Genomic DNA, 131,834 nt, shown 5'->3' on the forward strand with positions numbered 1-131,834 from the left:
CACTTGCATGGAAAAGTCAACCCTAAGCAACAATAGCATGTTTGAATTATAATATTCGCCATCAAAAAAGGTTCCAATATTAAACTCAACATCCAAAAGAAAAACTAGCAACTAGCCAGATAGCAACTCCAGCATTCAAGTTCATTTGGCTGTAGACTAATCACCCACCGGTAGGCTATACACATTTGCAAGCAATGCGTGTGGATCTGTTTGCTAGCCAGCTAAATTTGCTAGCTAGCTTGCGCCACTTACTAGTTGCAGAGCTGGCATAGTGATTATTATCCATAGTGTCCAGCATGTGGACACAGGTCTTGCAGAGGAGTCTAAAATATGGTCCAACTAACAAGTTGAGCTCGGAAAATATTCTCAATCCTTTGCTGAATGAAAATCTCCAACAATTCAACTATCATTTATAATGAGAGGGACATAGCTAGATATACAGTAGAAGTCAGAAGTTTACATACACACACAGACATTTAAACTCAGTTTCACAATTCCTGACATTTAATCCTAGGAAAAATTCCCTGTTTTAGGTCAGTTAGGATCACCACTTTATTTTAAGAATGTGAAATGTCAGAAAAATAGGAGAGAGAATTATATATTTCAGCTTTTATTTCTTTCATCACATTCCCAGTGGGTCAGAAGTTTACATACACTCAATTAGTATTTGGTAGCATTGCCTTTAAATTGTTTAACTTGGGTCAAATGTTTGGGGAGCCTTCCACAAGCTTCCCACAATAAGTTGGGTGAATTTTGGCCCATTCCTCCTGACAGAGCTGGTGTAACCGAGTCAGTTTTATGGGCCTCCTTGCTCACACACGCTTTTTCAGTTCTGCCCACAAATGTTCTATAGGATTGAGGTCAGGGCTTTGTGATGGTCACTCCAACAACTTGACTTTGTTGTCCTTAAGCCATTTTGCCACAACTTTGGAAGTATGCTTGGGGTTATTGTCCATTTGGAAGACCCATTGATTTGCACTTTTCGCATCAAAGTGCGTTCATCACTAGGAGACAGAACGCGTCTCCTTCCTGAGCAGTAGGACAGCCGCGTGGTCCTATGGTGTTTAAACTTGCGTACTATTGTTTGTACAGATGAACGTGGTACCTTCAGGCATTTGGAAATTGCTCCCAAGGATGAACCAGACTTGTAGAGGTCTACAATTTTTTTTCCTGCGGTCTTGGCTGATTTATTTGGATTTTCCCATGATGTCAAGCAAAGAGGCACTGAGTTTGAAGGTAGGCCTTGAAATACATCCACAGGTACACCTCCAATTGACTCAAAATATGTTAATTAGCCCATCAGGAGCCATGACAAGTCATGATATTTTCTGGAATTTTCAAAGCCGTTTTAAAGGCACAGTCAAATTTGTGTATGTAAACTTCTGACCCTCAGCCACACACACAGTCCGGATTAGTTGATAAAAACAAGAGTTTACAGCTCTGAGGGCCCTGGTTAGCACACATCGATCCCTCGACCCCGCGTGTCGTGAAAGAAAGTCCCCAAATAAAAACTTTTTCCGGTCAGAAGTTTATAGATGACTGCGAAGCATACACATTCATCAGGCTGGCACATAACCTGGGTGGAGTTCATTAGGCATGAAACAGAAACAATTTACTGAAACAGGCAGGGACTACCTGGACATGTCCAATATGTTTCTATCCCCCCCCCCCCCCGGTTGCGTTATGTTTTCCAACGTGAGCCCTAATAAACAGGACCCTGGTACGGATAACCTGAGAACGACAGTGAGGAAAACTTACTTCCAGACGATGGCGTTCTCGCTGGCCTTGTACTTGGCCTTGCCCTTCATGCAGATCACCTGGACCCCGCTGGTGTTGAGAGGAGTGGGGATGCGCACCTGGGTAGTAAGAACATAGAAAAATACATTCAGCTCAGTGGATCCATTCCCCATCTACAAACACTCATTCATTAGTTTATGGGTGAGACCAAGGGTGCAACCGAAATGGCTGTTGAGCACTACTACAAAAGTAGGTTATTTCAGGACTTTTACCTGACCACGATGACCACAACCTGGTCAGGTACTGTGTCCAAAGCTATATGCTCATATGGTACCCCTATATCCCTCTGTAGCCATACCTCAATTTTCTGAGCCAGAAGCGAGGGCTTGAAGTTGGACTTAATGACCACCTTGACTTCAAGCTTGGTGCGGCCCACCTCCCTGACAAGGGGGATGACACGGAAGGGTAGGATGATGTCCTTGGTGGTGCGGTACCTGTGGAGAAGAAGAGGCAAACACACACACAAAAAACGGACACAAGGTCAGAGCCTGTGTGTGAATGTGTGTGTGCGTGTGTCCGTATCACACAGGCTGGTTACCTCATGAGCTCACACTCTCCGTCCGGAGGAATGAAGCTGATGCTGCGCTCAGCGTCAAACTTGCTGAGACGCACACACTGGTGGAATGTACAGTCGTCAATGGCTATGGATTGCTTACCGCCACCACCGCCACTAAGAGGAAGATAAAGAAGAGAGGGAGGGAGAGAAAGGTGTTTAAAGGGGACAAGACACACACACTGGAGGGGAAACCTAAACTAATCATAATACACAGACATTAAAATGTCTGTGTATTACAAAATGGATGACAGTGAGATTAACGACTAACACAAATTTACAAAGAGTATGAATTTCAAATTTGAGCTGATGCACACACTGAACTCCTTCATACTGAAATCCACACACACACACACACACACAAAAACAGATACAAATTGCCTGGTCAGTCTGACTTGCATGCCATGTTGCGTTCAGAAGGATGCAACATTTGATTATGGACACTACCATCCAATTCTACATGTCAGAAAATAAGACACACAACATTGCTCTGTAGTGAGCGCAACCATGTGTAGACAAAACGATGGACAGACAAGACAGACACACACAGAGGCAGATTGAGGCAGACTGAGGATGGAGAGAGCAGTCTGACCGAGTGAGTGATGTACACTACCTGCCCCCCAAATCACTGAGGTCCAGCACAGAGAGGGAGAAAATAAAAACACAAATCAAGGGGGAACACACAGAGCTTGACACTGACACTTAAAATATTAGCACTCTAAACATAATGCCAGGAAATAAAAATCTTCATAGAAAAGGTGATGGAAAATGATGAACAAAGTCAAATTTTTCCCACACTGTTACGTTACAGCCTTATTCTAAAATGGATCAAATACAAATATCCCTCAATCTAGACACACTTCCCCAAAAGGACAAAGTGAAAACAGGCTGAGAAATCGTTGCACATGAAGTACAAATAAAAAACAGAAATGCCTTATTTACATAAGTATTCAGACCCTTTGCTATGAGATTCAATTGAGCACAGGTGAACCCTGTTTCCATTGATCATCCTTGAGATGTTACTACAACTTGATTGGAGTCCACCTGTGGTAATTTCAATTGATTGGACATGATTTGGAAAGGCACACACCCGTCTATATTAAGGTCCCACAGTTGACAGTGCATGCCAGAGCAAAAACCAAGCCATGAGGTCGAAAGAATTGTCAGTAGAGCTCCGAGACAGGACTGTGTAGAGGCACAGATCTGGGGATGGGTACCTAAAAAAGGTCCCCAAGAACAGTGGCCTCCATCATTCTTAAATGGAAGACGTTTGGACTCTTCCTAGAGCTGGCCGCCCGGGCGAACTGAGCAATCAGGGCAGAAGGGCCTTGGTCAGGGAGGTGACCAAGAACCCAATGGTCACTCTGACCGAGCTCCAGAGTTCCTCTGTGGAAATTGGAGAACCTTCCAGAAAAACCACCAAGCAGGCCTTTATGGTAGAGTTCTAAAATGCTAAAAAACGTGTAAAACCTGTTTTCTCTTTGTCATTATGGTGTAGTGTGTGTAGATTGATGAGGGGAAAAAAAGATTTAATCAGTTTTAGCCTGGTCCCAGATCTGTTGTGTTCTTGCCAAATTCATTGATGTCATTGGCAAGCCAAACTTGTGGAAACAGGATGCACCTGAGCTCAATTTCGTGTCTCATAGCAAAGGGTCTGAATACTTACGTAAATAAGGTATTTCCACTTTTTATTTTTAATAAATTAGCTTTTTTAAATTATTTTTTTTACAGTTTTTGCTGTCATTATGGGGTATTGTGTGTAGATTGATGAGGGAAACTTATTATTGAATCATTTTTAGAATAAGGCTGTAACGTAACAAAACGGGGGAAAAGTCAAGGGGTCTGAATACTTTCCGAATGCACTGTATATATATGTTTTAGACCAGAGGAAAGAGTTCCTCCTACTGGCCCTTCAACACCAGTTCCAGCAGCATCTGGTCTCCCATCCAGGAACCAACCAGGACCAACCCTGCTTAGCTTCAGAGGCAAGCCAGCAGTGGGATGCAGGGTGGTATGCTGCTGGCAAATCAATCAAATAAAAGCAGTTCAAATCTAAATATTCAAAGCCGGCCACACCCGTTGCCCCCTCACCTTTTGCCCGCCGCCTCCTCGGAGGCGCCCCCCTTGCCCTGTTTGTCGATGACGATCTTGTCGTTCATGCCAAATTTGCACTCCGGCATGCCGCTCAGGTAGCTTTTCATCACCACGCGGCCTGAGACGTGGGCGCTCAGCACCTGGCCTGATTTGAGCAGAGGAAGAGGTTACCACGGAGCAACACGGAAGGCAGGTAACCGGTTCAGGAGAGTGGTTTACACATTAAAAACAGGCAGGTGGCGGCCTCTAGTGTCCACACTGGCACTATACCACTCCGCTAAATTTGCATTCATCGTCATATTTATTTAACCTTGATTTAACTAGGCAAGTCAGTTAAGAACACATTCTTATTTACAATGACAGCCTACCGGAGAACAGTGGGTTAACTGCCTTGTTCAGGGGCAGAACAACAGAGTATTACTTTGTCAGCTCTGTGATTCGATCCAGCAACCTTTTGGTTACTGGCCAACGCTCTAACCACTAGGCTACCTGTCGCCCAAAAATATTATAAATATATTGGCACCCTTGCACTTTTCTTAAATAATTCCCTATTTCTGCTAAAATGTTTGGTTTACACACCTTGTTATTGGATTTTTAACATTGCAGAACCAATTTCTGTGCTACACACAGGATTTTTTTGTTTAATTTTTACATTATAATGTCAGAAAATGTCCATAACATATCTGCAGTAATAGTGTAATGATAGTGTTTCACAGGTGTTACTTAACCGCCAGCGATATTGGCCTATTGATTTCTCCCACCGGAGAGGCATCTGTTGTCAAAATGGGAAAGCTGTTATCTAGCGGAAATCACTCTGTCATTTCGATTTAGATGGTACAATGATTCCCTTTCAGTATTCAGTGCTTGATTTCTCACATAAACAGAAATTGAGCATACAGTGTAGACTATTAGAAACATGGATATTACACAGGATTTTCCACTAGATAACACAGCCAAAGTCAGAACAGCTTTCCCATTTGTACAACAGATGCAGCGTCGGCGGGAGAACTCAATAGGCAAAAATCTTAGGTGTAGCACCTTTAAGTCTACTCTTTTAATCATGGGGTTGCTATGCTGCCTCTGGTACTGGGGGTCTTGAATATGTGCAAGACATCATGAAATCAGCAGATTATCAAGGTGTTTTGGAGTCCAATGTTCAAACCAGTGTCCAGAAACTGGGTCTCCATCGAAGGTTGTGGGTCTTCCAGCAGGACACATATCAAAAAGCAGCCAGGAATGGTTCAAATCACATGCAAAAATAATGGTGAGATCTGGTGGAGGGCACCTCTCAAAAAAGAATTAGAGCAGTTTGTTGCTGCCAAATTGATAGCAGAAAGGTACAGCAAGCTCATTGAAGCATTTGTCTGCAGTAATCTTGGCCAAAGGCTGTGCAACAAGCTCCGGGGTGCTACTAATTTTGTCCATGCCATTTGTCTTTATTTTCTAAACTGAGTTTACAAAAATGCACTTGGTTCTGCAATGCTGAAAATCCAATAACATGGTGTGGAGACCAAAAGTGTTTTTCCATTTCAACTTATTTTAGAAGAATTTGGGACATTTTTACAAAAAGTGCAAGGTTGACAATATATTTGGCCGCAACTGTAAAGCCTAGTAGCCTAGTCTTTGTAATGTGAGATCATGATAGATCATTGGATCTCTGACCTTATCTAGTCTTGGTGATTGTAGATTGTGCATATATAGTGAGCTCCAAAAGTATTGGACAGTGACACATACTTTGTTGTTTTGGCTCTGTACTCCAGCACTATGAATTTGAAACATTACAATGACTATGAGGTTAACATTGCAAACTGTCTTTTTCATCCATTTCGGGGGAACCGTTTAGAAATTACAGCACTTTTAGTACATAGTCCCCCCCATTTTAGGGGACTGAAAGTATTGGGACAAATTCACGTGTATTAAAGTAGTCAAAAGTGTAGTATTTGGTTCCATATTCCTAGCACGCAACAATTACATCAAGATTGTGACTCTACAAACTCGTTTCGATTTTTGTGCCCAATACAAATGAACAGTAAATAATGTATTTTGTCATTTCCGAGTCCCTTTTATTGTAAATAAGAATAGAATGTGTTTCTAAACACTTCTCCATTAAATGCTAACATAGTGTCACACCCTGACCGTAGATTGCTTTGTATGTTTCTATTTTTGTTTGGTCAGGGTGTGCTTTGGGTGGGCATTCTATGTTTGTATGTCTAGGTTTTGTATTTCGGCCGGGTATGGTTCTCAATCAGGGACAGCTGTCTATCGTTGTCTCTGATTGGGAATCATACTTAGGTAGCCTGTTTTTCCACTTTTAGTTGTGGGTAGTTCTATTTCTGTTTAGTGTTTGTTTCAACTTGCAGGACTGTTTCGGGTTTTCCTTTTGTTATTTTTGTATTCATTGTTCAGTTCCTTACAATAAAGATGAACATGTATCCCGCTGCATTTTGGTCTGACGATTCCTCTTCTTCTGATGAAAGCCTTTGCACATAGTGAATAATGAGTGAGAAAGACGCAGAAATATCACCCCCCCACAAAAAAATGCTAACCTGTTATGTTATTGTAATGGTGAGAGCTTAGCATGTCTTGGGGGTATGACATTTTTAAGTCTAACTTTCTCACTCCTCTCTAGTCACAATTCATTCAGGACTATCCGTCATCATGGTAGCGTCCACATTAATGTAAAAGTGTTTAGAAACATTCTTATTTACAATAAAAGTAACTCCAAAATGAAAATACAGTCGGAAGTTTACATACACTTAGGTTGGAATCATTAAAACTAGCTTTTCAACCACTCCACAAGTTCCTTGTTAACTTCTTTGGGACTGGGGGGCAGTATTACCGTAATTGCTGGACTATTAAGCGCACCTGAATATAAACCGCACCCACTGAATTATTAAAAAATATGTATTTTTTACAGAAATAAGCCGCACATGTCTATAAGCCGCAGGTGCCTACCGGTACATTGAAACAAATGAACTTTACACAGCCTTTAAACGAAACACGGCTTGTAACAAAAATTAAACAGTAGCCTACCAAGGTCACTATCTTCCTCCTCCTGTGCACTGAAACCACTGAAGTCATCTCCTTCGGTGTCGGAGTTGAATAGCCTCAGAATTGCTTCATCCGATGTTGGATCGCTGCCCTCTTCAACACGCAGCAGTCCAGCCTTTCGAAACCCGTTGATGATAGTGGATGTTTTTGACAATGCTCCACGCTGTCAGAAGCTCTATTTCCTTTTCCAACAGCCAGATCGATCGCCTTCAACTTGAAAGCTGCATCATATGCATTTCTCCGTGTCTTTGCCATGATGAGGGTGACAAAATGACTACCGTAATCAGAATGATGGGAAGTTTGAGCGCGCTCGATTTACGTCACATTATGTGACGGTGCTCAGTTTTTTGGCGGCATGAATCTTGTGAAAGCGGGAAAAATACATAAATTAGCCGCGTCATTGTTTAAACCGCGAGGTTCAAAGCGTGGGAAAAAAGTAGCGGCTTATAGTCCGGAAATTACGGTAAGTAGCTGTAATAAAAAGGTGCCCAGAGTAAACTGCCTGCTACTCAGCCATAAAAGCTAGAATATGAATATAATTAGTAGATTTGGATAGAAAACACTCTGACGTTTCTAAAACTGTTTGAATGATGTCTGTGAGTATAACAGAACTCATTTGGCAGGCAAAAACCTGAGAAAACAATCCAACCAGGAAGTGGGAAATCTGAGGTTTGTAGTTTTTCAAGTCATTGCCTATCGAATATACAGTGTATATGGGGTCATATTGCACTCCCTAAGGCTTCCACTAGATGTCAACAGTCTTTAGAACCTTGTTTGATGCTTCTACTGAGAAGGAAGGGGGAATGAGAGCGGAATGAGTCAGAGGTCTGCCAGAGTGCCATGAGCTGACCACGCGGCGTTCACGTGAGAGGTAGCTTGCGTTCCATTGCAATTCTACAGACAAATGAATTCTCCAGTTGGAACATTATTGAAGATTTATGATAAAAACATACTAAAGATTGATTCTATACATCGTTGGACATGTTTCTACGAACTGTAATATAACTTTTCGTCTGAACTTTCGCTTGGACTTGAGTTTGGATTGTGTACTAAACGCGCAAACAAAAAGGAGGTATTTGGAAATAAATGGACTTTATCAAACATTTATTGTGGAACTGGGACTCCTGGTGGGAGTGCATTCTGATGAAGATCATCAAAGGTAAGTGAATATTTCTAATGCTATTTCTGACTTCTGTTGACTGCACAACATGGCGGATATCTGTATGGCTGTTTTGTTGTCTGAGCGCTGTACTCAGATTATTGCATGGTGTGCATTTTCGGTAAATCTTTTTTGAATTCTGACACAGCGGTTGGTTTAAGGAGATGTTTATCTAAAGTTCCATGCATAACACTTGTATTTTCATCAATATTTATGATGAGTATTTCTGTAAATTGATGTGGCTCTCTGCAAAATCACCGGATGTTTTGGAACTACTGAACATAACACGCCAAAGTAACTCAAATTTTTGGATATAAATATGAACTTTATCGAACAAAACATACATGTATTGTGTAACATGAAGTCCTATGAGTGTCATCTGATGATGATCATCAAAGGTTAGTGATTAATTTTATCTATATTTCTGCTTTTTGTGACCTTGACTGGAAAAATGGCTGTGTTTTTCTGTGACTTGGTGCTTACCTAACATAATCCTTTGGTGTGCTTTCGCCGTATAGCCTTTTTGAAATCAGACACTGTGGCTGGATTAACAAGAATTTTATCTTTAAAATGCTGTAAAATACTTGCATGCTTGAGGAATCTTAATTATGGCGCCCTGCACTTTCACTGGCTGTTGGCGAGGTGAGACGCTACCATTAACAAACTATAGTTTTGGCAAGTCGGTTAGGATATCTACTTTGTGCATGACACACAAGTAATTTTTCCAACAATTGTTTACAGACAGATTATTTCACTTATAATTCACTGTATCACAATTCCAGTGGGTCAGAAGTTTACATACATTAAGCTGACTGTGCCTTTAAAACAGCTTGGAAAATTCCAGAAAATGATGTCATGGCTTTAGAAGCTTCTGATAGGCTAATTGACATCATTTGAGTCAATTGGAGGTGTACCTGTGGATGTATTTCAAGGTCTCTTTTCTTGGGAAAATCAAAGAAATCAGCCAAGACCCCAGAAAAAAATTGTAGACCTCCACAAGTCTGGTTCATCCTTGAGAGCAATTTCCAAATGCCTGAAGGTACCACATTCATCTGTACAAAAAATAGTACGCAAGTATAAATACCATGGGACCACGCAGCCGTCATACCGCTCAGGAAGGAGACGTGTTCTGTCTCCTAGAGATGAACGTACTTTGGTGCGAAAAGTGCAAATCAATCCCTGAACAACAGCAAAGGACCTTGTGGAGATGCTGGAGGAAACCGGTACAAAAGTATCTATATCCACAGTAAAACGAGTCCTATATTGACATAACCTGAAAGGCCGCTCAGCAAGAAACATCTCAAGACATCTTGGTCGCAAATGGGTCTTCCAAATGGACAATGATCCCAAGCATACTTCCACAGTTATTGGAGTGGCCATCACAAAGCCCTGACCTCAATCCCTTAGAACATTTTGAAAATTAGAAAATTTGTGGGCAGAAATGAAAAAGTGTGTGCGAGCAGCAAGGAGGCCTACAAACCTGACTCAGTTACATCAGCTCTGTCAGGAGGAATGGGCCAAAATTCACCCAACTTATTGTGGGAAGCTTGTGGAAGGCTACCCAAAACATTTGACCCAAGTTTAAATTGTTTAAGGCAATGCATCCAAATACTAATTGAGTGCATGTAAACTTCTGACCCACTGGGAATGTGATGTAAGAAATAAAAGCTGAAATAAATCACTCTACTATTATTCTGACATTTCACATTCTTAAAATAAAGTGGTGATCCTAACTGACCTAAAACAGGGAATTTTTACTAGGATTAAATGTCAGGAATTGTGAAAAGGTGAGTTTAAATGTCTTTGGTTAAGGTGTATGTAAACTTCCGACTTCAACTGTACATTATTTATCATTCATTTCTATTGGGCACAAAATAATCTGAAACAACCAAAACAAACAGCAAATGCAGACAACAGTTTGTAGAGTTACAAGCTTGATGTAATCATTGCATGCTAGGAATATGGGCCAAAACTATACTTGACTACTTTAATACACATAAGTGAATTTGTCCAAATACGTTTGGTCCCTAAAAATGGGGCCTATGTAAAAACGTTTTTTTAAATATTGTCATTTAAACGGTTTACCCGATATGGATGAAAATACCCTCCAATTAATGCTGACAGTCTGCACTTCAACCAGTCTGTCATTATACCATTTCATATCCAAAGTGCTAACATAGAGCCAGAACAAAAAAAAAGTATGTTTTGTAGATCACTGTTGTATGTATTTTCCAAAAGTATCGAATGTGAAGTGCCTTTGAAGTGCCCAATGCACAGCCAGTCTTGCCCAAACGGTCCATTCTTGCTGCCCACGTGATAACGAGGACCAATATGGAAATAAGTTGGAAGACTGCATTGTTTTTTAAATTCTCTATCATTTTTATGTATTGTTGTCCTCACATGAATTAGTCACCTCTATATGCATTTTAAACATGTCCAATAGAATGTATTAATTCAAGCAAGGCCCAAGACCAGAGTCCAGTGTACGTTTGTCTTTGTTGATTTGTTTCAGTACAGCAGTGTTGCAAAGTCCTTGCTGCAAAACACACACATCGGTTTTACCTTGTGGGGACATCAGCAGGTTGACGCTCTCCAGCACATCCAGGAAGAGCTCGTTGCGACGGTACTTGATGCCCTCGCGACGCCAGCCGATCTGCCCAGTCACCTGACTGGTGATCTGAGACTGCTCCTCCTTGGACTGGAGACAGAGAGAGAGAGAAAAGGGAGGGATAGACAGAGATGGAGGAAAAGGACAGGGAGGAGAGAGAAACAAGTGTTTGATAAAGAGAGGAAAAAGACAAGGAAAGAGGGTCAAAAGGAGGGATGGACAGAGAGGAAAAGGACAGGGAGGAGAGAGAAACAAGTGGTTGATAAAGAGAGGAAAAAGGAGGGATGGACAGAGAGGAAAAGGACAGGGAGGAGTAGAGAAAAGGGATTTACAGAGAGGACAAGGGAGGAAAGAGAGAAGAGGGATGGACAGAGAGGAAAAGGACAGGGAGGAGTAGAGAGAAAAGGGATTGACAGAGAGAGGACAAGGAGGAGGAAAGAGAGAGGAGGGATGGACAGAGAGGAAAAGGACAGGGAGGAGTAGAGAAAAGGGATGGACAGAGAGGACAAGGAGGAGGAAAGAGAGGAGGGATTGACAGAGAGGACAAGGAGGAGGAAAGAGAGAAGAGTGATGGAGAAAAGAGGGTAAAAGGACAGTGAGGAAGAAAAGTAGGGACAGAGATCAGGGAGAGAGAAAATGAGAATGTCATTTTTTATTTATTTAACCAGGCAAGTCAGTTAAGAACAAATTCTTATTTACAATGACGGCCTACCGGGGAACAGTGGGTTATCGGCCTTCTTCAGGGGCAGAACGACAAATGTTCACCGTGTCAGCTTGGGGATTCAATCCAGCAACCTTTCGGTTACTGGCCCAACGATCTAACCATTAGGCTACCTGTCGCCCCATGCCAGATTGTTATGCCTGTTAACACTTTTCACCTGGGTAATTCTAACGACAACTCAATCTGTAAAGTTGGACTCTGCAATATGTTGGTCATATATCCGTAAGGAGACAGTCACCCCTCTGTGCAAGTTGTTAAACAGCCGAGTCTGCCTTTAAACAACCAATCAAAAGGGAGAGTACTCACATGGTGCTGGAGAATGAAATGACCAAGGGATAAACGGCAGCCACGTAGCACAAAGACAGAGAGACAGACACCGAGAGACAGAGAGACAGAGACACACACAGAAAGCGAGCCAGCAAGAGAAAAATACATTACACAAGTCTACATCGAATTCATCACTGTCATCAGCTCTGACCGAAGCCATCCCTCATACCCAACATCAACAGCTGAAAAGGTATACTACAGTGTGACTACCACACAGTCCAAACTGGATGAGAGATAACTTAAAATAATGATCATGGTGCCCACCTGGCTCTTGATGCCCGTTTGAGTGATGAAGGTCTTCAGTGCGCCAGTCTCCGAGTTCTGGGGGTAGCCAAAGTCCAGGATCTCTACAAGGGACAGGGGGACCGTGAGACCACACACTTCTGCTATGAGCTCACCAGATGGGCTCACAAAGAAACACCATCTTATTTTATGTAACCCTTATTTGACCAGGTAAATTCAGAGACCGTGTTGAACATGAGTGACGATCTGGGAAATGGTTGCAGGGGAGGGGTTGTTTCCAACCGTTACTCTCATGAAGTAAAAAAAACAATATCGTCTTTCCCAAACATCATAGATCAGAAGAAAGTTGTACTTGTATGTTTTTAAAACATTTCCACTGCTACATTTTCTGTATATTGCTATTCACCTAAAGAAAATGAATATGTGGCCTGGCTGGTCTAGGGGTAATGCCGCAGCTTCTGGCACACATGCACAGGCAGGGCATAGGTTTTAAATCTGGCCAACTGCCTTAGACACAACCTCTCCACCTTTCACCACTATAATTCTATGTCACTATCTGTATAAAACATTTATTTAAACAAATGTAAAAAGTCATTTTTGAAAAGAAAAGCAATAATAATAATGTCACCAATATCTTGAGTGGATATTAGCAAGTCTGCAATGTCTGTCACCGTCACACAGCACACCTCGACATCTGCCGGCGCTATATTTTCTTTAGGTTGAGATTTTCTTGCTTATAAGTCACAAAAATCTAAACCTAAAAAAACAACAGCACAGCAGAAAGGCTGACCGCAGCACGAGAGAACCACTTCAAGATGTGGCATGATGATTGTGTGGAATTCCTGTAAAGTTTATTAGGTTGTTGTAAAAACGATTGGGGAAATAACATGCTGCAAATGAGACCACACACACTAGGGATGGGCACAGTTATTAAACTATTCTAATATCTGAACGGATTTTAGTATTCGATTACTTTTTGGGGGAAAAGCCTATTTTTTCAATGAAAAGACTGTCCAAAATGAAATGATCTATGTGACATTGCTACAAGGGCTGACCCCATTTAGCCGACTAGTCGATTGTTTGCTCGATAGGCTGTTGGTCGAGCGAGATTTCTTTAGTCGAGCAGTAGCAAAAAATAAAATAATGGTGTACAAGACACCAGTCTGATTCGCGCTGAGTGGACTGACCCATTGTGGAGGTCATGGGGATGACACAGACCACCAGTCTAAGACGTGCTACTGAAATTGTATATGGTTATCTTACATAAGAACAATGGTGCGACACTAATAAAAATGAGATTATAACAAATGCGCTGTCTACCTCATTGGATAGTGGTCGCTGTAGGTAATGTCATTATCATTAGTAGACCTTAGTATAGCAGCCTTGTATAACAACCATGTCATTATCATTAGTAGACCTTAGTATAGCAGCCTTGTATAACAACCATGTCATTATCATTAGTAGACCTTAGTATAGCAGCCTTGTATAACAACCATGGAGCTGTAGGTAATGTCATTATCATTAGTAGACCTTAGTATAACAGCCTTGTATAACAACCATGGAGCTGTAGGTAATGTCATTATCATTAGTAGACCTTAGTATAGAAGCCTTGTATAACAACCATGTCATTATCATTAGTAGACCTTAGTATAGCAGCCTTGTATAACAACCATGGAGCTGTAGGTAATGTCATTATCATTAGTAGACCTTAGTATAGCAGCCTTGTATAACCACAAAGGAACCAAAAATGAACCTGATATCAACGTCCGAGAAAAAACGTGTTTTTCAGCATCCTGTAAAATATATATTTTAAACATACAGAAAACACGGTTTGATCTTTCTTTCAGAAAAAAAAATTGAATCTAACTTCACTGTCTGGACAATACGTATTTAAGATCTCTTTTCAACGTCATTTTGCTTACTGGGACTATTTTAGTATTGCGGGAGGCAGCATTTTTTGGTCTTGCCTATGGCGGCAGAACGGCAAAGACCGGCTCTGGCTATAGATCAGGCTCAATTATGCCCTACTTGGACAGGATTCGTTTTAAATGGGGGAGGTCGGGTAATGTAATTATGTGCACAAAGCACAAAACACCTCAACTGTCATTTTTGTTCCATCCGAAACTGCCATGTCAGCCATTTTTACATGTCAGGAGAGTAACAATTCCAGCCAGAATAACCTACTATTTGTTAGTGAACGCCAATGTCCTCTGATAATATTAGTCTCATGCGACATCCCCGTGTTTTGAGAAATGTCTGCGTTTGACAGGTGTTGCTCACGGTTTGCGCAAGAAAACAATAACTGATTGGATAAATTGACAACGGATGTTCAAGGAGGTCACTGTCTCGAGCAGTTACTTTTCTTTTAACATCATAAAGTCTGAGCCTGGCCCAGCTCAATCAAATCAATTGCTGGTCGACTCCCACTAGTAATTTATGTGTCTTAATAATTCAATCTAAGTGTGTGCTTAAAGCACAAGGCAAGCTCAGTGAATATAGTCGATTTGATTAAAACGCATAGGAGGTATCAATATATGGAGAAATACACGATTAAAAATGTCGACCAATTGATTGATCGAAAGGACATCACTTTTTTGTCGGGGGCAGCCCTAATTGCTACATATATAAGGATAGACCATGACAATTGAAATGTTAGTAAAAATGATTTTTATTACACTTTTTATGAGTGCACCCTATAAAAAAAGACATACCGGTAGCCTACACACCTTGTAACTTGCTGTTGGTCAGGCAATCAAAGCAGCACTACATTCAGAGGCTCCATGTGTCGCAAATAAAGTGGTAGATTTCTAAATCAATTCAAAATGAAATTACAATTATGGAATGAAGTTGGCTAAATGAGAAGGAGCAGGCTACAATGATCAACCAACAGGTAAGGCTGTTTTTGTAGACAAGGACGAAGAGCCCAGCAAAATAGCCTCAATTAGCCTTGCTAGCTAGCTAGCTGGCAAGTGAAGCTAGCGTCTTTACATTGATTTGATGCTGTCAAGACAAGACACTACCAGATGAGATGATAGATAACCTATCGCTGCAATACGTGTCCTCCATCTCACACACTGGCCCCTGGCCCTCTCCCGCCCCTCCCCCACCCTTCTGCTAAAAACAACAAGCAGAGTACACCGGCTCTTTCCTGAGTAGCGCCCCCATTGAAGTAAGAAAATACAGTGGGGCAAAAAAAGTATTTAGTCAGCCACCAATTGTGCAAGTTCTCCCACTTAAAAAGATGAGAGGCCTGTAATTTTCATCATAGGTACACTTCAACTATGACAGACTAAATGAGGGGGAAAAATCCAGAAAATCACATTGTAGGATTTTTATGAATTTATTTGCAAATTATGGTGGAAAATAAGTATTTGGTCACCTACAAACAAGCAAGATTTCTGGCTCTCACAGACCTGTAATTTCTTCTTTAAGAGGCTCCTCTGTCCTCCACTCGTTACCTGTATTAATGGCACCTGTTTGAACTTGTTATCAGTATAAAAGACACCTGTCCACAACCTCAAACAGTCACACTCCAAACTCCACTATGGCCAAGACCAAAGAGCTGTCAAAGGACACCAGAAACAAAATTGTAGACCTGGACCAGGCTGAGAAGACTGAATCTGCGATAGGTAAGCAGCTTGGTTTGAAGAAATCAACTGTGGGAGCAATTATTAGGAAATGGAAGACATACAAGACCACTTATAATCTCCCTCGATCTGGGGCTCCACGCAAGATCTCACCCCGTGGGGTCAAAATGATCACAAGAACGGTGAGCAAAAATACCAGAACCACACGGGGGGACCTAGTGAATGACCTGCAGAGAGCTGGGACCAAAGTAACAAAGCCTACCATCAGTAACACACTACGCCGCCAGGGACTCAAATCCTGCAGTGCCAGACGTGCCCCCCTGCTTAAGCCAGTACATGTCCAGAAGAAGATTGGGAGAATGTCATATGGGAGACCAAGATGGCATAGCAGTTCAGACGTCTTTTGTCCTCGTCGTGTCCTGTATATATATATATATTTACAACTATTTTCACATACATTTTAATTTTAATTTCCATCAACTCATCTTCAAAACACTCTCCTGCAACCCGCCTCACCAATTTATATTTATAAAAAAGTATTATTTACCTCAAATCTGTAATCCTCCAAGAAGCTAGTTCAGAAGCTAGTTCAGAAGCTAGTTCAGAAGCTAGTTCAGAAGCTAGTTCAGAAGCTAGTTCGCTTCTTTACTGGCAAGTCGTTAGTATTCAGCTAACCACGGTTTGTGGTCATCAGCTATCCTTTAGCTCGAAAATCTATCGCCAGTTTTGTACGGCGCAGCGCGGCTCGGAACGGAACATACCGGACCAATTTTTCTCTCCATGTCCCTGGATTTCAACTGCTCTCTGGACATTCATACCCGGATCTCACAGCTAGCTAGCTGCTATCCGTGTGACTATCGGCTTTCGTCGATTCCGGAGCAAACATCAATTATTCCGGAGCTAGCCAGCTCCGTCAATCACTCCTGAGTTCCATCAACCACTCCTGGGCTGCAGTCACCTATCCGGACCCGTTTTACTGCCTACGCGGAGCCCCACCGGGCCTTCACAACTGGACTGCCGATGTTATCTACCCGAAGGAGATCCGGCTGGCTCCTCCGTCGCGACGTTACCTGAACGCCCATCTGCGGCCTGCTAACCGTTAGCTGTCTTACCGGCTGCTATCTGAATAGACAACCGGACAATTTATTTATTTTTATTATTATGATGTTGTTTTCTTCTTGGGCCTCTATAACTATATCTATTGTTTTTATTTTTGTTGTTGTTGTGTGATTTGGATCAATCCCCTCTACCACACGGAACCCCACTAATCTACTGACGGAACGCAAGAGGTGGCTAACAACAGACCTCCATCCTATGCTAGCTTGCTACCGATGGCCTGGCTAGCTGTCTAAATCGCCGTGACCCCCAACCAACCTCTCCACTCACTGGACCCTTTTGATCACTCGACTAAGCATGCCTCTCCTTAATGTCAATATGTCTTGTCCATTGCTGTTCTGGTTTAGTGTTTATTGGCTTATTTCACTGTAGAGCCTCTAGTCCTGCTCACTATACCTTATCCAACCTATTAGTTCCACCACCCACACATGCAATGACATCTCCTGGTTTCAATGATGTTTCTAGAGACAATATCTCTCTCTTCATCACTCAATACCTAGGTTTACCTCCACTGTATTCACATCCTACCATACCTTTGTCTGTACATTATACCTTGATACTATTTTATCGCCCCCAGAAACCTCCTTTTACTCTCTGTTCCAGACGTTCTAGACGGCCAATTCTTATTGCTTTTAGCCGCACCCTTATTCTACTCCTCCTATGTTCCTCTGGCGATGTAGAGGTGAATCCAGGCCCTGCAGTGCTTAGGTCCACTCCTATTTCCCAGGCGCTCTCTTTTGACGACTTCTGTAACCATAATAGCATTGGTTTCATGCATGTTAACATTAGAAGCCTCCTCCCTAAGTTTGTTCTATTCACTGCTTTAGCGCACTCTGCCAACCCGGATGTTCTAGCTGTGTCTGAATCCTGGCTTAGGAAGACCACCAAAAATTCAGAAATTTTAATTCCAAACTACAACATTTTCAGACAAGATAGAACTGCCAAAGGGGGCGGTGTTGCAATCTACTGCAAAGATAGCCGGCAGAGTTCTGTCCTACTATCCAGGTCTGTACCCAAACAATTTGAACTTCTACTTTTAAAAATCCACCTCTCTAAAAACAAGTCTCTCACCGTTGCCGCCTGCTATAGACCACCCTCTGCCCCCAGCTGTGCTCTGGACACCATATGTGAACTGATTGCCCCCCATCTATCTTCAGAGCTCGCGCTGCTAGGCGACCTAAACTGGAACATGCTTAACACCCCAGCCATCCTACAATCTAAACTTGATGCCCTCAATCTCACACAAATTATCAATGAACCTACCAGGTACCTCCCCAAAGCCTTAAACACGGGCACCCTCATAGATATCATCCTAACCAACTTCCCCTCTAAATACACCTCTGCTGTCTTCAACCAAGATCTCAGCGATCACTGCCTGCATCCGTAATGGGTCAGCGGTCAAACCACCTCCACTCATCACTGTAAAACGCTCCCTGAAACACTTCAGCGAGCAGGCCTTTCTAATCGACCTGGCCGGGGTATCCTGGAAGGATATTGATCTCATCCCGTCAGTAGAGGATGCCTGGATATTTTTTTAAATGCCTTCCTAACCACCTTAAATAAACATGCCCCATTCAAGAAATTTAGAACCAGGAACAGATATAGCCCTTGGTTCTCCCCAGACCTGACTGCCCTTAACCAACACAAAAACATCCTATGGCGTTCTGCATTAGCATCGAACAGCCCCCGTGATATGCAGCTGTTCGGGGAAGCTAGAAACCATTATACACAGGCAGTTAGAAAAGCCAAGGCTAGCTTTTTCAAGCAGAAATTTGCTTCCTGCAACACTAACTCAAAAAAGTTCTGGGACAGTGTAAAGTCCATGGAGAATAAGAACACCTCCTCCCAGCTGCCCACTGCACTGAAGATAGGAAACACTGTCACCACTGATAAATCCACCATAATTCAGAATTTCAATAAGCATTTTTCTACGGCTGGCCATGCTTTCCACCTGGCTACTCCTACCCTGGTCAACAGCACTGCACCCCCAACAGCAACTCGCCCAAGCCTTCCCCATTTCTCCTTCTCCCAAATCCATTCACCTGATGTTCTGAAAGAGCTGCAAAATCTGTCCAACCTCTCTTTCGTGTCGTCTTGAGATTCCCAAAGATTGGAAAGCAGCTGCGGTCATCCCCCTCTTCAAAAGGGGGGGACACTCTTGACCCAAACTGCTACAGACCTATATCTATCCTACCATGCCTTTCTAAGGTCTTCGAAAGCCAAGTCAAAAAACAGATTACCGACCATTTCTAATCTCACCATACCTTCTCTGCTATGCAATCTGGTTTCAGAGCTGGTCATGGGTGCACCTCAGCCACGCTCAAGGTCCTAAACGATATCTTAAACGCCATCGATAAGAAACATTACTGTGCAGCCGTATTCATTGATCTGGCCAAGGCTTTCGACTCTGTCAATCACCACATCCTCATCGGCAGACTCGACAGCCTTGGTTTCTCAAATGATTGCCTCGCCTGGTTCACCAACTACTTCTCTGATAGAGTTCAGTGTGTCAAATCGGAGGGTCTGCTGTCCGGACCTCTGGCAGTCTCTATGGGGGTGCCACAGGGTTCAATTCTTGGACCGACTCTCTTCTCTGTATACATCAATGAGGGCGCTCTTGCTGCTGGTGAGTCTCTGATCCACCTCTACGCAGACGACATCATTCTGTATACTTCCGGCCCTTCTTTGGACACTGTGTTAACAACCCTCCAGGCAAGCTTCAATGCCATACAACTCTCCTTCCGTGGCCTCCAATTGCTCTTAAATACAAGTAAAACTAAATGCATGCTCTTCAACCGATCGCTACCTGCACCTACCCGCCTGTCCAACATCACTACTCTGGACGGCTCTGACTTAGAATACGTGGACAACTACAAATACCTAGGTGTCTGGTTAGACTGTAAACTCTCCTTCCAGACCCATATCAAACATCTCCAATCCAAAGTTAAATCTAGAATTGGCTTCCTATTTCGCAACAAAGCATCCTTCACTCATGCTGCCAAACATACCCCTGTAAAACTGACAATCCTACCAATCCTCGACTTTGGCGATGTCATTTACAAAATAGCCTCCAATACCCTACTCAACAAATTGGATGCAGTCTATCACAGTGCAATCTGTTTTGTCACCAAAGCCCCATATACTACCCACCATTGCGACCTGTACGCTCTCGTTGGCTGGCCCTCGCTTCATACTCGTCGCCAAACCCACTGGCTCCATGTCATCTACAAGACCCTGCTAGGTAAAGTCCCCCCTTATCTCAGCTCGCTGGTCACCATAGCATCTCCCACCTGTAGCACATGCTCCAGCAGGTATATCTCTCTAGTTACCCCCAAAACCAATTCTTTCTTTGGCCTCTCCTTCCAATTCTCTGCTGCCAATGACTGGAACGAACTACAAAAATCTCTGAAACTGGAAACACTTATCTCCCTCACTAGCTTTAAGCACCAACTGTCAGAGCAGCTCACAGATTACTGCACCTGTACATAGCCCACCTATAATTTAGCCCAAACAACTACCTCTTTCCCAACTGTATTTAATTTATTTATTTATTTCACTCCTTTGCACCCCATTATTTTTATTTCTACTTTGCACATTCTTCCATTGCAAAACTACCATTCCAGTGTTTTACTTGCTATATTGTATTTACTTTGCCACCATGGCCTTTTTTGCCTTTACCTCCCTTCTCACCTCATTTGCTCACATTGTATATATACTTGTTTATACTGTATTATTGACTGTATGTTTGTTTTACTCCATGTGTAACTCGGTGTCGTTGTATCTGTCGAACTGCTTTGCTTTATCTTGGCCAGGTCGCAATTGTAAATGAGAACTTGTTCTCAACTTGCCTACCTGGTTAAATAAAGGTAATAAATAAAAAATAAATAAAAATATGGTCAGATGAAACCAAAATATAACTTTTTGGTAAAAACTCAACTCGTCGTGTTTGGAGGACAAAGAATGCTGAGTTGCATCCAAAGAACACCATACCTACTGTGAAGCATGGGGGAGGAAACATCATGCTTTGGGGCTGTTTTTCTGCAAGGGGACCAGGACGACTGATCCGTGTAAAGGAAAGAATGAATGGGGCCATGTATCGTGAGATTTTGAGTGAAAACCTCCTTCCATCAGCAAGGGCATTGAAGATGATACGTGGCTGGGTCTTTCAGCATGACAATGATCCCAAACACACCGCCCGGGCAACGAAGAAGTGGCTTCGTAAGAAGCATTTCAAGGTCCTGGAGTGGCCTAGCCAGTCTCCAGATCTCAACCCCATAGAAAATCTTTGGAGGGAGTTGAAAGTCTGTGTTGCCCAGCAACAGCCCCAAAACATCACTGCTCTAGAGGAGATCTGCATGGAGGAATGAGCCAAAATACCAGCAACAGTGTGTGAAAACCTTGTGAAGACTTACAGAAAACGTTTGACCTCTGTTATATACCCTTTGTTGGCAATGACAAAGTATTGAGATAAACTTTTGTTATTGACCAAATACTTATTTTCCACCATAATAAATAAATTCATTAAAAATCCTACAATGTGATTTTCTGGAATTGTTTTCCTCATTTTGTCTGTCATAGTTGAAGTGTACCTATGATGAAAATTACAGGCCTCTCTCATATTTTTAAGTGGGAGAAGTTGCACAATTGGTGGCTGACTAAATACTTTTTTGCCCCACTGTATATATATATATCATATTTAAAACATGCATTTCAATTATCGGGATATCCACATTTAAAAAAATATTATTTGAATATGGCAATCAATTCAAATGCCCATCCCTAACACACACACACACACACACACACACAGTATCAACATTAGATGATTGACACATCAGCTCTGCTCTTTCAAGACGACGTCTTTTTCCTTACGATATCCTAAAAGAGTGGCAAAAGAAAAGGCTTCCTTTACCGTCCAGCAGCTCGTAGATCAGCACAAAGTTGTTCTTGATGTTCTCCTCGCTGATCTTGCCGAAGTAGGCTGTCATGACGTCGCACATCTTAAGATGAGATAAAATAATACAGTTATTTATTAATCCCCAAGGAAGAACATTCTATTGCACAAGCCAATACATACAACACAAATAAATATACCTTGTAGAGGAACTCGAACACCATGGCGGCGTTGACATTCTGCTTGGTGACCGCCGCCAGCCAGATGTTGGAGCGCTTGACGTGGAAGAAACTGGTGCGGGCGATGTTGGTGACCGGCGAGCGCACCTGCTGCCGTGCATGGATCACGTTCACGCGGAACGCATCCACCGCGTTGCGCCTGGATACACAAATACAGAAAAGAAAGGGAGGGGGTTGTTAGAGACATTAAAAAGCTAGACCTTGAGCAGCAAGCACACACAAGGAAGAGGAACAAAGTGTTAGAGACATTTACAGTGGGGAGAACAAGTATTTGATAAACTGCCGATTTTGCAGGTTTTCCTACTTACAAAGCATGTAAAGGTCTGTAATTTTTTATCATAGGTACACTTCAACTGTGAGAGACGGAATCTAAAACAAAATTCCAGAAAATCACATTGTATGATTTTTAAGTAAATAAATTGCATGACATAAGTATTTGATCACCTACCAACCAGTAAGAATTCCAGCTCTCACAGACCTGTTAGTTTTTCTTTAAGAAGCCCTCCTGTTCTCCACTCATTACCTGTATTAACTGCACCTGTTTGAACTCGTTACCTGTCCACACCTGTCCACACACTCAATCAAACAGACTCCAACCTCTACACAATGGCCAAGACCAGAGAGCTGTGTAAGGACATCAGGGCTAAAATTGTAGACCTGCACAAGGCTGGGATGGGCTACAGGACAATAGGCAAGCAGCTTGGTGAGAAGGCAACAACTGTTGGCGCAATTATTAGAAAATGGAAGAAGTTCAAGATGATGGTCAATCACCCTCGGTCTGGGGCTCCATGTAAGATCTCACCTCGTGGGGCATCAATGATCATGAGGAAGGTGAGGGATCAGCCCAGTTCTACACGGCAGGACCTGGTCAATGACCGACAGAGATGGCCGCCTCGCTTCGCGTTCCTGGGGAACTATGCAGTTTTTTGTTTTTTTTACGTGTTATTTCTTACATTGGTACCCCAGGTCATCTTAGGTTTCATTACATACAGTCGAGAAGAACTACTGAATATAAGAGCAGCGTCAACTCACCATTAGTACGACCAAGAATATGACTTTCGCGAAGCGGATTCTGTGTTCTGCCTTTCACCCAGGACAAAGGAATGGATCCCAGCCGGCGACCCAAAAAAACGACTTCGTAAAAGGGGGAAACGAAGCAGTCTTCTGGTCAGACTCCGGAGACGGGCACATCGTGCACCACTCCCTAGCATTCTTCTCGCCAATGTCCAGTCTCTTGACAACAAGGTTGATGAAATCCGAGCAAGGGTAGCATTCCAGAGGGACATCAGAGACTAACGTTCTTTGCTTCACGGAAACATGGCTCACTGGAGAGACGCTATCGGAGTAGGTGCAGCCAGCTGGTTTCTCCACGCATCGCGCCGGCAGAAACAAACATCTTTCTGGTAAGAAGAGGGGCGGGGGCGTATGCTTCATGGTTAACGAGACGTGGTGTGGCCACAACAACATACAGGAACTCAAGTCCTTCTGTTCACCGGATTTAGAATTCCTCACAATCAAATGTTGACCGCATTATCTACCAAGGGAATTCTCTTCGATTATAATCACAGCCGTATATATTCCCCCCCAAGCAGGCACATCGATGGCTCTGAACTAACTTTATTTGACTCTTTGCAAACTGGAATCCATATATCCGGAGGCTGCATTCATTGTAGCTAAGGGATTTTAACAAAGCTAATCTGAAAACAAGACTCCCTAAATTGTATCAGCAAATCGATTGCGCAACCAGGGCTGGAAAAACGTTGGATCATTGCTATTCTAACTTCCGCGACGCATATAAGGCCCTGCCCCGCTCTCCTTTCGGAAAAGCTGACCACGACTCCATTTTGTTGATCCCTGCCTACAGACAGAAACTAAAACAAGAAGCTCCCGCGCTGAGGTCTGTTCAACGCTGGTCCGACCAATCTGATTCCACACTCCAAGACTGCTTCCATCACGTGGACTGGGATATGTTTCGTATTGCGTCAGACAACAACATTGACGAATACGCTGATGATTCGGTGAGCAAGTTCATTAGAACGTGCGTTGAAGATGTCGTTCCCATAGCAACGATTAAAACATTCCCAAACCAGAAACCGTGGATTGATGGCAGCATTCGCGTGAAACTGAAAGCGCGAACCACTGCTTTTAATCAGGGCAAGGTGACCGGAAACATGACCGAATACAAACAGTGTAACTATTCCCTCCGCAAGGCAATCAAACAAGCTAAGCGTCAGTATAGAGACAAAGTAGAATCTCAATTCAACGGCTCAGACACAAGAGGTATGTGGCAGGGTCTACAGTCAATCACGGATTACAAAAAGAAAACCAGCCCCGTCACGGACCAGGATGTCTTGCTCCCAGGCAGACTAAATAACTTTTTTGCCCGCTTTGAGGACAATACAGTGCCACTGACACGGCCCGCAACCAAAACATGCGGACTCTCCTTCACTGCAGCCGACGTGAGGAAAACATTTAAACGTGTCAACCCTTGCAAGGCTGCAGGCCCAGACGGCATCCCCAGCCGCGCCCTCAGTGCATGCGCAGACCAGCTGGCTGGTATGTTTACGGACATATTCAATCAAGCCCTATCCCAGTCTGTTGTTCCCACATGCTTCAAGAGGGCCACCGTGGTTCCTGTTCCCAAGAAAGCTAAGGTAACTGAGCTAAACGACTACCGCCCCGTAGCACTCACTTCCGTCATCATGAAGTGCTTTGAGAGACTAGTCAAGGACCATATCACCTCCACCCTACCTGACACCCTAGACCCACTCCAATTTGCTTACCGCCCAAATAGGTCCACAGACGATGCAATCTCAACCACACTGCACACTGCCCTAACCCATCTGGACAAGAGGAATACCTATGTGAGAATGCTGTTCATCGACTACAGCTCGGCATTTAACACCATAGTACCCTCCAAGCTCGTCATCAAGCGAGACCCTGGGTCTCGACCCCGCCCTGTGCAACTGGGTACTGGACTTCCTGACGGGCCGCCCCCAGGTGGTGAGGGTAGGCAACAACATCTCCACCCCGCTGATCCTCAACACTGGGGCCCCACAAGGGTGCGTTCTGATCTCTCAAGGCCATCAGACTGTTAAACAGCCACCACTAACATTGAGTGGCTGCTGCCAACACACTGACTCAACTCCAGCCACTTTAATAATGGGAATTGATGGGAAATGATGTAAAATATATCACTAGCCACTTTAAGCAATGCTACCTAATATAATGTTTACATACCCTACATTATTCATCTCATATGTATACGTATATACTGTACTCTATATCATCTGAATCTTTATGTAATACATGTATCACTAGCCACTAACTATGCCACTTTGTTTACATACTCATCTCATATGTATATACTGCACTCAATACCATCGACTGTATCTTGCCTATGCCGCTCTGTACCATCACTCATTCATATATCTTTATGTACATATTCTTTATCCCCTTACACTTGTGTCTATAAGGTAGTAGTTTTGGAATTGGTAGCTAGATTACTTGTTGGTTATTACTGCATTGTCGGAACTAGAAGCACAAGCATTTCGCTACACTCGCATTAACATCTGCTAACCATGTGTATGTGACAAATACAATTTGATTTGATTTGACCTGAAGGGAGCTGTGACCACAGTCTCAAAGAAAACCATTAGTAACACACTACGCCGTCATGGATTAAAATCCTGCATCGCACGCAATGTCCCCCCGTCTGAAGTTTGCCAATGACCATCTGGATGATCCAGAGGAGGAATGGGAGAAGGTCATGTGGTCTGATGAGACAAAAATAGAGCTTTTTGGTCTAAACTCCACTCGCCGTGTTTGGAGGAAGAAGAAGGATGAGTACAACCCCAAGAACACCATCCCAACTGTGAAGCATTGAGGTGGAAACATCATTCTTTGGGGATGCTTTTCTGCTAAGGGGATAGGACAACTGCACCGTATTGAGGGGAGGATGGATGTGGCCATGTATCGCGAGATCTTGGCCAACAACCTCCTTCCCTCAGTAAAAGCATTGAAGATGGGTCGGGGCTGGGTCTTCCAGCATGACAATGATCCAAAACACACAGCCAGGGCAACTAAGGAGTGGCTCCGTAAGAAGCATCTCAAGGTCCTGGAGTGGCCTAGCCAGTCTCCAGACCTGAACCCAATAGAACATCTTTGGAGGGAGCTTAAAGTCCGTATTGCCCAGCGACAGCCCCGAAACCTGAAGGATCTGGAGAAGGTCTGCATGGCGGAGTGGGCCAAAATCCCTGCTGCAGTGTGTGCAAACCTGGTCAAAAACTACAGGAAACGTATGATCTCTGTAATTGCAAACAAAGGTTTCTGTACCAAATGTTAAGTTCTGCTTATCTGATGTACTTATGTCATGCGATTAAAATGCAAATGAATTACTTAAAAATCATTCACTGTGATTTCTGGATTTTTGTTTTAGATTCCGTCTCTCACAGTTGAAGTGTACCTATGATACAAATGACAGACCTCTACATGCTTTGTAAGTAGGAAAACCTGCAAAATTGGCAGTGTATCAAATACTTGTTCTCCCCACTGTAACTATTAGGCAAGTAAAGATATGAGATGATTGAACGTGAAAGAGGGGGAGAGTGAAAAAGGACCATGAGATGCACGGAAGAACCGGTAAAGGGGAATGTAGCCTACATCTGGAGAAAAAGAAACCCGGCTTTAATAGGGGGTTGTCACTGCAGCTGGCAGGCCCGGCAAGACACTTGCAGTCAGGACATGATCAGTTGCCAAGGAAGCATATCATCTTACCTATTCCTACGGTAGCCAATGGACAAGGCGATGGACATGGAGAGAAATGGTACCAGCAAAAAAGAGTGGAGAGAAACAGAAAAGATGAGGAGGAACAGAAGAGGGAAAGGAGATGGATAATGAAAATGGGAATCAGGGCAGAGGGTTAGGAAGAGATACACGAAAGGCAGGTGCAAACACACCAGTGTTTCCATTAGCCAGTGTTGGGTTCTGATAATTTAAATATACTTATTCATGTCACTGAGGGAGAAAGGGTAATGTATAACGTTTACATGATGTCAGCATATGTTATTGTTCACCATCAGGGATCATATGGGAGGGATCCTCTGGGAGAAGAGAAAGTCTGGTACCAGTCACCATGACAGCCGTGAGTTGGAGGAGTGAGCCGGTTGGGCAGAGGTCAGATGAAGTGAGGAAGAACAGATATCACTAAGGTTCTGTCTAGCAACAGAGATGCATTGGCTGTTCAGATGTGCAGGAGACTCAGCATAGGAGAAATGATTAAAAATCAGTGCTTGTGTGAATATGTCTTTGTCTGTTCAGCTGTTCGATCCTTTGGGATGGATAAACTTGGTTAAACCTTTCATAATGTCCATCGAGTTCTTACTCTGATATTTAGAACCTAACACCGGCAAAACAAAGAAAAGCTATGAAATAAAATTGTAGCAGGCATCCCGATGTCATGCTTAATTAAGCACCATTCTCTCACTCCTTACATGCATGCGCCTGCTGCGAGAGAGAGAGAGAGGGAGAGAGAGAGAAGCCCTGGCCTTTTTCATTGAGGTAAAAACAAAAGACAGAGGGGGGGTATGCCTATAGCCTAAGAGGAATGTAGTGGACAATATTGTAGTGGGCATTTATTTTCATTATTATTATTATTGTAAGCCTATTTATTGATCTAAACCATCTCTTTAAATATGCACTTGTTGTGTTTCATTCTGTTGAGACATTTTTGTTGGCAAAATTAAGTGAGATCTGTCTTTTTAATTGTTTGCTCCTTATTAAGTTATATGAAAGTTAGTTGTAAATAAATAACATTAACCGATTGCTGTCATTGTTTGGGTACGGTTGGCACTAGCATTTGTTGGTAATTGCTGCAATACACAGTGTACAAAACATTAGGAACACCTGCTCTTTCCTTGAGAATGAAAAGGTGAATCCGGGTGAAAGCTGTATTGATGTCACCTGTTAAATCCACTTCAATCAGTGTAGATCAGTGGTCACCAACCGGTCGATCTCCAAAGCATTCAGTCGATGGGCCAACGATAAAACCTAGCGTTACATTTTTTTTTTTTATTAGTCTCATGCGGTTGGGTGCACCTGATTCAGCTGTCCTGACGCCAGGTAGGCAACGTGTGCCCATTTTACAATGAATGAATAGGAAAGTGTATCTATTGTTGTTATTAGCAGCTTGGGCCTTTTTTATATTAATAAGGAATATTTAACTTTCTAGGAGTAACAACATGAATTTGTGCATGACGCAGAAATAATGCGGTGCGACTCGAGTTGCCATCAGCTAGAAGGCGGTGTCCCCTTTTAGTCAGTGTCAACGGAGGACTCAAAAAAGGTTGGTGACCACTGGTGTAGATGAAGGGGAGGAGACATGTTAAAGGATTTTTAAGCCTCGAGACATGGATTGTGTGTGTGCCATCCAGAGGGTGAATGGGCAAGTAAATATTTAAGTGCCTTTGACCAGAGTATGGTAGTCCAGTGGTTGCTCCTTAAAAGTGGTGTCATACTGCAGCACACCTTGCGTGCTGTTGCAGCATTCTGTAGCAGGTTATTTAATTCTCAGACATTTATTCTGTTATTGCAAGTTATTGCTAGTTTGACCACCAGAGGGCATATTTGAGAAGCATTTGATAGTCTTCCATATTGGCATTACCAGAGAATTTAAAACCTTTCTTGTAATTACATATAATTACATAGTATATGGGATTGATTTTAAGAAATTTGGCTTTAAGAAATTGATTAATACCATGGTGTTTCTATTCTGAGAAAAATGACAAACGAAACCCTCAGGGTTTCTGCTAGGATGGAATGGAAAATATGGCGCTGTACAACGTGACGATCAGGAGTAGGCTACAGTATTGGAGGATTCTAAATTGTTTGCCTTCATTAGACAACTTTGTTCCAATATGTCTGTAAATCAGTGATATTTATTCCCATAGTAATTTGTTATGGATCCATAACTAAATCAACATCTGCATTTTTAAAGAGTATTTATAATTATTTTATAACGAAAGCATAAAGATGCTGATGACGAAATACAGTACTGTACAGTATATGCTGAAGACGAAACAGTACTGTACAGTATATGCTTTTACATTTGGATAATAAAGCATTTTGAAGATATAAGCAACCTGCACTTGTTTATTAGGCTACTGTGCAGTCTGACAAGTAAACATAGCCTACAATACATACTGCAGTAAACATGGGCAAGTGCCTAATTCCTTACATAAGGGAGAGCAGGCCATGTCTGTATTACAGAATTCGGGCACGTGGGAGACCGGGGTTCAATTCCCCGACGGGGAGGAAGGAGTAGGCTGTCCTGGAAAATAAAGAATTTGTTCTTAACTGATTCCATTTGTTATTTCATAGCTGTGATGTCTTCACTATTATTCTACAAGGTAGAAAATAGTAAAAAAATAAAGACAAATTCTGGAATTAGTAGGCGTCCAAACTTTTGACTGGTACTTGCTTAATTAATTCAATTAACATTATAGTGTTTCTATTCCAAACAAAACGTTTCCGTGAGGATGGAATGTAAAATATGTACAACGTTGGGCAGTACAGTACTGGGATATTTAGCTAAGAATCCCTGTGTCGTGCGGTCAGGGCACGCGGAAGACCGGGGTTCAATTCCCCAACAGGGAGGAAGGAGTAGGCTGTCCTTGTAAATACATATTTGTTCTTAACTGACTTGCCTAGTTAAATTCAATCTGGAGTGCCTGTGCTCATAAATTCAGAGCGCTGTCAGATTGTCCATTTGTAAATTCAGACCGTTTCGATCGGAGCGCACACTGGACATTCGGGCCGAGGAGTAGGGTTGATTTGAGCGTTCTGGCCTTACAACGGCAGTCAAGCACCCAAGATGACATTGGAAGTAGCTAGCAAGCCAGCCAGACACAAATGAGACAACCCTGACCATTTTACTCGCCCTAGCAGAGCTGGTTTGGCAGTTTGTGTGTTGACCAGAGCATTGGTGACTAACTGTGCTGCTGGAAACAATTTAATTCAGATTTTTTGCCGACGTTTACTGACTCCGGCCATTTTCAACGGGTGTCAAGCGCTCGTAAATAATTTATTCTGCACTCTGGTACAGCCAGACGAGAGTGCTCTGAAATCGGAGTAGATAGCCAGAGCGGATTTACGAAAGCACCCGAATGTCCATTGCGAACAAACAACGACTATACTATTTAGCTAAGCTAACAATGCCGGGAATAATCAAGTCAATAAACGTTGGTTAGTTAGATAGCCTATAGTTAATGTACTGGCAAGTTTGATGTATAACTACTAACGTTAGGTAGCTAGCTAACATACCGGTATATACTGCTGTAATGATATGCTGTTCGCAAGGACAGCGTAGCTAACAAATTGTCAGCCAACATAACGTGTAAGGTAACTTAATTGAAAAGTCATTACTTTATTACATTGAGTAGCAAGCTACTGTGAGGATGCGCTCTATCGACTCTGTGGCTTGAACATGCTTTTGGTGCACAGTCGATGTCCTGCGCACTATCGGGAAACCTGCTCCCTGCTCGTTTCATTTGAACTCGTGCACAATTATCAGTTTATTATTTGGTTTATAATGCCCATGCATTGTCAGTTAGAGACACAGTCGTGCATTGGGACCCAAAAGAATAATCAGTACACTAACTCCCCCTTGGTCGTTAGGGCAAATCTGGTCTGTGAAAGGACGGGGGGTTTTCACACCTAGCTCGGCTCTTAGACCATTCTTTAGTAAAGGTTGAAGGGTCTATTAAGCTATTATTCCCCCCTCCCCAACTTGCAACAAACTGATGTTACTTCCATCTCGTTCCTCGCGTCATTCTCCACCCGAGTGGCTTGCTTGTGGGCATGCTGGCAGGATATGGCAGCACCTTCGGTTGTGCGTCAAGAATTCTGCATAGCAGGTTTGTATGAAGGCCTGGTTATTCACGGGCAAATTGTTATATTCTATGGAGGTACACTTGTGTCTTTTTGTCGAGAGCAAAACATTTTACTTTTCAATCAAAAATAATTTCAGGCTTCCCGGGTGGTGCACTGGTCTAAGGCACTGCATCGCAGTGCTAGCTGTGCCACCAGAGACTCTGGGTTCGAGCCCAGGCTCTGTCACAGCTGGCCGCGACCGGGATGGTCCATGGGGCGACGCACAATTGGCCTAGCGTCGTCCGGGTTAGGGAGGGTTTGGCCGGTAGGTATATCCTTGTCTCATCGCGCACTAGCGACTCCTGTGGTGGGACGGGCGCAGTGCGCACTGACCAGGTCGCGAGGTGCACGGTGTTTCCTCCGACACATTGGTGCGGCTTGCTTCTGGGTTGGATGCGCGCTGTGTTAAGCAGTGCGGCTTGGTTGGGTTGTGTTTCGGAGGACGCATGGCGTAATGTGTTACTGATGGTAGGCTTTGTTACTTTGGTCCCAGCTCTCTGCAGGTCATTCACTAGGTCCCCCCGTGTGGTTCTGGGATTTTTGCTCACCGTTCTTGTGATCATTTTGACACCACGGGGTGAGATCTTGCGTGGAGACCCAGATCGAGGGAGATTATCAGTGGTCTTGTATGTCTTCCATTTCCTAATAATTGCTCCCACAGTGATTTCTTCAAACCAAGTTGCTTACCTATTGCAGATTCAGTCTTCCCAGCCTGGTGCAGATCTACAATTTTGTTTCTGGTGTCCTTTGACAGCTCTTTGGTCTTGGCCATAGTGGAGTTTGGAGTGTGACTTTTTGAGGTTGTGGACAGGTGTCTTTTATACTGATAACAAGTTCAAACAGGTGCCATTAATACAGGTAACGAGTGGAGGAGAGGAGTCTCTTAACTTCTTGGATATAGGGGCGCTATTTTAATTTTTGGATGAAAAACATTCCCGTTTTAAACCAGATATTTTGTCACGAAAAGATGCTCGACTATGCATATAATTGACAGCTTTGGAAAGAAAACACTCTGACGTTTCCAAAACTGTAAAGATAGTCTGTGAGTGCCACAGAACTGATGTTACAGAAAAAACCCAGATAAAAATCCAATCAGGAAGTGCCACATTTTTTTAAACCGCCTCATGCCATTGACTCCTTATATGGCTGTGAATGGGCCACGAATGAGCTTAGGCTTTCTGTCGCTTCCCCAAGGTGTCGACAGCATTGTGACGTAATTGTAGGCATATCATTGGAAGATTGACCATAAGAGACTACATCTACCAGGTGGTCGCTTGGTGTCCTCCGTCGCAATTATTATGTAATCTCCAGCTGCAGTATTTTTCCGTTTGCTTCTGATGAGAAGCCAACTGCCACCACTGATAGATTATCGAATAGATATGTGAAAAACACCTTGAGGATTCTAAACAACGTTTGCCATGTTTCTGTTGATATTATGGAGCTAATTTGGAAAAAAGTTTGGCGTTGTAAGTGACTGCATTTTCCGGTCTTTTTCTTAGCCAAACGTGATGAACAAAACGGAGCTATTTCGTCTACACAAATAATATTTTTGGAAAAAATGAACATTTGCTATCTAACTAAGAGTCTTGTCATTGAAAACATCCGAAGTTCTTCAAAGGTAAATTATTTTTATTTGAATGCTTTTCTTGTTTTTGTGAAAATGTTGCCTGCTGAATGCTAGGTTTAATGCTATGCTAGGCTATCAATACTCTTACACAAATGCTTGTGTAGGTTTGGTTGAAAAGCATATTTTGAAAATCTGAGATGACAGTGTTGTTAACAAAAGGCTAAGCTTGTGTTTGAATATATTTATTTCATTTCATTTGCCATTTTCATGAATAGGAAACGTTGCGTTATGGTAATGAGCTTGAGGCTATGATTACGCTCCCGGATACGGGATTGCTCGTCGCTAGAGGTTAAAGAAGAAGTTACAGGTCTGTGAAAGCCAGAAATCTTGCTTGTTTGTTATTGACCAAATACTTATTTTCCACCATAATTTGCAAATAAATTCATTAAAAATCCTACAATGTGATTTTCTGGATTTTTTTCCCCTCATTTTGTCTGTCATAGTTGAAGTGTACCTATGATGAAAATTACAGGCCTCTCATCTTTTTTAAGTGGGAGAACTTGCACAATTGGTGGCTGACTAAATACTTTTTTCCCCCATTGTATATCCACAGTAAAATGAGTCCTATATCGACATAACCTGAAAGGCCGCTCAGCAAGGAAGAAACCACTGCTACAAAACCGCCATACATTTACATTTACATTTAAGTAATTTAGCAGACGCTCTTATCCAGAGCGACTTACAAATTGGTGCATTCACCTTATGACATCCAGTGGAACAGCCACTTTACAATAGTGCATCTACATCTTTTAAGGGGGGGGTGAGAAGGATTACTTTATCCTATCCCAGGTATTCCTTAAAGAGGTGGGGTTTCAGATGTCTCCGGAAGGTGGTGATTGACTCCGCTGTCCTGGCGCCGTGAGGGAGTTTGTTCCACCATTGGGGGGCCAGAGCAGCGAACAGTTTTGACTGGGCTGAGCGGGAACTGTATTTCCTCAGTGGTAGGGAGGCGAGCAGGCCAGAGGTGGATGAACGCAGTGCCCTTGTTTGGGTGTAGGGCCTGAACAGAGCCTGGAGGTACTGAGGTGCCGTTCCCCTCACAGCTCCGTAGGCAAGCACCATGGTCTTGTAGCGGATGCGAGCTTCAACTGGAAGCCAGTGGAGAGAGCGGAGGAGCGGGGTGACGTGAGAGAACTTGGAAGGTTGAACACCAGACGGGCTGCGGCGTTCTGGATGAGTTGTAGGGGTTTAATGGCACAGGCAGGGAGCCCAGCCAACAGCGAGTTGCAGTAATCCAGACGGGAGATGACAAGTGCCTGGATTAGGACCTGCGCGAGGCAGGGTCGTACTCTGCGGATGTTGTAGAGCATGAACCTACAGGAACGGGCCACCGCCTTGATGTTAGTTGAGAACGACAGGGTGTTGTCCAGGATCACGCCAAGGTTCTTAGCGCTCTGGGAGGAGGACACAATGGAGTTGTCAACCGTGATGGCGAGATCATGGAACGGGCAGTCCTTCCCGGGGAGGAAGAGCAGCTCCGTCTTGCCGAGGTTCAGCTTGAGGTGGTGATCCGTCATCCACCCTGATATGTCTGCCAGACATGCAGAGATGCGATTCGCCACCTGGTCATCAGAAGGGGGAAAGGAGAAGATTAATTGTGTGTCGTCTGCATAGCAATGATAGGAGAGACCATGGGAGGTTATGACAGAGCCAAGTGACTTGGTGTATAGCGAGAATAGGAGAGGGCCTAGAACAGAGCCCTGGGGGACACCAGTGGTGAGAGCACGTGGTGAGGAGACAGATTCTCGCCACGCCACCTGGTAGGAGCGACCTGTCAGGTAGGACGCAATCCAAGCGTGGGCGCGCCGGAGATGCCTAACTCGGAGAGGGTGGAGAGGAGGATCTGATGGTTCACAGTATCGAAGGCAGCCGATAGGTCTAGAAGGATGAGAGCAGAGGAGAGAGTTAGCTTTAGCAGTGCGGAGCGCCTCCGTGATACAGAGAAGAGCAGTCTCAGTTGAATGACTAGTCTTGAAACCTGACTGATTTGGATCAAGAAGGTCATTCTGAGAGAGATAGCGGGAGAGCTGGCCAAGGACGGCACGTTCAAGAGTTTTGGAGAGAAAAGAAAGAAGGGATACTGGTCTGTAGTTGTTGACATCGGAGGGATCGAGTGTAGGTTTTTTCAGAAGGGGTGCAACTCTCGCTCTCTTGAAGACGGAAGGGACGTAGCCAGCGGTCAGGGATGAGTTGATGAGCGAGGTGAGGTAAGGGAGAAGGTCTCCGGAAATGGTCTGGAGAAGAGAGGAGGGGATAGGGTCAAGCGGGCAGGTTGTTGGGCGGCCGGCCGTCACAAGACGCGAGATTTCATCTGGAGAGAGAGGGGAAAGAGGTCAGAGCACAGGGTAGGGCAGTGGGAGCAGAACCAGCGGTGTCGTTTGACTTAGCAAGCGAGGATCGGATGTCGTCGACCTTCTTTTCAAAATGGTTGACGAAGTCATCTGCAGAGAGGGAGGGGGGGGAGGGGAGGAGGATTCAGGAGGGAGGAGAAGGTGGCAAAGAGCTTCCTAGGGTTAGAGGCAGATGCTTGGAATTTAGAGTGGTAGAAAGTGGCTTTAGCAGCAGAGACAGAAGAGGAAAATGTAGAGAGGAGGGAGTGAAAGGATGCCAGGTCCGCAGGGAGGCGAGTTTTCCTCCATTTCCGCTCGGCTGCCCGGAGCCCTGTTCTGTGAGCTCTCAATGAGTCGTCGAGCCACGGAGCGGGAGGGAGGACCGAGCCGGCCTGGAGGATAGGGGACATAGAGAGTCAAAGGATGCAGAAAGGGAGGAGAGGAGGGTTGAGGAGGCAGAATCAGGAGATAGGTTGGAGTTGGAGAAGGTTTGAGCAGAGGGAAGAGATGATAGGATGGAAGAGGAGAGAGTAGCGGGGGAGAGAGCGAAGGTTGGGACGGCGCGATACCATCCGAGTAGGGGCAGTGTGGGAAGTGTTGGATGAGAGCGAGAGGGAAAAGGATACAAGGTAGTGGTCGGAGACTTGGAGGGGAGTTGCAATGAGGTTAGTGGAAGAACAGCATCTAGTAAAGATGAGGTTGAGCGTATTGCCTGCCTTGTGAGTAGGGGGGGAAGGTGAGAAGGTGAGGTCAAAAGAGGAGAGGAGTGGAAAGAAGGAGGCAGAGAGGAATGAGTCAAAAGGTAGACGTGGGGAGGTTAAAGTCGCCCAGAACTGTGAGAGGTGAGCCGTCCTCAGGAAAGGAGCTTATCAAGGCATCAAGCTCATTGATGAACTCTCCCCCGAGGGAACCTGGAGGGTGATAAATGATAAGGATGTTAAGCTTGAAAGGGCTGGTAACTGTGACAGCATGGAATTCAAAGGAGGCGATAGACAGATGGGTAAGGGGAGAAAGAGAGAATGACCACTTGGGAGAGATGAGGATCCCGGTGCCACCACCCCGCTGACCAGAAGCTCTCGGGGTGTGCGAGAACACGTGGGCGGACGAAGAGAGAGCAGTAGGAGTAGCAGTGTTATCTGTGGTGATCCATGTTTCCGTCAGTGCCAAGAAGTCGAGGGACTGGAGGGAGGCATAGGCTGAGATGAACTCTGCCTTGTTTGCCGCAGATCGGCAGTTCCAGAGGCTACCGGAGATCTGGAACTCCACGTGGGTCGTACGCGCTGGGACCACCAGATTAGGGTGGCCGCGGCCACGCGGTGTGGAGCGTTTGTATGGTCTGTGCAGAGAGGAGAGAACAGGGATAGACAGACACATAGTTGACAGGCTACAGAAGAGGCTACGCTAATGCAAAGGAGATTGGAATGACAAGTGGACTACACGTCTCGAATGTTCAGAAAGTTAAGCTTACGTAGCAAGAATCTTATTGACTAAAGCCAGACTACGGTTTGCAAATGCACATGGGGACAAAGATCATACTTTTTGGAGAAATGTCCTCTGGTCTGATGAAAGAAAAATGTTGTTTGGCCATAGTGACCATCGTTGTGTTTGGATGAAAAGGGGGAGGCTTGCAAGCCGAAGAACACCATCCCAACCGTGAAGCATGGGGATGGCAGCATCATGTTGTGGGGGTGCTTTGCTGGCATCATGAGTTAGGAAAATGATGTTGATATATTGAAGCAACATCTCAAGACATCAATCAGGAAGTTAAATCTTGGTCGCAAATGGGTCTTCCAAATGGACAATGACCCCAAGCATACTTCCAAAGTTGTGGCAAAATGGCTTAAGAACAACAAAGTCAAGGTATTGGAGGGGCCATCACAAAGCCCTGACCTCAATCCTATAGACAATGTTTGTGCAGAACTGAAAAAGTGTGAGAGAGCAAGGAGGCCTACAAACCTGACTCAGTTACACCAGCTCTGTCAGGAGGAATGGGCCAAAATTCACCCAACTTATTGTGGGAAGCTTGTGGAAGGCTACCTGAAACATTTGACCAAAGTTAAACAATTTAAAGGCAATGCTACCAAATACTAATTGAGTGTATGTAAACTTCTGACCCACAGGAATGTGATGAAATAAATAATAGGCTGAAATAAATCACTACTATTATTCTGACATTTCATTTTCTTAAAATAAAGTGGTGAGCCTAACTGACATAATACAGGGAGTTTTTACTACAATTAACTGTCAGGAACTGTGAAAAACTGAGTTTAAATGTATTTGGCTAAGGTGTATGTAAACTTCCGACTTCAACTGTATGTTACTTCATCTGCATCTCCTAACGCTAGCTTGCTAATGTAGCGATTTTCGTAAATGAACTTTATGACAAAATAATATGCACAAACGTTTGTCTCTACATTAATAACCTCTCTGGGATATGCGTCCCACCTGGCCAAAAGCCAGTGAAAATGCAGAGCGCCAAATTCAAATAAATTACTATAAAAATCAAACTTTCATGAAATCACACATGTAAGATACCAAATTAAAGCTACACTTGTTGTGAATCCAACCAACATGTCAGATTTCAAAAAGGCTTTTCAGCGAAAGCAAACAATGCTATTATCTGAGGGTAGCACCTCTGTAAACAAAGAGAGAAAACATATTTCAACCCTGCGGGCGCGACACAAAACGCAGAAATAAAAATATAAATCATGCCTGACCTTTGACGAGCTTCTTTTGTTGGCACTCCAATATGTCCCATAAACATCACAAATGGTCCCTTTGTTCGATTAATTCAGTCGATATATATCCAAAATGTCCATTTATTTGGCGCATTTGATCCAGAAAAACACTGGTTCCAACTTGAGCAATGTGACTACAAAATATCTCAAAGGTTACCTGTAAACGTTACCAAAACATTTCAAACTACATTTACATTTACATTTAAGTCATTTAGCAGACGCTCTTATAACTACCTTTGTAATACAACTTTAGGTATTTTTTTACGTAAATAATCCATAAAATTGAAGACGGGATGATCTGTGTTCAATACAGGAGGAAAACAAACTGACGCCTCTATCTAACAGTACACTTGAAGTGACCCTCGTTTTGAACAGGGCTACTTCTTCACTACACAAGGAAAAACCTCAACCAATTTCTAAAGACTGGTGACATCCAGTGGAAGCGGTCGGAACTGCAAGAAGGTCCCTTAGAAATCTGGATTCCCAATGAAACCTCATTGAAAAGAGTGACCCCCACCCCAAAAAGAAAAATCGGAATGGTTTGTCCCTCGCGGTTTTGCCTGCTAAATAAGTTCTGTTTTCTCACAGACATGATTCAAACAGTTTTAGAAACTTCAGAGTGTTTTCTATCCAAATCTACTAATAATATGCATATCTTATCTTCTGGGGATGAGTAGCAGGCAGTTGAATTTGGGCATGCTTTTCATCCGGACGAAAATACTGCCCCCTGTCACCAAGAAGTTAACTAACATATTCCTCTCAATTGTACATTTTTTGCTTGACTTGTTATGACGTTATAATTACTTACATTTGCTTCCACCGTAATGTTTTGTCAGTCATCTTTGCTGAAGAAAAGTCACCAGCAACGGGTGGCATAACGTCAAATTCGTCATTGGAACCACTCGATATGATTGGTCATATGAAAACCTTGGGACCCAAATGCATAATGAGTGCTCTAACTCCCCCTTGTGGTGGTCTGGAGCAATGAAGCCGTGACACTGGGTACCTCCAAGTCCCACGGTGTAAGCTCACAGCTTTTAAAGGAGGAACCACTGTAGGTGCCAGGTGCACCGGTTTGAGTGTGTCAAGAACTGCAGCGCTGCTAGGTTTTTTCTACGCTCAACAGTTTCCCGTGTGTATCAAGAATGGTCCACCACTCAAAGGACATCCAGCCAACTTGACACAACTGTGGAAAGCATTTTAGTCAACATGGGCCAGCATCCCTGTCGAACGCTTTCAACACCTTGTAGGGTCCATGCCCTGACGAATTGAAGCTGTTCTGAGGGCAAAAGCGGGTGGAATGCAATATTAGGAAGGTGTTCCTAATGTTTTGTACTCAGTGTATAACCTGTTTTAAACCATTCTGTTGAGACATTTTTTGCCAAATTGAGTTCCATATGTAATGTTGTGTTTGCTGCAATATAATAGTCTGCTTGTATTGTCCCTATAAACAATGGACTTGACTTACGTTTGATATTACCCTAATAAAGTTTGAAACTTTTGTGACGGATTTGTCTGGTGTGGCTATAATTAGTCTATAGCCCTACTGCAGGCCTATGATATGAAGACAGTTGGAGTGCCGGGGCCCACTGACTCTGACAGTTGAACTTGAGGTGAGGAAGACCCGTTCAGGCCTACCAGAGTTACTACTATAATCTAACAATATAATGCTCATCTTAAAAAATATATATTTGGAAAGAAAATGAACAAATTAGCCTCCATCTGTACGCATATATATGTAAAGCAGACGCAGTAGCCTATCTCCTATCTGACAAGGGTAAAGAAATGCCTGTCGGGGTCGTAGCATGCTGTCAGCATATCTCTATCTTTCTGGGGCTAGGCCTAAGCTTCTCTTACTATGTCTTTATATTACTATCAACATTACCAATTTTACCAATCTAACTACTAAATAACATAATGGTCATTTATTTGATGTATCTACTGATAAACTGGGTAAATCAAGATGTTGCCTAGGTCTATTCATAATACAGGTAAATGCATATTATTCAATAGGAGCGTATGCATGCATTGAGTTATTGAGCTTGTTTGAGCCGATTTCGTGGGGCTACAGACGACAAACAATCCCTTCCTTCCATTTAGGACTTATTTGATTGGCAACTGCTAGGAGAACATTATTTTATTGTATTGATCAACATTTGCATAGAAGCAGCAAGCTCTTCTTTTATAAAACTTTGCGTTGTCTCTAAGAAAGTAATGACGTCCTTCACAAGGTAGAATGTGGCTATGGAATCTAGTGGAAACCAGGCGGGAGGTGAGGGAGACGAAGAAGTGAATGAGTTTTTGAAAAAGTTTATTAACAATGTTTTTGGTGACAATTAACGCAAAATATACTGATTTCAAAGCTATCACAAACAATGTACTAGGTTAGTGAATTCAGCTGTAAGCTAGCAAGGAAAGTAAGCCTACAATTAAAGCAGGAAGCTACCAGTATAGTCTCGCATTGTAAAAGTGTTCTAGCCTGTATGGACATTGTTTTGCAAACAGTAATTAACAGTTTCAACTTTTCTACATCTTCCATTATTCAAGTATTTGTGCAGCATGGGTGGGGAGCTAACAATGCAGCCCACACAACCTAGCAATGGATGACTAAGAGGAGCAGGCACTTTGCCCTCACGCTATAAAGGGGATGGGAAACCAGACGCTGCTGGAAGTGCTGCTGGAAGTGGTGTTGGAGGGCCAGTAGGAGGCACCCATTCCTATGGTCTAAAAAAATGATTGGGGACATTTCCCTGTGGGACGTTAAACGGGTGTTCTGACTCTCTGTGGTCACTAAATATCCCATGGCACTTATCGTAAGAGTAGGGGTGTTAGCCAGGACACCGGGGTTGAATTCCCAATCTGGCCTTCATACCATCATGGCCACTTAATCATCCCCAGTTTACAATTGGCCCATTCATCCCCCCCAGGTTGTTGCTGTATATGAGAATGTGTTCTCAGTCAACTTACCTGGTAAAATAAGTGTTAATTGTTTTTTAAATAGACTTGATTCTCTCAATCATGTGAGACACATTTGACAGACGTAACAAAATGTTAGTACCGAACCATTTTTTTTTTTAAATGATAGAAAAGTACTGAAGTTTCAGTATACCGTGCTCCACTACTCTGTGGACTTACCCTATGTCATCGCGGTAGACGCGGGAGATCAGCACTTCCCCCTTGTGGTTGTAGATGAACAATCCTCCAATCATGATGGCAGCCTCTCAGTCATAACAGGCCATGAGGATGACTGCATGGGGGAGAGAGAGAGAGAGAGAGAGTAGGGAAGTGATCAGCAGTCAGCACAACAATATAAAAATCAGAGGGGGAAAAGGCTTCTTTTGGAAACATCTTGAGTCAGGAGGAATTCAGAAATAAAATCACATATCTGACTAAAGAGGCACAGAGAGCTACTACATTAATCTAGATTCTACTAGGCAGGAAAGGAGGAATAGTTTAAGAAAGTGCATGATACACAACAGGAAAAGCCCTCGATAAACTAATCCTCTTCCTTCCCACTCCTCAGGAAGACCAATAAAATAGGCCTATACCAGATTACTGCTCCTGGAAAGACATGACTATAGTTAACACACAGAAACAAGGAGGGGAATCAGGGTGGTGTTCATTAGGTCCCAAAATGAAGAAAGCATACAAACAGGGAGGGACCTACCTAAAAAGCCAATAATTAATACATGTGTTTTGGTGCAAATAGTTTAAAACATTTTCCATTATGCGCCCTAATGAACACTACTTAGAGGAGCGATGTCATATAGGCAAATTTGTTAACGAATTAAAAACATCTGCCATTTCATTTGACCTTCAGTTGCCATAGGAAGCACATTTCCAATTCATGTCATGATTGAGCTTGATTGAAGGACCCACTCCACCCCTGTTCGAGCAGAGAGCTGGCTAAAGGCCTTTGCAGACTGCGCGATTTTAGCCGTCTAATGTCACGATTTTGATGTCCTAGACAACTTCCACGTAGTAGGCAAATTCTTAGGACGTAAACGATTGTCGGACATCTTGGCTCGTTCAGTGTGACCGGGTCTAGGTCTGCCGATTAAGTACCGATACGTACGGTCGTAGGCCTACCAGTATCAGATTTGTTTTGCCTTTATTGTGTTAAGCCGATCCTGGTGAATGACAAATAGGGAAATGGCCTGCACAGAGTGTGTGTAAGAATAGTCAGATTAATATACAATGGGGGAAAAAAGTATTTAGTCAGCCACCAATTGTGCAAGTTCTCCCACTTAAAAAGATGAGAGAGGCCTGTAATTTTCATCATAGGTACACTTCAACTATGACAGACAAAATGAGGGGGGAAAAAAATCCAGAAAATCACATTGTAGGATTTTTAATGAATTTATTTGCAAATTATGGTGGAAAATAACTATTTGGTCAATAACAAAAGCTTTTCTCAATACTTTGTTATATAACCTTTGTTGGCAATGTTAGAGGTCAAATGTTTTCTGTAAGTCTTCACACACTGTTGCTGGTATTTTGGCCCATTCCTCCATGCAGATCTCCTCTAGAGCAGTGATGTTTTGGGGCTGTTGCTGGGCAACACAGACTTTCAACTCCCTCCAAAGATTTTCTATGGGGTTGAGATCTGGAGACTGGCTAGGCCACTCCAGGACCTTGAAATGCTTCTTACGAAGCCACTCCTTCGTTGCCCGGGCAGTGTGTTTGGGATCATTGTCATGCTGAAAGACCCAGCCATGTTTCATCTTCAATGCCCTTGCTGATGGAAGGATGTTTTCACTCAAAATCTCACGATACATGGCCCCATTCATTCTTTCCTTTACACGGATCAGTCGTCCTGGTCCCTTTGCAGAAGAACAGCCCCAAAGCATGATGTTTCCACCCCCATGCTTCACAGTAGGTATGGTGTTCTTTGGATGCAACTCAGCATTCTTTGTCCTCCAAACACAACGAGTTGAGTTTTTACCAAAAAGTTCTATTTTGGTTTCATCTGACCATATGACATTCTCCAATCTTCTTCTGGATCATCCAAATGCTCTCTAGCAAACTTCAGACGGGCCTGGACATGTACTGGCTTAAGCAGGGGAACACGTCTGGCACTGCAGGATATGAGTCCCTGGCGGCGTAGTGTGTTACTGATGGTAGGCTTTGTTACTTTGGTCCCAGGTCTCTGCAGGTCATTCACTAGGTCCCCCCGTGTGGTTCTGGGATTTTTGCTCACCGTTCTTGTGATCATTTTGACCCCACGGGCGAGACCTTGCGTGGAGCCCCAGATCGAGGGAGATTATTAGTGGTCTTGTATGTCTTCCATTTCCTAATAATTGCTCCCACAGTTGATTTCTTCAAACCAAGCTGCTTACCTATTGCAGATTCAGTCTTCCCAGACTGGTGCAAGTCTACAATTTTGTTTCGGGTGTCCTTTGACAGCTCTTTGGTCTTGGCCATAGTGGAGTTTGGAGTGTGACTTTTTGAGGTTGTGGACAAGTGTCTTTTATACTGATAACAAGTTCAAACAGATGCCATTAATACAGGTAACGAGTGGAGGACAGAGGAGCCTCTTAAAGAAGAAGTTACAGGTCTGTGAGAGCCAGAAATCTTGCTTGTTTGTAGGTGGCCAAATCCTTATTTTCCACCATAATTTGCAAATTAATTAATTAAAAATCCTACAATGTGATTTTCTGGATTTTTTTTCTAATTTTGTCTGTCATAATGTAAGTGTAACTATGATGAAAATTACAGACCTCTCTCATATTTTTAAGTGGGAGAACTTGCACAATTGGTGGCTAACTAAATACTTTTTTGCCCCACTGTAGGTTTGATTTAAATGCTTAGTCTACATGCTGTGCAAGAACGATTTCCCGAATAAATCTTGTTTACATGACACATCTGAAATTTTGCTGCCTGTTGGGATTTTATTACTCTAAACAAAACTTTCTATCGTGTTATTTTGGGGAAGCATATTTGATTTTGAGTTCAGACAAAGTTTATATGTAAAAACTATTTCTAAAGATGCATACTTGGTAACATCGCACAGTGTGACGTGATAATTGTAAAAGACTGAATCCTACGTACAGTCTGCAAAGACCTTAATAAGATGACAACCAGGGTGGGCTGTCCGCCTCTGCTCCCTATAAAAGGGCAACAGTAATAGTGAAACAGTTGTCATGTGGCCAGCCAGACACAATCAAGCTTGTGTACAGAGCTGGTACATACGTATGTGTGTGTGACATTATGTAAAAAACACTGCTTGCTTAGAGTACCTGTTCCGCTCGATTCAGCTCGTACAGAGGCTCAAACCCAGTACTTTTGCCTCAAAAACACACGTGACCGCTCTCTTGTATTTCTGGGCGGCGATTTACATTTTTTATATATAACTAGGCAAGTCAGTTAAGAACACATTCTTATTTTCAATGACGGCCTAGGAACGGTGGGTTAACTGCCTCGTTCAGGGGCAGAACAACAGATTTTCACCTTGTCAGCTCGGGGGATCCAATCTCGCAACCTTACAGTTAACTAGTCCAACGCAATAACGACCTGCCTCTCTCTCGTTGCACATTTACATTTTACATTTAAGTCATTTAGCAGACTCCACAAGGAGACTGGTGGTAGGCAGAAGCAGACATGTAAACATTCATTCAAGCAGCTCTTTGTTGTGCGTCAAGCATTGCGCTGTTTATGACTTCAAGCCTATCAACTCCCGAGATGAGGCTGGTGTAACCGAAGTGAAATGGCTAGCTAGTTAGCGCGCTAATAGCGTTTCAAATGTCACTCGCTCTGAGCCTTCTAGTAGTTGTTCCCCTTGCTCTGCATGGGCAATGCTGCTTCGATGGTGGCTGTTGTCGTAGGGTTGCTGGTTCGAGCCCAGGGAGGAGCGAGGAGAGGGACGAAAGCTATACCGTTACACTGGCAATACTAAAGTGCCTATAAGAACATCCAATATTCAAAGGTTAATGAAATACAAATGGTATAGAAGGAAATCGTCCTATAATTCCTATAATAACTACAACCTAAAACTTCTTACCCGGGAATATTGAAGACTCATGTTAAAAGGAACCACCAGCTTTCATATGTTCTCATGTTCTGAGCAAGGAACTGAAACGTTAGCTTTCTTACATGGCACATATTGCACTTTACTTTCTTCTCCAACACTTTGTTTTTGCATTATTTAAACCAAATTGAACATGTTTCATTATTTATTTGAGGCTAAATTGATTTTATTGATGTATTATATTAAGTTAAAATAAGTGTTCATTCAGTATTGTTGTAATTGTCATTATTACAAATACATTTTTAAAATCGGCCGATTAATCGGTATCTGCTTTTTTTTGTCCTCCAATAAATCGGTATTGGCGTTGAAAAATCATAATCTGTCGACGTCTAGTAAATATATATATAATTGAGTTAATAAAGCCGCATGCACACGGTCTCTTTTTTTGTTTTCTTGAGTAAGGCAGCTACAAAATGCAGGTGTTTCAGCCTTGCTTTCTGTGGTGTGGCGAGTCAGCAGAAAATAGAAGCATTGCGCCGTAATGGGCTCAGTGTTTTGTCACTCATGGGGACACTACGTCATCGCCAAGTTTAAGTCCTTAGTATGAGTAGACATGCAAAATTTCAGCCCTTTGGGTCCTGCCATACAGTTATATTACAAGTGCCCTTCCAAGAAGACTCAAGGTCATTGGCCACAGATAAAATTACGTCAAATCACGTTATATGTACAGTAGTTTTGATTGGACTGATCAAATCAACATTATCTTTCAAAGCCTTAGCTAGCAGTCATCATCATGAATCAAGTCGACAATCTACTGGCAAATCCTTTTTTATCCTTGTCATATGAAGAGAATTAATGAAGAGAAATTATAGATAAAATGTATCGGTGCTCATCGGCCATTGGAGATAAAGATTACACAACAAGATGGAAATCGCAAATTCAACAATGAGTCGTTTGGAAGGAATCAGCATTGCAAAGCAACCACTAGCCTGCTATTCAATGGAGTGGCTGTGTTTTTTTTTTTTTTCTAAGTTCCCACCATATATCCAGAGAATGCCAGACTTTGATGACAAAGTTTGATGACAAAATGTGCCCACAAAGGACCCGCGGGCCACCTTCATGTTTAAGTGAGCACATCACAAGCCAAGGGGAGTGCAAAAATGTATTGTATGCTGCTGCAGAAATCATGTAATATGCCAGGGAGATATGTATACTGTGGCTAAGAAAGTAATACTAAGTGTATGTTGTGTAGTAAGCTGTTAGTAGCCTATGTGCCTCACCCTAACAATTTGGTATATTTTCACCTCTTAATTTCACCTAATGTTACTGTTCTGACTCGGTGGTGCTGCACATGTAGCCTATAAACTGTTTTTGAGAACTGTCATCATCTAATATTGTAAGAGCTTTCATTGTTTGCTTATATGCCCCATTTATTTATCCTGAGGTTCTGACTTGGTGTGCAAATACTGTAAGAGCAGCCCATGTTCTGCATTCTGTCGCTGTACATTTCAAAAGTGCTGAACACATAGTTATATTGACTACGCCCGTCTTAGCTCGCTCATTAATGTCTTAATCGAAATTACGGAATGCCTATTATCCGCTCATCGTTCTCTCATGCCATAGTTTGTACATCTCAATTGTCAGTAGAAACCACATTTGTTTAAGAAAGTCAGCCATATCAGCTGTTTTTTTTAAAGGCAGTAAACAAAGCTGAATGAATTGTTGCATTGCCAGATAAGGCTCCGCTGACAACCAGGTGTAGCGGTGGTAAGGATGAACTCCATGGTGCTGAAAAGAAAGCTCTGTAAGCCTCTCTTTATGTAAGCCCTAACAGTTTGTGGGCACCGCTTGTCGCTGTTATAGTGCAATGAATGTATAGTTTAGTGTTGCGTTGTGTCTTTGCTGGCATGCATCTAAAACATTTTTTTGAGTTTGCCCCACCAAGATTTTACATGCTAAAATCGCCACTGGTCACACCAGATACTGACTGGTTTTCTGATCCACGCCTCTCCTTTTTTTTAATCTGTATTTCCAGATATGAGAAATCAATTGATTTAGGGCCTAATTAGTTTATTTCAATTGACTGATTTCCTTATATGAACTGTAACTCAGTGAAATTGTTCCATTTATATTTTTGTTCAGTTATAATTTGCACATTTTCTTCATTTTTAAGTCTGCATTGTTGGCAAAGACCTCGTAAGTAAACGGTTGTATTCGGCGCATGTGACAAATCAAATTGAATGATTCATCCATTCAAACTGTATCAACACAAATCCTATTAAATTACTAATTTCATGCATCAACATGTCTTTAGCGTTCTAGAATAGCCTAGCAGTTAACGTCAACCATAGTAACTACTTTCAAGGCATTTGGTTTTGTGTCCATTTTGACAACTTGACATTGCAATGGCCTGTGAACATCATTAGTGCCAAAGGGCGCTGACACATGAAATACGAGTTATAATATCGTTGTTACGTCGATTCCGATGGGGATGGAGCAAACCAATGTACCTAGCTTGCTAATGTCAGCTGACGTAAGAGGTTTTGAAATTAGCTAGCCAACGTTACTACAGCTAGACGTCTGCCTGACCGGAAAATTTGCTAACGTTAGCTTATCACCGAAAACTAGCTATCAATTTTTGTACCTATCACCGTTAAGGTATTCTGTCCTTTTGTGTATTTCTATAACCATGTCCCTTTTTCCAAATCACTGAACACAACACTGTTCTTCGTTTCAAATGGCCTTTTCTAATCAACTGGCTAGCATGCGAAATGTGTCTGTTAGCTGGCTATCAAGGTACTGCAAGGTTGTCACGACTCGTTCGCTCTCGTCTCAGTCAAATTGTACTGCATTGCTACTGTTCCCAGCGGTCTCCCTCGAACTCACCTGAAGATGCACAGGCCCGTTTAGATCACAAGACTTTGCTACTTGTCCTGAAAGCAATACTTTTTAAACAGTATGGTTAAGATCAAGGTTTTGTATTATTTCACTTTCTTATTCCAATTCAAGATGTCGACCGTTTCAAAGAGCCTCTCTGTCAGCTGACTCTGACGCGGATATAGGGAAGTGAGAACACCCACCACTACTAGCTAGCACTGCTGGATTTATATATTAAAACGGTCGTATTTTGCTGTCAAGAATTATCAAGACTAGTATATACATTTAGTTTGGTGGAATAAACCACACTATTTTTTTAAAATTGTGTATTATATAAAACCAAATCAGGCCCAGTGGGAAAAAAATGGGTTTTTTTTTCCCCAGTGGAAAAATTGTTTTTTTAACGTATTTTTTTTGACCAGAATATTACGGTTTTTTCTAACTACCATACTACCAATTTGTCATAATTGTAACCTCTCTGCATCTGGTCATAATTCTGTCCACTATACTATGTGCTATATTATGAAGCCTACTGGTCATAGTTAAAGATGCACTATTCAGAAATCGGTCCGCCATTTCCTGGTTGTTAAAATTCTAATAGTTAGCCTAATTTCAGTTTATGTGACAAAACAAGCAGTCATTGTGTAGAGAATCATTGTACCATCTTAACCGCTGTTAAATATGCTGTTCATAACCAAAACATATTGTATTTTTAGCTGTTTGAAAGTGGTGTACAAAAAGTAAAAGACAAAAAACTGAAATGTAAGAACGAGAAGCATAGAAATATAGCACATAGAACAGATCTACCACTCACTTGTCTATATGAATTTGGTCAGGTCCCCTACAAGTTACGTATTGCTGATTTAAGACCTCATCATAACCTGGTAATACAATCAAATCAAATGTTATTAGACCTTACAGTGAAAAGCTTACTTATGAGCCCCTAACCAACAATGCAGTTTATAAAATAGGAACAAGAATAAGAAATAAAAAGTAACAAGTAAATAAATAGCAATAGTGAGTCAATGTGCGGGGGCACCAGTTAGTCAAGGTAATTGAGGTAATATGTACATGTAGGTAGAGTTATTGAAGTGACTATGCATAGATGATAACAACAGAAAGTAGCAGCGGTGTAAAGAGGGGAGGGGAAATGCAAATGGCCTGGGAAGCCATTTGATTAGATGTTCAGGAGTCTTATGGCTTGGGGGTAGAAGCAGCTCTGGTACAGGGGACTGAGCACCCACTCCTGAGGGGCCTTCGTGTTGAGGATCAGCATCAGTTGGATAATGACCATTTTTAACTCTAAATGGTGAAGTTCTACTTAATCCTAATACATGTTGTAATATTCAAACAACTTTTTATATACACAGTGCTCCATAATCCTGAGGACATTGTCTCGGCCAGAGGTTCCCCAAATTGAGGACATCTTGGCAGTCTTAAAATTAAGCTAAATGCAAAAATTTAAGTATGTGTAAAGAGGAAATAAAAATAAACAAAATATTATCTTGTTCAAAAGTTATGTCTGTCATATAATTCCTGCAACAAACATTGTTAAAATGGGTGTAATTGAAAAATCTGTTCCTCTTCTCTGCAACTGCACATGTGTGTGAGTTTGAGTGAGTGACAGGGAGAATGAGCAAGAGAGAAATGGGATACACTTTACATGACTCACCAAGGGAGGTGTTTGTTGAATCAGGACACAAGGATTTTGCACCTGCTTTATGAGAAGCGATGCTATTTCAATTGGATCCACTTGCTGTAGTACACTACACTCTTAGAAAAAAGGTTTCAAAAAGGGTTATTCTACTGTCCCCATAGGTAAACCCTTTTTGGTTCCAGGTAGAACCCTTTTGGGTTCCATGTAGAACCCTTTGTGGTAGTCTCCTTCCCTATGAGCTGTTCCGGCACGCACAAGCCTTGGCTACTTACTTACATCCGCATAACTAGTACAAAGCTGGTTAGTAGAAATCAATACACATTGAAGATCAGAGTTTCAAACAGAAAAAACAACATGTTGCACACAACTTGCTGTCAATTACTATGGATTTAGGGAGGGGTGGTTCTGTGCTCTCCTTTCCCTGGGATGTGACAGAATAGGTCACTAGTAACTGAGTGGGTGGCCCAGCACTGCTGTAGAGGCCATGCATCAGGTCATTGACATGTTTCAGGAACGGAGAGAGAGAGACAGCAAAGCATAAGCTATTTACATTTATTAGTCAGCAGGCTGGAGAACATATATACTCCTTCCCTTTGCTCCCTCCTACATCATTCCATCCAAACTAGAAGATTCCTGCAAAAAAACAGAATCAAGAATTGAAAAAGGCAGTTGAGAGGTGTGTGTTGAGGGATAGGCCAAATGTATTGTATTGTAAAATACAAAATACACAAAAATACAAGGATCTTTGATCAATCAAGAAAATCTTCACTTTCATATTGCAGGGTACATGTTTCAAGAATTAGGCTAGCTTACTGTCTCTCGAACTCGAACACACACACACAATCAATGTTTCCTATATACAATACCATTCAAAAGTTTGGACATGCCTACTCATTCAAGGGTTTTTCTTTATTTCTACATTGTAGAATAATAGTGAAGACATCAAAACTATGAAATAACACATATGGAATCATGAACCACCAAGACCATTCCTAGAGCTGGAAGCCCGGGCAAACTGAGCAATCATGGGAGAAGGGCCTTGGTCAGGGAGGTGACGTAGGACCTGATGGTCACTGTGACAGAGCTCCAAATAAAATTTTATTTGTCACATACATGCTTTTAGCAGATGTTATTGCGGGTGTAGTGAAATGCTTGTGCTTCTAGCTCTGACAGTGCAGTAATATCTAACAAGTAATATCTGACAAATTACACAACATATACCCAATATACACAAATCTAAGTAGGAATGAGTGAAGACTATATATAAATATATACTGCTCAAAAAAATTAAGGGAACACTTAAACAACACAATGTAACTCCAAGTCAATCACACTTCTCTGAAATCAAACTGTCCACTTAGGAAGCTACACTGATTGACAATACATTTCACATGCTGTTGTGCAAATGGAATAGACAACAGGTGGAAATTATAGGCATTTAGCAAGACACCCCCAATAAAGGAGTGGTTCTGCAGGTGGTGACCACAGACCACTTCTCAGTTCCTATGCTTCCTGGCTGATGTTTTGGTCACTTTTGAATGCTGGCGGTGCTTTCACTCTAGTGGTAGCATGAGACGGAGTCTACAACCCACACAAGTGGCTCAGGTAGTGCAGCTCATCCAGGATGGCACATCAATGCGAGCTGTGGCAAGAAGGTTTGCTGTGTCTGTCAAGGTAATGTCCAGAGCATGGAGGCGCTACCAGGAGACAGGCCAGTACATCAGGAGACGTGGAGGAGGCCGTAGGAGGGCAACAACCCAGCAGCAGGACCGCTACCTCCACCTTTGTGCAAGGAGGAGCACTGCCAGAGCCCTGAAAAATGACCTCCAGCATGACCAGTTTGGCGGTGGGTCAGTCATGTGGGGTGGCATTTCTTTGGGGGGCCGCACAGCCCTCCATGTGCTCGCCAGAGGTAGCCTGACTGCCATTAGGTACCGAGATGAGATCCTCAGACCCCTTGTGAGACCATATGCTGTGGCAGTTGGCCCTGGGTTCCTCCTAATGCAAGACAATGCTAGACCTCATGTGCCTGGAGTGTGTCAGCAGTTCCTGCAAGAGGAAGGCATTGATGCTATGGACTGGCCCGCCCGTTCCCAGACCTGAATCCAATTGAGCACATCTGGGACATCATGTCTCGCTCCATCCACCAACGCCACGTTGCACCACAGACTGTCCAGGAGTTGGCGGATGCTCCTCCCAAGTCTGGGAGGAGATCCCTCAGGAGACCATCCGCCACCTCATCAGGAGCATGCCCAGGCGTTGTAGGGAGGTCATACAGGCACGTGGAGGCCACACACACTACTGAGCCTCATTTTGACTTGTTTTAAGGACATTATATCAAAGTTGGATCAGCCTGTAGTGTGGTTTTCCACTTTAATTTTGAGTGTGAGTCCAAATCCAGACCTCCATGGGTTGATACATTTGATTTCCATTGATAAGTTTTTTGTGATTTTGTTGTCAGCACATTCAACTATGTAAAGAAAAAAGTATTTAATAAAAATATTTCATTCATTCAGATCTAGGATGTGTTATTTTAGTGTTCCCTTTATTTTTTTGAGCAGTGTATATACGGACGAGTGATGTCAGAGCGATATTGACTAAGATACAGTAGAATAGTATAGAATACAGTATATACATATAAGATGAGTAATACAAGATATGTAAACATTAATGCTGGTAGTTCTGGTGAGTTACCGCCACTCTATTATCCAATAGTTCTTTCCGGCTGTATCCAGAGTTCCTCTGTGGAGATGGTCATCCTTCTGGAAGGTTTTCCCATCTCTGCAGCACTCCACCAACCTTCATGATAGAGTGGCCAGACAGAAGCCACTCCTCAGTAAAAGGCACATGACAGCCCGCTTGACACCTAAAGGACTCTCAGACAATAACTAACAAGATTCTCTGGTCTGATGAAACCAAGATTGAACTCTTTGGCCTGAATGCCAAGCGTCACATCTGGAGGAAACCTGGCACCATCCCTACGGTGAAGCATGGGGGTGGCAGCATCATGCTGTGGGGATGTTTTTCAGCGGCAGGGACTGGGACACTAGACTAGCAAAGTACAGAGAGATCCTTGATGAAAACCTACTCCAGAACGCCCAGGACCTCAGACTGGGGTGACCGTTCACCTTCTAACAGGACAAAAACCTTACGCATACAGCCAAGACAACGCAGGAGTGGCTTCGGGACAAGTCTCTGAATGTCCTAGAGTAGCCCAGCAAGAGTCCGGACTTGACTCTGATTGAACATCTCTGGATAAAAAGCTGAATACTTATGTAAATGTGATATTTCCATTTGCTTTTTTTAATAAATGTGCTTAAATTTAGCTTTGTCATTATGGGGTATTGTGTGTAGATTGATGACGGGGGAAAAAAACTATTTAATTCATTTTGCAATGAGGCTGTATTGTATCAAAATTTGTGGAAAAAGTCAAGGGGTCTGAATACTTTCCGAAAGTAGCTAATTTCAGCTCGTTATTGATACCATGTCTTGTTTTGAGGTGTTTTGAATGATTTAATGTCAATGCTAATATGACAAGATCTGAAACACAACCTGACCAAGCCTCACTGCTTTTTTGACATAATGCCCACTTAACCCGGAAGCCAGCGGCGCCAATGTGTCAGAGGAAACACCACACACCTGGCGACCGTGTCAGCATGCACTGCACCTGGGCCACCATAGGAGTCACTAGTGTAATGGGACAAGGACGTCCCTGCCGGCCAAACCCTCCCCTAACAAGGAAGACACCATGGGTCTCCCGGTCGCGGCGACCAAGCCTGGACTTGAACCCAGAATCTTTACTGGCACAGCTAGCACTGCTATGCAGTGCCTTAGACCACTGCGCCCCTTGGGAGGCCGTGTCCAAACTTTAGACTGGTACTATATGTACATGTTAAATTGACTATTGTTTTTGTCAATGTATGTTTTTGTTTGTCAAAAAAACAAAGTAAAATAAAATATTATAAAATAATTGTCCACTTTACTACAGATTGCCCAGGGCTTCTACATTTTAAACCCGGACTGCTCGGGGAAACTCACGGATAACTTGATAGAGGTCTTCAAGGACAAAACTTTGCTTCGCCAGCCCAGAGAAAGGCTGGCCCAAAATCTTCTCTTCAAAGTGTATTTTTTATTCCTGAAACAATCAAGTTATTCACTAAACATTCTTCTCTCCAGATACGCAAGGGAACGTCGCTTTAAGACTTCTGCCAGTGTCACATCTGTTCCTGCAACGCCTTCTACTGCTCATCCTGTGTCTCCTTGACCTGCCGCCACTCCCCCAGTACTCTCTCCCTCTCTCGCTGTGTGTGTGTGTGTGTGTGTGTGTGTGTGGGGACAGGTGTGCTGGAGTCAGAACAGATCCCCACTAGCTGCAACCTGTTTCATAATCAAGACCTCTACAAATACTCAGCCCTGCCACTTCCACACTGCCAGATCGTAATCTCTGCTCAGTCAGTCTACGGTTCTAGCCGTTTGTTACTATTTAGATCCTGTTGTGCCCGTTTTCCTTGCCTGACACTGTTTTCCTCTCCGCTACAGTTCTGCCTGCTCTGACTCTGGTCCCTGTCTCCAGTCCCACATCTCGTCATCCTGCTACTCTGTTGTGGATTCCCCACTCTACTACTCCCTTGGATACCCCTCCGATCATGCTTACCCTGTCTCACCCCCTCTTGCCTCCGCACCTGGTTTCCTGCAACCCACCCGAGCTCCCCGACCTGCACTCTATCTTCCCCGTGTTTCAATAAATACCTTGGTTACTTCATCCCAGTCTCCTCGTCTGAGTTTGCTCTTGGGTTCCCCTGTTCCACTCAGCGTAACAAGTAGTCCTCCAAACACCAGTCTAGACGGGCAGAAAGACATTCTGACCCAGCTTCAATGAGACCAGAAAGTAAATTGACTTGCAGCCTGTAATTTATATAGTGGATAGGCATAGGGAGATTGATGGGGAAATTAGATGGCATTTTGTAAACCTTGAATGAAAGGAACAGCAAAACTGCACACTCCAAGACATTAGGAAGGTTTCCATCAAATTTGAGACAGACTTTTGTGCAAATATTCTAAAATCTGCATTAAAACAATATTGTGCCTCCAACAAATTGTTTACCCTGGGGCTCTGAGCTTTTCCTAACCAGGTAGCCCTATAGGGCCTGACAGTGATGAATTATTAGTTGTAAAAAAAAAAGTAATTATATAGGCAATGAGACCAGATTTACATTTTAGGAACTCTTACCCAGAGCAATTAGGGTTAAGTACCTTCCTCAAGGGCACATGTTTCATCTAGTCAACTCAGGATTTGAACCATTGATCTTTCAGTTAATGGCCAAACACTCTTAGCCACTAGCCTATGCTACCTGCCGCCTAGGTATACAGATATATTTGAAACAGGTCACAATGTTTTAAAGAAATGGCCATAGGCAGGATGAAAACACAGTCAAACTGCAGCAACCTTGTACTTGTTAAAATTAATTATATTTTAAAACTTTCCTTTACACAGACACTGCAATTGGACAATAGAACCCACTAGGCTGGTCTTGCTTTAAGCAGGTTTGCGTCATACAGGCCTATGCAACTGCAATTAAAAAGCAAAACAGTCTATTTATGTTTTTTTTTTTCCACCTTTATTTAACCAGGTAGGCTAGTTGAGAACAAGTTATCATTTGCAACTGCGACCTGGCCAAGATAAAGCATAACAGTGTGAACAGACAACACAGAGTTACACATTGAGTAAACAATTAACAAGTCAATAACACAGTAGGAAAAAGAAAAGGGGAGTCTATATACATTGTGTGCAAAAGGTATGAGGTAGGCGAATAATTACAATTTTGCAGATTAACACTGGAGTGATAAATGATCAGATGGTCATGTACAGGTAGAGATATTGGTGTGCAAAAGAGCAGAAAAGTAAATAAATAAAAACAGTATGGGGATGAGGTAGGTAAAAATGGGTGGGCTATTTACCGATAGACTATGTACAGCTGCAGCGATCGGTTAGCTGCTCAGATAGCAGATGTTTGAAGTTGGTGAGGGAGATAAAAGTCTCAAACTTCAGCGATTTTTGCAATTCGTTCCAGTCACAGGCAGCAGAGAACTGGAACGAAAGGCGGCCAAATGAGGTGTTGGCTTTAGGGATGATCAGTGAGATACACCTGCTGGAGCGCGTGCTACGGATGGGTGTTGCCATCGTGACCAGTCAACTGAGATAAGGCGGAGCTTTACCTAGCATGGACTTGTAGATGACCTGGAGCCAGTGGGTCTGGCGACGAATATGTAGCGAGGGCCAGTCGACTAGAGCATACAAGTCGCAGTGGTGGGTGGTATAAGGTGCTTTAGTGACAAAATGGATGGCACTGTGATAAACTGCATCCAGTTTGCTTAGTAGAGTGTTGGAAGCAATTTTGTAGATGACATCGCCGAAGCCGAGGATCGGTAGGATAGTCAGTTTTACTAGGGTAAGTTTGGCGGCGTGAGTGAAGGAGGCTTTGTTGCGGAATAGAAAGCCGACTCTTGATTTGATTTTCGATTGGAGATGTTTGATATGAGTCTGGAAGGAGAGTTTACAGTCTAGCCAGACACCTAGGTACTTATAGATGTCCACATATTCAAGGTTGGAACCATCCAGGGTGGTGATCCTGGTCAGGCGTGCGGGTGCAGGCAGCGAACGGTTGAAAAGCATGCATTTGGTTTTACTAGCGTTTAAGAGCAGTTGGAGGCCATGGAAGGAGTGTTGTATGGCATTGAAGCTCGTTTGGAGTTTAGATAGCACAGTGTCCAAGGACGGGCTGGAAGTATATAGAATGGTGTCGTCTGCGTAGAGGTGGATCAGGGAATCGCCCGCAGCAAGAGCAACATCATTGATATATACAGAAAAAAGAGTCGGCCCGAGGATTGAACCCTGTGGCACCCCCATAGAGACTGCCAGAGGACCGGACAGCATGCCCTCCGATTTGACACACTGAACTCTGTCTGCAAAGTAATTGGTGAACCAGGCAAGGCAGTCATCCGAAAAACCGAGGCTACTGAGTCTGCCGATAAGAATATGGTGATTGACCGAGTCGAAAGCCTTGGCAAGGTCGATGAAGACGGCTGCACAGTACTGTCTTTTATCGATGGCGGTTATGATATCGTTTAGTACCTTGAGCGTGGCTGAGGTGCACCCGTGATCGGCTCGGAAACCAGATTGCACAGCGGAGAAGGTACAGTGGGATTCGAGATGGTCAGTGACCTGTTTGTTGACTTGGCTTTCGAAGACCTTAGATAGGCAGGGCAGGATGGATATAGGTCTGTAACAGTTTGGGTCCAGGGTGTCTCCCCCTTTGAAGAGGGGGATGACTGCGGCAGCTTTCCAGTCCTTGGGGATCTCAGACGATATGAAAGAGAGGTTGAACGGGCTGGTAATAGGGGTTGCGACAATGGCGGCGGATAGTTTCAGAAATAGAGGGTCCAGATTGTCAAGCCCAGCTGATTTGTACGGGTCCAGGTTTTGCAGCTCTTTCAGAACATCTGCTATCTGGATTTGGGTAAAGGAGAACCTGGAGAGGCTTGGGCGAGTAGCTGCGGGGGGGGCGGAGCTGTTGGCCGAGGTTGGAGTAGCCAGGCGGAAGGCATGGCCAGCCGTTGAGAAATGCTTGTTGAAGTTTTCGATAATCATGGATTTATCGGTGGTGACCGTGTTACCTAGCCTCAGTGCAGTGGGCAGCTGGGAGGAGGTGCTCTTGTTCTCCATGAACTTCACAGTGTCCCAGAACTTTTTGGAGTTGGAGCTACAGGATGCAAACTTCTGCCTGAAGAAGCTGGCCTTAGCTTTCCTGACTGACTGCGTGTATTGGTTCCTGACTTCCCTGAACAGTTGCATATCACGGGGACTATTCGATGCTATTGCAGTCCGCCACAGGATGTTTTTGTGCTGGTCGAGGGCAGTCAGGTCTGGAGTGAACCAAGGGCTATATCTGTTCTTAGTTCTGCATTTCTTGAACGGAGCATGCTTATCTAAAATGGTGAGGAAGTTACTTTTAAAGAATGACCAGGCATCCTCAACTGACGGGATGAGGTCAATGTCCTTCCAGGATACCCGGGCCAGGTCGATTAGAAAGGCCTGCTCGCAGAAGTGTTTAAGGGAGCGTTTGACAGTGATGAGGGGTGGTCGTTTGACCTCGGACCCATTACTCACGCAGGCAATGAGGCAGTGATTGCTGAGTTGCTGGTTGAAGACAGCAGAAGTGTATTTGGAGGGCAGGTTGGTCAGGATGATCTATGAGGGTGCCCATGTTTACGGATTTGGGGTTGTACCTGGTAGGTTCATTAATAATTTGTGTGAGATTGAGGGCATCTAGTTTAGGACAGCTGGGGTGTTAAGCATGTGCCAGTTTAGGTCACCTAACAGCACGAGCTCTGAAGATAGATGGGGGGGGCAATCAATTCACATATGGTGTCAAGGGCACAGCTGGTGGCTGAAGATGGTTTATAAGAAGCGTAAACGGCAAGAGACTTGTTTCTGGAAAGGTGGATTTTTAGAAGTAGAAGCTCAAATTGTTTGGGCACAGACCTGGATAGTAAGACAGAACTCTGCAAGCTCTCTGTGCAGTAGATTGCAACTCCGCCACCTTTGGCAGTTCTATCTTGTCAGAAAATGTAGTTAGGGATGGAACAGAACATAACAGAACAGGGCTCCGGGCAGCCGAGCGGAAATGGAGAAAAACTCGCCTCCCTGCGGACCTGGCATCCTTTCACTCCCTCCTCTCTACATTTTCCTCTTCTGTCTCTGCTGCTAAAGCCACTTTCTACCACTCTAAAGTCCAAGCATCTGCCTCTAACCCTAGGAAGCTCTTTGCCACCTTCTCCTCCCTCCTGAATCCTCCCCCCCCCCCCCTCTCTGCAGATGACTTCGTCAACCATTTTGAAAAGAAGGTCGACGACATCCGATCCTCGTTTGCTAAGTCAAACGACACCGCTGGTTCTGCTCACACTGCCCTACCCTGTGCTCTGACCTCTTTCTCCCCTCTCTCTCCAGATGAAATCTCGTGTCTTGTGACGGCTGGCCGCCCAACAACCTGCCCGCTTGACCCTATTCCCTCCTCTCTTCTCCAGACCATTTCCGGAGACCTTCTCCCTTACCTCACTTCGCTCATCAACTCATCCCTGACCGCTGGCTACGTCCCTTCTGTCTTCAAGAGAGCGAGAGTTGCACCCCTTCTGAAAAAACCTACACTCGATCCCTCCGATGTCAACAACTACAGACCAGTATCCCTTCTTTCTTTTCTCTCCAAAACTCTTGAACGTGCCGTCCTTGGCCAGCTCTCCCCTATCTCTCTCAGAATGACCTTCTTGATCCAAATCAGTCAGGTTTCAAGACTAGTCATTCAACTGAGACTGCTCTTCTCTGTATCACGGAGGCCCTCCGCACTGCTAAAGCTAACTCTCTCTCCTCTGCTCTCATCCTTCTAGACCTATCGGCTGCCTTCGATACTGTGAACCATCAGATCCTCCTCTCCACCCTCTCCGAGTTGGGCATCTCCGGCGCGGCCCACGCTTGGATTGCGTCTTACCTGACAGGTCGCTCCTACCAGGTGGCGTGGCGAGAATCTGTCTCACCACGCGCTCTCACCACTGGCGTCCCCCAGGGCTCTGTTCTAGGCCCTCTCCTATTCTCGCTATACACCAAGTCACTTGGCTCTGTCATAACCTCACATGGTCTCTCCTATCATTGCTATGCAGACGACACACAATTAATCTTCTCCTTTCCCCCTTCTGATGACCAGGTGGCGAATCGCATCTCTGCATGTCTGGCAGACATATCAGTGTGGATGACGGATCACCACCTCAAGCTGAACCTCGGCAAGACGGAGCTGCTCTTCCTCCCGGGGAAGGACTGCCCGTTCCATGATCTCGCCATCACGGTTGACAACTCCATTGTGTCCTCCTCCCAGAGCGCTAAGAACCTTGGCGTGATCCTGGACAACACCCTGTTGTTCTCAACTAACATCAAGGCGGTGGCCCGTTCTTGTAGGTTCATGCTCTACAACATCCGCAGAGTACGACCCTGCCTCACACAGGAAGCAGCGCAGGTCCTAATCCAGGCACTTGTCATCTCCCGTCTGGATTACTGCAACTCGCTGTTGGCTGGGCTCCCTGCCTGTGCCATTAAACCCCTACAACTCATCCAGAACGCCGCAGCCCGTCTGGTGTTCAACCTTCCCAAGTTCTCTCACGTCACCCCGCTCCTCCTCTCTCTCCACTGGCTTCCAGTTGAAGCTCGCATCCGCTACAAGACCATGGTGCTTGCCTACGGAGCTGTGAGGGGAACGGCACCTCAGTACCTCCAGGCTCTGATCAGGCCCTACACCCAAACAAGGGCACTGCGTTCATCCACCTCTGGCCTGCTCGCCTCCCTACCACTGAGGAAGTACAGTTCCCGCGCAGCCCAGTCAAAACTGTTCGCTGCTCTGGCCCCCCAATGGTGGAACAAACTCCCTCACAACGCCAGGACAGCGGAGTCAATCACCACCTTCCGGAGACACCTGAAACCCCACCTCTTTCAGGAATACCTAGGATAGGATAAAGTAATCCTTCTCACCCCCCTTAAAAGATTTAGATGCACTATTGTAAAGTGGCTGTTCCACTGGATGTCTTAAGGTGAACGCACCAATTTGTAAGTCGCTCTGGATAAGAGCGTCTGCTAAATGACTTAAATGGAAATGGAAATGGAAATGGAAATTTCATGATTTCTGGTGGCCTTCCTAAGCCAGGATTCAGACACGGTTATGACATCCGGGTTGGCAGAGTGTGCTAAAGCAGAGAATAAAACAAACTTAGGGAGGAGGCTTCTGATGTTAACATGCATGAAACCAAGGCTTTTACGGTTACGGACAGCTGGAGCACCTGCTTGGTAGGGCTAAGCATGACACGGACAGCTGGAGCACCTGCTTGGTAGGGCTAAGCATGACACGGACAGCTGGAGCACCTGATTGGTAGGGCTAGGCATGACACGGACAGCTGGAGCACCTGATTGGTAGAGCTAAGCATGACATGGACAGTTGGAGCACCTGTTTGGTAGGGCTAAGCATGACATGGACAGCGGGAGCACCTGATTGGTAGGGCTAAGCATGACATGGACAGCTGGAGCACCTGCTTAGTAGGGATAAGCATGACATGGACAGCTGGAGCACCTGCTTGGTTGGGCTAAGCATGACATGGACAGCTGGAGCACCTGCTTGGTAGGGCTAAGCATGACATGGAGAGCTGGAGCACCTGATTGGTAGGGCTAAGCATGACATGGACAGCTGGAGCACCTGATTGGTAGGGCTAAGCATGACATGGAGAGCTGGAGCACCTGATTGGTAGGGCTAAGCATGACATGGACAGCTGGAGCTCCTGATTGGTAGGGCTAAGCATGACATGGAGAGCTGGAGCACCTGATTGGTAGGGCTAAGCATGACATGGACAGCTGGAGCACCTGATTGGTAGGGCTAAGCATGACATGGATAGCTGGAGCACCTGATTGGTAGGGCTAAGCATGACATGGACAGCTGGAGCTCCTGATTGGTAGGGTTAAGCATGACATGGACAGCTGGAGCACCTGATTGGTATGGATGACATGGAGAGCTGGAGCACCTGATTGGTAGGGCTGGAGCACCTGATTGGTAGGGCATGACATGGACAGCTGGAGCACCTGATTGGTAGGGCTAAGCATGACATGGAGGGCTAAGCATGACATGGAGAGCTGGAGCACCTGATTGGTAGGGCTAAGCATGACATGGATAGCTGGAGCACCTGATTGGTAGGGCTAAGCATGACATGGACAGCTGGAGCACCTGATTGGTAGGGCTAAGCATGACATGGACAGCTGGAGCCCCTGATTGGTAGGGCTAAGCATGACATGGACAGCTGGAGCACCTGATTGGTAGGGCTAAGCATGACATGGAGAGCTGGAGCACCTGATTGGTAGGGCTAAGCATGACATGGATAGCTGGAGCACCTGATTGGTAGGGCTAAGCATGACATGGACAGCTGGAGCCCCTGATTGGTAGGGCTAAGCATGACATGGAGAGCTGGAGCACCTGATTGGTAGGGCTAAGCATGACATGGACAGCTGGAGCACCTGATTGGTAGGGCTAGGGACTGGAGCACCTGATTGGTAGGGCTATGACATGGAGAGCTGGAGCACCTGATTGGTAGGGCTAAGCATGACATGGATAGCTGGAGCACCTGATTGGTAGGGCTAAGCATGACATGGACAGCTGGAGCACCTGATTGGTAGGGCTAAGCATGAATAGTTATTGAAAATTGTGAAATACATCTACTACATTCCCATTGAAGTGAGATGAGAAAACCGTGGTTAATATAGCTATTATGTAATGTATTTTAGTCTGATTAATATTGTAAGGCAAAAATATTGTGGTTGCGCAATGTTGTGTTGTTGATGCATGGTTCATTTTCATAAATTTAGAACCTATAGCATACAGTAGGGCAAAAAAAGTATTTAGTCAGCCACCAATTGTGCAAGTTCTCCCACTTAAAAAGATGAGGCCTGTAATTTTCATAATAGGTACACTTCAACTATGACAGACAAAATTAGAGAAAAAAAATCCTGAAAATCACATTGTAGGATTTTTTATGAATTTATTTGCAAATTATGGTGGAAAATAAGTATTTGGTCACCTACAAACAAGCAAGATTTCTGGCTCTCACTGACCTGTAACTTCTTCTTTAAGAGACTCCTCTGTCCTCCACTCGTTACCTGTATTAATGGCACCTGTTTGAACTTGTTATCAGTATAAAAGACACCTGTCCACAACCTCAAACAGTCACACTCCAAACTCCACTATGGCCAAGACCAAAGAGCTGTCAAAGGACACCAGAAACAAAATTGTAGACCTGCACCAGGCTGGGAAGACTGAATCTGCAATAGGTAAGCAGCTTGGTTTGAAGAAATCAACTGTGGGAGCAATTATTAGGACATTTTGGTTAGGTCAGGGTGTGACTAGGGTGGGCAATCTAGTTTTCCTATTTCTTTGTTTGGCCTGGTATGGTTCCCAATCAGAGGCAGCTGTCTATCGTTGTCTCTTATTGGGGATCTTACTTAGGCAGCCTCTTTCCCACCTTAGTTTGTGGGATCTTGATTTTGTATAGTTACTGTGTAGCCTGCAGAACGTTACGTTCATTTATTTTTTGGTGTTCATCTAATAAAGAAAGATGTACGCTTACCACGCTGCACCTTGGTCTCCTCATTCAAACGACGAGTGTAACATGACACTGTATAAGTGTAAGGGTTTTCCTCCTCTTCGTCTGAAGAGCAAGGATCGGATCAAGATGCAGCGTGGTAAGTGTCCATAATGTATTTATGAATGATGAACACTAGAACAAAAACAATAAATGATGACGTGAATTACAAAAAACGAAACAGTACCGTGTGGTGAAAACCACAGACACGGAAACAATCACCCCAAACCCCAACACAAAACAAGCTACCTAAATATGGTTCCCAATCAAAGACAATGACTAACACCTGCCTCTGATTGAAACAGACAAACTAGACACACAACATAGAATGCCCACCCAGCTCACGTCCTGACCAACACTAAAACAAGGAAAAAACAACAGAACTATGGTCAGAACGTGACAATAAGTGATAAAAGAAAATGTTTTTGCTGATACAGAATAAAGTTATCACAGGATATGATCAGATGATAAATTGGCTTTATTCAGTGCCAAATGCATGGATCAAGAATTACATCCAAATTCAGGATAGGAATCTTTTTTTTTAAAAGGTTGGTGCCATTGAATTTCTCCCAAAATGTAAGTTTTAGCTAAATAAAATTCCCCTTAAATTATCCAATTTCCATAAGCAAGTGTTACTATCCTGGTTATGTATGCAACAAAAGTTAAACATTCATCTTCTGCTACCATTTCTGTCAAGCCATCTATGCATAGTTTGATGCATATGTTATATAAATCCAACATATGCACTACACAGAATGCACTGCGACTGCCTTGGCAATGCAATGCTGCAAGGCAAACGCATAATGTACTTCTGGTGTACCAAAATTCAAAGACAGTGTTGGTGTGACCTAGGTGTTATATTTTGACACGAGGCATTAGTTCTATTTTTTAAGCTTGACGTGCTGCTAGTCCCGTCTCTCACCATCTCCTCAGTGGTTTTTAGTTGCATATACCCACATGGGTGATGAACTGAGATGATGAACTGAGATCCACACTCCAGTCCAGTTGGTGGTGGTATGCACCTTAAAGTTTCGCCATATAAAGTCCACAGAAGAAGAAGACTGAAGGAGGAGTGATCAAGATAAAAAAAATAAAAAAATAAAAAAATAATAATTACTAGAAACTAACTAGGATTCCCCTTTCATCTGTGGATTACTTGAGAACACACGATTTTGTGGCTCAAAATGGGTCAAAATTCTACAAAGATCCAGGAAAAAGGACATTGTATATTTCAGTTAAAATAACCCAATGTTTATATCTCAGGACAAATTAGCTAGCAACAGAAGGCTAGCTAGCTAAATGGCCATCAACGTTTCATGTATTTCGACCTGTCCCCAAATTAATATAGTTGGGTCAGAGTTTGTTTTGATATTTCAACCTGCGTGTCCTGATCGCATCTGGTGTTGGGGGGACAAAATCAACATGCGTACGATGGCGCACGCATGCGCGTGCCTGGTCTAGTCAGCATGTAAGAATAGGGCTCGAAATGGATGTTGATGATGAAAAAGACAATAACATATCGCAATGTACCAAGAGAGATATGGAGAAAGAGATTGGGGCAACATGCTTCTCATATTTCCTTTACTAAAATGCTGGATGTCACAAAATGCCCCTGTGTCATGCAGGGTTGGGGTGATGGGGTCAAGTCAGGAAGTAAATTGAAATTCCTATTCCCATTTTTTCCTCAGAGGAGCTTTGATTTCAGTTTACTTTCAGAATTAAAAAGGAATTGACTCCAACCCTGGTGTCGTGTAATATATTGGTGCAAGGTTCAGCTCGTATACTCTTCATCTTCCAGTATTAATTGCACTGATTGGTTAGAGCGTTATCTGAGATTATGATCACAATTAACATGACTGCTACTGAGTGTAAAGCAATGAGAAGTAATTTACACCCTCATAATACCTTTTCATCTATGCTCTCTAACCTTCTCCATCTCTCTCCCTGTCTACATAACTTTTGTGGAGAAACTCAACATAGAAAGATACAAAAATACCTGAGACAGTTTCATTTTCTATGTTTTATTTCGGACGTTAATTTGAGTCAGCTCAGAGAACACTCAGAAAGAGTAACACCAACATCCTTAACACATTCATGGGACCTGGGACATGTTCATTAGGCACCAAATGGAAGAAAATAGACAAACAGGGAGGGACTACCTGAACCTATTTCTCCAATAAGAAAGGCAAATTTTTGTTTTCTGTTGCTAAATGTTTTTTTAACCGTTGCATGCCCTAATGAACACAACCCTGTCCACAGTATAAAATTAGGACCATTTTTTTCAGAATAGTAATTTAATAGGATCTCTATGGTCCACAGTCTCTCTCTATCGAGCTCTCTCTTTCTGAGCCTTCTCCCATCTAGTATGGACTGTGTTGATTTTTAAAGAGGGTTTGCAATGGAGGGTCCACAGAGATTTGAACACAGTTGAATGGGACACATGTAGAGGAAAAGGGAGAAAATGACAAAAAGAAAACATTCAATTCCAACAACATATTCACTCACTCATATACACACACAGGCACACACACTCAAACTGATGTGGAAAAGAACATATGAACAAAATTGTCTATTTAATGGGGATCAAGAGGAGAGAGAGCTGCATCCACACCGATTTTCTTCACTGAAGAAAGTACAGGCGCCACAACACTGGCGACAGACAGACAGAAGGAGAGCTATGCAGTTACAACCATATCCCTCTCAGCACCACCGGTCTTTCTCTTAGCCTCTACCTCCTTTCCTCCTACTCCACCACCTCCTTCCTCTCCGTACCAGGACGTCCAGAACACCTGCAGTGAGGATCCGCCCTCTGGATAACACATCACATGACATCAACAAAAAACTCACTGGGGTTGCCCATGGCCATGCGGAATGATTGTCGTGAGGCGGTGAGTTCAGGGGGCACGGAGGCTAGGTCTCGGCCCCGGGGCGACCCAGGGGGGGCCGTGATGGGGAGGGAGGGCGGCGGCTGGGCTGGCAGGCCGGGGGGTCCGTACACCAGGCTACCGCTGTGGGAATGGGTGCTGTGGACACTGTGGACACTGTGGGCCAAGCTGATCAGGCTGTGCATGCTGTGCTCGTTAGGGGGCACCGCCACTGAGCAATCACTGGGGGCATTTTCCTTCCTCAGCTCTGATTCGCTGCCACTCCCTGTGTGGCCTGTGGACTTGGACTCGCCACCACCAGCACCACCGCCTGCCCCCCCAGCAGCCTCTTCCTTCTTACTGCCACTGCAGTTGGACCCGCTGCTACGACTCTCTGCAAAGGAGAGAGAGAAAGGTTGAGAGTTAAAGGTGTATAGTCTACACAGAGTATTAAGGTGTGTACCCTGCATTCAGAAAGTATTCAGACCTGGTAACTTTTTCTTCATCAATGTACACACAGTACCCCATAATGACAAAGCGAAAAACATTTTTTAGAAATGTTTGCAATTTTTTTTAAAACAGATACCTTATTTACATAAGTATTCAGACCCTTTGCTATGAGACTCGATAATGAGCTCAGATGCATCTGCTTTCCATTGATCATCCTTGAGATGTTTCTACAACTTGGAGTCCACCTGTGGTAAATTCAATTGATTGGACATGATTTGGAAAGGCATAAACCTGTCTATATAAGGTCCCACAGTTGGAAAAAAAACAAGCCATGAGGTCGAAGGAATTGTCCGTAGAGCTCCAAGACAGGATTGTGTCGAGGCACAGATCTGGGGAAGGGTACCAACAAATCTCTGCAGCATTGAAGGTCCCTAAGAACTCACTGGCCTCCATCATTCTTAAATGGAAGAAGTTTGGAGCCACCAAGACTCTTTCTACAGCTGGCCGCCTGGCCAAACTGAGCAGTCAGGGGCGAAGGGCCTTGGTCAGGGAGGTGACCAAGAAACCAATGGTCACTCTGACAGAGCTCCAGAGTTCCTCTGTGGAGATGGGAGAACCTTCCAGAAGGACAACCATCTCAAATAATGTATGGACTAACATCCCACGTTTTCTGGTCTGTAGAGTTTAAACCATTTGTCATGTTCAGCCCGTGCTGTACATTGGCTGGTCCCGTAGTGGTCTCAAGGTTTACTATTCAGGTTCAGGTTCCCGACCACTATACACACCATCATAAAAAAGTAGATCTGTAACAAAGAGGTTTCAGTCTGCCCATACTGAAGAGTTTCTGCAAACTATTTGTGACTGGCTGTTAAGTCATAAAACCGGCCCAACAACTGCCTCTCTCCTAACCTGTGGGAGGAGAGGGGGGTCTGACTATCTGTCAGCCACTGCCAGGTGATCTGGCACCTTTGATCATCACCAAGGAGAGAGAGTCATGAAACCGCTTGGAGTTTGCCAAAAGGCACCTAAAGACTCTCAGACCAGGAAATCTGGCACCATCCTTACGGTGAAGCATGGTGGTGGCAGCATCATGCTGTGGGAATATTTTTCAGCGGAAGGGACTGGGCAAACTGAGCAAAGTACAGAGAGATCCTTGATGAAAACCTGCTTAGGACCTCAGACTGGGGTGAAAGTGAACCTTCTAGTAGGACAACGACCCTAAGTACACAGGCAAGAAAACGCACCAGTGGCTTCCGGACAAGTCTCTGAATATCCTTGAGTGGCCCAGCCAGAGCATAGACTTGAACCCGATCGAACATCTCTGGAGAGACCTGAAAATAGCTGTGCAGCAAGCTCACCATCCAACCTGACAGAGCTTGAGAGGATTTGCAGAGAAAAATGGGGGAAACTCCCAAATACAGGTGTGCCAAGCTTGTAGCGTCAAATTTAAAAGGACTCGAGGCTGTAATCACTGCCAAAGGTGCTTCTACAATGTACAGAGTAAAGGGTCTGAAAACGTATGTATATGTGATGTTTCCGTTTTTCTATTTTTTTATTATACATTTGCAAATAATTTGAGAAACCTCTTTTTCTTTTTACTTATGGGGTCCTTATTGTGTGTAGATTTATGAGGAAAAACAATGAATCCATTTTAGAATAAGGCTGTAATGTAACAAAATGTGGAAAAAGTCAGTCCAGTCATTTGGTTTGCCTTTCTGTGTGTGTCTCTCTGTTAGTTTGCGTGTATGTGTAGCGGAGCATCTCACCTTCGCTGTGCTGGCTGCCTGCACTCCCCCCCCTTCCAGGTTGGCTTTGGGGAGGCTCGTGCAGAGGGTGTGGGTTGTAGGGCTGTGGGATGGGGTACTGGTAAGGGAAGGCCAGGGGCCAGGGGGCAGCCCCAGGGTGGGGCAGGGGAGCAAGGGTGTCTTGGTCGGACGCCCCACTCGACCAATCGTGGTCTCCCAGTGAGAGGTTAGCCATATCTGAGGGAGAGGAGAGAAAATGGGAGGAGGGGAAGGGAGAGAGTGGAGGAGAAGGGGAAGGAGTGGAAAGGGACAAATGTGTTAAAGAAGAAGGAGAAAAGGAGAGGTGAAGAGTCATAAAGAAAGCTATCTTGTGGAAGACAAAGGGATAATAAGACTCATTGCCACAGAGGTCTCCGAAGATGGAGAGTTGAAGAGTCATAAAGAAAGCTATCTTGTGGAAGACAAAGGGATCATAAGACTCACTGCCACAGAGGTCTCCGAAGATGTAGTAGCACTGCTCAGAGAAGGTGATCTTGTTGACGGTGTGCCGGATGTAGCCGGCCTTCAGCAGGTTGCTGGCGTACTTCCTGGCCTCACGGCGGTCAGTGAAGCCCTCCATGTGATGGTAGAGCCAGTCCACCACGTCCGAGCCTGGGACAGAGACAGACAGATGGAGAGAGTGAGAGAGACCTTAACAATAGTCCCTATGAAAGCGAGACAATACAGACAGAAGAGAGAGTGAAGAGAGCAGAGTAAAGAGAGAAAGAATACCTATGAAGGCGGAGGGGATTGTGATCTTGAGCCACATCCTGTCTCGCACCTCCAGGCCAGACTCTGGATTGGCCATCGCTTTGGCGATTGCTGCCATGTCGCTGTGAATGGATAAATGAAAGTCATCGAGCCCTGGGAGGGAAAGAAGGAAAGAGCAACAGTCAGATAGCTGCAGCAGTGAAACAACCCAGCAGGCAAAACTGTAAAAAACTGGTTGAAATGACATCCTAACAACATTATTTCAACCAGTTTCTGGTTGTAATAATAATTTCGCCCAGTCTTGCCCACTGGGAAACACCAAGGGAGCCATTCATTCATTCATTCATTCAGCAGCAAGCGGGAAATGAAGTAAGCAGAAGTGGCAGTCGTGCAGCAACCCACTAGGGAAAATGTATTGACAAGATGGCAGGATTGACTTTTCTGTCATCAGGGTCAGGTTATACAGACTAAAATAGGACACATTTTTCTACGCGTCTTTTTAGAGACCAGAAAAATACGTGTTTGCCTGGTTGTAATCTGGGATGTTGCTTCGACCAGAAAACAACCCAAATTATGTTATTTTCTACCAGATGTCTTGATGTCGACACAACCAGATTTCGACCACAAACTTTTGTCATTGGGTTGTCCCATGCCAACTCTTGCCCGCTGGGGATGGTGGAGAGGGAAAGGGAGGGGTGACTTACGCTCAGTCTCAGGGATGGAGCTTGTGATGGAGGAGCTGGTGGAGGTGATGGTGGTCAAAGAAGGGCTCATACCATACACTGGGTACGCCCCAGTCATTGCTGCGGTGTGGGACACCCAGGCAGCAGGGTCTATGGGACGGATCGGCTCACCTACACAGAGAAAGAGTTGTTTTGTCTCTGTGGAACATGGTAAAACACATTTACATCGATTTCCCCCCATAAAAGCAAATGAAATGTCAAATCTTAGAGGTGACATTTGATCCTCCCAAGAGGAAAATATATCAGTCTAATTACATGATGCTGTGTGTGAGTACTCACTTCTCGGCAGTGTGAAGCATCCTCGAGGGTTAGGATCCCAGCACTTAGCCACAGTCAGGGTAATAGGGCTGTCAACAATTACACACAGCAAACACTCAGTTTACACGCAGTTTATAGACACACAAACCAGCAGCAATGTGTGATACTCAGTACGTATCAGTGTGTAGGTTTCAGTGTGTGTGAGACTGCTCCTTATCCTGGTTTATGCACAATCTCCCTCAGTACTCTGACTGCATCATCACTGTGTGATACTCAGTAGGTTTCAGTGTGTGAAAGACTGCTCCTTACCCTGGTTTATGCACAATCTCTCATGCTGCTGTTCCAGTTTCAACTGACCTGAGCCCCAGGACTACCTGACATGATGACTCCTTGCTGTCCCCAGTCCACCTGGCCATGCTGCTGCTCCAGTTTCAACTGTTCTGCCTTACTATTATTCGACCATGCTGGTAATTTATGAACATTTGAACATCTTGGCCATGTTCTGTTATAATCTCCACCCGGCACAGCCAGAAGAGGACTGGCCACCCCACATATGCTCTCTCTAATTCTCTCTTTCTTTCTTTCTCTCGGAGGACCTGAGCCCTAGGACCGTGCCCCAGGACTACCTGACATGATGACTCCTTGCTGTCCCCAGTCCACCTGACTGTGCTGCTGCTCCAGTTTCAACTGTTCTGCCTTATTATTATTCGACCATGCTGGTCATTTATGAACATTTGAACATCTTGGCCATGTTCTGTTATAATCTCCACCCGGCACAGCCAGAAGAGGACTGGCCACCCCACATAGCCTGGTTCCTCTCTAGGTTTCGTCCTAGGTTTTGGCCTTTCTAGGGAGTTGTTCCTAGCCACCGTGCTTCTACACCTGCATTGCTTGCTGTTTGGGGTTTTAGGCTGGGTTTCTGTACAGCACTTTGAGATATCAGCTGATGTACGAAGGGCTATATAAATACATTTGATTTGTGTAGGTTTCAGTGTGTGAGAGACTGCTCCTTACCCTGGTTTATGCACAATCTCCCTCAGTACTCTGACTACATCATCACTGTGTGATCCTCAGTAGGTTTCAGTGTGTGAGAGACTGCTCCTTACCCTGGTTTATGCACAATCTCCCTCAGTACTCTTACTGCATCATCATTGCTCATGTTTTCAAAGTTAATGTCGTTCACCTGGAGAAGAGGGGAGGAGAGACGGGGTGATGTAGAAAAGGGAGAGAAAGAAACCAGGAAATCCTACCAACAAAGTCAAATTAAAGACCCCAAAACCATTCCTCCTATTGTCACTTTCTTGACACTTATAAATACTTTAAAGCACGACTTAAGTCATTTTTGGGGGTTTCTGTACTTCACTATTTATATTTTTAGAACATTTTACTTTTTACTCCATACATTTTCCCTGACACCCAAAAGTACCCAAAAGATTTTGAATTCTTAGCACGTGGACTGGGATATGTTCCGTATTGCGTCAGACGACAACATTGAAGAATACGCTGATTCGGTGTGCGAGTTCATTAGAACGTGCGTTGAAGATGTCATTCCCATAGCAACGATTAAAACATTCCCAAACCAGAAACCATGGATTGATGGCAGCATTCGTGTGAAACTGAAAGCGCGAACCACTGCTTTTAATCAGGGCAAGGTGACTGGAAACATGACCGAATACAAACAGTGTAACTATTCCCTCCGCAAGGCAATCAAACAAGCTAAGTGTCAGTATAGAGACAAAGTAGAATCTCAATTCAACGGCTCAGACACAAGAGGTATGTGGCAGGGTCTACAGTCAATCACGGATTACAAAAAGAAAACCAGCACCGTCACGGACCAGGATGTCTTGCTCCCAGGCAGACTAAATAACTTTTTTGTCCGCTTTGAGGACAATACAGTGCCACTGACACTGCCCGCAACTAAAACATGTGGACTCTCCTTCACTGCAGCCGACGTGAGGAAAACATTTAAACGTGTCAACCCTCGCAAGGCTGCAGGCCCAGACGGCATCCCCAGCCGTGCCCTCAAAGCATGCGCAGACCAGCTGGCTGGTGTGTTTACGGACATATTCAATCAATCCCTATACCAGTCTGCTGTTCCCACATGCTTCAAGAGGGCCACCATTGTTCCTGTTCCCAAGAAAGCTAAGGTAACTGAGCTAAACGACTACCGCCCCGTAGCACTCACTTCCGTCATCATGAAGTGCTTTGAGAGACTAGTCAAGGACCATATCACTTCCACCCTACCTGACACCCTAGACCCACTCCAATTTGCTTACCGCCCAAATAGGTCCACAGACGATGCAATCTCAACCACACTGCCCTAAACCATCTGGACAAGAGGAATACCTATGTGAGAATGCTGTTCATTGACTACAGCTCGGCATTTAACACCATAGTGCCCTCCAATCTCGTCATCAAGCTCGAGACCCTGGGTCTCGACCCCGCCCTGTGCAACTGGGTACTGGACTTCCTGACGGGCCGCCCCCAGGTGGTGAGGGTAGGCAACAACATCTCCACCCCGCTGATCCTCAACACTGGGGCCCCACAAGGGTGCGTTCTGAGCCCTCTCCTGTACTCCCTGTTCACCCACGACTGCGTGGCCACGCACGCCTCCAACTCAATCATCAAGTTTGCGGACGACACAACAGTGGTAGGCTTGATTACCAACAACGACGAGACGGCCTACAGGGAGGAGGTGAGGGCCCTCGGAGTGTGGTGTCAGGAAAATAACCTCACACTCAACGTCAACAAAACTAAGGAGATGATTGTGGACTTCAGGAAACAGCAGAGGGAACACCCCCCTATCCACATCGATGGAACAGTAGTGGAGAGGGTAGTAAGTTAAGTTCCTCGGCATACACATCACAGACAAACTGAATTGGTCCACCCACACAGACAGCATCGTGAAATTTGGCTTGTCACCAAAAGCACTCACACACTTCTACAGATGCACAATCGAGAGCATCCTGTCGGGCTCACCGCCTGGTACGGCAACTGCTCCGCCTACAACCGTAAGGCTCTCCAGAGGGTAGTGAGGTCTGCACAACGCATCACCGGGGGCAAACTACCTGCCCTCCAGGACACCTACACCACCCGATGTCACAGGAAGGCCATAAAGATCATCAAGGACAACAACCACCCGAGCCACTGCCTGTTCACCCCGCTATCATCCAGAAGGCGAGGTCAGTACAGGTGCATCAAAGCTGGGACCGAGAGACTGAAAAACAGCTTCTATCTCAAGGCCATCAGACTGTTAAACAGCCACCACTAACATTGAGTGGCTGCTGCCAACACACTGACTCAACTCCAGCCACTTTAATAATGGGAATTGATGGGAAATGATGTAAAATATAGCACTAGCCACTTTAAACAATGCTACCTAATATAATGTTTACATACCCCTACATTATCCATCTCATATGTATACGTATATACTGTACTCTATATAATCTACTGCATCCTTATGTAATACATGTATCACTAGCCACTTTAACTATGCCACTTTGTTTACATACTCATCTCATATGTATATACTGCACTCAATACCATCTACTGTATCTTGCCTATGCCGCTCTGTACCATCACTCATTCATATATCTTATGTACATATTCTTTATCCCCTTACACTGTGTATAAGACAGTAGTTTTGGAATTGTTAGCTAGATTACTTGTTGGTTATTACTGCATTGTCGGAACTAGAAGCACAAGCATTTCGCTACACTCGCACTAACATCTGCTAACCATGTGTATGTGACAAATAAAATTTGATTTGATTTGAAGAAAAGAAATGGTACAATTCACACACTTATCAAGAGAACATCCCTCAAAATCCCTACTGCCACTGATCTGGCGGACTCACTTAATTTGTAAATTATGTCTGAGTTCTGGAGTGTGCCTCAGAAATTACAGCCCAAATAAATGCTTCAAAGAGTTCAAGTAACAGACACATCTTAACATCAACTGTTCAGATGAGACTGTGTGAATCAGGCCTTCATGATCAAATTGCTGCAAAGAAACCACTACTAAAGGACACCAATAAGAAGAAGAGACTTGGGGGCTACTGAGTGGCGCAGTGGTCTAAGGCACTGCATCGCAGTGCTAGCTGTGGCACTAGAGATGCTGGGTTTGAGTCCAGGCTCTATCGCAGCCAGCCGCAACCGGGAGACCCATGGAGCGGTGCACAATTGGCCCAGCGTCATCTGGGTTAGGAGAGGGTTTGGCTGACAGTGCTGTGCTTGTCCCATCGTGCACTTGCGACTCCTGTGGCTGTCTGGGCGCAGATGCACGCTGAAACGGTCACCAGGTGCACGGTGTTTCCTCCGACACATTTGTGATGCTGGCTTCCGGATTAAGTGGCCATCATTTTCAAGATGCAGTTGCAGCTTGGTTGGGTTGTGTTTCGGAGTACGCACGGCTCTCGACCTTCGCCTCTCCTGAGTCCATACGGGAGTTGCAGCAATGAGACAAGACTGTAACTATCAATTGGATACCACGAAATTGGGGAGAAAAGGGGGTAAAAGTAAAAAATGTTTAAAAAAAGAATAAGAGACTTGCTTGGGCCAAGAAACACGAGCAATAGACATTAGACCGGTGGAAATGTTTCCTTTGGTCTGCAGTCCAAATTGGAGAATTTTTGTTCCAACCGCCGTGTCTTTCTGAGATGCGGTGTGGGTGAATGGATGATCTCTGCATGTGTATTTCCCACCATAAAGCATGGAGGAGGAGGTGTGATGGTGCTTTGCTAGTGACACTGTCTGATTTATTTAGAATTCAAGGCACACTTAACCAGCATGGCTACCACAGCATTCTGCAGAAATACGCCATCCCATCTGGTTTGGGCTTATTGGGACTATCATTTGTTTTTCAACAAGACAATGAGTGATGGCGTGCTGCATCAGATGACCTGGCTCCACAATCCCCCGAGCTCAAGCAAATTGAGATGGTTTGGGATGAGTCGGACCGCAGAGTGAAGGAAAAGCAGCCAACAAATGTTCAGCATATGTAGGAACTCCTTCAAGACTGTTGGAAAATCATTCCAGGTGAAGCTGGTTGAGAGAATGCCAAGAGTGTGCAAAGCTGTCAACAAGACAAAGGGTGGCAATTTGAAGAATATCAAATATAAAATATATTTGGATTTGTTTAACACTTTTTTGGTAACTACATGATTCCATATGTTATTTAAATATAATTTCAGCAATTACATTAACTTTTGATACTTATGTATATTTAAATCAAATACTTTTAGACTTTTACTCAAGTAGTATTTTACTGGATCACTTTCAATTTTAAGTAAGTCATTTTCTATTAAGGTATCTTTACTTTTACTCAAGTATGACAATTGGGTACTTTTTCCACCACTGTTAAACACAAACGCTCAACAAACACCTGCAACAGCATGTCTCCAGGCTCGATGCGTCCATCGGCGGCCACCGCTCCTCCCTTCATGATAGAGCCGATGTAGATTCCTCCATCTCCTTTCTCGTTACTCTGACCCACAATACTGATGCCCAGGAAGTTATACTTCTCTGCATGAAGGGAGGGAGGAGGAGGAGAGGAGGAAGGAAGAGTAATGACAAGAGAAAGAAAGAGTGTTGAACAAAACAAAGGATACCTTCCCTACAGATGTAAACCAATAGCTAGAGTGAAGGATACATATGAATCCCTCTGAAAGGGGAGTCTTTGGCCTCAGATGTAAACCAATAGCCAGAGTGAAGGATACATATGAATCCCTCTGAAAGGGGAGTCTTTGGCCTCAGATGTAAACCAATACCCAGAGTGAAGGATACATATGAATCCCTCTGAAAGGGGAGTTTTTGGCCTCAGATGTAAACCAATACCCAGAGTGAAGGATACATATGAATCCCTCTGAAAGGGGAGTCTTTGGCCTCAGATGTAAACCAATACCCAGAGTGAAGGATACATATGAATCCCTCTGAAAGGGGAGTTTTTGGCCTCTGATGTAAACCAATAGCCAGAGTGAAGGATACATATGAATCCCTCTTTGAAAAGGGAGTCTTTGGCCTCTGATGTAAAACCAATAGCCAGAGTGAAGGATACATATGAATCCCTCTTTGAAAAGGGAGTCTTTGGCCTCTGGGCTCGTATACACAAAGCGTCTCAGAGAAGTTCCGATCTACTGGTTGAATCAACGTTAGTTGACAACTCAACCAAATGTAAATCCAAATTAGACGTTGAACTGACTTCTGTGCCCAGTGGGTGGTCTCTGAATCTTGAAGTCAATCCATAAATCACCAATAATATATAAAATATCATATAGACGTAAAGTTATTTACATTACACAGATATAGATGAACAGTACTACTCACCCATATTTAAAGTGACAGTGATGATGTTCAGTGACATGGTGGAATCTGTGACGCTGCTGAAAGAGGACGACTGGACAGAAAGAGGGGGAGGAGTAGAGGAATGACTGAAAGAGATAGAGGTGAGGACATGCACAAGGACCACTGGCATCTGTGTGGTCTGTGTGTGTCTTACCCTCTCCATCCGAGGCGCTTTGGGTTTCCGCCGCCGCCGCCGATGTCGTCTCATGAGCCTCGACGAAGTGCTCTGCTCCGTGGAGCCACTGAACCTGCGGGTGATGACATCTCAGCGGCGATACAACTCACTGTGGTGTCATGACACACAATGCACACTCATCTGCTAGTGGTTGATTGGCCACATGTGACTCCACCCATGTGAGCCAATCTTAGACGTGGCCATTGAGCTCAAAGGGAAAAGCAACAGTCTTTTGTATGGCTTTTCTAGAGCATATGATTTGTGGGCACTTGAATAAGAGTAGATAGCGATCACGTAGAGTGTATACATCAAATGGATTATGTAATGTTTTCATGTGATAGAACACCTTTTTAGTGTCTTGGGTAAATGTACACTACTTGATCAAATTATTCGGCCACATGCTCATCAAACATATCATTCCAAAAATCATGGCCATTAAAACCTCTTCAACCTATGGGGGCGCTATGTCATTATTGGATAAAAAAACGTGCCCGTTTTAAGCGCAATATTTTGTCACGAAAAGATGCTCGACTATGCATATAATTGGCAGCTTTGGAAAGAAAACACTCTGACGTTTTCAAAACTGCAAAGATATTATCTGTGAGTGCCCCAGAACTGATGCTACAGGCAAAACCAAGATGAAACCTCAAACAGGAAATGAGCTGAATTTTTGAGGCTCTGCTTTACTATCGTCTCCTTATATGGCTGTGAATGTGCCGTGAACGAGCTTATGCTCTCTGCCGTTCGTCCAAGATGTCTGCAGCATTGTGACGTATTTGTAGGCATATCATTGGAAGATTGGCCATAAGAGACTACATTTGCCAGGTGTCCGCCCGGTGTCCTTTGTCTAAATTGGTGCGCAATTCTCAGTGGCAATCATTTTACCATGCCATTCAGAGGGAGAAGCACACTTCCAGGAACGATACATCATTGAAGAGATATGTAGAAAAACACCTTGAGGATTGATTCTAAACAACGTTTGCCATGTTTCAGTCGATATCGTTATTTTGGAAAAAGTTTGGCGTTTTTATAACTGAATTTTCTGGTTTTTTTGGTAGCCAAACATGACGCAGAAAACGGACCGATTTCTCCTGCACAAATAATCTTTCAGGAAAACTGAACATTTGCTATCTAACAGAGTCTCCTCATTGAAAACATCCGAAGTTCTTCAAAGGTAAATTATTTATTGAATGTTCTTGCTGGTTTTTGTGAAAATGTTTCCTGGTGATGCTAACGCTAAATGCTAATGCTAAATGCTAAATGCTAGTTTGCTATGGTTGAGAAGCATATTTTTGAAAATCTGAGATGACAGTGTTGTTAACAAAATGCTAAGCATGAGAGCTAGCATATTGATTTCATTTCATTTGCGATTTTCATGAATAGTTAACGTTGCGTTATGGTAATGGGCTTGAGGCTGTAGTCATGATCCCGGATCCGGGTTGGCTCGACGCAAGAAGTTAATATGGAGTTGGTCCCCCCTTTGCTGCTATAAACAGCCTCCACTCTTCTAAGAAGGCTTTCCACTAGAAGTTGGAACATTGTTGCGGGGACTTTCTTCCATTCAGCCACAACATTTACATTTACATTTAAGTCATTTAGCAGACGCTCTTATCCAGAGCGACTTACAAATTGGTGCATTCACCTTATGACCTCCAGTGGAACAGTAGTGCATCTAAATCTTTTCAGGGGGAGGGGGGGTGAGAGGGATTACTTTATCCTATCCTAGGTATTCCTTAAAGAGGTGGGGTTTCAGGTGTCTCCGGAAGGTGGTGATTGACTCCGCTGTCCTGGCGTCGTGAGGGAGTTTGTTCCACCATTGGGGGCCAGAGCAGCGAACAGTTTTGACTGGGCTGAGCGGGAACTGTACTTCCTCAGTGGTAGGGAGGCGAGCAGGCCAGAGGTGGATGAACGCAGTGCCCTTGTTTGGGTGTAGGGCCTGATCAGAGCCTGGAGGTACTGAGGTGCCGTTCCCCTCACAGCTCCGTAGGCAAGCACCATGGTCTTGTAGCGGATGCGAGCTTCAACTGGAAGCCAGTGGAGGGAGCGGAGGAGCGGGGTGACGTGAGAGAACTTGGGAAGGTTGAACACCAGACGGGCTGCGGCGTTCTGGATGAGTTGTAGGGGTTTAATGGCACAGGCAGGGAGCCCAGCCAACAGCGAGTTGCAGTAATCCAGACGGGAGATGACAAGTGCCTGGATTAGGACCTGCGCCGCTTCCTGTGTGAGGCAGGGTCGTACTCTGCGGATGTTGTAGAGCATGAACCTACAGGAACGGGCCACCGCCTTGATGTTAGTTGAGAACGACAGGGTGTTGTCCAGGATCACGCCAAGGTTCTTAGCGCTCTGGGAGGAGGACACAATGGAGTTGTCAACCGTGATGGCGAGATCATGGAACGGGCAGTCCTTCCCCGGGAGGAAGAGCAGCTCCGTCTTGCCGAGGTTCAGCTTGAGGTGGTGATCCGTCATCCACACGGATATGTCTGCCAGACATGCAGAGATGCGATTCGCCACCTGGTCATCAGAAGGGGGAAAGGAGAAGATTAATTGTGTGTCGTCTGCATAGCAATGATAGGAGAGACCATGTGAGGTTATGACAGAGCCAAGTGACTTGGTGTATAGCGAGAATAGGAGAGGGCCTAGAACAGAGCCCTGGGGGACACCAGTGGTGAGAGCACGTGGTGTGGAGACGGATTCTCGCCACGCCACCTGGTAGGAGCGACCTGTCAGGTAGGACGCAATCCAAGCGTGGGCCGCGCCGGAGATGCCCAACTCGGAGAGGGTGGAGAGGAGGATCTGATGGTTCACAGTATCGAAGGCAGCCGATAGGTCTAGAAGGATGAGAGCAGAGGAGAGAGAGTTAGCTTACAAGAGCTTTAGTGAGGTCAGGCACTGATGTTGGGCGATTAGGCCTGGCTCGCAGTCGGTGTTCGCATTTCATCCTAAAGTTGTTAGGTGGGGTTGAGGTCAGGGTTCTGTGCAGGCGAGTCAAGTTCTTCCAGACCGATCTCAACAAACCATTTCTGTACGGACCTCGCTTTATGCACGGGGCCATTGTCATGCTGAAACAGGAAAGGGCTTTCCACAAATTGTGACCACAAAGTTGAAAGCACAGAATCGTCTAGAATGTCAGTGTACGCTGTAGTGTTAATATTTCCCTTCACTGGAACTAAGGGGCCTAGCCCAAACCATTATTTCTCCTCTACCAAACTTTACAGTGCGGCAATATGCATTGAGGCAGGTAGTGTTCTCCTGGTATCCGCCAAACCCAGATTCATCCGTCGGACTGCCAGATGGTGAAGCGTGACTCATCACTCCAGAGAATGTGTTTCTACTGCTCCAAAGGCGGCGAGCTTTACACCACTCCAGTCGATGCTTGGCATTGCACATGGTGATCCCAATGAACCCATTTCATGAAGCTCCCAATGAAGACCATTTCATGAAGCTCCCGATAAACAGTTATTGTGCTGACGTTGCTTTCAGAGGCAGTTTGGTATTCGGTAGTGAGTGTTGCAACCCGAGGACAGACGATTTATTTACACGCCACGCGCTTCAGCACTCGCTGGTCCTGTTCTGTGAGATTGTGTGGCCTACCAATTCACGGCTGAACCGTTGTTGCTCCTAGACGTTTCCATTTCACAATAACAGCACCTACATTTGACCGGGGCAGCTCTAGCAAGGCAGAAATTTGACGAGCTGACTTGTTGGAAAGGTGGCATCCTATGACGGTGCCACGTTGAAAGTCACTGAGCTCTTCAGTAAGGCCATTCTACTGCCAATGTTTGTCTATGGAGATCACATGGCTGTGTGCTCAATTGTATACCTGTCAGCAATGGGTGTGGCTGAAATAGACAAATCCACTCATTTGAAGGGGTGTCCACATACTTGTATATACAGTGTACGTGGGTGTGAGTGTAATTGGTTCTAACCCGTCAAGGCCTATTACAACCAACACTGGCAGCAATGAATGAGGTGATCTCTTCGTATTTAAGGGATGTTCCACTCAAATTACAACTTAACCCGATTTTTCCATTTATCATACTGGCTGTAGTTGTTTTGGGATATTTAGTCCCCTCACTGAGATAATTAAAAGCCATTTTTCTGTTGATCCGTGTGTGTGTTTGTTTGCTTGTGTTTGTGTTTGTGTTTGTGTTTGTGTGTGTGTGTGTGTGTGTGTGTGTGTGTGTGTGTGTGTGTGTGTGTGTGTGGTGCTCACCGACTAGATGCATCATCGTCTTCAGAGTTGAAAAAGCTTGTTGTCTCCAGCTCAGAACTCATCAGCGTGGATGAGCTCTCGTACCCCGCCAGCTCCGGTCGCCGCGTCTCCCGCTCTGGACGTGTGTGACCATTCAACCTGCCACCTGAGGAGGACGCCAGGCAAGCGGAAGAGAGGAAAAGTAAACCGAATAGTGTTCAGTAGAAACAAATCGGAAGAACAGAGACATGGGAAGGGAATACCTGAATGCAAATTTTAATTTTCAAAACACCAGTTTTTTGTAAGCAAAATGTTTTGCTATGGTATGCTCTAATAAGAGTATGAATACTAATCATTATGAATACTACATAATTACCTTTTCATACTATGTGCCAACCCAACCGAACTGTGCTGGTTCCGATATTTTATTTTCCCACTGTGCTTTTCAGCACGGTTCAACTACGGTGTAACCAGGCAACCTCAGTATAGCTTTGCTTCGCTTGGCCCAGCTAGGTTCAGAATATACAGTGCATTCAGAAAGTATTCAGACCTCTTGACTTTTTCTACATTTTGTTACGTTACAGCCTTATTCTAAAATTGATTTTTTTAAAAACTTTTTTTCTCATCAATCGACACACAATACCCCATAATGACAAAGCGAAAACAGGTTTTTAGAAATTCCTTATTTACATAATTATTCAGACCCTTTGCTATGAGACTCAAAATTGAGCTGTGGTGCATCCTGTTTCCATTGATCATCCTTGAGATGTTTCAACAACTTGATTGGAGTCCACCTGGAGAAAATTCAATTGTTAGGACATGATTTGGAAAGGTACACACCTGTCTATATAAGGTCCCACAGTTAACAATGCATGTCAGAGCAAAAACCAAGCCATGAGGTCGAAGGAATTGTCCGTAGAGCTCAGAGACAGGATTGTGTTGATGCACAGATCTGGGGAAGGGTACCAAAACATTTCTGGAGCATTGAAGGTCCCCAAGAACACAGCAGCCTCCATCATTCTTAAATGGAAGAGGTTTGGAACCACCAAGACTCTTTTTAGAGCTGGCCGCCCGGCCAAACTGAGCAATCAGGGGAGAAGGGCCTTGGTCAGGGAGGTGACCAAGAACCCGATGGTCACTCTGACAGAGCTCCAGGGTTCCTCTGTGGAGTAGTGGCCAGATGGAAGCCACTCCTCAGTAAAATGCACATGAGAGCCCAAATTGAGTTTGCCAAAAGGCACCTAAAGGACACACAGACCATGAGAAACAAGATTATCTGGTGTGATGAAACCAAGATTGAACTCTTTGGTCTGAATGCCAAGCATCACGTCTGGAAGAAACCTGGCAACATCCCTACGGTGAAGCATGGTGGTGGCAGCATCATGCTGTGGGGATGTTTGTCAGCGGCAGGGACTGGGAGACTTGTCAGAATCGAGGGAAAGATGAACGGAGCAAAGTACAGTGAGATCCTTCATGAAAACCTGCTCTAGAACGCTCAAGACCTGGCGTGAAGGTTCACCATCCAACAGGACAACGACAGGTGTGCCAAGCTTGTAGCATCATACCCAAGAAGACTCAAGGCTGTAATCGCTGCCAAAGGTGCTTCAACAAAGTACTGAGTAAAGGGTCTGAATACTTATGTAAATGTGATATTTCAGTGTTTTATTTGAATGCACTTGCAAACATTTCTAAAAACCTGTTTTTGCTTTGTCATTATGAGGTATTGTGTGTTAATTGATGAGGGAAAAAAACAATTGAATTCATTTTAGCTGTAACGTAACAGAAGGTGGAAAAGGTCAAGGGGTCTGAATACTTTCCCACTGTAGTGTACATATTTTTTATTCCTAACATCCTCTCTCTTCGACTCCTTCTCAGTGTCAGAGAGAATCATACAGGGCATTGGAGGAGAAGACATGATTTTGAGGTCCATCCATTGACTCTTTGGGTTTGGGTGCACTAAAAATAGTGGACTGGACCTTCGGCATCAAATGAACACACATGGGCACCCATGATTCAAACCCTGCCATTAGGCACAGATCTAGGATCAGGTTATTCCCCCTACGTCCTTTAAGGGAGAATGCAAAAAATGACTAGATCAGCATCCATGGGCAACTTCCTCCTATTCCTGCAATAATGGCTGCATTATATGTTATGACTCCTATGCAGTTAGTCAATTTATATATCATTAACTTCATAATACAACACAAAGTAAGGTATGAATCAATTGAAATCTTAATGACATCTCTATGGACCCACCTTGGTGGTTCAAAGGTAATACATGTATGCATTTTGGGGTACATCGAGACAGAATAGGCAGTATTGGGATGCACTCTTGTCACATGGTACCCTACATGTTAACGACACCAAATTTCACACAGAACAAGGCACTCACTGGACAAGTATCTTTTGCCATATAGTCATCCCAGCAGCCTATTTTCAAGATGGCCGCCATTAACTTCAATGGGGAGGAACTGTATTGATTTTGCATGACCATAACTGAATAAGTAATTGCTGTAATAAGACAGAAAATGGCTTCAAATATTTGTTACAATGAGGGTAACACAAAATCGTCCCAAGTATGTAACCTTCAGGCAAAATATTACCAGAATAGTAGTAAATATATACCAAAAAAGCAGTCTGAATTGCAGAATTTTGCAGCCATTTCAAATATTTGACATTAAAACACTTAGAAAATGTTTTAGAAGCATTCACTGATGTCTATTTATAAAAAATGATATATGATTCTATAAATTGTGTTAACATCAAGAAATGTGATGTAAAACCTGCCCAGTACATTGCACCCTATATAAAATCCCAGCAAAGAGGTACAGGTAACCCATTTTTGCAAAATGCCTTCATAATGAGTGCACCAAACTTTACATGAAGCTGGGAAATGTCTAAACAATGATGCCTAGCTATTGGTTATTTATTCATTGGGTACACATTTTCCAATATGGCCATCAACAGGCTCTATTGGTTTTAATTGGATTGGTCTGACATTTCCACAACTCACAATAGGTGGAATACTCCCTAATGATAATACCAAAAATATTATAGTTATGGAGATAATGCAACCAATTCAGCCAGGTTTGCAAAATACTGTATATAATCTTTGTAAAATTCCGATCATAATTTTCCCCCAAAATATTCCAAAAACGCTATTCATATAACTGTTTATGATCAGTCTTTGGATCTCTTATTTCTATATTTTATTTTCAAACAATTAAAACTGTATCTATAATATTCCTAAAGGGATCTTTCACTCCTTTGAAGTGATTTTAATGATATACAATATTGAATCCTGTCATATACACTAGATTCCAACATAACATTCTAACAAACTGCCTTACAATGAGGGCATCAACTTACATAGCTGGTAAAGTATTAAAGCCTTCGGTTTACAACCTTTATAGATTGTGTCTAGTTACACTATTTATGGAAGAAATTGTATATTTAAGCAATAAGGCCCGAAGTGGTGTGGTATATAGCCAATATACCATAGCTAAGGGCTGTTCTTACGCACAACGCAATGCCTGGAAACAGCCCTTAGCTTTGGTATATTGGCAATATACCACAAACCCCCAAGGTGCATTATTGCTATTAGAAATGGATTACCAACTTAAATAGAGCAGTAAAAATAAATGTCTTGTCATACCCGTGGTATACAGTCTGATATACCACGGCTGTCAGACAATCAGCATTCAGGTCTCGAACCAACCAGTTTATAATGTAGTATAGGGCAGGGGTAGGGAAGCCTGGCCCTGGAGTGCCGCTGGCATGTTTTTGATATAACCGACCTGGAAGACCAGTTGTGTTGAATTTAGGCAATCACTGAACTGATCAATTACAAACATTGTGGATATACTGACAAGATTCATGTCTCTCCACTGTAACAATGGGAGTCGTTGTCCACAAAGCGGCATGGCAGTCTGTCTAGCTCCCGCTTATCCTTTCTTTGGATTGGTGGATACATCTCATCAGGGGTGCAACTTTCACTGGGGACGGGGAGGACATGTCTGAATTTGCATTTTTTTTTGTCCCTGTGGTTTTATCATCGGAATATGATGCAAAACGAGGCAACGGTTTGCTTTAGGACCATTCAGGGATGCCTCCGAGCGGTCGAGTAGGCTGTTTGAAGTGTTTATCTGACTGGATTAAAACTAAATGCCCCTCCCCCCACGACACACTTCTTAAACAAAAGTTGCGCCCCTGCATTACTGTAATCCTTTTTAAAATATTTGATGAGGGTTGTTGACGTCAGCCACCTGTATTCAATGGAGAGAGATGCTTTGCTACTCGCCTCATGCCATGAATATGCCTAGCCATCTCGAGACAACTCCGATATGAAATGTTTTTTTTCTCAAAGTTGCTGGGATGTCATGTGTCCTACTTATATCAGGGCACTCGTATCAAGTTAAGCATTACAAAACTTCCATTTGATCAAATAAACCTCACATAGCAAATAAGCCAATCATTTTGACCTCCACACAAAAACTCCTTGAAAGAAACACCAAATGCTGGAGGGAGACAGATTTTCTATCGAGTTGGGCCTCTTCCTCTTCCTCTCTGTCAATTAGCTCAGCTGGTCAGGTGTAGTGCCTAGTTGGAACAAAATCCAGCAGTACCTGTGGTACTCCAGGAACAGAGTTGCTTAACATTGGTATAGGGCCTACTGAATTGTAGTGGTTAGTGGCTGCTGAGGTGAGGGTTGTCGAGGGCATCAGCAATAGCTCAATTGCTAAAAGATTGGATTTTTTCTAATCACTAATTGCATAATTTCAATAAAATGGGGCTGAGTCACTGGCTTACTGGTGTTCTTCCATGCCGTCCCTAGGAGGGGTGCGTCACTTGAGTGGGTTGAGTCACTGACGTGATCTTCCTGTCCGGGTTGGCGCCCCCCCTTGGGTTGTGCCGTGGCGGAGATCTTTGTGGGCTATACTCAGCCTTGTCTCAGGATGGTAAGTTGGTGATTGAAGATGTGGTGTGGGGGCTGTGCTTTGGCAAAGTGGGTGGGGGTATCGTCGGACGGGGCCAGACTGTCTCCCGACCCCTCCTGTCTCAGCCTCCAGTATTTATGCTGCAGTAGTTTATGTGTCGGGGGGCTGGGGTCAGTTTGTTATATCTGGAGTACTTCTCCTGTCCTATCCGGTGTCCTGTGTGAATTTAAGTATGCTCTCTCTAATTCTCTCTTTCTCTCTTTCTTTCTCTCTCTCAGAGGACCTGAGCCCTAGGACCATGCCTCAGGACTACCTGACATGATGACTCCTTGCTGTCCCCAGTCCACCTGGCCGTGCTGCTGCTCCAGTTTCAACTGTTCTGCCTGTGGCTATGGAACCCGGACATGCTACCTGTTCCAGACCTGTTCTTTTCAACTCTCTAGAGACAGCCGGAGCGGTAGAGATACTGACATTTCCTCCTGAGGTGCTGACCTGTTGCACCCATGACAACCACTGTGATTATTCATATTTGACCCTGCCTGGTCATCTATGAACATTTGAACATCTTGGCCATGTTCTGTTATAATCTCCACCCGGCACAGCAGGAAGAGGACTGGCCACCTGTCACGGGTGAGCGCTACTGGAGGAGAAGTCAGGTGCAGGAGAGCAGAGAGTTGTGAACAGGCGCACACTTTATTTAGACAGGAGCAAACAGCAGACGGATGCTACGGATTCAAAACCTCCAGCAAAAATGGCAAAAGTGCAAAGCGCGAAAACAGTCACAAAAGCTGGAGTTTACCAAATAAACATACTTCGTGAAATAAACACGGATCATGGAAACCCAGCCTGGCGCAACACATAAAACACGTAACACAAAACAATTCCACACAAAGACATGGGGAGGGGGGGACAGAGGAATATACAGCAGTGTAATTAAGGAATTTAAACCAGTTGTGTAGGGAACAAGACAAAACAAATGGAACAATGAAAAATGGAGCGGCGATGGCTAGAAGGCCGGTGACGTCGAACGTGGAAGTCGTGACACCACCCCTCATAGCCTGGTTCCTCTCTTGGTTTATTCCTAGGTTCTGGCCTTTCTAGGGAGTTTTTCCTAGCCACCGTAATTCTACACCTGCATTGCTTGCTGTTTGGGGTTTTAGGCTGGGTTTCTGTACAGCACTTTGTGACTTCAGCTGATGTAAGAAGGGCTTTATAAATACATTTGATTGATTTGTAGGTCATTCTCCCTGACCTCCATAACAGGTAGATGTATTACATTATTTAAATAAAGAGTGGGAGCATGCTTTTGGTGTCTTATGGTACCCTGTAGGTTTTCTACGGTCTGAGAGTTAAAGAAAAAACAAGAAACAGGAAGAACCAGGGAGAAAATACGACTCTTTCAGATCTTGAAAGGAACGAAGCCCTTGCAGGTTGAAAATATCCTTAAAAATAGACCAATGAGCGAATGTAAAGGACATAGAGCCAGATAAAATAAAATAGTTATTCCAAATAGGAGATAACTTGTGAAAATTACAGGTTTTGCCCAGATAATTATTGACTTGGAAACAAACCGTCAATAAATATTTTCCCCCAATAGATCCCATAAAAAGATTAGGCAGTTTTTGCTTTATCCCAGTCCTGAATTCTAATTAAGTGGGACTTGCCCTCCTCTATTATTTCCCAGTACGACCAATATCCCGAAAACAAATACAGTTGAAGTCGGAAGTTAACATACACTTAGGTTGGAGTCATTAAAACTTATATATCAACCACTCCACAAATTTCTTGTTAACAAACTATAGTTTTAGCAAGTTGGTTAGGACATCTACTTTGTGCATGACACAAGTAATTTTTCCAACAATTGTTTACAGACAGATAATTTCACTTATAATACTTATAACATACACTAAGTTGACTGTGCCTTTAAACAGCTTGGAAAATCCAGAAAATGATGTCATGGCTTTAGAAGCTTCTGATTGACATAATTTGAGTCAATTGAAGGTGCACCTGTGGATGTATTTGAAGGCCTACCTTCAAACTCAGTGCCTCTTTGCTTGACATCATGGGAAAATCAAAAGAAATCAGCCAAGACCTCAGAAAAAACAGTGTAGTCTGGTCCATCTTTGGGAGTAATTTCCAAATGCCTGAAGATACCACATTCATCTGTACAAACAATAGTGCGCAGGTATAAACACCGTGGGACCACGCTGCTGCCATACCGCTCAGGAAGGAGACGCGTTCTGTCTCCTAGAGATTAATGTACTTTGGTGCAAAAAGTGAAAATCAATCCCAGAACAACAGCAAAGAACCATGTGAAGATGCTGGAGGAAACAGGTACAAAAGTATCTATATCCACAGTAAAACAAGTCCTATATCGACATAACCTGAAAGGCCACTCAGCAAGGAAGAAGCCACTGCTCCAAAACCACCATAAAAAAAGCCAGACTACGGTTTGCAACTGCACATGGGGACAAAGATCGTACTTTTTGGAGAAATGCCTCCTGGTCTGATGAAACAAAAATAGAATGGCCATAATGACCGTTGTTATGTTTGTAGGAAAAAGGGGGAGGCCTGCAAGTCGAAGAACACCATCCCAACTGTGAAGCACAGGGGTGGCAGCATCATGTTGTGGGGGTGCTTTGCTGCAGGAGGGACTGGTGCACTTCACAAAATAGATGGCATCATGAGGCAGGAAAATGATGTGGATATATTGAAGAAACATCTCAAGACATCAGTCTGGAAGTTAAAGCTTGGTCGCAAATGAGTCTTCCAAATGGACAATGACGCCAAGCATACAGTGCCTTGCGAAAGTATTCGGCCCCCTTGAACTTTGCGACCTTTTGCCACATTTCAGGCTTCAAACATAAAGATATAAAACTGTATTTTTTTGTGAAGAATCAACAACAAGTGGGACACAATCATGAAGTGGAACGACATTTATTGGATATTTCAAACTTTTTTAACAAATCAAAAACTGAACAATTGGGCATGCAAAATTATTCAGCCCCTTTACTTTCAGTGCAGCAAACTCTCTCCAGAAGTTCAGTGAGGATCTCTGAATGATCCAATGTTGACCTAAATGACTAATGATGATAAATACAATCCACCTGTGTGTAATCAAGTCTCCGTATAAATGCACCTGCACTGTGATAGTCTCAGAGGTCCGTTAAAAGCGCAGAGAGCATCATGAAGAACAAGGAACACACCAGGCAGGTCCGAGATACTGTTGTGAAGAAGTTTAAAGCCGGATTTGGATACAAAAAGATTTCCCAAGCTTTAAACATCCCAAGGAGCACTGTGCAAGCGATAATATTGAAATGGAAGGAGTATCAGACCACTGCAAATCTACCAAGACCTGGCCGTCCCTCTAAACTTTCAGCTCATACAAGGAGAAGACTGATCAGAGATGCAGCCAAGAGGCCCATGATCACTCTGGATGAACTGCAGAGATCTACAGCTGAGGTGGGAGACTCTGTCCATAGGACAACAATCAGTCGTATATTGCACAAATCTGGCCTTTATGGAAGAGTGGCAAGAAGAAAGCCATTTCTTAAAGATATCCATAAAGGTGTTGTTTAAAGTTTGCCACAAGCCACCTGGGAGACACACCAAACATGTGGAAGAAGGTGCTCTGGTCAGATGAAACCAAAATTGAACTTTTTGGCAATAATGCAAAACGTTATGTTTGGCGTAAAAGCAACACAGCTCATCACCCTGAACACACCATCCCCACTGTCAAACATGGTGGTGGCAGCATCATGGTTTGGGCCTGCTTTTCTTCAGCAGGGACAGGGAAGATGGTTAAAATTGATGGGAAGATGGATGGAGCCAAATACAGGACCATTCTGGAAGAAAACCTGATGGAGTCTGCAAAAGACCTGAGACTGGGACGGAGATTTGTCTTCCAACAAGACAATGATCCAAAACATAAAGCAAAATCTACAATGGAATGGTTCAAAAATGAACCTATCCAGGTGTTAGAATGGCCAAGTCAAAGTCCAGACCTGAATCCAATCGAGAATCTGTGGAAAGAACTGAAAACTGCTGTTCACAAATGCTCTCCATCCAACCTCACTGAGCTCGAGTTGTTTTGCAAGGAGGAATGGGAAAAAATTTCAGTCTCTCGATGTGCAAAACTGATAGAGACATACCCCAAGCGACGTACAGCTGTAATCGCAGCAAAAGGTGGCGCTACAAAGTATTAACTTAAGGGGGCTGAATAATTTTGCATGCCCAATTTTTCAGTTTTTGATTTGTTAAAAGAGTTTGAAATATCCAATAAATGTCGTTCTACTTCATGATTGTGTCCCACTTGTTGTTGATTCTTCACACAAAAATACAGTTTTATATCTTTATGTTTGAAGCCTGAAATGTGGCAAAAGGTCGCAAAGTTCAAGGGGGCGGAATACTTTCGCAAGGCACTGTACTTCCAAAGTTGTGGACAAGCCCTGACCTCAATTCGACAGAAAATTTGTGGGGAGATCTGAAGAAGCCTGTGCGAGCAAGGAGGCCTACAACCCTGACTCAGTTACACCAGCTCTGTCAGGAGGAATAGGCCAAAATTCACCCAACTTATTGTGGGAAGCTTTTGGAAGGCTACCCATAACGTTTGACCCAAGTTAAACAATTTAAAGACAATGCTACCAAATACTAATTGAGTGTATGTAAACTTCTGGCCCACTGGGAATGTGATGAAAGAAATAAAAGCTGAAATAAATCACTCTACTATTATTCTGACATTTCACATTCTCTAAATAAAGTGGTGATCCTAACTGACCTAAGACAGGGAATTTTTACTAAGATTAAATGTCAGGAATTGTGAAAAACTGATTTTAAATGTAAAGGTGTATGTAAACTTCTGACTTCAGCTGTATGTAGTTCTGCTACTTGTAACATTGTTGTTTCACTGATGAGTCAGCCTAGTTAAATCGTTAGATGTGATACCAATTTGCATAGTTTTTAAGATGAGATTCACCCAATAGAATGTTCTTTTGTTGTTTGAGTCAGTCATTTTCAATGAGCATGTGAACTTCCCAACTTTTCTCAACATTCTTTTTTCAGCCAGCGAACATTCTATTGCATCGACTCCCATACAACAAGATATGTAAAAGGTGTTAAAAACATAGAAAGCGGTTATCATATATCAATTTGATCAGGGGCTTGTGGGGAACAATTTAATACCATCAAACCTTTGCCACACCAAATTGGACACATGTTTCTGCTGGCCCATGGACTATAAGTGGGATAGGCTGTGACATGAAGGCAGATGGACAGACACTAAGACTTACCATGGTCATGAGTGTCTTTCTCTGTCCTTCGCGGCCTCTCCCTCTCCCTGCCCCGCTCCCTCTCTCTCTCTAGCAACACGACTGACTCAGTCTCTGTCTCGTTGTCCTGAATGCCGGCAGCGTTCGCACTGACGGGCAGGTTAAATAAAAAGTCAAAGGAGGAGTAAAAGAGATGAAAGAGAAAGAAAATAAATGAATTCAAAGACAAGGGATTATATTATATATCACAACGGTCTGACAGACACAAAGGCAAGTCTTTGTTGCAGACCCATGCCGTTTAAGTGTCAAGTGCTGCTATCAGAATGTCAGTATGTTTTAGTGTCGGCCTCACCAGAGAGGAGCTAGCTGCAAAGAGAATGTGAGCGCCTGTCTGTCTGTAACTGCTGCATGCATGTGCACACCATGTATGTGTGGTTATGTACATGAATGCATACGTGTGTGTTTGTACATGCATACACAGACACACACGCGCATATGTGTGTATTATGCATGAGGATGAGCATATGGGTGTGTACATTTGAACGCTGCAGTGGGCAAAATGGCATTAACCAGTTCTGACCAGCAGAGGGAAAGGGGCGTTCTCTCTGTGTGTGTGTGTGTGTGTATGTTGTGGGTGTCTGATTAAGACCTTCCCAGCTGGTTGATTTAATATTGACCCCGAGTTCCCAGGGCAGAGAGAGACACAGACAGACAGATAATAGATATGATTTCAATAAAATACAAAATCACACACAGAGACACAGAAACACACACACACACACACACACAGTATTTAGCTCTACACCTCACCATAGCTAAGTCAAGGCCACTTGGTTAGGTTAGATGGTCAACTAGAGTCACACACACGCATACACAGACACACACTTTGCAGATACTGACTGAAAAGAGGGGGGTCTTGAGTCTCCGATGCCACCGGTCCTCTCCAAAGGGGGTGGCAGCTCTGCCTGGCTATCTGCACACACAGAACCCCCATCGGAACCCCCATGAGAACCATCTGCTGACACCAACTGGGGGAGAGAGAGAGAGAGAATGACAGAGAAAGTATTATTATTGCTTGTGCTTACTTTGGCACTGTAAGTGCTTTAACTTTCCATGTCCCAAAAAGTATATTGAATTGAGAGAGAGAACGTGAATGAGTGAGTGAGATAATGATGGCGAGAGAGAGAGGTGAAGGGGGCTTAGACAAACCTCAAGTAAAATCCTATTCCCTCTTATATTGCACTACTTTATACCAGAGTCCTATGTTTGTCATTATACTACTAACTTTATTCTCTGTCTAGGGCTTTATTGAAAAGTAGTGCTCTATAAGAGGAACCGGGGAATCCTTTGAGACACAGACACAGTGAGACACATACAGATAGTGAGTAACAAAGTCAGTCATGATTTTGAGTATAAGTGTGTATGCGTGACAGTCTGTCGGAATTGTAAATGTGCTTATTGACTAGGTGGACACAAGACAGACACACATACAGTCCTCCACTGGCAAACACACACACATGCCCTTGTTTATTTGGAATGCCCCCCCCCCCTTTCTCAGATTCAATCAGTAAGGCCCAGGATATTTCAGGAGCGTTGTGGAGCATCCTGTGATCCCAGTTAGCTAATCTAATCAGCTGGGGAAGTAGGGAGAAGTGTTCTGGTCTGCCTCCTAAGCATCCACCAACATAGTGCAGGACGAAAGCACCGGGGAGCAGCTTTATACTATGTGCGGGGCTAATTATTTTATTTTTTATATATACACTACCAGTCAAACGTTTGGACACACCTACTCATTCATTTTTACTATTTTCTACATTGCAGAATAATAGTGAAGACATCAAAACTATGAAATAACACATATTGAATCATGTATTGTAGTAACCAAAAAAGTGTTAAATTAAAAATATATTTTAGATTTTGGATTCTTCAAAGTAGCCACCCTTTGCCTTGATGACAGATTTGCACACTCTTGACATTCTCTCAACCAGCTTCATGAGGTAGTCACCTGGAATGCATTTCAATTAACAGGTTTTAAAAAATGTACTTGGCCGCAAGTGGATCTTTCAGCAAGACAATAACCCCAAGCACATATCAAAATCCACAAAGAAATGGTTCATCAATATTTTTCAATGGCCATCTCAGTCTTAGGACTTCAACACCATTGAAAACCTCAGGTTGGAATTGAAGGTGGGCAGTCCATTATCGCAGTTGAAGTATATCAAGGATATGGAAATATTATGTATGGAGGAATAGTCTAAGATCCCTCCCACGGTGTTCTCCAATCTCATAAAACTTTTTAGAGTTGTTGGCGCACGCAGTGATGTGGGCTGGTGTGGATATAATGCCAGGGCCAATTTCTTGTCCCACTCCCCTGACTTTGACATTAGGGTATTTTGTGTAGATCGCTGACAAAAAAATGACAATTTCATCCATTTTAATCCCACTTTGTAAAGCAAGAAAACGTGGAAAAAGTCAAGTGGTGTGAATATTTTCTTAAGGCACTGTAGTTTCTGTTCAGATACACACCTCACATTTCACCATGCAATAAGCTTACATATCGGCATTACCAGTACTGTATCCCCTTAAGGTTGCCCATTCAAGCCCCAAGCTACAGCCTCTCTGCCTATCTAACAGGCCAACTAAATCTCTTGGCAAATGGTCCAACATTGGCTGCCACACTTTAGTACAGATGTATACATTTTTTCCTTTCATCCTAGCGCCACTTTTTGCGATAGGCAAAACCTTAAAACTCTCCCGATACCACTGTGTAATCGTTTTCTTTATCTAGAGCAGTGTTTCCCAACCCTGGTCCTCGAGTACACCCAACAGTACACATTTTTGGTGTAACCCTGGACAAGCACACCTGATTCAACTTGTCAACTAATCATCAAGCCCTCAATGAGCTGAATGAGGTTGATTTGTCTAGGGCTACAATGAAAATGTGTACTGTTGGGGTACTCAAGAACCAGGGTTGGGAAACACTGACCTAGAGTACAGACCAGTGTTCTAAAGTTTGGGAAATGCATATTGCTTCACTGCTTCCTCAGCTTGCCTTATATAGAAAAGAGGAGAAGGGAAAAGAGAGGAGAAGGGAAGGGAGGAGAGGAAGTAGAGCGAGGGGAGTGGCATCTGCAACAAGGGAAGCTAATGAGGTCCATCCAACCACACACTCAAAATACTGTGTTCCATCCTGAACAGCGAGTCTAGCCAGCTCAGTGATGGTCATGACCAGAGCTCGATCAAAAATGTAGCCTGATTCAGCCTCACCTCAGTGTCCAACCCCTCTTAGACGCTGATCCTGCGTCAGTTTTGCATTTTTCAGGCAGGGGAAAGGCAGAGTGCAGAAAAGAGGGAAGGAATCAGTAGACCAGGCCAAATACACTACATGGCCAAAAGTATGTGGACACCTGCTCGTCGACCATCTCAATCCACCCCAACCCCCTCCACTAGATGTTGGAACGTTGCTGCGGGGACTTGCTTCCATTCAGCCTCAGGAGATTTAGTGAGGTTGGGCACTGATGTTGGGCGATTAGGCCTGGCTCTCAATAGGTGTTCCAACTGATCCCAAAGGTGTTCAACGGGGTTGAGGGCTCTGTGCAGGCCAGCTAAGTTCTTCCACATTGATCTCGACAAACCATTTTTGTATCGACCTTGCTTTGTGCAATGAGGCATTGTCATGCTGAAACAGGAAAGGGCCTTCCCCACTGTTGCCACAAAGTTGAAAGCACAGAATTGTCTAGAATATCATTGTATGCAACTTTACAGTTGGCATTATGCATTGGGGCAGGTTGCGTTCTTCTGGCATCCACCAAATCCAGATTCGTCCGACTGACTGCCAGATGTTGAACTGTGATTCATCACTCCAGAAAACACATTTCCTGGCTTGTGTGCGGCTGCTCGGCCATGGAAACCCATTTCATGAAGATCCAGACTAACAGTTATTGCTTCCAGAGGCAGTTTGGAACTCGGTAGTGAGTGTTGTAACTAAGGACACACTTTTTTTTAACAAGCTATGTGCTTCAGCACTTGGCGGTCCCATCCTGTGAGCTTCTGTGGTCTACCATTTTGTGGCTGAGCTGTTGTTGCTCCTAGACGTTTCCACTTCACAATTACAGCACTTACATTGACTGGGGCAGCTCTAGTAGGGCAGACATTTTACGAACTGATTTGTTGGAAGGTGGCATCCTATGACTGTGCCACGTTGAAAGTCAAAGAGCTCTTCATTAAGGCCATTCTACTGCCAATGTTTGTCTATGGAGATTGCATGGCTGTGTACTCAATTTTATACACCTGTCAGCAATGGGTATGGCTGAAATAGCCGAATCAACTCATTTGAAGGGAATAATACTTTTGTATATACATTTGGAAATTATTCAGACCCATTCACTTTTTTCACATTTTGTTACGTTACAGTCTTATTCTAAAATTGATAAAAAAGTTTTTACCTCATCAATCTACCCCATAATGACAAAAACTATTTTTTTAATAGATTTTTGATGATTTATAAAAACTAAAAAAAAATATATATAACAAGTATTCAGACCCTCTAATCAGTACTTTGTTGAAGCACTTTCGACAGTGATTACAGCCTCGAGTCTTCTTGATTATGATGCTACAAGCTTGGCACACCTGTATTTGGGGAATTTCTCCCATTCTTCTCTGCAGATCCTCTCAAGCTCTGTCAGGTTGGACAGGGAACGTTGCTGCACAGCTATTTTCAGGTTCTCTCCAGAAATGTTCGATCAGGATCAAGTCCGGGCTATGGCCGGGCCAGTCAAGGACATTCAAAGACTTGTCCCGAAGTCAGTCCTGCATTGTCTTGGCTGTGTGCTTCGGGTTGTTGTCCTGTTGCAAGGTGAACCTTTGCCCCAATCTGAGGTCCTGAGCACTCTGGAGCAGATTTTCATCAAGGATCTCTCTGTATTATACTCCGTTCATCTTTCCCTCGATCCTGACTAGTCTCCCAATCCCTGCAACTGAAAAACATCTACACAGCATGATGCTGCCACCACCATGCTTCACCGTAGGGATGGTGCCAGGTTTCCTCCAGACATGACGCTTGGCATTCAGGTCAAAGAGTTCCATCTTGGTTTCATCAGACCAGAGAATCTTGTTTCTCAAAGACTGATAGTCTTTAGGTGCCTTTTGGCAACCTCCAAGCGGGCTGTCATGTGCGTTTTACTGAGGAGTGTCTTCCGTCTGGCCACGCTACCATAAAGGCCTGATTGGTGGAGTGCTGCAGAGATGGTTGTCCTTCTGGAAAGTTCTCCCATCTCCACAGAGGAACTCTGGAGCTCTTGCCAGCTCTAGGAAGAGTCTTGGTGGTTCCACTCTTCTTCCATTTAAGAATGATGGAGGCCACTGTGTTCTTGGGGACCTTCAATGCTGCAGAATTGTTTTGTGCTTTGACACAATCCTGTCTTGGAGCTCTATGGAAAATTCCTTCAACCTCATGGCTTGGTTTATGCTCTGACATGCATTGTTAACTGTGTTACCTTATATAGACAGGTGTGTGCCTTTCCAAATCACGTCCAATCAATTGAATTTACCACAGGTGGTAAATCAAGTTGTGGAAACATCAAGGATGATCAATGGAAACAGGATGGGTCTGAATACTTATGCAAATAAGGTACTTCTGTTTTTAATACATTTGCAAAAAACTTTTCGCTTTGTCATAATGGGGTATTGTGTGTTGATTTGAGAGACAAATATTCAATCCATTTTAGAATAAGGCTGTAATGTTTTAAAAAAATGGCGGTCAATCGGTCTGAATACTCCCCCAATGCACTGTATGTGTATGTGCTTATGAATGTGAGAGGAGTAGATACATTCTAGCAGTTTATAAAGACTTTAGCTTGTCTCGTTCTTTCTACGTAAGTGTTCCCTTGAAATCATGTTCCTTGATTTTCAGCCCAGCCTGCCTAGGCTACAGTGCATTCAGAAAGTATTCAGACCACTTGACTTTTTCCACATGTTGGTACTTTACAGGCTTATTCTAAAATTGATTAAATTGTTTTTTCTCTCCCATCAATCTACACACTACCCCATAATGACAAAGCAAAAACAGCTTTTTAGAATTTGCTGAAATCTTCAAAGTAGCCACCCTTTGTCTTGATGACAGCTTTGCACAGTCTTTGCATTCTCTCAACCAGCTTCATGAGGTAGTCATCTGGAATGCATTTCAATTAACAGGTGTGCCTTGTTAAAAGTTCATTTGTGGAATTTCTTTCCTTAATGCCTTTGAGCCAAACAGTTGTGTTGCGACAAGGTAGGGGTGGTATACAGGAGATTGCCTATTTGGTAAAAGACCAAGTCCATATTATGGCAAGAACAGCTTAAATAAGTAAAGAGAAATGACAGTACATTAATAAGACATGAAGGTCAGTCAATACGGAAAATGTCAAGAACTTTGAAAGTTTCTTCAAGTGCAGTCGCAAAAACCATTAAGCACTATGAAGAAACTGGCTCTCATAAGGACCGCCACAGGAAAGGAAGACTCAAATGTACTTCTGCTGCAGAGCACAAGTTAGTTTCCAGCCTGTAAAGAAGGTCTGTTTTTTAATTTTTAATACATTTGCAAACATTTCGAAAAACCTGTTTTTGATTTGTCATTATGGGGTATTGTGTATAGATTGATTGCTGAAGAGGGAAAAATGTATTTAATCCATTTTAGAAGAAGGCTGTAACGTAACAAAATGTGAAAAAAGTAAAGAGGTCTGAATACTTTCTGAATGCACTGTAGCTGGTCTTGGCTGAGTCATTCCATCTCAGACAGCGATGGACTTTGGTTTCTAGAGCACAACCGAGAGTACACAAATGAATGACAAAAACCAACCAACTACACACACAGCTCTCAAATGCACACACAAAAGCATCATCACACACAGTTGCAAACACACAGCAGGACAGACACACAGAGCGAACCATCGAAGCCAAAACAGATCCCACCAAAACCCAATTAAACAAGTGTGTTAGCTGTTGCCTAGCTAGTAAACAGTCACACACACACACATATACACACACACACACACACACACACACTGCTCATCTCATTCCATAATTCCACACATCCTATCAAGTAGTGTTTTACAGCTGAATTCTGATAATAATTGTGAGGTATACCGTCATGTAACCTTTACATAGAGTAACACCACGGTGTGATGCATTTCAAAAGTGTTAGGAGTGTTAACATACACAGGCCTCTCTCTTCCAGACCTCCTGATGAGGGACGCCTGCATACAGAGGGTTCACGCAGACATACGGAGAGAGAGAGGGAGCAAGAGAGACCGAGAGACCGATGGAGAGAGAACAAAGAACCGGGCTGTGGTTGAAATGAGTGAGACGGAACTGCGGTGGAATTGAGAGAAGGCATAGGTGATGACGGTGATAAACATGAAGAACAGTTGCTCACCCATGACACGACCCGGCCGTTGAAACAGGGAAGTTTGGCATTGTCGTCTGAGATCTCCTCCTTCACCACCCTGAGAGGAGAAAGGAGGGAGTCAAAAAAATCCACCGGGTTACACACATCACAACATTAAAGGCAACCTATATATATATATATATATAAATAAACTATACAGTGGGTTCCGAAATTATTGACACATTTGATAAAGATGAGCAAAAAATAATCTATACCTAATAAACTGGCCACTGAGTGTGTGTCTGTATATATATATATATTCACTGCTCAAAAAAATTAAGGGAACACTTAAACAACACAATGTAACTCCAAGTCAATCACACTTCTGTGAAATCAAACTGTCCACTTAGGAAGCAACACTGATTGACAATGAATTTCACATGCTGTTGTGCAAATGGAATAGACAACAGGTGGAAATTATAGGCATTTAGCAAGACACCCCCAATAAAGGAGTGGTTCTGCAGGTGGGGACCACAGACCACTTCTCAGTTCCTATGCTTCCTGGCTGATGTTTTGGTCACTTTTGAATGCTGGCGGTGCTTTCACTCTAGTGGTAGCATGAGACGGAGTCTACAACCCACACAAGTGGCTCAGGTAGTGCAGCTCATCCAGGATGGCACATCAATGCGAGATGTGGCAAGAAGGTTTGCTGTGTCTGTCAGCGTAGTGTCCAGAGCATGGAGGCGCTACAAGGAGACAGGCCAGTACATCAGGAGATGTGGAGGAGGCCGTAGGAGGGCAACAACCTAGCAGCAGGACCGCTACCTCCGCCTTTGTGCAAGGAGGAGCACTGCCAGAGCCCTGCAAAATGACCTCCAGCAGGCCACAAATGTGTGTGTCTGCTCAAACGGTCAGAAACAGACTCCATGAGGGTGGTATGAGGGTCCGACGTCCACAGGTGGGGTTTATGCTTACAGCCCAACACCGTCAGGATGTTTGGCATTTGCCAGAGAACACCAAGATTGCCAAATTCGCCACTGGTGCCCTGTGCTCTTCACAGATGAAAGCAGGTTCACACTGAGCACATGTGACAGACGTGACAGTCTGGAGACGCCGTGGAGAACATTCTGCTGCCTGCAACATCCTCCAGAATGACCGGTTTGGCGGTGGGTCAGTCATGGTGTGGGGTGGCATTTCTTTGGGGGGCCGCACAGTCCTCCATGTGCTCGCCAGAGGCAGCCTGACTGCCATTAGGTACCGGGATGAGATCCTCAGACCCCTTGTGAGACCATATGCTGGTGTGGTTGGCCCTGGGTTCCTCCTAATGCAAGACAATGCTAGACCTCATGTGGCTGGAGTGTGTCAGCAGTTCCTGCAAAAGGAAGGCATTGATGCTATGGGCTGGCCCGCCTGTTCCCCAGACCTGAATCCAATTGAGCACATCTGGGACATCATGTCTCGCTCCATCCACCAACGCCACGTTGCACCACAGACTGTCCAGGAGTTGGAGGATGCTTTAGTCCAGGTCTGGGAGGAGATCCCTCAGGAGACCATCCACCAGGAGCATGCCCAGGTGTTGTAGGGAGGTCATACAGGCACGTGGAGGCCACACACTACTGAGCCTCATTTTGACTTCAGCCTGTAGTGTGGTGTTCCACTCATTTTGAGTGTGACTCCAAATCCAGACCTCCATGGGTTGATAAATTTGATTTCCATTGATGTTTGTGTGATTTTGTTGTCAGCACATTCAACTATGTAAAGAAAAAGGTATTTAATAAGAATATTTCATTCATTCAGATCTAGGATGTGTTATTTTAGTGTTCCCTTTATTTTTTTGAGCAGTATATATATATATATATATATATATATATATATATACACACACATATATATATACACATATATATATATATACACATATACACACACACACACACACACACTCAGTGGCCAGTTTATTAGGTACACAACCTTGTTCACAAAAATGGTTCACTCCTACAGAGAGTGTCACGTGGCCGTGGCTTGATATATAAAGCAGGCAGACAGGCGTTGAGGAATTCAGGTACTGTTCAATTGAACGTTACAAATGGGCAAAACGAGTGACCTAAGCAACTTTGAGCGTGGCATGATCGCCGGTGCCAGGCGCGCCGGATCCAATATCTCAGAAATGGCCGGCCTGCTGGGATTTTTATGCACGACTGTGTCTACGGTTTACAGAGAAAGCTGCAGCAAACAAAATGCATTCAGTCAGCGACAGTGTATGGGCAACAACAGCTCATTGATGCTCGAGGTCGAAGGAGAATGGCAAGAATCGTGCAAGCTGACAGGAAGGCCACAGACAGACAAATAGCAGTGCAGTACAACAGTGGTGTGCAGAGCAGCATTTCGGAACACACAACTCGTCAGTCCTTGTTACAGACGGGCTGTTGCAGCAGACGACCACACCGGGTTCCTATCAGCTAAAAACAAGAAGAAGCGGCTCCAGTGGCACTCGATCACCAGCACTGGACAATTGAGGAGTGGAAAACAATTGCCTGGTACATGACAACGAGTTCAGTTTTCTTGAGTGGCCAACGCAGTCCCCAGACCTCAACCCAATAGAGCATCTTTGGGATGAAATGGAACGGGCTGTGGAATGTTTCCGACACCTTGAAGAATGCCCAGAGAATTCAGACTGTTCTGGAGTCAAAGGGGGGTTCGACTCAATACTAGATGGGTTTACTTAGTAAACTATACAGTGGGTTCCGAAATTATTGACACATTTGATAAAGATGAGCAAAAAGGAATGTATAAAATTAACTATTCAAATACTGAGCTATATTGGTAAATTCTATTATTGCTCAGAGAAAGAGACATTGTTTAACAAGTAATACAAATATTTTTCCTATCAAAGAGGAAGGAGTCAAAATTATTGACACCTGTAGTCAATACCTGTCCTTGCGAGGATAATGGCACAGACTTTTTCAGTGACATTATCCTCGCAAGGTGTCATATTGAAAGGTATTGAAAACAGAACTTCCGGTGGCACGCAACATAACTATGAGTTAACTGACATATTTTCAAATAATTGTCAACATATAACACCACATTAAGGTGTGGGACGTTCACTGTATTACAAGGAGCAACAGTAGCTCTGTTTCACTCCAGCAGGTAGCATAATCTATCCATTCACAGTTCACCTGTGGGAGACATGTCAGCTGTCAACACCCGACAACAGAAAGAGTTGGCCGCTACTATCAGGAAATTACCTCTACCCTCGACTCGCAATTAAATCCGGTAAATGAATATCTTGCACTGCTTACTTCTAAAGTGGATAACGACTCAACTAAAGCGGAAAGTTTGGAGACAGCGGCCAATGTGACAGAGGGGGACTCCATGACCTGCAAACAACACAAACTAACCCTTTACAGCCTGAGCGAAATGATCCATTTCTTGCTGGATCATGAGCTCTGCGTGCATTAATGAGCTCTATGTGCATAATTTGTTGGTGTAAAACCATATATGAAAACATGATACATAATTTGAAAGCTGAGAAACAGCCCTTTCAAATGATATGACATCCCCATCAATAACATTGTAATCAGTCAAGAAATAACACCTGTGAAAATATGTATCTTATATGAAAATAAATACTCCCCCCCCAACCAACTGCCATTTACACAACTTTCTAATGAAGATAGAGAAAACCTTATTGAGTCTTCCTTGTTTTGTAATGATTGAACATCTGCAATCAGAATATAAATACCTTTTACTGTGAACACGTTACAGCTGTTTTAGTGACCGATCGCATTTTCTATGTAATGTTCCTTGATCAGACACTTTATCTGGATAGTATATTAAACAAAAATCTGCACCGAAATGAATTACAAATAGCATTTAGTCTTACATTTGACAAAGACAAACAAGTACTATAATATTAATAAAATATGAACTTTATTGAAAGAACAAGGTTAGGGGAATACATTGTCTCATTCACACCTGTAAAAAAAAAAGGTACCAGTTATCTCCATCATAGCCATAACGTTACAGTATATACAACATTCATCTCAGGGATATTGCAATCAACATTGATCTGACCGATGCTGGGCAGCATCTTAGACCTAGACCTGGAGGGTGGGGGAGGGGGACAGGCATCAGTTGGCATGGAATCAAGCATTTCTATAACTTCCCTAAACCAGTGTGAGCACAGTGGTCAATCTATTTTTATTCAACATCAATATGGAGCATTATCTTTAATATTTGCATCATGTGTCTGGACATACTGAGCCATCTGCTCGTGGGATGCCTTCCGCAAGTTCTCAGTCTGTTTGACAGCCAGACCTCTGCCACGACCCAGCTCCTGTAGTAGAGAGATTTATTCCTAAGGCAACAAAGAGGGAATTCTTGCATGAAATTGATGAGTACCTTCGGGGGCTGCCCTACACTCCTCTGTCAGCTCAGTGTAGGCCAATGCCAGGTTCAGCCTGAACAGGAGGAACAATAGTTTATCATCTTTCAATGCTAGGGATGCGTTCCAAATGGTACCCGATTTCTTAGATGGGGCATCAGTGTAGACATCTCTAATAGTAACCGGATTCAAACTACCTGGAGTGCCTCAACCTAAAACAAATTTGGTCCTCTGCTATGCATAATCGCTTGCCCTCACATTCAGGTGCTACTCAAACAAACCACATCCTATTCTCCTTTCTATCTATCCTGTAACACCAACATATTCTAAAGTAGTCCTCCAGTACATTGAAGTTTCATTCTTTCTGTTCAGCCAAATGTTAGTGTGGTGCCATTTAGCCAACTCCTATGTATAGCCAACTTCGATGGTAACATGGCATGACAACATTCATACAATAGGATAAACAGATCTTAGTCAAGGCTAACCAAATGTTGATTCTCTGCCAGTCAATGTTCAACTTTCTGTCCTGTCCTGTGTGTGTTCTGTTACCCTGGCTTATTGTATTGTGCTCACTTGGGCAGTGAGGGTGTGTCCTGTGAGGGTGTGATTGTCCCTCAGCCCTTTCTTCAGGATCAGCATGTTGTCCAGTCTCTGCCTGTCCTTATCACCGTGGGGACAGCTTCTACAGTGTCCTCCTCAGAAAGGTCTGAGAGCTGACAGTCCACCACACTGTCCTACAGAAAGAGAGAGAGAATTTAAAAATCATAGACCTGCGACAGAGATATATATATATATATATAGAGAGAGAGAAGTACCAGTCAAAAGTTTGGAGACACCTACTCATTCAAGGGTTTTTCTATATTTTTACTATATAGAATAATAGTGAATACATCAAACTATGAAATAACACATATTTCAATCATGTAGTAAGCAAAAAAGTATTAAACAAATCAAAATATATTTTAGACTCTTCAAAGTAGCCACCCTTCGACTTGATGACAGCTTTGCACACACTTGGCATTCTCTCAACCAGCTTCAACTGGAATGCTTTTCTAACAGTCTTGAAGGAGTTCCCACATATACTGAGCACTTGTTGGCTGCTTTTCCTTCACTCTGCGGTCCAACTCATCCCAAACCATCTCAATTGGGTTGAGGTCAGGTGATTGTGGAGGCCAGGTCATCTGATGCAGCACTCCATCAATCTCATTCTTGGTCAAATAGCCCTTACACAGCCTGTTGAAAAACAAATGATAGTCCCACTAAGCGCAAACCAGATGGGATGGCGTATCGCTGCAGAATGCTGTGGTAGCCATGCTGGTTAAGTGTGCCTTGAATTCTAAATCAAATCAGACAGTGTCACCAGCAAAGCACCCCAACACCATCACATCTCCTCCTCCATGCTTCATGGTGCGAACCACACATGCGGAGACACGGCGGTTGTAACCAAAAATCTCAATATCCATTGCTCATGTTTCTTGGCCCAAGCAAGTCTCTTCTTCTTATTGGTGTCCTTTAGTAGTGATTTCTTAGCAGCAATTCAACCATGAAGGCCTGATTCACGCAGTCTCCTCTGAACAGTTGATGTTGAGATGTATATTTTACTTGAACTCTGTGAAGCATTTATTTGGGCTGCAATTTCTGAGGCTGGTAACTCTAATGAACTTATCCTCTGCAGCAGAGGTAACTCTGGGTCTTCCTTTCCTGTGGCGGTCCTCATGACAGACAGTTTCATCATAACGCTTGATGGTATTTGCGACTGCACTTGAAGAAACTTTCAAAGTTCTTGAAGTGTTCCGTATTGACTGACCTTCATGTCGTAAGGTAATGATGGACTGCTGTCCCCCCCCCCCCACCTTGTCACAACACAACTGATATGCTCAAATGCATTAAGGAAAGAAATTCCAAAAATGTACTTTTAACAAGGCACACCTTGTTAAAATCAAATCAAATCAAATGTTATTTGTCACATACACATGGTAAGCAGATGTTAATGAGAGTGTAGCGAAATGCTTGTGCTTCTAGTTCCGACAATGCAGTAATAACCAACAAGTAATCTAACTAACAATTCCAAAACTACTGTCTTATACACAGTGTAAGGGGATAAAGAATATGTACATAAAATCTAAAAACAGGTGAATACCTCATGAAGCTGGTTGAGAAAATGCCAAGAGTGTGCAAAGCTGTCATCAAGGCAAGGGGTATATATTATATACATACATACATACATACATACATACATACATACATACATACATACCCCTTCCCTTTTCCACATTTTGTTACGTAACAGACTTTTCTAAAATGGATTAAATTTAAAAACTCCTCATCAATCTACACACAGTGCTCCATAATGACAAAGCAGAAACATGTTTTTAGATTTTATGGCAAATACCTTATTTACATCAGTATTCAGACCCTTTGCTATGAGCCTCTCAATTGAGCTCATGTGCATCCTGTTTCCATTGAGCATCCTTGAGATGTTTCTACAACTTGATTGGAGTCCACCTGTGGGAAAATCCATTGATTGGACATGATTTGGAAAGGCACACACCTATCTACAGTTGAAGTCAGAAGTTTACATACACTTGGAGTCATTAAAACTCATTAATAACCTGTTGGGGCTAGGGGGTACAAGGATATATTTGTTAGATGACCACCAAATTCAAAAACACACACAGCAATTTCATAGTCACAAAAGCATAAATATAGATCAAATGAATCACTAACCTTTGATTATCGCCATCAGATGACACTCATAGGACATCATGTTATACATGTATTGTGTGTTTTGTTCGACAATGTGCATATATCTATATATATTTAAAAAATCTCAGTTTACATTGGCGTGTTAAGTGCAGTAATGTTTTGAATCCAAAACATCCGGTGATTTTGCAGAAATACTCACAATAAACATTGATAAAAGATGCAAGTGTCATTCACAGAATTAAAGATAAACGTATCCTCTATGCAACCGCTGTGTCAGATTTCAAAAAAACTTTATGGAAAAAGAATAATCTGAGAATGGCGCTCAGAACCCAAAGAAATAGCCGCCATTTTGGCGTCAACAGAAGCTACAAAAAAACACTATAAATATTCACTTACCTTTGAATATCTTCATCAGACAGCAGTTCCAGGATTCCCAGTTCGACAATAAATGACTGATTTGTTCCATAAAGTTTTTAAAAAAAACATAATTTAGCCACTTGTTGTTAGCTTGTTCAGCCCAGCATTCAATACTCAAAAAGCACGAGCAATTCCTCCAGACAAAAACTTTAAAAGTTCCCTTACAGGTTGTAGAAACAAGTCAAATGATGTATGCAATCCATATTTAGGATGTTTTAAACATTAATCAGCAATAAGGTTCCAACCGGAGAATTTAATTGTCTGAAGAAAGGCATTGGAATGCAAGAACACTCTCTCGTGATCGTGCGCAATATGACCACCGAAACGGAGAATTTCATTGTCTGAAGAAAGGCATTTGAATGCAAGAACACTCTCTCGTGACCGTGCGCAATGAGACCACCGACTCAAAAAGCTATTTGAGCCCCTCCTTTATAGTAAAATCATACAACCAGAATCTAAAGACGGTGACATCTTGTGGAAGCCCTAGGAAGTGCATGCTCATCCATATCTAAGATGGACATCAAATGGCACTGTTTTCAAAATTGAGTTCACACTTCCTGTTTGGATTTCTTCTCAGGTTTTTGTCTGCCATATGAGTTCTGTTATACTCACAGACATAATTCAAACAGTTTTAGAAACTTCAGAGTGTTTCCTATCCACCAGTAATAATGATATGCATATATTCCCATCTGGGAAAGAGTAGGAGGCAGTTTATTCTGGGCATGCCTTTCATCCAAAAGTGAAAATGCTGCCCCCTAGCCCCAACAGATTTTAAAGTCATTAAAACATTTCAACCACTCCACAAATTCCTTGTTATCAAACTATAGTTCTGGTTCTCTAGTAAACTGCTTCTCTAGTAAATTGGTAGGAATGTCTCATCTTATGTTCAAGAAGGGCCTTTTTCCCTTTATTCAGATTACACCGGCCCAATTTCGATTGTTTGAAAAGGAACAAATGTTTTAAACAAGCCTTAGAAAGTTGGTTGCAATTTCAGTTTAATCCACCTGAAAAGACATAAAAAATAATACAACAAATATTGTGGTTAAATTCAAATATACTTATTGATTAAAAAAAAAAACTATTTTTTGAAGACATTTTTAAAAAAGGTATAATTTTTGTGAATGATATCATAAATAGGACTGGTGGAGTTGTCACACATGGAGCTAACACAGACATATAGAAATGTCTGCTCTACCCAAAAATACAACCAATTAATTGCAGCATTACCACAAAAATGGAAGAGGCAAGTAGAAGGGGAAAAAAGTAAGGAACTTGTAAGTCGGCCCTGTATTAAAGAACATCAATGGTTAAAGAAAAATAAATGATCTAATGACTCTGCCTCCTCACAGCAGAATCTGCAGAGCTGGGAAGATTGTATCTCCCATATACAGTGGGGGAAAAAGTATTTAGTCAGCCACCAACTGTGCAAGTTCTCCCACTTAAAAAGATGAGAGGCCTGTAATTTTCATTGTTCTGTTTAGAGAAAAAAGGGGGAGGCCTGCAAGCAGAAGAATTACCATCCCCAACGGTGAAGCACAGGGTGGCAGCATCATGTTGTGGGGGTGCTTTGCTGCAGAAGGGACTGGTGCACTACACAAAATAGATGGCATCAGGTGGTAGGAAAATTATGTGGATATATTGAAACATCTCAAGACATCAGTCAGGAAGTTAAAGCTTGGTCGCATATGGGTCTTCCAAATGGACAATGACCCCAAGCATACTTCCAAAGTTGTGGCAAAATGGCTTAAGGACAACAAAGTCAAGGTATTGGAATGGCCATCACAAAGCCCTGACCTCAATCCTGTAGAAAATTTGCGGGCAGAACTGAAAAAGCGTGAGTGAGCAAGGAGGCCTACAAACCTGACTCAGTTACACTAGCTCTGTCAGGAGGAATGGGCCAAAATTCATCCAACTTATTGTGGGAAGCTTGTGGAAGGATACCCGAAACAATTAAAAGGCAATGCTACCAAATGCTAATTGAGTGTATGTAAACTTCTGACCCACTGGGAATATGATGAAAGAAATAAAAGCTGGGAAAAAAATAATTCTCTCTAGTATTATTCTGACATTTCACATTGTTAAAATAAAGTGGTGATCCTAACTGACCTAAGACAGCACATTTTTACTAGGATTAAATGTCAGGAATTGTAAAAAAAAAAGTTTAAATGTATTTGGCTAATGTTTATGTAAACTACCGACTTCAACTGTATAGGATGTCCTACAGCTGAAAGTGCATGTCAGAGCAAAAACCAAGCCATGAGGTCTAAGGAATTGTCCATATAGCTCCAAGACAGGAATGTGTCAAGGCACAGCTCTGGGGAAAGGTACAAAACATTTCTACAGCATTGAAGGTCCCCAAGAACACAGTGGCCTCCATCATTCTTAAATGGAAGAAGTTTGGAACCACCAAGACCCTTCCTAGAGCTGGCCGCTCGGCCAAACTGAGCAATCAGGGGAGAAGGGCCTTGGTCAGGGAGGTGACCAAGAACCCGATGGTCACTCTGACAGAGCTCTAGAGTTCCTTTGTGGAGATGGAAGAATCTTCCAGAAGGACAACCATCTCTGCAATACTCCACGAATCAGGCCTTTATGGTAGAGTGGCCAGACGGGAGCCACTCCTCAGTAAAAGGCACATGACAGCCCGCTTGGAGTTTGCTAAAAAGGCACCTAAAGGACTCTCAGACCATGAGAAACAAGATTCTCTGGTCTGATGAAACCAAGATTGAACTCTTTGGCCTGAATGCCAAGCGTCACGTCTGGAGGAAACCTGGCATCATCCCTATAGTGAAGCATGGTGGTTGCAGCATCATGCTGTTGGGATAGTTTTCAGCGGCAGAGATTGGGAGACTAGTCAGGATCAAGGGAAAGATTAACAGAGCAAAGTACAGAGAGATCCTTGCTCCAGAGTGCTAAGGACCTCAGACTGGGGCAAAGGTTCACCATCCAACAGGACAACAACCCTAAGCACACAGCCAAGACAACGCAGGAGTGGTTTCAGGACATGTCTCTGAATGTCCTTGAGTAGCCCAGCCAGAGCCCGAACTTGAATCCGAATGAACATCTCTGGAGAGACCTGAAAATAGCTGTGCAGCGACACTCCTCACCCAACCTGACAGAGCTTGAGTGGATCGGCAGAGCAGAATGGGAGAAACTCCCCAAATACAGGTTTGCCAAGCTTGTAGTGTCATACCCAAGAAGATTCGAGGCTGTAATCTCTGCCAAATGTGCTTCAACAAAGTACTGAGTAAAGGGTCTGAATACTTATGTAAATGTGATATTGAATTATTTATTACGGGGTCATTACGGGGTATTGGGTAGATTGATGAAAAAATACACTACCGGTCAAAAGTTTTAGAACACCTTCTCATTCAAGGGTTTTTCTTTATTTTTACTATTTTCTACATTGTATAATAATAGAGAAGACATCAAAACTATTAACACATATGGAATCCTGTAGTAAGCAAAAAAGTGTTAAACTAATCAAAATATACTTCTTCAAATAGCCACCCTTTGCCTTGATGACAGCTTTGCACACACTTGGCATTCTCTCAACCAGCTTCACCTGGAATTATTTAATCCATTTTAGAATGGCTGTAACGTAAACATTTTTGGAAAAAGTCAAGGGGTCTGAATATTTTCCGAATGCACTCAATGTTAAAAAAAAGTGTGTGTGAATATCCCTAACCTTTCCAACAGACAAAGAGCTATGAATGGATCAGAGGTTCACCAATCAGGGCCTTGATTGGCTCGGCAACAGTAACTGTGTATGTTTGATGGGACGTTGATGGAAAATTCTGCTAACTCACAGAAAACTTAATGTTTTTTCAACGTTCCGATGAAACAGGCACAATGTGTGAAATAATTCATTTAAATTATATGAGAGGAATATTAATTGATATGAATTAAAATATTGTATCTGAAACTAAAAACTAAAACTAAAAAAAAACTAAAAACTAACTTAGTGCAGTTGCCCTCTGTCCAGTGAACTGGGACTTTCCAAAATGGTCTAACACTGACGTAAGCGGCTTGAGTATCGCCCAGTATCCTCGCGCGGCACTGGGAACCCAGTCAAACCTCGCAAGGTGAGGTAAATGAGATGGTTTTTTGCGTTTTTTATTTATTTTTTACATACATTTATATACATACATTTTTTTATTTCACCTTTATTTAACCAGGTAGGCTAGTTGAGAACAAGTTCTCATTTACATCTGCGACCTGGCCAAAATAAAGCAAAGCAGTGTGACACAAACAACACAGAGTTACACATGGAGTAAACAAACATACAGTGTGTGAAAATGGAGTGAGGAGGTAAAGCAATAAATAGGCCATAGTAGCAAGTAATTACAATTCAAAAAGGTATTGAAAAAAGGGACGTCAACAATTTAGACAGAGCTGGTCATGGGTGCACCTCAGCCACACTCAAGGTCCTAAACGATATCATAACCGCCATCGACAAGAGACATTACTATGCAGCTCTATTCATCGACCTGGCCAAGGCTTTTGACTCCGTCAATCACCACATTCTTATCGGCAAACTCAACAACCTTGGTTTCTCAAAAGACTGTCTCGCCTGGTTCACCAACTACTTCTCAGACAGAGTTCAGTGTGTCAAATCGGAGGGCCTGTTGTCCGGACCTCTGGCAGTCTCCTAGGTGGGTGCCACAGGGTTCAAGCCTCGGGCCGACTCTCTTCTCTGCATCAATGATGGCGCTCTTGCTGCTGGTGATTCTCTGATCCACCTCTACGCAGACGACACCATTCTGTATACTTCTGGTCCTTCTTTGGACACTGTGCTAAGAAACCTCCAGACAAGCTCCAATGCCATACAACTCTCCTTCCGTGGCCTCCAACTGCTCTGAAATGCTAGTAAAACTAAGTGTATGCTCTTCATCCAATCACTGCCCGCCCATCCAGCATCACTACTCTGGACGGTTCTGACATGTGGACAACTACAAATACCTAGGTGTCTGGCTAGACTGTAAACTCTCCTTCCAGACTCACATTAAGCATCTCCAATCCAAAATTAAATCTATAATCGGCTTCCTCTTTCGCAACAAAGCATCCTTCACTCATGCTGCCAAACATACCCTCGTAAAACTGACTATCTTACCGATCCTCGATTTCGGCGATGGCATTTACAAAATAGCCTCCAAAACTCTACTCAACAAATTGGATGACATCCGTTTCGTCACCAAAGCCCCATATACTATCCACCACTCCGACCGGTACGCTCTCGTTGGCTGGCCCTCGCTGTCATGTTATGTCTTGTCCCTGTGCTTTCTCTTCTCTTCGTTTCCCCCTGCTGGTCGTATTAGGTTACTATCTCTCTCTCTCTCTATCGTTCCGTTCCTGCTCCCAGCTGTTCCCCATTCTCCTAACGACCTCGTTTACTCTCTCACACCTGTCTCCTCTTTTGCCCTCTGATTAAGTCTCTATTTCTCTCTCTGTTTCTGCTTCTGTCCTTGTCGGATTCTTGTTTGCTTTGCCCTTGTCCCGTCCTGTCGTAATCTGCCTCTTCATCAGATGCTGCGTGTGAGCAGGTGTCTCTGTCCTCTACGGCCCGCGCCTACCCAGAGGGACCTGCAGTCTGTTGCCGCTAGCCCTGCAATTCTCCTCTACTACTAGAAGGAGGACTCTCCTGCAAAGATAGAGGATTTATGTTTTCCCTGTTTGGACATCTCCTGTAAAGATTGAGGATTTATGTTTTCCCTGTTTGGACATTAAAAGACTCTGTTTCTGTTGAATCGCTGTTGGGTCCTCACTCACCTGCATAACACTCGCTTCATACTCGTCGTCAAAACCCACTGGCTCCAGGTCATGTACAAGTATCTGCTAGGTAAAGCCCCACCTTATCTCAGCTCACTTGTCACCATAGCAGCACCCACCCGTAGCACGCGCTCTAGCAGGTATATTTCACTGGTCACCGCCAAAGCCAATTCCTCTTTTGGCTGCCTTTCCTTCCAGTTCTCTGCTGCCAATGACTGGAATGAACTGCAAAAATCACTGAAGCTGGAGACTCATATCTCCCTCACCAACTTTAAGCACCAACTGTCAGAGCAGCTCACAGATCACTGCACCTGTACATAGATGGGCTGTTTACAGATGGGCTATCTACCTCATCCCCATACTGTATCTATTTATTTATCTTGCTCCTTTGCACCCCAGTATCTCTACTTGCACATTCATCTTCTGCACATCTATCAGCAGTTTTTAATTGCTATATTGTAATTACTTTGCCACTATGGCCTATTTATTGCCTAACCTCCCTTATCTTACCTCATTTTCAGACACTGTATATAGACTTTTCCTACTGTATTATTGACTGTATGTGTGTTTATTCCATGTGTAACTCTGTGTTGTTATTTGTGTCGAACTGCTTTGCTTTATCTCTGAATGGCACACCTACACAATCCACGTCTGAATTATTTAAAGTCTTAAAAATTATTCTTTAACCTGCCTCCTCCCCTTCATCTACACTGACTGAAGTGGATTTAACAAGTGACATCAATATGGGATCATAACTTCCACCTGGTCAGTCTGTCATGTTTTATCCTCAGTGACTATTTCCACACTATGAGGTTGGAATAGTAGTGCAAAAATGATAATGCCCTTTTAGTGTAAGAGCTTTTCGAAAAGACTGAAATTCCAGCCTCTTTTGATGGGATGGAGTTTTGGCCTGCCTGGTGACACACCAGATGTTAAAGGAGTTAATAGACCGATAAGAAAGAGAGTTCCAAATGTCTCTGCCAATCCCCTCTCAACTAGTTTTCCCCTCCTAGCAAAATTCTTGCTTGAGAAATTGCTCTTTGCTAAGAAGCTATTTTTGTTTATTTTTGAGCATTTTAATTGAAAAACAAATATTTCACAGTAAGGTACTTAACTGTTACAGAGAAATGATTTGATATTGAGATAAAAACATCTGCATTGGACCTTTAATACCAACAAATGTGCCTGTATAATAATAAAATAACAAAGGCATAAAGTAAAGAGTGGATGTGTGGGGCCAATTATTTTTTTTTAAGTGGTTGTGTGGGGCAAATAAATACATGAAATGACAACAGCCAGATGAAAACAATACACTACAGGCTCTACAATATCACACATTTTTCTCAGTGCGTCTCTCTCAAACATTAACACAAAAAGTTGCTCACGCCACTAGCCCCTCCCCAGCTGCTCCCTGAAAAAGTGCTGACCTCAAGTGAACCCTGTTGCCATAGAAACCACCAAGAGGAAGGGGACAGACAGACAGACAGACAGACAGACAGACAGACAGACAGACAGACAGACAGACAGACAGACAGACAGACAGACAGACAGACAGACAGACAGACAGACAGACAGACAGACAGACAGACAGACAGACAGACAGACAGACAGACAGTTGTTAGAGGGGAAGAGCATAACATATGGAAAATAAAAAATAAGCATAGAAAGAAATATGATTGGTTTAATACATCACTTAAAATGTCTTCCTTTACACAAACATTTACCCATGAGTACAAACACGAGCAGACAATCATGAGCAGTGAGTAGACATTTACCTTATGTATACCTGACCTAGTTTTGTCCTGCTCCTGAGCCACATTTGGATGTGTGTAAAGATACTGGACAGATTTTTAATTTGATGACTGTTGTGCCGCAGCGAATTTTCCTGCGCAGCATGAAATGCTAACTTCTACTGTATTCAAGGTTTAAAAAGGATTCTGTAGTTTGTCATTTCCACTTAAACATGTCAGACTTGATTTTCCCTAATGAAAAATGCATTAGCCCCTAGACAAATGTCCATTAATTATTATCCGCGTAATAACTGTAATCAAATTCACATTGGTTGTTGCTGCAGGACTACTTTCCTGCTGTGCGAACCTGTTCACATGAAGATAGCACATCTGTATTTTCTTTTCATGAGTAAGAGAAGTCACGCACACACAAAGACACTAGTAATCTGTCAAGAACTCTCCTCTATCATACACACACACCTGGCGATGCATTCAGACACAAAGATGCTTTGAATAATGACTATACCATTTGTCCTGGCGGACGAAGAGCCAGAGAGAAGAGGAGGAGTCTCCTGTTCCCTGTCGCTGTGTGTGTGTGTGTGTGTGTGTGTGTAATGCGGAAACTCAGGGTTGAGTCCTAAATGGCACCCTATTCCCTACATAGTTCACTACTTTTGAGGGCTCTTGTCAAATGTAGTGCACTATGAAAGGAATACGGTGCCATTTAGGATGCATAGTGTGGCAGTCCCAAGCCCTGCGGCTGATTTTATTAAGCACATTAAAAACAATAATAATCTCTCTCACTCTCTCTTTCTGCATCTCAATCCATCCCTCCCTCTACTTCTCTTACTCTTCTAAGCATCAAATCAAATGTATTTATACTGCCCTTCTTGCATCAGCTGATATCTCAAAGTACTGTACAGAAACTCAGCCTAAAACCCCAGTAAGTTTCGATTGCGGGGCAAGTCCAAAAGATATGAGAGTGGTCCTCCCTCAATAGACCACATTCTCTCCAACATGGGTGTAGGGAGCCAGTCTGTTTTGATTTCAGTTTAGGTGTTATGAAGAAACGTATAACATTCTTCCAACAGAATTCTCTCCATGACCTTGAGTTGTTGGAGCTTTGTTGAGTCTCTAATATGTTCAACCATGTTTCATCAGTTATTTCAATGTTAAGTTCCTCCTCCCATTTCTTTTTAATATAGTTTGTAGAATGTTTCTTTGAGGATTGAATACCCAAGTAGAGATTTGAAATAGTTTTTTTGTTACTCCCCAAGATGTATGCGTTAGTGAATACCTGGATTAATATTGGAGGTGCTCGAGGGTTAGTCACTTTTATCTCCCTTAAGAAATAGTGTCAAACTTGTAGGTATCTGTAAAAATCTTGTTTATCTAAGCCATGTTTTTTTTTACTTAGGTCCTGGAAGTTATCTAGGTTCCCATTCCTTATAATTGTACTGAATGATGTGATGCCTTTCTGTGTCCATTGTTTAAGCTCATTCATCCTTGTTCCAAAGACACCTACAGTACTACCTGCATCCTTGTTCCAAAGACACCTACAGTAGCTCATGCATCCTTGTTCCAAGGACACCTACAGTAGCTCATTCATCCTTGTTCCAAAGACACCTACAGTAGCTCATGCATCCTTGTTCCAAGGACACCTACAGTAGCTCATTCATCCTTGTTCCAAGGACACCTACAGTAGCTCATGCATCCCTGTTCCAAAGACAAATACAGTAGCTCATGCATCCTTGTTCCAAGGACACCTACAGTAGCTCATGCATCCCTGTTCCAAAGAAAAATACAGTAGCTCATGCATCCTTGTTCCAAGGACACCTACAGTAGCTCATTCATCCTTGTTCCAAAGACAAATACAGTAGCTCATGCATCCTCTTTTATATTGGGTGGCCCCAGCAGGAATCGAAAATACGATCCTGGCTTTGCAAGCACCATGTTTTACCAACTGAGCCTCACAGGACAGCATGATATGGGTTGTTGGACTGGTTAATCTATCCAGGCCTGCAGGTGCAGACTACTCCACTGATGTGGAAAAGCAGTGAAGCACTCCCTGATCAGATTTACTACGGACAAATAAGACGAATGCTTCTCTGGACACACACGGACGGAGGGAGGGAGGAGGGAAGAGCTATGAAAAAGAGGGAGGATGAAAAAGAGGGACAGGAGGGATGGAAAAGAGAGCAGGAGGGAAGGGACAGAGGTGAAAGGGGGGGGAGGGTAATCATCTCTGAGGTTCAGGGTCGGCATCCTTTTTTCTTCCCAGCCATAAACAACACAAATAGGACAGAGAGACCGATTAAAAAAACCACAGGAGGCCAGACACAAACACAGAGACAAAGACAGCGAATCTATTCCCCAGTACATGCGCACACATCTAATATGCAAATAGTCTCAAGTCGACAGAGAAGAGGGGAAGACAGGAAAATAAAACAGGAAGAAGGGAGGAAAGTAGGTCAGCTTCCTAAGAGACAGAGCGAGCACTGTGCTCCACTACACACACACACACAGTATCCACTACTATAGAAACAGATGTACCCGGTTGGGGGTCTAGAGCGGTAGGGTGAGGTTCTAGTGGTCCACACCAGGCTTTTGTTTACATACATTTTTGTATTTATTTAACATACCATCCTCCAATGCATCCTTCAGTCCTTCCTTAAAGTCATCACTATTCTAACACGATTGGATAGGTGAGCGCAAGGATATCACTCCATAGCCTCCACCAATCCGCCCATGCCCGTAAGGTCAGTGATTACTGCAAGGAAGGGAGGAATAGCACATAAAATAATTCTGACTGATCAGCTACAGGTCTGCAGCAGAAGCAGCACCAAACTTGAAATGTGTTGTTTCAAATGTAAAATGGCTGTTTTCACATGTTGAGCTTTAATTTCACGTGAAACCATATTTTCACATGTATTAAATAGAATTGACACCACCTTTTCTCATGTGAGGAGAATAACATGTTGTTTTCACCTCACACGTGAATTGTAGTTTGACATGTGAAATCACAAGTTCACATGTGAAAATCTAACTTTCAAATGTGGAATTGTATGTTCACATGTGGGGGTGAAATAGTGTTATTCCCCTCACATGTGAAAAGGTGGTGTTAACATGTTGCAGTAGCAATGTTCCCACATGTGGAACTGCAATTCTTTAATGCCGTTCTGTAAAAAGGTTATCTGAGTAATAATTCAAGTGCATTATTTTGATTTCTGAGCCACTTCATTATTATTGTATTCCTCCATGGTGTTACATTGATATACATGTACAGTGCATTTGGAAAGTATTCAGACCCCTTTGACTTTTTACACATTTTGTTATGTTACAGCCTTATTCTAAAATTGATTCAATTGTTTTTTCCCCCTCATCAATCTACACACAATACCCCATAATGACAAAGTAAATTTATATTTAAAAAAAAACTGAAATATAACACTTACATAAGTATTCAGACCCTTTACTCAGTTCTTTGCTGAAGCACCTTTGCCAGTGATTACAGCCTTGAGTCTACTTGGGTATGATGTTACAAGCTTGGCACACATGTATTTGGGGAGTTTCTCCCATTCTTCTCTGCAGATCCTCTCAAGCTCTGTCAGGTTGGACGGGGAGTGTCACTGCACAGCTATTTTTAGGTCTCTCCAGAAATGTTCGATCAGGTTCAAGTCCGGGCTCTGGCTGGGCCCCTGAAGGACATTCAAAGACTTGTCCCGAAGCCACTCCTGCGTTGTCTTGGCTGTGTGCTTTGGGTCATTGTCCTGTTGAAGGTGAACCTTTGCCCCAGTCTGAGGTCCTGAGCGCTCGGGAGCAGGTTTTCATCAAGGATCTCTCTGTACTTTGCTCCATTCATCTTTCCCTCGATCCTGACTAGTCTCCCAGTCCCTGCCACTGAAAAACATCCCCACAGCATGATGCTTCTACCACCATGCTTTATCGTAGGGATGGTGCCAGGTTTCCTTCAGACGTGACGCTTGGCATTTCAGGTCAAAGAGTTCAATCTTGTTTCTCATGGTCTGAGTACTTTAGGTGCCTTTTGGCAAACTCCAAGCAGGCTGTCATGTGCCTTTTACTGAGGAATGGCTTCCGTCTGGCCACTCTACCATAAAGGCCTGATTGGTGGAGTGCTGCAGAGATGGTTGTCCTTCTGGAAGGTTCTCCCATCTCCACAGAGGAACTGGAGCTCTGTCAGTGACCACTGGGTTCTTGGTCACCTCCCTGACCAAGGCCCTTCTACCCCTGTTGCTCAGTTTGGCCAGATGGCCAGCTCTAGGAAGAGTCTTGGTGATTTCCACTCTTCTTCCATTTAAGAATGATGGAGGCCACTGTGTTCTTGGGGACCTTCAATGCTGCAGAAACGTTTACCCTTCCCCAGATCTGTGCCTCGACACAATCCGTTCTCGTAGCTCTAAGGACAATTCCTTCGACCTCATGGCTTGGTTTTTGCTCTAACATGCACTGTCAACTGTAGGACATTATATAGACAGGTGTGTGCCTTTCCAAATCATGTCAAATCAAATGAATTTACCACAAGAGGACTACAATCAAGCTGTAGAAACATCTGAATGATGATCAATGGAAACAGGGTGCACCTGAGCTCAATTTTGAGCCTCATAGCAAAAGGTCGGAAAACGTATGTAAGAAAGGTATCTGTTTACATTTTTAATACATTTCCAAAAAGTCTAAAAACCTGTTTTTGCTTTGTCATTATGGGGGTAGTGTGTGTAGATTGATGAGGATTTTTATTTTATTTCATCCATTTTATTTAATCCATTAAGGCTGTAACGTAACAAAATGTGGAAAAAGTCAAGGGGTCTGAACACTTTCCGAATGCCGTGTACACTGCTGGGCAGAAGGAGGATGAAACCATACCACTTGCTGACCACACTTTGTCTAGCCTGTGTGTATGTTTGGTATCAACCATGAATAGGGTAATCCCAATCCCTGTCCACAATATTTCCAAGTCCAGCTTTCTAGATAGCCATAAGCACAGATCACAACATGTATTTTATCTTTCTCCAACACATTCAAGCTAAGCTCTCTCTCTCTCACACACACACACACACACACACACACACACACACACACACACACACACACACACACACACACACACACACACACACACAGTAATGACGGTGAATTCATGAGGGCAAGGAGATTAACCTAATTTTCTATTGATCACAAAAGAGAAACCTTCTCCATGGCCCCTTTCCAGTCTCCATTTTCAAGAATGGAACCTCCATTTTCAAGAAAAACTAAGGCATTGGGAATGGACATTATCAAGTTCATCCTCTTCCAAGCATTTTGTTTTGACAACTGTTAAATCAGTCTCTACAGAGCACGGAACAGTAAAATCCACCAGCTCAGACACAGACAATACCCTCAGTAAATCAGAGTATGGAGAGAACTAGGATTTCCACTAGATAGCACAGTCAAGGTCAAAATTCTTAAAACTTAATGAAAACAAAAATCTGCTTTTTAGTATTAAGGTTAGGCTTAGGCATAAGGTTAGCACTGTGGTTAAGGTTAGGTTTACAATCACGTTTGAAGAAAATTGTAGAATAGGCGGAGTTTATGACTTTGTGGCTGTGGTAACTAGTGACCACCGAGGACTACTTTCTAGTGCGCATGATGGAAACTATCGAATTTAGGAAAATTCCAAGCACAAAGTTTCGTTATTTCGTCAAATCCTTTTTACGCTAAAAAATTATCACAACGGACGGCCGCTCTTCTGAGAAGACGCAAAGCCGTGCGCTTTAGTAACTCACCATTAAAAGCTGTCGATTGACCCGTTTTTCCCTCTAGCCTCCCCAAAGCATAGTGTGTTTTTTAGGGGGTGGGAGGGGAGACTTGGAAACCATCAACACTTCTTATATGTGGCATTAACAGAAAAGCAAGCGTTTGGAACAACTCCGTCCCTCATAAAAACATCTGACTTCCAACCGCACCCCCCACCCAGTATCCTCAGTGATGCCAATAACCAGAGTCCTCCATTTCCAAAATGGACGCTCTTGATATATGAAATAAACTACAATCTATCCCATTTGATCAGATCGGATTACATATTTGTAGTCTATTCAAAACACTGATGGGAAAGCCATTTACTGTATTTTAGCAATGCGTAAAGGCGCTCTAAAAGTCCTAGGCTATCAAGTGACATTGACAGGAGAGGCGGGGCGCAGAGAATGCGTACGGGAATATAAAATCTCAGTGTCTATCCAACAGTATCAATAACAGGAAAAATAAATACACCACTTCTACACCCCATATTTATATGGAAGAGCAGCAAAGTAAGTTACTTTGCACAATGGTCTTACCCGAAATCATCGTCCATAGATTTAAAGAAAAATGTATAGTTGGGTTTATTGAGGGCATTTTTGAAATCGGCAAGAGTAACCCTGTCGGCAGCGATGGGCAATTTGACCAGGTAGGGAGTTTCCTGGTCGTCCAGATGATAGATAATTTTGGTCTCCCCCATGGCGAACCGCTGGGGAGGGTAAATCCCGTTACATATTCCAGTGTCTCCTCTAGCCTGTTTTCCCGGCTGTTGTCAACTCTTCGCTCCACTTCGTGAGACGGACCCTGCACGACGCCAAATGCGGACAGATGTGTCCAAATAAAACACGTAAAAACGTGGTATTATTTTTGTCCGTTGCAGTCTCTCATCACAAAATAACGTAATTGGGTTCATTTGCCCCTGTCATGAGCCTCGGATTGCGCTCCACATCGGCGGACACCGACACCCTGCTCATTGTAACATCTGTCCGCCGATGTGGGACAATAGCCCCTCCTATCGACATTCCAATGAAACTCCCTCTAGAGGACTGGGAATGAAATGAACAAGACATTTCATTTGAACTCTTGAAGATGTAGGAAAATACGGACAGATTTGTATCACGTAGACTATAAGGAAACACGTCTTAGCCTACAAGTAACGGCCATTCGTCTGTCTGTTGTTAGATCATATGCAATGTGTTTGGTGTCAATGCTTAGTTTAGGTTGGCATCCCTCTCATCATTATAGACCAGGGCCCTTGCCCGATAGCAAGGAACATGCTTACGAGTGTTTTAAACACACCGTTCCAACAACAGCCGAGGATGTAACGTTCGTTTCCCAAAACACCACGGAGAGAGAGCCTTTGCTAAGTGCGTCTTTGGAGCATGTGTCGATACTGAAAAGGATCGAAATAAATCCAGCGCTGCTCTCAGATAAATGTTCGATATTAAAATCTTTCTATATAAAACATATATATATTTCACAATACTGACGACGAATCAGTTACTATAGAACAGTGGGGATGCGTGGGTAAAATCACTGGGGAAGCCAAGCCCCCCCAAAAAGCCATATTATTACATCAACCTATGTGTTGTGATAATTGCCTCGTTTGCTCTATAACCCTATGCCTTGTGACCGTGATATATACACTACATGCTCTTCGAACATCTCGTTCCAAAATCATAGGCATTAATATGTAACAAACAGTTACATGACCTACAGCATGGTGAAGCAAGTTAATGCTTCTCACATTTTCGGACCACTAAACAACTATTGATTTAGAACCAGAGAGTTACCGCAAGACGCAAAGAAAACAGGAGCTGCCTCCACTAATTCCAGCACCATTTCAACTTCAATATCATCAACTCACCAATGCTTAGTCTAATACATTGACACCAAAAAGATAACAACAACTATTAAGTCCAATCAGCATAAGCTAAATGATGTGGCTGTCCATGGTTCTGATTTCTGTGTGTGTGTTTCCCTATCCCAGTCTGCTGTCCCCACATGCTTCAAGATGTCCACCAGTCTTCCTGTACCCAAGAAGTCAAAGGTAACTGAACTTAATGACTATCACCCTGTAGCACTCACCTCTGTCATCATTAAGTGCTTTGAGAGACTATCACATATCACATATCATATCACCACCTCTATCACCTCTACCTTACCTGATACCCTAGACCCACTCCAATTTATTTACCGCCCCAATAGATCCACAATCGCCATCACGCTGCACACTGCCCTGTCCTATCTGGAGAAGAGGAATACCTATGTAAGAATGCTGTTTATTAACTATAGCTCAGCATTCAACACCATAGTAATCTCCAAGCTCCTCATTAAGCTCGAGGCCCTGGGTCTGAACCCCGCCCTGTACAACTGGGTCCTGGACTCCCTTACGGGTCGCCCCCAGGTGGTGAAGGTAGGAATCATCACCTTCACTCCGCTGATCCTCAACACTGGGGCCCCACAAGGGTGCGCGCCCAGCCCCCTCCTGTACTCCCTGTTCACCCATGACTGCGTGGCCATGCACACCTCCAACTCAATCATCAAGATTGCAGACGACACAACCGTAGTAGGCTTGATAGTAGTAGTAGTAGTAGGCTTGATTACCAACGATGACGAGACAGCGTACAGGGAGGAGGTGAGGCCACTCGGAGTATGGTGTCTGGAAAACAACCTCTCACTCAACGTCAACAAAATAAAGGAGATGATCATGGACTTCAGGAAACAGCAGAGGGTGCACCCCCCTATCTACATCGACGGGACCACAGTGGAGAAGGTGGAAAGTTTCAAGTTCCTTGGCGTACACATCACTGACAAACTGAAATGGACCACACAGACAGTGTGGTGAAGAAGGTGCAACAGAGCCTCTTCAACCTCAGCAGGCTAAATAAATGTGTCTTGTCACCTAAAACCCTCAAACTTTTACAGAAGCACAATTGAAAGCATCCATTCGGAACGTATCACCACCTGGTACGGCAACTACACAGCCCTCCAGGACACCTACAGCACCCAATGTCAAAGGAAGGCCAAAAAGATCATCAAGGATATCAACCACCCGAGCCACTGCCTGTTCACCCCGCTATCATCCAGAAGGCGAGGTCAGTACAGGTGCATCAAAGTTGGGACCGAGAGACTGAAAAACAGCTTCTATCTCAAGGCCATCAGACTGCTAAACAGCCATCACTAACATAATAGAGGCTGCTGCCTATAGTCAGACTAGAAATTACTGGCCACTTTAAGGAATGGAACACCAGTCACTGTAATAATGTTTACATATCTGGCATTACTCATCTCATATGTATATACTATATTCTATACTATTCTACTGTATCTTAGTCACTTAATAATGTTTACATATCTGGCATTACTCATCTCATATGTATATACTGTATTCTATACTATTCTACTGATTCTTAGTCACTTAATAATGTTTACATATCTGGCATTACTCATCTCATATGTATATACTGTTTTCTATACTATTCTACTGTATCTTAGTCTACGTATTACTCATCTCATGTGTATATATAGTATTCTATACTATTCTACTGTATCTTAGTCCATTCCGCTCTGACATCGCTCTTCCATATGTATATAGTCTTAATTCATTCCTACGTGTATGTAACCAATAACATCTGCTAATCACGTATATGTAACCAATAACATCTGCTAATCACGTATATGTAACCAATAACATTTTACTTTATTTGTGTGGATGTAACCAATAACATCTTACTTTATGTGTGTGTATGTAACCAATAACATTTTACTTTATGTGTGTGTATGTAACCAATAACATCTTCCTTTATGTGTGTATGTAACCAATAACATCTTACTTTATGTGTGTGTATGTAACCAATAACATCTTCCTTTATGTGTGTATGTAACCAATAACATCTTACTTTATGTGTGTATGTAACCAATAACATCTTACTTTATGTGTGTATGTAACCAATAACATTTTACTTTATGTGTGTGTATGTAACCAATAACATTTTACTTTATGTGTGTGTATGTAACCAATAACATCTTACTTTATGTGTGTGTGTGTGTGTGTGTGTGTGTGTATGTTTTTTATTTATTTATTTTTATTTCACCTTTATTTAACCAGGTAGGCAAGTTGAGAACAAGTTCTCATTTACAATTGCGACCTGGCCAAGATAAAGCAAAGCAGTTCGACAGATACAACGACACAGAGTTACACATGGAGTAAAACAAACATACAGTCAATAATACAGTATAAACAAGTCTATATACAATGTGAGCAAATGAGGTGAGAAGGGAGGTAAAGGCAAAAAAGGCCATGGTGGCAAAGTAAATACAATATAGCAAGTAAAACACTGGAATGGTAGTTTTGCAATGGAAGAATGTGCAAAGTAGAAATAAAAATAATGGGGTGCAAAGGAGCTAAATAAATTAATTAATTAAATACAGTTGGGAAAGAGGTAGTTGTTTGGGCTAAATTATAGGTGGGCTATGTACAGGTGCAGTAATCTGTGAGCTGCTCTGACAGTTGGTGCTTAAAGCTAGTGAGGGAGATAAGTGTTTCCAGTTTCAGAGATTTTTGTAGTTCGTTCCAGTCATTGGCAGCAGAGAACTGGAAGGAGAGGCGGCCAAATAAAGAATTGGTTTTGGGGGTGACTAGAGAGATATACCTGCTGGAGCGTGTGCTACAGGTGGGAGATGCTATGGTGACCAGCGAGCTGAGATAAGGGGGGAGTTTACCTAGCAGGGTCTTGTAGATGACATGGAGCCAGTGGGTTTGGCGACGAGTATGAAGCGAGGGCCAGCCAACGAGAGCGTACAGGTCGCAATGGTGGGTAGTATATGGGGCTTTGGTGACAAAACAGATTGCACTGTGATAGACTGCATCCAATTTGTTGAGTAGGGTATTGGAGGCTATTTTGTAAATGACATCGCCAAAGTCGAGAATTGGTAGGATGGTCAGTTTTACAAGGGTATGTTTGGCAGCATGAGTGAAGGATGCTTTGTTGCGAAATAGGAAGCCAATTCTAGATTTAACTTTGGATTGGAGATGTTTGATATGGGTCTGGAAGGAGAGTTTACAGTCTAACCAGACACCTAAGTATTTGTAGTTGTCCACGTATTCTAAGTCAGAGCCGTCCAGAGTAGTGATGTTGGACAGGCGGGTAGGTGCAGGTAGCGATCGGTTGAAGAGCATGCATTTAGTTTTACTTGTAACCAATAACATTTTACTTTATGTGTGTGTATGTAACCAATAACATCTTACTTTGTGTGTGTATGTAACCAATAACATCTTACTTTATGTGTGTGTATGTAACCAATAACATCTTACTTTATGTGTGTGCATGTAACCAATAACATCTTACTTTATGTGTGTATGGAACCAATACATCTTACTTTATGTGTGTGTATGTAACCAATAACATCTTACTTTATGTGTGTGTATGTAACCAATAACATCTAGGATCAGTAACACACACTAACCCACTACCTGTAGACCCCTCTGTCTAGGAGCAGTAACACACTAACCCACTACCTGTAGACCCCCTCTGTATACGAGCAGTAACACACTAACCCACTACCTGTAGATCCCCTCTGTCTAGGAGCAGTACCCCACACTAACCCACTACCTGTAGACCCCCCCTCTTTCTAGGAGCAGTAACACACACTAACCCACTACCTGTAGACCCCTCTGTCTAGGAGCAGTAACACACACTAACCCACTACCTGTAGACCCCTCTGTCTAGGAGCAGTAACACACTAACCCACTACCTGTAGATCCCCTCTGTCTAGGAGCAGTACCCCACACTAACCCACTACCTGTAGACCCCCCCCCTCTGTTTAGGAGCAGTAACACACTAACCCACTACCTGTAGACCCCCTCTGTCTAGGAGCAGTAACACACACTAACCCACTACCTGTAGACCCCCTCTGTCTAGGAGCAGTAACACACACTAACCCACTACCTGTAGACCCCCTCTGTCTAGGAGCAGTAACACACTAACCCACTACCTGTAGACCCCCTCTGTCTAGGAGCAGTAACACACACTAACCCACTACCTGTAGACCCCCTCTGTCTAGGAGCAGTAACACACACTAACCCACTACCTGTAGACCCCCCCTGTCTAGGAGCAGTAACACACACTAACCCACTACCTGTAGACCCCTCTGTCTAGGAGCAGTAACACACACTAACCCACTACCTGTAGACCCCTCTGTCTAGGAGCAGTAACACACTAACCCACTACCTGTAGACCCCCTCTGTATACGAGCAGTAACACACTAACCCACTACCTGTAGATCCCCTCTGTCTAGGAGCAGTACCCCACACTAACCCACTACCTGTAGACCCCCCCTCTGTTTAGGAGCAGTAACACACACTAACCCACTACCTGTAGACCCCTCTGTCTAGGAGCAGTAACACACACTAACCCACTACCTGTAGACCCCCTCTGTCTAGGAGCAGTAACACACACTAACCCACTACCTGTAGACCCCCTCTGTCTAGGAGCAGTAACACACTAACCCACTACCTGTAGACCCCCTCTGTCTAGGAGCAGTAACACACACTAACCCACTACCTGTAGACCCCCTCTGTCTAGGAGCAGTAACACACACTAACCCACTACCTGTAGACCCCCCCTGTCTAGGAGCAGTAACACACACTAACCCACTACCTGTAGACCCCCTCTGTCTAGGAGCTGTAACACACACTAACCCACTACCTGTAGACCCCCTCTGTCTAGGGGCAGTAAAACACTAACCTACTGTAGAAGAGGCTCCCAGAAAGACCACCCTACCCAGCCCCTGTAGAAGAGGCTCCCAGTCAGACCACCCTACCCAGCCCCTGTAGAAGAAGCTCCCAGCCAGACCACCCTACCCAGCCCCTGTAGAAGAGGCTCCCAGTCAGACCACCCTACCCAGCCCCTGTAGAAGAAGCTCCCAGCCAGACCACCCTACCCAGCCCCTGTAGAAGAGGCTCCCAGTCAGACCACCCTACCCAGCCCCTGTAGAAGAAGCTCACAGCCAGACCACCCTACCCAGCCCCTGTAGAAGAGGCTCCCAGTCAGACCACCCTACCCAGCCCCTGTAGAAGAAGCTCCCAGCCAGACCACCCTACCCAGCCCCTGTAGAAGAGTCTCCCAGCCAGACCACCCTACCCATTCCCTGTAGAAGAGGCTCCCAGAAAGACCACCCTACCCAGCCCCTGTAGAAGAGGTTCCCAGCCAGACCACCCTACCCATTCCCTGTAGAAGAGGCTCCCAGAAAGACCACCCTACCCAGCCCCTGTAGAAGAGGCTCCCAGTCAGACCACCCTACCCAGCCCCTGTACAAGAGGCTCCCAGCCAGACCACCCTACCCAGCCCCTGTAGAAGAGGCTCCCAGAAAGACCACCCTACCCAGCCCCTGTAGAAGAGGCTCCCAGCCAGACCACCCTACCCAGCCCCTGTAGAAGAGGCTCCCAGCCAGACCACCCTACCCAGCCCCTGTACAAGATGCTCCCAGCCAGACCACCCTACCCAGCCCCTGTACAAGAGGCTCCCAGCCACACCACCCTACCCAGCCCCTGTAGAAGAGGCTCCCAGCCAGACCACCCTACCCAGCCCCTGTACAAGATGCTCCCAGCCAGACCACCCTACCCAGCCCCTGTAGAAGCCACCTGCTGCTGAGGAACACACCGGTCAGTGGCTCACAGCACCACCCATTAGGATGACGTAATGTCTCACTTACTAAAACTATAATACGTCTCACTCACTAAAAGTTGTAAAGTTTTAGTAAAGAGCCTTGATTTCTAAGATTACAGTGTGTCTGGTCCTGAACTCTCCCTGTCTCTCTGTTTTAGAGTCTCCAGTTAAAGAGGGCTGCACCCAGTTAAAGGGGGCTGCTCTCCTGTTCTTACCGCTGCCATTCAACCAGCTGTATTTGATCCCCAGGCCACCTGAAGTCTGGCCAACCAATGACTTTCCTGCAATTTACCTGTGGAGTCCAGAGAAATCTCCTAGTCTGGCCCGGAACATAGTTGTTGTTCCAGTGCCCCGGCACCTGATGGGCAGGCATGTTAAGAACCCAGGCATGTTAAGAACCCAGGCATGTTAAGAACCCAGGCATGTCAACAACCCAGATGGGGCAGGCATGTTAAGAACCCAGGCATGTCAACAATCCAGGCATGTTAAGAACCCAGGCATGTCAACAACCCAGATGGGGCAGGCATGTTAAGAACCCAGGCATGTTAAGAACCCAGGCATGTCAAGAACCCAGGCATGTTAAGAACCCAGGCATGTTAAGAACCCAGGCATGTTAAGAACCCAGGCATGTTAAGAACCCAGGCATGTTAAGAACCCAGGCATGTTAAGAACCCAGATGGGAAAGGCATGTTAAGAACCCAGTCATGTTAAGGACCCAGGCATGTTAAGAACCCAGGCATGTCAACAACCCAGATGGGACAGGCATGTTAAGAACCCAGGCATGTCAACAACCCAGATGGGGCAGGCATGTTAAGAACCCAGATGGGGCAGGCATGGTAAGAACCCAGATGGGGCAGGCATGTTAAGAACCCAGATGGGGCAGGCATGTTAAGAACCCAGGCATGTTAAGAACCCAGGCATGTTAAGAACCCAGGCATGTTAAGAACCCATATGGGGCAGGCATGTTAAGAACCCAGGCATGTTAAGAACCCAGGCATGTCAACAACCCAGATGGGACAGGCATGTTAAGAACCCAGGCATGTCAACAACCCAGATGGGCAAGGCATGTTAAGAACCCATATGGGGCAGGCATGGTAAGAACCCAGATAGGGAAGGCATGTTAAGAACCCAGATGGGGCAGGCATGTTAAGAACCCAGATGGGGAAGGCATGTTAAGAACCCAGGAATGTTAAGAACCCAGGCATAACTAATATCCACTTTTACCCAGCGATGACTTGCACTAAAGTTCGATTACTGTTCGATGACGATAACTAGTACCTTAAATCTATTGACATGGAACTGCCATGGTCTAGGGCATGCAATAAAACGGAAAAAGATACTATGTGCTCTAAAAAAGGAAAAAGCTGACATCGCGCTGTTACAAGAGACACACCTCTGTGATGCTGAACATGCCAAACTCCACAGAGCTTGGGTGGGACAGGTGTATTTCTCATCTTTCAAATCAAACAGTAGAGGCACAGCCATACTTATCCATAAGAATGTTCCATTCATAGTTGACAAAAACATATCTGATCCGGAGGGGAGATTTATTTCGATAACTGGGTCACTATATGGTCAACCAATTACTATCTTAAACATATACGCCCCTAACACAGATACTCCTGCCTTCATGTCAAAAATGATAACCCTGTTCAATGAGCATTGTGTCTCCTTTGGCGTGGTGGCCGGAGATTTTAATTGTACCCTTAACCCAACCCTAGACAAATCATCTCAAGTCCCCACCACAAATCCTAGATCTGCAAAGAATTTGAACTCTCTTACTAAAGAGATGGGACTGATAGATATCTGGAGAGAGACTAATAGCTCATCTATGGACTATACATACTACTCTAATATCCATAACACCTACTCCCTTATAGATTACATTTTTATCCCAAAGAGTTTCATAAATTCAGCCACATGTACAATCTGACCCATAGCACTCTCAGATCACGCCTTTGTCCACCTCCGCTTTGACCTCTGCAAAAACATCCCGAGGTCAAAGAGCTGGAAATTCAACACCTCCATGTTATCAAACTAAGCGTTCCATACATTGGTAACTACATGGATAGACAACTACACACAAGACAACAAAGATTCTCCTGTTTCTCCGGCCACAATGTGGGACGCTGCTAAAGCCACACTAAGAGGCCATCTAATCGCATATGCTTCCTCTAAGAAAAAAGCAATGGAAGCACACAGGCTAGATCTTGAGAGGGAGCTGGAATGCTGTGAAAAAATACATAAACAATCCCCAGACAGCACCTCCTGGAGTCAACTTAAAGCAGCCAAAGCCAAACTGAATTTGGACTATGCTAGGGAGATAAACAGAAATACCATGAGTATAGTAATAGGCCCAGTAGATTGCTTGATTACCAATTAAAAAAGGAGCAGTCAGAGCGTACAATCATGGCTATCCGAACAGCAGAGGACGAGGTCACATATGACCCAAAAAAGATACGTTTAACTTTTCATGATTTTTACTGCAAACTATATACCTCTGAGAGAAAACACACGGAGGCAGAACTCCACTCTTTCCTAGAGGGAATCTCGCTACCTAAACTATCAGAGACCGACCAAAAATATCTCAACTACCCCTTCACTCCTGAGGAGATCCTGGTGGCATTTACCTCTATGCCACCTAATAAGTCCCCAGGCCCAGATGGATTCCCCAGAGAGTTCTACAATCTTTTTGGCCCCAGCTCAGCCCTATCTTCATGCCAATGCTGGAGGATTTTTGCAAAAACGGAGTTCTCCCAGACTCAATGCACACAGCTCACATTACAGTGTTGCTCAAAAAGGACAAGGACCCCCTATCCTGCTCGTCCTTCCGGCCCATAAGCTTGTTGGATTTCGACTACTAAACACTCTTCTTCCCAAAAACAATACAAGTGGACCAAACTGGATTTATTAGAGACAGATACTCTTCTGATAACATTCTCTGTCTTTTTGATATTATTGATCAAGTAAACGCACAGAAGACCCCTGTCCTGCTGGCTTCACCGGATGCTGAGAAGGAGTTTGACAGGATGGAGTGGAGCTTTCTGTTCTCAGTCTTAGAAAAGTTCAATATGGGCCCAAACTTTTTAAATGGATCAAATCACTATACTCTCATCCAAATGCCATGGTGACTACTAACGGTCTGAACTCTGACAGATTCTCTCTGGAACGGGGCACAAGACAAGGGTGCTCGCTGTCCCCCCTGCTCTACTTGTTGGGGGCGGAGCCGCTGGCAGAGTTGATAAGGAGCAATCCAAGCGGCCTGCGGCACCAGATTTCGCTCTATGAGGATGATGTCTTGCTCTACATATCCAAACTTGAGAAATCCCTTCCATTTTAGACACAATTGCTTAATATGGCAAGTTTTCTGTCCCGATCGTCGTAAGAAGCGGACCAAAATGCAGAGTGGTATGTGTTCATGATGATACTTTAATTAAAGAAAACACTGAAACAAAACAATAAACAAATAACGACTGTGAAGCTATAATGAGAACTGTGCTTACTAAACATAGACAATCACCCACAACCCAAAATGACAAAACAGGCTACCTAAATATGGTTCCCAATCAGAGACAACGACTAACACCTGCCTCTGATTGAGAACCATATCAGGCCGAACACAGAAACAGACAAACTAGACATACAACATAGAATGCCCACTCAGATCACACCCTGACCAAACAAAACCTATAAACATACAAAGCAAACTATGGTCAGGGCGTGACATTTTCAGGATATAAGATACATTTGAACAAATCCACGGTTTGCCCTCTCAATCTTACACTCACCAGCTCTATGAAGACACTCTGTCCGTTCCAATGGAAGACACAGGGATACCTTGGGATCTTCGTAACACCAGATCTGAATTGTCTTTTCAAGGAAAATTATCTCCCACTCCTGGAACAAATCAAGAACGATCTCCAAACCTGGATCTCCCTCCCAATTAGCTTAGTAGGAAGAATTAATGTCATCCTTATGAACATCCTCCCTAGACTGAACTATATATTTCAGATGCTCCCATGCTATCTCCCAGTTTCCTTTTTCAAAACAACTGACCAAGCATCACCAAATTTTTATGGGGCAATAAAAAACCCTAGGATCGAAACCTACTCTTTTACTCCTTTGAAAATAATCTGGGAAAAGGACCTAGGTCTGACTATCAGTGATGAGTTATGGGCGGAGGTCTGTGACAGGGTATACTGCTCCTCTACTAATGTAAAAATTACTTACACATTTTTGTACACATTTTATTACACCCCAATGAGACTCCATAGAATTAAAACAGACATTTCTCCTAACTGTAAAATATGTACCTCTGAAAGTGGAACCTATATGCATGTATTTTGGAGTTGTAGAGATTGCCAGATTCTGGCAATCTATACATACTGCTGCACAGAAAATACTAGATGTCCAGTTTGATATGACCCCGTGTATCTATCTTCTTAATGCCCAGCAGGACTTTGTTCTTGCTCCTGGCAGAGAAAATTTGCTTATGACTATTACATACTTTGCTAAGAAATGTATTATTCTAATTGTGGGCCTCTAATACCCCTCCTAGATTTAAAATGTGGATTGACCAGATTGTTTCCTCTTGAAAAGCTCACGTATGACCTCCGCAAGTGACTGCCCAAATTTGATAGACTCTGGTCTCCACTACTCAACTATATTTCAAATTGGACAGAGTCAATGGGGTGATTAGGGAAATGTTGTGTAAGGTGCTGTAAGAACAAATTATTTGCTCATCGTCTCAGCTAAGGCTGTAAATAGCTAATAAGAACCTTGATAGTGCTGCTGCAAGGTTATAATGTTTTTTGTTCTTTTTATGTACGGCTAGCCAGGTAGGACCACATGTTCTTCTTGATAAGAGCATGAATTTGACAATGTTCCTGTCCTGCTGAGCATTCAAAATGTATTGAGTACTTCCGGTTGTCAGGGAAAATGTACGGAGTAAAAAGTACCATATTTGCTTTATGAATGTAGGGAAGTAAAAGTAGTCAAAATTATAAATAGTTAAGTACAGATACTTATTAAAGGAATTAAATTGCTCTATGTTTTAATACCCAATTAAAAGTAAACACTCTGTCAATTCATAAGGATTTGTAAGACCCTTATTCTATAATAATAGACAGAGCCCTGTTTTAAAGTCAATCAGCAGAGTTTATTCACGAGAGTACTGAACACGATACAGTTTACCACAGGTTATAAACTGAAAATGACGTCATTAGTTTCAGCACCAACCCGTGCCATCTCCGTTCCAGTACAAAGGCTGGATCTCAAGCCTTCCCACATCCGTCGCCCTACCAATTTAATATAATTTACGAGCCAAGGTCTTCTCGTGTAGATAAGCATTCTAGCCAGTCTGAAGATTTCGTTCATTCATTTCTACCAAGGAATAGACAGTCATTGTTCTAACTCTTGACCACATTTACACACATTATATTCAGTACTGGGATCAAGAAAGAAAACTCATACATATACAGCAACATAATAGTATTCTGATTAGTACATATACAGTAACATAATAGTATTCGGATTAGTACATATACAGTAAC

The 131,834-nt window shown here is 43.6% G+C and overlaps 3 protein-coding genes across 5 annotated transcripts in view; all 3 read right to left on the reverse strand.

Moving 5' to 3' along the window:
- Positions 1 to 48,042, reverse strand: part of LOC115106789 (AP-2 complex subunit mu) — a 52,286-nt gene extending 4,244 nt beyond the window's left edge. The window contains exons 1-11 of one of the 2 annotated variants that reach the window (XM_029629877.2): positions 47,866 to 48,042; positions 41,148 to 41,259; positions 22,351 to 22,528; positions 22,169 to 22,256; positions 12,575 to 12,657; positions 11,217 to 11,352; positions 4,442 to 4,589; positions 2,964 to 2,978; positions 2,336 to 2,467; positions 2,096 to 2,231; positions 1,759 to 1,856 (exon numbers count right to left, since the gene is read on the reverse strand). In XM_029629877.2, coding sequence (XP_029485737.1) covers positions 1,759 to 1,856; positions 2,096 to 2,231; positions 2,336 to 2,467; positions 2,964 to 2,978; positions 4,442 to 4,589; positions 11,217 to 11,352; positions 12,575 to 12,657; positions 22,169 to 22,256; positions 22,351 to 22,528; positions 41,148 to 41,221 — 1,088 coding nt within the window. In that variant the 5' untranslated portion in view covers positions 41,222 to 41,259; positions 47,866 to 48,042. The remainder of the gene's footprint in view (positions 1 to 1,758; positions 1,857 to 2,095; positions 2,232 to 2,335; positions 2,468 to 2,963; positions 2,979 to 4,441; positions 4,590 to 11,216; positions 11,353 to 12,574; positions 12,658 to 22,168; positions 22,257 to 22,350; positions 22,529 to 41,147; positions 41,260 to 47,865) is intronic. The other variant, XM_029629880.2, reaches the window with a different exon arrangement.
- Positions 48,043 to 64,733: 16,691 nt separating this feature from the next.
- On the reverse strand, positions 64,734 to 119,605 carry LOC115106790 (segment polarity protein dishevelled homolog DVL-3-like). Of its 2 annotated transcripts, none has more exons than XM_029629882.2 (15): positions 119,152 to 119,605; positions 97,865 to 97,934; positions 91,354 to 91,481; positions 90,475 to 90,602; positions 80,271 to 80,415; positions 76,037 to 76,130; positions 75,865 to 75,934; positions 74,924 to 75,063; positions 70,645 to 70,721; positions 69,560 to 69,627; positions 69,314 to 69,391; positions 68,559 to 68,690; positions 68,271 to 68,438; positions 67,809 to 68,024; positions 64,734 to 65,986 (listed from the first exon to the last, which is right to left on the reverse strand). In XM_029629882.2, exons 1-15 carry the CDS (start codon positions 119,310 to 119,312, stop codon positions 65,550 to 65,552), a joined length of 2,112 nt encoding a protein of 703 aa, XP_029485742.1. In that variant the 5' UTR covers positions 119,313 to 119,605; the 3' UTR covers positions 64,734 to 65,549. The 2 variants fall into 2 exon arrangements, with proteins under 2 accessions (XP_029485742.1, XP_029485741.1); XM_029629881.2 differs by having other exon boundaries at positions 69,242 to 69,391.
- An 11,079-nt stretch (positions 119,606 to 130,684) lies between these two features.
- Positions 130,685 to 131,834, reverse strand: part of LOC135564002 (ATP-binding cassette sub-family C member 5-like) — a 20,839-nt gene continuing 19,689 nt past the window's right edge. Inside the window, exon 6 of the mRNA XM_065008393.1 lies at positions 130,685 to 130,754. Within this exon, the coding sequence (XP_064864465.1) occupies positions 130,685 to 130,754 (70 nt within the window). The remainder of the gene's footprint in view (positions 130,755 to 131,834) is intronic.

Source organism: Oncorhynchus nerka, linkage group LG23 (genome assembly GCF_034236695.1).
Source record: "Oncorhynchus nerka isolate Pitt River linkage group LG23, Oner_Uvic_2.0, whole genome shotgun sequence".
In the NCBI taxonomy this organism is placed as follows: domain Eukaryota; kingdom Metazoa; phylum Chordata; class Actinopteri; order Salmoniformes; family Salmonidae; genus Oncorhynchus; species Oncorhynchus nerka.

Bases quoted from the DNA above. Each gene is read 5' to 3' on its own strand.
- LOC115106790 (XM_029629881.2), bottom strand. From the start codon at position 119,312: ATGGGGGAGACCAAAATTATCTATCATCTGGACGACCAGGAAACTCCC. The intron at 68,691-69,241 runs GTAAGTCACCCC...TTTCCCTCCCAG, and splicing joins CTCCATCCCTGAGACTGAGC to GGCTCGATGACTTTCATTTA. The intron at 65,987-67,808 runs GTGAGATGCTCC...TCTCCTTTGCAG, and splicing joins AGGCAGCCAGCACAGCGAAG to AGAGTCGTAGCAGCGGGTCC.